Source organism: Mastacembelus armatus, chromosome 23 (genome assembly GCF_900324485.2).
Source record: "Mastacembelus armatus chromosome 23, fMasArm1.2, whole genome shotgun sequence".
In the NCBI taxonomy this organism is placed as follows: domain Eukaryota; kingdom Metazoa; phylum Chordata; class Actinopteri; order Synbranchiformes; family Mastacembelidae; genus Mastacembelus; species Mastacembelus armatus.
This window is the reverse complement of record NC_046655.1, coordinates 1,321,654-1,465,832: the sequence shown is the minus strand read 5'-3', so window position 1 is coordinate 1,465,832 and position 144,179 is coordinate 1,321,654. Positions and strand designations below refer to the sequence as shown.

The 144,179-nt window shown below is 41.3% G+C and overlaps 5 protein-coding genes and 2 pseudogenes across 10 annotated transcripts; 3 read left to right on the top strand and 4 right to left on the bottom strand.

Moving 5' to 3' along the window:
* Positions 1–3,487: 3,487 nt before the first annotated feature.
* Positions 3,488–6,705, bottom strand: LOC113142341 (uncharacterized; annotated as a pseudogene).
* Positions 6,706–6,940: 235 nt separating this feature from the next.
* Positions 6,941–15,031, top strand: LOC113142340 (uncharacterized; annotated as a pseudogene).
* A 73,624-nt stretch (positions 15,032–88,655) lies between these two features.
* On the bottom strand, positions 88,656–100,009 carry recql (RecQ helicase-like). Of its 6 annotated transcripts, XM_033325046.1 has the most exons (16): positions 99,845–100,009; positions 99,567–99,692; positions 98,812–98,903; positions 97,585–97,809; positions 97,322–97,501; positions 97,077–97,183; positions 96,689–96,887; positions 96,363–96,529; positions 95,956–96,037; positions 95,626–95,774; positions 95,407–95,524; positions 95,167–95,305; positions 94,981–95,072; positions 94,644–94,860; positions 93,544–93,673; positions 88,656–89,633 (listed from the first exon to the last, which is right to left on the bottom strand). In XM_033325046.1, the coding sequence occupies exons 3-16, from the start codon at positions 98,834–98,836 to the stop codon at positions 88,926–88,928; spliced, it is 2,538 nt and encodes an 845-aa protein (XP_033180937.1). In that variant the 5' UTR covers positions 98,837–98,903; positions 99,567–99,692; positions 99,845–100,009; the 3' UTR covers positions 88,656–88,925. The 6 variants fall into 6 exon arrangements, with proteins under 6 accessions (XP_033180937.1, XP_026182446.1, XP_026182447.1 ...); XM_026326661.1 differs by lacking the exon at positions 98,812–98,903; XM_026326664.1 differs by lacking the exons at positions 99,567–99,692; positions 99,845–100,009 and adding an exon at positions 90,353–90,518 and having other exon boundaries at positions 89,496–89,633; positions 98,812–99,556.
* A 43-nt stretch (positions 100,010–100,052) lies between these two features.
* On the top strand, positions 100,053–106,512 carry golt1ba (golgi transport 1Ba). Its single transcript, XM_026326666.1, has 5 exons — positions 100,053–100,199; positions 100,719–100,810; positions 101,953–102,131; positions 102,307–102,388; positions 104,485–106,512. Exons 1-5 carry the CDS (start codon positions 100,175–100,177, stop codon positions 104,521–104,523), a joined length of 417 nt encoding a protein of 138 aa, XP_026182451.1. The 5' UTR covers positions 100,053–100,174; the 3' UTR covers positions 104,524–106,512.
* Positions 106,513–108,275: 1,763 nt separating this feature from the next.
* On the top strand, positions 108,276–110,120 carry spx (spexin hormone). Its single transcript, XM_026327188.1, has 6 exons — positions 108,276–108,406; positions 108,818–108,901; positions 109,397–109,454; positions 109,681–109,743; positions 109,823–109,906; positions 110,056–110,120. The coding sequence occupies exons 1-6, from the start codon at positions 108,401–108,403 to the stop codon at positions 110,118–110,120; spliced, it is 360 nt and encodes a 119-aa protein (XP_026182973.1). The 5' UTR covers positions 108,276–108,400.
* Positions 110,121–110,659: 539 nt separating this feature from the next.
* Positions 110,660–130,546, bottom strand: gys2 (glycogen synthase 2). Its single transcript, XM_026326788.1, has 16 exons — positions 130,041–130,546; positions 128,621–128,802; positions 124,682–124,873; positions 124,358–124,543; positions 118,431–118,575; positions 118,161–118,278; positions 117,886–118,006; positions 117,649–117,755; positions 117,497–117,556; positions 117,266–117,344; positions 115,172–115,285; positions 114,865–114,991; positions 114,418–114,513; positions 114,144–114,307; positions 113,869–113,949; positions 110,660–111,205 (listed from the first exon to the last, which is right to left on the bottom strand). The coding sequence occupies exons 1-16, from the start codon at positions 130,162–130,164 to the stop codon at positions 110,987–110,989; spliced, it is 2,115 nt and encodes a 704-aa protein (XP_026182573.1). The 5' UTR covers positions 130,165–130,546; the 3' UTR covers positions 110,660–110,986.
* Positions 130,547–133,790: 3,244 nt separating this feature from the next.
* LOC113142094 (L-lactate dehydrogenase B chain) lies at positions 133,791–139,857 on the bottom strand. Its single transcript, XM_026326879.2, has 8 exons — positions 139,690–139,857; positions 137,932–138,068; positions 137,720–137,837; positions 137,466–137,639; positions 137,213–137,386; positions 137,016–137,133; positions 135,642–135,765; positions 133,791–134,647 (listed from the first exon to the last, which is right to left on the bottom strand). Exons 2-8 carry the CDS (start codon positions 138,058–138,060, stop codon positions 134,480–134,482), a joined length of 1,005 nt encoding a protein of 334 aa, XP_026182664.1. The 5' UTR covers positions 138,061–138,068; positions 139,690–139,857; the 3' UTR covers positions 133,791–134,479.
* Positions 139,858–144,179: the final 4,322 nt, after the last annotated feature.

The window sequence follows — 144,179 nt, the reverse complement described above, 5'->3', positions numbered from 1 at the left end:
AACAATGTGTTGAGAGAATTCCCTAATAAATGTGTATTTGTCTACTTAGATGACATACTTATTTTTTCATGGAAGCTGCAGGAGGACGAAGAACAGGTGCGGGCAGAGATGCTGAAAATAAGTCGTTCATCAAAGCTGAGAAGTGCAGGCTTCACCACCTGTCCATGCCATTCCTCAGCCTGATTGTTGAGAACACCAAAGTGTGCACCGACCCCATTGAAGTCAGTGCAGTGGCCGAGTGGCCACAACCCGCAACCCGGCATAAATTGCAACAATTTTTTGGGCTTTGCTAACTTTTATTGCCGCTCCATTCTGGGCTTCAGCGGCATAGCCTGGTTAACATCCCCCAAGGTTCCGCTCACCTGATCCCCAGAGGCAGTAGTGAGAACTCAAGGCTCACTTCACATTGGCCCCCCATCCTCCCACAACACCTGTTTGTGGTATGGACTGATCATAAAAATCTGGCCTATTTGTAGTCTGCTAAGAGTCTTAACATGCGGCAGGCGCGGTGGGCTTTAATTTTCAGGTTTCAGTTCACCGTAACTTACCGCCCAGGGTCACACAGTGTGAAACTTGATGCCCTCTCACCATTTTGCCTCTGTAGAACCGGATTCTGAGCCCACAGCCATCCTGCCTCCCAGCTGTGTGGTAGAACCTGTAACCTGGGATATAGAGGACAAGGTAAAATAGGCCCAGACACTTGAACCTGATTCCGGTACTGGTGCTACTAACAGACTCTATGTACCCAGCCCTGTTTGTCCCCAGGTACTCTAGTGGGCTCACGCATCCAGAATTCCATGCCATCCCAGAATAACCTGCACAAAAGACAGAGACTAATTAACCCTGTAGCAGTCCGGCTTTGACTCCCTCCACACATGATCCACCCGGTATTCCATGTGTCCCAACTCAAGCCAATATCAGCCAGTCCTCTGAATCCCCTAACTAACCCTCCTCCACCTCCCCGACTAACTGATGATGCCTCAGCTTATACAGTACGGCGCCTACTGGATATTCACCAACAGATGAGAGGTTATCAGTAAGATAAGATAAGATAATTCCTTATTGATCCCACAGTGGGGAAATTCAATTTTTACCACAGCTAAAGGACAACAGTAAGGTGCAAAGAATGAAAAATAAAAAGTGTGCAAAATGTGTGCAAGAAATTTAACTTTTTACAAATTTACAAAATATTTACAAATAAAAATGCTATACATAATATGTCTAAAATAAAATAAACTACACAAGATAAGTTAACATGAAATCCTCTATGTGCACAGTTGAGTTTGTTAGATTGATTGGTGCTCAATCAATCTAACAGCGGTGGGAACGAAAGCCCTGCAGTACCGCTCCTTCCTACACAGAGGGTGTAACAGTCTTCCACAGAAGGAGCTGCTCAGCGCCTCCACTGTCTGATGTGGATGAGAGGTATTGTCCATGATGGATGTCAGCTTGGCCGACATCCTCCTGTCACCCGCCTCCTCCACAGAGTCCAGTGGACAGCCCAGGACAGAACTGGCCCTCCTGACCAGCTTATTATGTATTTTTCTGTCCCGGTCTGTGCTGCCTGCTCCCCAGCAGACCACGGTGTAGTGGACAGCAGAGGCTACCACAGAGTCATAAAATGTCCTTAAGAGAGGCCTGCACACTCCAAAGGACCTCAGTCTCCTCAGAAGGTGGAGGTGACTTTGGCCCTTCTTGTACAGGGCATCGGTGTTATTAGTACAGTCCAGTTTATGGTTTAGGTGAACAACCAGGTACTTTAAACTGTCCACTATCTCAATGTCTGAGCCCTGGATGCTCACCAGTGTGTGATATGGTGTCCTCCTCCGGAAGTTGATCACCTCCTTCGTCTTACTGGTGTTTAAGCACAAGTGGTTGCGCTCACACCAGTCCACAAAGTCCATGACGACTGACCTGTACTCCAGCTCGTTCCCCCCAGACACACAGCCAACAATGGCCAAGTCATCGGAGAACTTCTGTAGATGACAACTGCTGCTTTCGTATGTGAAAAGGGACGGTGTGTGAAAAGGGACGGTGAGAGCACCGTCCCCTGAGAGGCCCCCGTGCTGGAAACCACCACCTCAGACACACAGTTGCTTGGTTTCACATACTGTGGCCTGTTGGTGAGGTAGTCAGTTGTCCGTGCAACCAGTCGTCCGTCCACTCCTGCCCACTCCTTCCAGCTTCTCTCTCAGAAGTGCTGGCCGAATGGTATTGAAGGCGCTGGAGAAGTTAAAAAACATGACCCAGCCTCCAGGTGAGTCAGCGCCCGGTGCATCATCCACGGTATCATGACGACATCATCCACTCCGCCTGTAGGCAAACTGCAGCGGGTCCATCTCAGTGCTGACAACAGAGTGAAGGTGGCTGAGGATGAGCCTCTCCATAGTCTTCATGAGGTGGGAAGTCAAGGCTACTGGTCTTTACAGTTACCTTGGGATGGAGGCAGACCAGTGACAAAGTCTAAAGCAATGCGGGACCATGGCCGAGAGGGTATTGGAAGAGGCCGGAGTAGCCCGGCCGTGGGTCAGTGGGAATCCTTTCCCTGAGCACAGACTGAACAGGCCACCACATAGTCCTTAATGTCCTGGTCCATAGATGGCCACCAGAATCGTCGCCGCACGAAATCCCTGGTGCAGGCGATCCCGGGGTGACATGCGAATTTGGTTGTATGGACCCACCGGAGCACCTGTGGACGAACAAAACTGGGGACATAGAGACGGTTAGCAAGTCCGGTTCTGGGATCGGACTCTGTGCGTTGGGCCTGTATTACCTGATCCTCAATATTCCAACTGAGTGCTTCTATTACACAATTGGGAGGGAGCATGGTCTTGGGCTTTGATTTAGGTTCTGACGGGGCAAACTGCCGGGAGAGAGCATCTGGCTTTATGTTATGAGTCCCTGGCCTGTAAGTCACTGTGAAATTGAACCGGGTGAAGAACAAGGCCCACTGGGGCTGTCTACCCATAAGGCGCTTAGCATATTGGATGTAGGCTAAGTCTTTATGGTCCGTCCACACTATAAAGTCCTGTTCCGCGCCTCAAGCCAGTGCCTCCACTCTTCTAAAGCTAATTTAATGACCAACAGCTCCTTGTTTCCCACGTTGTAATTCCATTCTGCTGGGGACAGACGACGAGAGAAAAAGTATAATGTAATTTATTATCGGTCTCAGATCGCTGGGAGAGGATGGCGCCAACACCCATGTCCAAGGCATCCACCTCAACAATAAACTGGCGCTGGGGATCTGGCTGGATTAAAATGGGTGCTGAGGTAAAGCGGACCTGCAGGTCCTTAAACGCCGCCTCCGCCTCTGGGGACCAAAGGAACCAAACCTTGGGAGAGGTGAGTCTGGTAAGAGGTTGGACCACCCTACTGAAATTTCGGATAAAACGTCTATAAAAGTTGGCAAACTCCAGGAATTGTTGGAGTCCCCGACGAGTGTAGGTCAGGGCCACTCGGCCACTGCACGTAACTTATCTGGATCAGCTCAAATGGTGTCGAATGCAGCATTAAGGTCTAGGAGGACAAGTATAGAAACAAGTCCATTATCTGACTGAAAATCTTCAAATAGTTCATTCCTGTGTAAGTGGTCTGATAGCTGCTTAGCAACAGCTTTTTCTAGGATTTTAGAAATAAATGGCAGGTTGGATATTGGTCTATAATTAGCCAAGACTCCTGGATCAAGACTAGGCTTTTTGAGTAAAGGTTTGATTACTGCAGTCTTAAAGGCCTGTGGTACGTAGCCTGATACTAGAGATAAATTTACCAAGTCCAATAAAGATGAGTTCATTAATGGCAGGGTGTCTTTAGGCAGTCTAGTCGGGATGGGGTCTAAGAGACACGTTGATGATTTCGATGAAGCAACTACTGATGTAAATTCAGAGAGATCTATGGGAGAGAAGCAGTCTAAACATAACTGATGTCCTACAGATGATTCAAGAGCTACTGTAGTAGAAGATTCATTTATTGCAGGTATAGGAAGCATCTGCTGAATTTTATCTCTAATAGTTGTGATTTTATTTGTAAAGAAACTCATAAATTCATCACTGCTGAGAGCTAAGGGAACACTGGGCTCAACGGAGCTGTGACTTTTTGTCAGCCTGGCTACAGTGCTGAAAAGAAACCTGGGATTGTTCTTATTTTCCTCTATTAGTGATGAATAGTATGCAGTTCTGGCTTTACGGAGAGCTTTTTTATATGTTAGTAGACTGTTTTTCCAGGCTAGAAAAATTTCCTCTAAGTTTGTGGAACGCCACTTCCTTTCCAGCCTTCGTGATGCCTGCTTTAAGGTACGAACATGTAAATTATACCATGGGGCTAGTCTTCTCTGATTCACTAACTTCTTTTTCAGAGGGGCCACAGAATCAAGCGTTTCACGCAGTGAGGTTACAGCGCCGTCAACAATATGATCGATTTGGTAGGGAGTGGGATTGAAGCAGCTGCCCTCCACTATGTTTATACTTGGCATAGATGTAAATAAAGATGGAATCATTTTCTTAAATTTATTAACAGCGTTGTCGGATAAACATCTGCTGTAGTGGAATTTTCTTCCAAACGCTGCATGATCCATCATTTTAAATTCAAAAGTTATTAAAGAATGATCTGACAAAACAGGATTTGGGGGAAAAATTATTAGATGTTCAATTTCGACACCATAGGTCAGAACAAGATCAAGGGTGTGATTGAAACAGTGGGTGGGTTTATTAACATTTTGAATGAAACCAATTGAATCTAATATAGAATTGAATGCAATGCTGAGGCTGTTATTTTCAGCATCTACATGAATGTTAAAATCTCCCACTATAATGAATTTATCTGATCTAAGGACTAAATCAGACAGGAAGTCAGGGAATTCAGTTAAAAACTCTCAATAAGGGACAGGTGGATGGTACACAATGACAAGTAGAACTGGTTTTTGTGTTTTCCAGTTTGGATGCGAGAGACTAAGAGTGAGGCTCTCAAATGAGTTATAACTGTTCTGAGGATGAAAGTTTAATAATAAGTTTGAGTGGAAGATTGCAGCTACTCCTCCACCTCGACCTGTGCTTCGAGGAACATGATAATTTTTATTATTTACTATCAATTTGGTGATCAGTTATCAAATCATTTACTAACAGAGATTTAGATGAAAGAGACCTGATATTTAATAGTCCACATTTGACAGTTCTGTTTTTCTGTTCAATAAGAGGAGTGGTCTTAATTTTTATTAAGTTTTTATGAATAACTCCTCTTCTGTTAACTTCTGATTTATTTGATTTATATGTTCGAGGGGCAGACACAGTCTCTATGTGGTTTGAGGGGGGCGGCGGCTCTGAGGAAACTGCAGAGAGGCGTTTTAGACTGAGTCTCTGCATCCCGGTCCACACCCTGGATTGTCAGGCTTTAGGTCGGCTAATAAACTCGGCCAAATTTCTAGAGATGAGAGTTGCTCCATTCAAAGTGGGATGGATGCCGTCTCTCACTACCAGACCGGGTTTTCCCCAGAAAGTGGCCCAATTGTCTATGAAGCCCACATCGTTTGCTGGACACCACCTAGACAGCCAGTGACGGAACGACGACATGCGGCTAAACATGTCATCGCTGGTCAGATTGAGGAGGGGTCCAGAGAAAACTATGGAGTCCGACATTAATTTAGCAAAGTTACACACCGACTCAACATTAATTTTAGTGGCCTCCGATTGGCGTAATCGGGTGTCATTGCTGCCGACGTGAATAACAACTTTCCCATATTTACGATTAGCCTTAGCCAGCAGCTTCAGATTTGACTCGATGTCGCCCGCTCTGGCCCCAGGAATACATTTGACTATGGTCGCTGGCGTCTCTATTTTCACGTTCCTGACTATGGAATCGCCAATTATCAGAGTCGGTTTCTCAGCGGGTGTGTCGCTGAGCGGGGAAAATCTATTAGAAACATGAACAGGCAGGTGATGAGCCGTGGGCTTCTGCTTAGGAGTACGTTTCCGTCGGACCGTCGCCCAGGCTAATTCTCCGGGCTGCTCCAGAGCTGCCCTTGGACTGCCTGTAGACGAACTATTCAACACACACAACACGACACGCTTGCAAGACAAAAGTGATTCGCTTACCTGGAGAGCAACACCAATAGGGGGCCCTGTCATCTCCCCATGGATCATGAGGATGAGGATGAGGATGTCGTCCAAGTACACAAACATAAATTGATTTAGGAAATCCTGCAGCACGTTGTTGATAAAGGCTTGGAAGATGACGGGGCATTGGTGAGCCTGAACGGCATCACCAGGTATTCAAAATGCCCCAGGGGCATGCCGTCTTCCACTCGTCCCCCTCCCTAATTCGAATGAGGTGGTAAGAGTTACGGAAGTCAAGCTTCGAAAATACTGTGGCACCCTGAAGCAATTCGAACGGCGATGCCAGCAGAGGGAGGGGGTACCTGCGTTTATTCCCCTGTAATCTATACAGGGACGCAGAGTCTTGTATTTTTTGGTGACAAAACAAAACCCCAAGCCGACGGGAGACAATGAAGGGCGGGTTATACCAGATGCCAAAACTGGTGAGTCATTGCAACTAATTGCTCCCGCATTTGGTTTAACCATTAGATCCTGGTTCATCTTCATCAGACTTCGAAGAGCCTGCTCGTGTTCCCCGAGAGGAGGCTCCCTGTTGGGACAGAGCTTCCTGAACTGAGAAGCGACCTACTAGTGATTCGGAACGTGAATACGCTGAGTCCATTTTGGCCAGTTGGTTCTGTCACGAATGAGAACTGGACTCAAGTGCAAATTCACCAAGAGTTTATTCAACAGAAAATCACTGGAGAACTAATGAGGGACTAAAGGAACTGCAGGTAAGAACAGGTACTCACTGGGAGGCGGACGTTCTGAGAGAGAGCAGGAAACGAGGTAAGTAAGTAGTCAAATAACAGCAAATAGCTCAGGAGACTATAATTCCACTACCGCGGGGTAAATAGATGAACTGGCGCTGTGGTGGTGAAGATCTGAGTTGCTTCATCAGCGCCTCCCGCTCTCCAGCAATGCACCTGCAGGTAATCAACTAGACAGCGACATTAGCGACCATTTATCAGTATTTTACAGTCTATGACAACAATTTCAAGTCCAATCATCATGACAAAAAAGTAAAATGTAAATCTACCTGCACATATCCAAAACGTGTTCACTCAAAGGGAAGAGGGTTATAATTTAATAGGAAAATTGAATTTTAAAATCATGAGGGTGTGGACCACAGGGAAAAGTTTTTGTGTTTCTGTCTGTGGAGTGAAATTGTGGAATTGTTAGAGTGTGCAGCTCAAGGAGTGTGATAATTTATTTTGCAATCCCTTAGTGACCCAAGAATGATTTGTATATTTTGTTTCCGGTTTATTTTCTTTAGGGGACAGTTTTTATCATGTAATATTTGGAATATTCCTATGAGTGATGTGTGCGAGCAGACAACCGTCCAGGGTATCTGGGTCATATGCATCATCTACATTTTTTATGATTATATATGTTATCCCAGTTTTGTGCCATTAAGTCGTTTTTAAAGGCTTTTATTGATTATTTTGTTCTCACTCTTTTATATTTGACTGTTTTGTCATAATGATTGGACTTGAAATTGTTGTCATAGACTGAAAATACTGACAAATGGTCATGTCTCTGGTTGAAAGTCCGCTTACTATGTAATGTCATTGGTATTGAAGTGGTGCCAGTCTACAAATATCTAGGTAGACAATAAGTTGCACTGGTCACTGAACACTGATGTTCTATTTAAAAAAATGCAGAAATGACTGTTCCTTCAAAGGCGGCTTAGGTCCTTAGACTTCTCTAGGACAATGCTGCATGTTTTATCAAACTATGGTAGCAAGTATGCTGTTTTATGCAACAGTCTGTTGTTTTTATTTATTTATTTATTTATTTGCATTTTAAAGTAAGAAAAAGTACATGTTGACATGTGTACATCAGAATTATTACCAGCAGTAATGCTTTACATCTGTGGTGCAGAGCAAAAACAATGAACAAAAGTTATTGCCAGCGAGCAGCAGAAAGAACATTAACTCCTCTGTCTGCTGTCTCCTACAGTTTTTATCTGATCTCACCATTTTTCATCTCAGATGTGGAATGGTTTCAAGAGGCAGTATTCAGCTGTGTAAAACGAGAGTACAAGAATAGCATATTGTAAAGTTCCACACCTACCAGGGCAGATCTTGTTGGCTGGGGAAAAATGTCTGAAAGCTGCACATGATGCAGATTGGTCTGAGCAGTATTATCATTATTAACTGACTGCAGGATTCTACAATTGACATAATTATTCACATAAATTTGCAATCCAGTTTGCACCCTGACCCACTACTGAAACCTTTAAAGGCACTTTAGCTGCATTCTCAGCTATCATTTTATGTATAACAGGCCCCTGTGCGTTTAAATAGAGGCTGTTGAATGGTTGCAGGGTGTGTTTGAAGGCTGTCAACCTCTCACCTTCTGTTTGGTGTGGTTTGCCCCTGCATGAGCAGAGTGGGATGATAAGATGTAATGAAATGTCTCCTACTTGACCTTGTAATTAGGCAGCACACCGCATCACCCTGTTGCTTCTTGGCCACTTGATGTCTTTGAAGGAGTGAGCATCAGAAAGAGGAAAGACTTGGCCATAGAAGTGAAGCATGATTTTTGGGGTGTACAATAGTGGCATGTACAACATACATCCTTTTAGACTAAAGCATTAAAGAACTAAGCTTGTGATCAGTTTTTTCTCCAAAATATCTCAGAGCCTACACCTAAAATGGGTGAGTCCAACTCTGCTGCAGCATTTTTTACTATTTTCAATATTGGATCAAGAAGTAAAAATATCAGCTTCATCCTACACTGCACAGCTAATCTCACTGATGGAAAGAGGATAAATAATATTGAACGTCAGAATACTGAACTTGAAACAGTACATTTGGCCTACTGGCAATTGGTTATGGGTGTTCTTTAAAACACGTGTGAAAAGCCGTCCTTATTAACCCTCAGGGGTTGTCGAATGTGCCGACGCATTTTGTGGCCTCTTCTCCTGATAATGCTGAAACGTACTTAAATTAATCCATCAGTCTGCTCTTATCTTCGTACAGATAAGAGCAATTTATGATTCGAATCTGTAAAGAGTCTAGTTTTATTTATGTATACACCCATTCTAGTTTACTTTATCTCATACATTGTTCACATTGTTTGCACTAAATTAAATTCATGAATCCTGCCTGGTATTAAAAGGCCTCCAACATTAAAAATAAATAAAGACTCCTCACATCTAGCTAACAATCTGCCGTTTTCCAGGAAAACAGATTAGATCATTACTTTCAAACACAAGGAGACTTAAATATATATTTATCAGTAATTTGTTCTTTATAACAAAGTTTGATATGATTTTGATATTGGCTATTTATTGCATTAGCATTTACTATTTACCCTCAAGGGTCAACGAACGCGCCGGTGCATTTTGTGCCATCTTCTCCTGATAATGACAAACTTAAATTACTGTTTTGATCATTTAGATAAGAGCAATATATCATTCATCTCTGTAAAGGGTCTAGTTTTATTTTCTATACACTCATAATAACAACAAAATGCTGTGCTTTTGTAAAATAAAGAAAGCAGACAGGGTGCACTCTGTCTTCTCTGTCTCTGTCATCTCTCTTCACAGACACGCAAATAAAACAACCAGAATCTCAGCGAATACTTGTCTCATAAAAATAAGAAATATATGGCTAGAAAGCTTGAAATGTCTTCTTTTAAATGAAATAATTCAAGTTGAAAACAAATCATTTCTTTTTATGTAATCCGTTTAAAAGTAAGGAGTGACATGGTTTCTCCTGTCTCACCTCATTATAACTAATGTGATCCCGCCTCACACTGAGCACACTGTTCATATGGAAATAATCTGAAGTGAGCCAGGTAATTATGTACACACCCCTGAGAAATGACATAAAATGTCAAGCTTCCTCATAGTATTTACTTTTTCTGGCACGCTACGCAAGAAGAAGCACTTCGTATGTTCCAGACAACGATAAAGAGTTTAATTTGGCCTCAGAGAAAAACGCGACTCAGATGATGAACATTTGCATCTGCATTGTATTGCAGTAATTCCCTCTCAGCCACAATCCTGACTGAAAGGCTCATTATGCAGCTCATTATGTGATTCTTTGTCTTCTCAGGTGAATCACATGATTATTCATGATCAGGCACACCTTCCTGCATATGTCTTTTCTAACCAAAAAGGGCCTTAGAAAAGTCTAATCAGTGGATGGTTTTCTGTGAATGAGTGGACAAGATGACTTTCACATCATTTTGAAGCAAACACCCAAGGCTACAAGATGCAGTTCTCAAAAGTCTTGTGCACCAGTGTGTTTTATGGTCTTATTTTAGTGACTTTTTCACTAACCATGCATAAACGCTGTTTTCTCAAAAACACAATAATGTATAAACATGCTGCTCACATATTATTGTAGCCTGGTTTGTGCTGATTACAGTGTTATCAGACTTTAGCCATTAATATATTTAAAAGCAACTGAAAAAAGCACAAATGTCAGGGCATATCAAAACACCCTTAGACCCCAGAGGGTTAACTGAGTTGAGTAGAGTTGCAGAAAGATCACTTTAATTTTGAGTTGTTTAGTTCCTTTATGAGTTTAACTTGCTCACTGGCAGTTTAAAAAAAAAACCCTGAGCTTGTGTATATCTCATTCTGCCCAGTCTAAGATCCACATTCCACAGACAGTCTACTCCCGACCTCAAAAATTTGGGAAGTCCCAAGAGGACATGATTGATGTGGTTTTGGTTGGGATCTAAATGGGAACAGTGCGGTAATGGAGCAGCCTCAATCAGCAATAGTGGCATAGTCGGCAGCTGTCTTTAAACCTGCGCAAACCTCTAGACCTCTCTAGACTTCTAAAGAGTGCCAGTAGAGCGTGATTGGGTCGGAAAGCATGGAAGTTAAATGGGAATGGGATGGAAATTAAGCGGCAACAGAGTGAACAAGAGCATGAACTAAGATTTAAAAACAGACACTAAACCTAAACTTGTGCTTGCAGTTGTATGAACTGATTCATCTCAAATGTAATGTGTGTACATCACATTACATTGTGTACATCACCTACGCTTAATATGAGGAATTAATTCCATACTGTAGCGACCTCACAAGGCCCCACCAAATGCCAGTCCAGTTTTCTTCAGCAGCTGTCTTCAACGAGTCCTGGAGCCTCCGGGCGTATTTCCAGGCCTGATGGAACTGCTGGAGTGTCTGTGGTTCTACCAATAAACATTTCAGCTGGGGTCCACAGCTCCTAGCCCAGCATGAGTAGAGCATGATGATCCAGTCTGATGTGGAGTCCGGCATTGCAGATTCTGACCTGTAGGCCAATAGGACAAGAGGAAGATGCATGTCCCAATCACACTGATGTTCTGCAGTGAGAATGGTGGGCTGTTTGGCCAGCATTCTGTTAAAACGCTCAACCAGTCCAACACTCTGAGAATGTAATGGCGTAGTCTCTGCCTTTTGCATCCCCATGCGCTTGTACATAGATCACAGCAGAGAACACAGCAGACTTTGACGGCTAGACTTTGAACGGTTCACTGGCTGCTGCATTCCGGTGCTGGTCGGGTACCTTTCTGTTTTGACCGGTGTTTGTTGCTATTTCCTGACTTAGCGCTCGTTGGCCTACCGGTTAGCTTAGCTAGGTAGTTAGCTTGCTAACATGGCCTCTCCCTCTCTCTCTCTCTCCTGCTCGGTGTGCCACATGTTTAGTTATTCCTCTACCTCCTTTAGCGATAATGATACCTGTATTAAGTGTAAGGTTCTGTTAGCCTTGGAGGCGAGGATCACTGATTTGGAAGCGCGGCTCCGCACCTTCGAACAAAAGCCAGCTAGCCTAGCCCCGTTAACTGGTGTGGAGCCACCGAGCTCAGGGTCTGTTAGCGGTCCAAGGGCAGCTCCGGAGCAGCCCGGAGAATTAGCCTGGGCGACGGTCCGACGGAAACGTACTCCTAAGCAGAAGCCCACGGCTCATCACCTGCTTGTTCACGTTTCTAATAGATTTTCCCCGCTCAGCGACACACCCGCTGAGAAACCGACTCTGATAATTGGCGATTCCATAGTCAGGAACGTGAAAATAGAGACACCAGCGACCATAGTCAAATGTTTCCTGGCGCCAGAGCGGGCGACATCGAGTCAAATCTGAAGCTGCTGGCTAAGGCTAATCGTAAATATGGGGAAATTATTATTCACGTCGGCAGCAATGACACCCGATTACGCCAATCGGAGGTCACTAAAATTAATGTTGAGTCGGTGTGTAACTTTGCTAAATTAATGTCGGACTCCGTAGTTTTCTCTGGACCCCTCCCGAATCTGACCAGCGATGACATGTTTAGCCGCATGTCGTCGTTCCGTCGCTGGCTGTCTAGGTGGTGTCCAGCAAACGATGTGGGCTTCATAGGCAATTGGGCCACTTTCTGGGGAAAACCCGGTCTGATAGCGAGAGACGGCATCCATCCCACTTTGAATGGTGCAGCTCTCATCTCTAGAAATTTGGCCGAGTTTCTTAGCCGACCTAAAGCCTGACAATCCAGGGTGGGGACCGGGATGCAGAGACTCTGTCTAAAACGCCTCTCTGCAGTTTCCTTAGAGCCGCCGCCCCCTCAAACCACATAGAGACTGTGTCTGCCCCTCGAACATATAAATCAAATAAATCAGAAGTTAACAGAAGAGGAGTTATTCATAAAAACTTAATAAAAATTAAGACCACTCCTCTTATTGAACAGAAAAACAGAACTGTCAAATGTGGATTATTAAATATTAGGTCCCTTTCTTCTAAATCTCTGTTAGTAAATGATTTGATAACTGATCACCAAATTGACCTACTTTATCTTACTGAAACCTGGTTACAGCAGGATGAATATGTCAGTCTGAATGAATCAACCCCCCTCAGTCATAAAAATGATCATGTTCCTCGAAGCACAGGTCGAGGTGGAGGAGTAGCTGCAATCTTCCACTCAAACTTATTATTAAACTTTCATCCTCAGAACAGTTATAACTCATTTGAGAGCCTCACTCTTAGTCTCTCACATCCAAACTGGAAAACACAAAAACCAGTTCTACTTGTCATTTTGTACCGTCCACCTGTTCCTTACTCAGAGTTTTTAACTGAATTCCCTGACTTTCTGTCTGATTTAGTGCTTAGATCAGATAAAGTCATTATAGTGGGAGATTTTAACATTCATGTAGATGTTGAAAATAACAGCCTCAGCATTGCATTTAATTCTATATTAGATTCAATTGGTTTCATTCAAAACGTTAATAAACCCACCCACTGTTTTAATCACACCCTTGATCTTGTTCTGACCTATGGCATCGAAATTGAACATCTAATAATTTTTCCCCCAAATCCTGTTTTGTCAGATCATTCTTTAATAACTTTTGAATTTAAAATGATGGATCATGCAGCGTCTGGAAGAAAATTCCACTACAGCAGATGTTTATCCGACAACGCTGTTAATAAATTTAAGAAAATGATTCCATCTTTATTTGCATCTATGCCAAGTATAAACATAGTAGAGGGCAGCTGCCTTAATCCTACTCCCTACCAAATTGATCATGTTGTTGGCAGCGCTGTAACCTCACTGCGTGAAACGCTTGATTCTGTAGCCCCTCTGAAAAAGAAGTTAGTGATTCAGAGAAGACTAGCCCCATGGTATAATTTACATGTTCGTACCTTAAAGCAGGCATCACGAAGGCTGGAAAGGAAGTGGCGTTCCACAAACTTAGAGGAAATTTTTCTAGCCTGGAAAAACAGTCTACTAACATATAAAAAAGCTCTCCGTAAAGCCAGAACTGCATACTATTCATCACTAATAGAGGAAAATAAGAACAATCCCAGGTTTCTTTTCAGCACTGTAGCCAGGCTGACAAAAAGTCACAGCTCCGTTGAGCCCAGTGTTCCCTTAGCTCTCAGCAGTGATGAATTTATGAGTTTCTTTACAAATAAAATCACAACTATTAGAGATAAAATTCAGCAGATGCTTCCTATACCTGCAATAAATGAATCTTTTACTACAGTAGCTCTTGAATCATCTGTAGGACCTCAGTTATGTTTAGATTGCTTCTCTCCTATAGATCTCTCTGAATTTACATCAGTAGTTGCTTCATCGAAATCATCAACGTGTCTCTTGGACCCCATCCCGACTAGACTGCTTAAAGGCACCCTGCCATTAATGAACTCATCTTTATTGGACTTGGTAAATTTATCTCTAGTATCAGGCTATGTACCACAGGCCTTTAAGACATAAAGGCCTGGATGACCAGTAACTTTTTACTTTTAAACTCGGAGAAAACAGAAGTCATTATATTTGGGCCTAAAAATCTCAGAAATAACTTTTCTAAAATTATAGCTACTCTAGATGGCATAGCCCTGGCCTCCAGCACTACTGTAAAAAACCTTGGAGTTATTTTTGACCAGGACATGTCCTTTAACTCACACATAAAACAAATTTCTAGAACTGCATTCTTTCACCTGCGCAACATTTCCAAAATTAGGAACATCCTGTCTCAAAATGATGCAGAAAAACTAGTCCATGCGTTTGTTTCCTCAAGGCTAGATTACTGTAACTCATTACTATCTGGATGTCCTAATATCTTAATAAAAAGCCTCCAATTAATCCAGAATGCCGCAGCCAGAGTCCTGACAGGAACTAGCAAGAGAGATCATATTTCTCCTATATTGGCTTCTCTTCATTGGCTCCCTGTAAAATATAGAATAGAATTTAAAATCCTTCTTCTCACATACAAATCCCTTCATAATCAAGCTCCTTCATACCTTAAAGACCTCATAGTACCATATTATCCCAATAGACCACTTCGCTCTCAGAGTGCAGGCCTACTTGTGGTTCCCAGAGTTCTCAAAAGCAGAATGGGAGGCAGAGCCTTTAGCTATCAAGCTCCTCTCCTGTGGAACCAGCTCTCAGCCTGGGTTCAGGAGGCAGACACTCTCTGTACTTTTAAGGCTAGACTTAAAACCTTCCTCTTTGACAAAGCATATAGTTAGGGCTGGCTTCAGGCAACCCTGAACCATCCCTTAGTTAGTTATGCTGCTATAGGCCTAGACTGCCCGAGGACCATCGGTGCACTGAGCTCCCCTACCCTAACCCCCTCCCCCACCTCCCACCCCTCTCTTCTCTCCTCCCACCTCATGTATATTCCACCATTGAATGTTACTAACCTTGTGCTCTCTCTCTCCCCTAGTTTGTGCTCTCTCCCTCCCTCTCTCTCTCTCTCTCTCTCTCTCTGTACCTTCTGCAGGTGTCCCTGGTCCTGGAGCTGTTTATCGCTGATGTGCAGTTACTGGCCCCACCAACTTGCAGTGTCTATTTGTTGTTTATTGTTGCTGTTCTTTTCTCTCTGCTCTATCCACTCACCCCAACCGGTCGAGGCAGATGGCCGCCCAAACTGAGCCCGGTTCTGCTGGAGGTTTTTTTTCTTCCGTTAAAGGGAGTTTTTTCCTCTCCACTGTCGCCAAGTGCTTGCTCATAAGGGAATTGTTGGGTTTTTAGTTTTAGTTTTTGTAAAGTGCCTTGAGATGATTTGTATTGTGATTTGGCGCTATACAAATAAAATTGAATTGAATTGAATTGAACTTAAAGTTTCTTTCCTAGTCGCTGTGGATGACCTCAGCTACCCTGAACCTGGAAAACATGCCCTCAACCAGGGTATCTGCAATAGTCTCTGCTTTTTGATCTGGGATGGCAAACGCCTCCAGCCATTTTGTGAAATAGTTCATGGCGGCAAGAACATAATGATTGCTTTTGTCTGTGTGGGGGAACGGGCTCATTATGTTAACTGCCACCCTCTCCATTGGAGCCCCCGCTACTGGAGCTCAGCTGATCTGGTGGACCTTAGTGTGTGGTGCAGAGATCACAGTGCCAGCAAAAGTCCTCTACGTCCCTCCTAAGTTGGCCCCAGTAAAACCCTTGCCGCAGTCTACGAAGGGTTTTTGAGACTCCAAAGTGTCCTACTCCAGTAGTTCCATGACAAGCCCTAAGAACTGACTCTTTCAGTGTTCTGGGGACCACTATCTGCTACCTCTCCTCCCCCGTAGCTGTGTCTTTCCAAGCTCTCTGGAGCACATCAGGAGCAGTCAGGATTCAGTTCTTCTTGAGCCCTCCATTCAGGTGGGTCGTCAACTTGTGCCACCCCACAGAGACGGGCTCGTCCCTGCCACACATGGAACTCTGCTTTTCCTCAGAATAGAGTTCATTATCTCTGGCCTCTCGTTTTTCACAGGAGCTGCAGCTGTCCGGGGCTGGGATGGGTGACTCCGTCAAGGCCTTTTTCAAAGTTTTGAAGGCCTGGTCGCACTCGGGTGTCCACACAAACTCACAGTCCTTCCGCTGCGGGCAAAACACAAACCGCCTGTAATAGGAAGCAAGTCCAATGAAGTTCTTCAGCTGTCTCAGATTAATGGTGTGCCTCCAGTATGCTGATGCCCTCTCCTCCAATCCTGTGCCTCAGAAACTCCAACTCCTTTCTCATAAAGCAGCACTTGTCAGGATGGAGCTTCAGACCTGCTGCTGCAATCCTGTCAGAGAGAGGCTGGCCTCAAGGCCACCTTGAAGGATGGACCAGGATGTGGACCAGGATGTCATCCAAGTAGACTAAACATTCCTGTTGGGGGATGGCTGTCAGCACTTTTTCCATCAGCCATTCAAAAGTGGCCGGTGTGTTGCACAGGCCGAAGCAGGGGACATGAAACTGCCACAATCCTCTGCCAGTGCAGAAAGTAGTCTTTGGTCTAGCATCAGGACTGAGCAGCACCTGCCAATACCCACTGCGCAGGTCTAATGAGGAGAACCAGGACAAGCCAGACACCAAGTCCAAGGTCTCGTCGATACCTGGCAGCAGGTACGAATCTTTCTTTGTCACACTGTTCAATGGTCTGTAATCCACACAGACTCTCATTTTGGGGCTGTTTTTCTTGTTGACCATCACAACCCCCAAAGCCCAGAGGTTATCAGACGGCTTAATAATGCCAGCTCTTAGCATTTTGTCAATTGCGCTCTCAGTAGCCAGGCACATTTTGATTGGGTGTCCATCCCCAGTGTCAATTTTGTGCTGCATCAGGTGTCCAGACCCAAGGTGGGCATGTTCAGAAATATACAGAACCCTTGAACACGTAGTATAACATTTCACAGAACGTTGAACAACATAATGACCTTTATACTAGAACATCACAGTAGGGTAGTTACAATACCTTCCATGTTAACTTAAACTGTTGTGAATGTTTCCACTGAAAGTAATTTATCTGATTACACCATTACCTATTGACTCAGATGTTTATAACTGATGAATGGCAGAGAGCTGCTGCTTTCATAAGAAAATATCTTAGGCGTCAGTACAGCAGGAATGCCCCATGAGTTGGTCGTTGGCAGTGTATCTACAGTGTAAGTAAGATGGTAACAGAGCATAATTGATCGGCTAAAAATGGGACCTAGAATTGAATTGAATGCCAACTGATTTGGGGTTTAAGCGTATATGTATCATAAGTTAAGCGTGTTGGTCATAGATGGAACATGATTAAAGCATGAGTAATGCATGGGTCAAGGGTTTATTAATGAAATTTCTCCCATCTGACCCTGAGCATAAACACTAAGTTGGGAGAGAGCGGGAAGAGCATGAAATAAGCTGTCATTCATACAGCACACAACAAAGCATACGTAATGTCTCAAGCTGACTGGTCTCACTAATAAGAATATTCCTGTTATACTTACCATATTAGAGATTATTGGAGTATTTCTTAGTGAAGATAACTGTGATACAACTGAAAAGACATAAGATTTAAAAACAGTATATATTATAAAAGTTAGTATGCATTTTATTTCTGTGATTGGCATTTACATTTATTGGACACTTCAAATGTCCTTAATGGGAAATGTAGAGTATGTTCAACTGACTCTAATAGTGGGTGTTTGTTTTTGTTTTTTTTATTTGACTTATAACACTGAGAACTTGTTCATTTTGACTGTGACAATGAAAAAAGAACAGAGAGATCATCTTAGGTTTTTAGTGAAGAGAGTGAAAGACTCCTGTACAGTGTGAGTGTGGGTCTTGCAGTGGGAGCAGCAGTGCCTGCCATCACACCAGGCCAACACTTGTTCATTTTCTCTACATCTTGCTCTGCTGATCATGAGCCATGACTTCTCGCAGATCTAATCTTCAGAGGGGTTGCTGGGGTCAGGCAACAGGAGGAGACTAGAATGAAGAGCTTTTCAAGTGGAGCATGTGTACAAAAGAATACTGTAAAAAATCAGTAGATTTCACCTTCCATCAATGTTTTAACCCACTTTCAGTGTTTTTTTCCCAGTGATTTACTCATTGATTTATTTAGTGTTCAGAGCATTGGGAGTAATTGAATCTTTTATTTAAAGTCAAACACATCTGCCAATTTCCTCACAGCTAATTCACATGAGTCAGGACTGCACAGTACTACTGGGAGTGAGAAGAGTGTTTTCACAGTACAATCTTGCCTTTTCTCTTATTGCAACATATTGTTAGCAACCATATATTAAAAATGTTTTGGTTTTGGTTTCACCACTGCCACTATAGAGTAATTGTGTTCAAACTACACATTTAAAGCATGTTTTTGCTACTTTTGGAAAAATAATGAACAAATCGGCACACATTTCCCATCAACTTAACCTTGTGCAAATATAATTAAGGGAAAGCAGAGATCTAAGTTCTGGAATCAGTTTGGACTGTGGGTAGAAGCCAGGCTATCTGGAGAAAGAGCTGGCAGACAGGTTAGGTTTCAGACAATAAATTTATTATTTTAAAAATATATTTATGTTAATTTCTGTGATAATTAACTTTATTTCCAAGATGCAAAATCACTGAATGCAAACAAACCATTTGTACAGTTTGTTGCAACCAGACTTCTTTTAGTTCATCTCATAGCAATACAGGATGAGAGGGGCAAAGAGCAATAAGTGCTTTATGGTGTGGAATTGTATTGAATCTCACTATATCCTCTAGTGGTGGAATAGAACATTGGTAGAGCGCCTTTAAATATTTACATATTTAGTAGGAGGCAGTGTGTTTTGGAGCTGAGAGGCACAGACAGAGTAGAGTACTCAAAGTGTTTTCTGGGTTTAGGGTTTGCTAAAGGTGCTAACAATTTGAACTCTGCATAACCTCTACTCACTGGGACAGCATTAAGTTTTACACACATAGTACAATACCACCATCATAACATACATATAGAATTCTTGTTTTTGAAGGGAAGGCTGTTTTTCAACTGGGTATCTCAAGTATTGATTTTGAGTGGCTATATATATTTTTCATTCCAACCGGTCGAGGCAGATGGCCAACCAAACTGAGCCCAGTACTGCTGGAGGTTTTTTCTTCCATTAAAGGGAGTTTTTCCTCTCCACTGTCACCAAGTGCTTGCTCATAAGGGATTTGTTGGGTTTTTTGTAAAGTGCCTTGAGATGATTGTAGTGTGATTTGGCGCTATACAAATAAAATTGAATTGAATTGAATTGAAAGTTCTATTGTCACTGTTCTAACGCCAATTGCAGTGGGCTAAAACATAGAACTGAGATCATATATAGCATTGATTTCTATAGGACAAGTTTAAAGTGGTTCCTTTATTGAGAAAATCATTCTCTAAATGCTCTAAGAGTATGCTGTCGTCAAATATAATTGTGAACCGCAGTAACTTAGATATAAACAATAATTTAGAGGTTGGTCTGTAATTTTCACTACAGAGAATTATGATCAAGGTGAGGTTTCTAAGTAAATGAGTGATTGTCATGACTCCCATTTGGGATTTCCTGCCAGGGACCTTAATTTTGTGTTAAGTTCCTGTTTTCCCTCTACTGGTCCCTGGCAGCTTTACGTTAATTAACTTGGATTGTTTTCACCTGTTCGTGCTCTGCCTTTTGTCTCGCTCCCTATAAAGACTTGCTTCTCTCCTTTGTTTGTGTGGGAGCATTACTTGAGGTTACTACTTGATACCTGATATTACCAGTTATTACCAGTTATTAGTGGATGCAAGAAATGCTATTATTTGTTATTTTTTTGATCCCTGGTGATCCCAGGAGGAATAAAATATTGTTCTCTATGTCCTGCATTTTGGTCCTACGCCTCTCCTTCTCCAGCACACCACTGAAACTTAACAGCGATAGCCAATTTAAGACAAGATGGGAAGAGTCCAGACATAAAATAGGTTAAAAATGTTAACTATACTTGGAGCAACGACAGACCATAGTTTCTTAAGCTGTTTTCCTAACCATTTTTAAAATTTTCTTTATATAAAAACAAAGTGCAAAGGTAAGACAAAATTTGTGATCATCGCTTCATAATGTGACATTTATTTCCACAATTCCTTGCCTGGTCTTTCAGTGAGTTAGAAAGACAGGACTTGTACTGTTGGAATATGTTTAGTGAGAGCTTTCAAACAATGCATAGCCTGTCACATTTGCATGCAATGTAATGAAATCTAAGTTATTAAATGTTATATTTAATTTAAAATATAAAGTTTTATGAAATTGTTGGGGGTGGTCTGACAGTCATTCTTTGGACTGAATTGAAATTTTCTCCCCTATCACTGTCTGACTTTACCTCCGTGGAATATTTAGCCTTCAAATGTAAACTCCCACTTTCCATGACAGTTCTTCTCATATAACTCCTCCTCCCATCTTACAACAGAATTCATGAATCTGCTCGATTGTCTTGGTCTCCAGCAACATGTGAAGACTCCCACACACACCAAGGGCCACACTTCAGACCTAGTCATCACTGACTTAGCCGTCATTAACACCCTAGAGGTTTAGGACTTGGGTGTGTCAGACCACAAGTTGATCTCTATAGCTTCTCTGCTGCCCACTGTTAGACCCAAGTGCAAAATGTCTTTCCGGAACTGGAAAAACATCAATACAACCACCATGACTGCAGACTTCCAATGCATCACCTGCCCAGTCTCTTCTGCAGTGGATGAACTGGTGAAGCAATACAATGCATCCCTGAGCAGTGTTTTTAACCTCCATGCCCCTGTTAGGAAACGTGAGGTCAGTTTTGAATGTTCTACCCCCTGGTTCACACAGGAGCTACGGCAGATGAAAATGGCTGGCCACTCTTCAATGCCTGCCGCCTTCTCTGTCTCCACCTACCTCCCACTCTTTGTTTGGAAGTTTGCCATCCCTACCATGTTTCTCTGAGATCCAGCAAAGCCTCCCTGGATGCACCCTGGATCCTATCCCAACTGCTCTGTTCAAATTAGTCATCCCCATTGTCAGTCCAATCACTCAGATTGTTAATCTTTCTTTACAAAATGGCCATATCCCACCTGCACTTAAAGCTGTTGTCATCTGTCCCATCCTCAAGAAACCCACCCTAGATTCAGAGGTCCTCACCAACTATAGGCCTATTTCCAACCTCCCCATTTTATCTGAGGTCACGGAGAAGATAGTTGCCTCTCAGCTCCTAAACCATTTCAAACACAACAGCGTATTTGAGATACTCCAGTCAGGCTTTCGTTCAGACCATCGCACTGAAACAGCTTTACTCAGGGTGATGAACGACCTTCTGATGGCCGCTGATGCAGGATCACCATCACTGTTCACTCTCCTCAACCTGACGATGGCCTTTGACACAGTGGACCATACCATTCTCCTGGACCGTCTCCACAACATCACTGGGCTGTTCGCGCACTGCTCTGCAGTGGTTCCAGTCCTACCTCTCTGACAGGACTGAACGTATTTTTCTGGGAGGCTGTAAGTCCAGGCTATTCCGTCTCATGCAGGGTTCCACAGGGGTTGGTTCTCGGCCCCATTCTCTTCATGACCTATTGCTGCCCCTCTGTCGTGTCATCAGCAGAAATGGCATATCCTTCCACTGTTACGCTGAGGACATGCAACCGTATACTGAAACTTCTCCAAACTGCTCCGCAGCCCTGTCATGCCACACCACATGCCTTGTGGGGATAAAGGCATGGATGGACACCAAATTCCTTCAATTAAACAGCAGTAAAACCAAGGCACGACTTGTTGGCACTCCCCACAAGATCCGCTCCCTTCCCATATCCCAACTCACTTTCAACAGCCAGGTCATCACTCTCCTCTTCAGTCACAAACCTGGGGGTGCGGTTTAACACAAAACACAAACTCCAGGCCACTTCGATTCTTCATTGGGATTGGAGGTTCCCAGCTGTGGAAACAGGATGGTGAGACACACTGCTCACTGAGCCAGCTGGGACAAGTAGCCACAGGTAAGAAGACAATCGGCGTCGAGGAATGGGCGAGGACAGGTAAGCCACTAGCAACGGCCACTGAGTTTCTGTGAGAACAGAGACACAGGTAAGTCACTGAATGTAGCTGAGGAGAAACTCTAACCAAGGGTACCACGTAGATAGCGTGTTGAACTGGCAAAGATGGTAAGGATGACTGGAGGTTTTATGGGCGTTGGTGGGTAATTGAGTGCAGGTGCGGCTCGTTGGGTGCTGCTGCTTTCTGGTGGCGTCCTTGAAAGTAATACACACAGGGAAGACTGCACAACACACACAGAGGGAACCGGGAAAAAGAACACAAGGTAGCCGGGAGGGCGGTCCTGCTGCCTCATGACACACCACGGCTCTGGAATTGTCTTCTTTAATTAACTTGGATTGTTTTCACCTGTTCGTGCTCTGCCTTTTGTCTCGCTCCCTATAAAGACTTGCTTCTCTCCTTTGTTTGTGTGGGAGCATTACTTGAGGTTACTACTTGATACCTGATATTACCAGTTATTACCAGTTATTAGTGGATGCAAGAAATGCTATTATTTGTTATTTTTTTGATCCCTGGTGATCCCAGGAGGAATAAAATATTGTTCTCTATGTCCTGCATTTTGGTCCTACGCCTCTCCTTCTCCAGCACACCACTGAAACTTAACAGCGATAGCCAATTTAAGACAAGATGGGAAGAGTCCAGACATAAAATAGGTTAAAAATGTTAACTATACTTGGAGCAACGACAGACCATAGTTTCTTAACCTGTTTTCCTAACCATTTTTAAAATTTTCTTTATATAAAAACAAAGTGCAAAGGTAAGACAAAATTTGTGATCATCGCTTCATAATGTGACATTTATTTCCACAATTCCTTGCCTGGTCTTTCAGTGAGTTAGAAAGACAGGACTTGTACTGTTGGAATATGTTTAGTGAGAGCTTTCAAACAATGCATAGCCTGTCACATTTGCATGCAATGTAATGAAATCTAAGTTATTAAATGTTATATTTAATTTAAAATATAAAGTTTTATGAAATTGTTGGGGGTGGTCTGACAGTCATTCTTTGGACTGAATTGAAATTTTCTCCCCTATCACTGTCTGACTTTACCTCCGTGGAATATTTAGCCTTCAAATGTAAACTCCCACTTTCCATGACAGTTCTTCTCATATAACTCCTCCTCCCATCTTACAACAGAATTCATGAATCTGCTCGATTGTCTTGGTCTCCAGCAACATGTGAAGACTCCCACACACACCAAGGGCCACACTTCAGACCTAGTCATCACTGACTTAGCCGTCATTAACACCCTAGAGGTTTAGGACTTGGGTGTGTCAGACCACAAGTTGATCTCTATAGCTTCTCTGCTGCCCACTGTTAGACCCAAGTGCAAAATGTCTTTCCGGAACTGGAAAAACATCAATACAACCACCATGACTGCAGACTTCCAATGCATCACCTGCCCAGTCTCTTCTGCAGTGGATGAACTGGTGAAGCAATACAATGCATCCCTGAGCAGTGTTTTTAACCTCCATGCCCCTGTTAGGAAACGTGAGGTCAGTTTTGAATGTTCTACCCCCTGGTTCACACAGGAGCTACGGCAGATGAAAATGGCTGGCCACTCTTCAATGCCTGCCGCCTTCTCTGTCTCCACCTACCTCCCACTCTTTGTTTGGAAGTTTGCCATCCCTACCATGTTTCTCTGAGATCCAGCAAAGCCTCCCTGGATGCACCCTGGATCCTATCCCAACTGCTCTGTTCAAATTAGTCATCCCCATTGTCAGTCCAATCACTCAGATTGTTAATCTTTCTTTACAAAATGGCCATATCCCACCTGCACTTAAAGCTGTTGTCATCTGTCCCATCCTCAAGAAACCCACCCTAGATTCAGAGGTCCTCACCAACTATAGGCCTATTTCCAACCTCCCCATTTTATCTGAGGTCACGGAGAAGATAGTTGCCTCTCAGCTCCTAAACCATTTCAAACACAACAGCGTATTTGAGATACTCCAGTCAGGCTTTCGTTCAGACCATCGCACTGAAACAGCTTTACTCAGGGTGATGAACGACCTTCTGATGGCCGCTGATGCAGGATCACCATCACTGTTCACTCTCCTCAACCTGACGATGGCCTTTGACACAGTGGACCATACCATTCTCCTGGACCGTCTCCACAACATCACTGGGCTGTTCGCGCACTGCTCTGCAGTGGTTCCAGTCCTACCTCTCTGACAGGACTGAACGTATTTTTCTGGGAGGCTGTAAGTCCAGGCTATTCCGTCTCATGCAGGGTTCCACAGGGGTTGGTTCTCGGCCCCATTCTCTTCATGACCTATTGCTGCCCCTCTGTCGTGTCATCAGCAGAAATGGCATATCCTTCCACTGTTACGCTGAGGACATGCAACCGTATACTGAAACTTCTCCAAACTGCTCCGCAGCCCTGTCATGCCACACCACATGCCTTGTGGGGATAAAGGCATGGATGGACACCAAATTCCTTCAATTAAACAGCAGTAAAACCAAGGCACGACTTGTTGGCACTCCCCACAAGATCCGCTCCCTTCCCATATCCCAACTCACTTTCAACAGCCAGGTCATCACTCTCCTCTTCAGTCACAAACCTGGGGGTGCGGTTTAACACAAAACACAAACTCCAGGCCACTTCGATTCTTCATTGGGATTGGAGGTTCCCAGCTGTGGAAACAGGATGGTGAGACACACTGCTCACTGAGCCAGCTGGGACAAGTAGCCACAGGTAAGAAGACAATCGGCGTCGAGGAATGGGCGAGGACAGGTAAGCCACTAGCAACGGCCACTGAGTTTCTGTGAGAACAGAGACACAGGTAAGTCACTGAATGTAGCTGAGGAGAAACTCTAACCAAGGGTACCACGTAGATAGCGTGTTGAACTGGCAAAGATGGTAAGGATGACTGGAGGTTTTATGGGCGTTGGTGGGTAATTGAGTGCAGGTGCGGCTCGTTGGGTGCTGCTGCTTTCTGGTGGCGTCCTTGAAAGTAATACACACAGGGAAGACTGCACAACACACACAGAGGGAACCGGGAAAAAGAACACAAGGTAGCCGGGAGGGCGGTCCTGCTGCCTCATGACACACCACGGCTCTGGAATTGTCTTCCCGTTCAGCTGAGGAAAAATCATAACCTCTTTTAAAAGCTGAACCTTTTCATCTAGAAAGGCCTTTAAATGCTAATTTTAATCTGTAGTTTTACTGGTTTTAAAAATATTGTATTGCTTTTACCTTGTGTCATAGTCTTTACCTTTTGAGATTCCTCTGAATGAAAAGTGCATTATAAATCTATTATTTTATTATTAGTTATTTGTCACTAACTACATTTACACAAGAAGACAGTGTAAATATAATATTGTATCCGAGGCATTAAGATCTGCCCTATTTAAGGTAATGTTATCAACATTAAAAAGACAGGGCCAGTCTGAAAAATACCAATAAACTATCAATAAAAAGAAGACCTAGGTAGCAACAGAATCCTCTCAGCTACAGGTGAAGCTGTTGTATTCTACTGTGCTTTAAATCATATCACCAAAATGAGGGGCACATAAAGGTCTAGACATCACGCAACATTTATACCAACATTAGATTGAATAGGGGAAACAGATGCAGTCCAATGTGCAGCACGGTTGTGGTGATTGTGGCAGGCAGAAGAGCATTGAGCTCACACAGCTTATCAGTGATGGTGGAAACTGTAGCAGCAGGGAAATATCTGGTGATGCCATTGAAGAATATCACATTTTTTCTTTGTGAGTCTTCAATGACCAAGGTGTTGGGGGAAACAAGGGGACAGCGGAAATTGGAAAACGTCTGCAAAGACATGGAGGGAGTGATTTCGGCATGTGAACTAAGGGAGGGAGCCATAGTATGACGAGATGCAATAAAATGAGCAGGACACTGTCACAAGAGTCTCAGCTTTGGCACATACTAAAGTTTGTGACTGCTTAACCGCAGCTTCTTTTAATAGTTTACAATGGGGAAGAGACCTCCTGCCCACGTGTTGAATCTTTAGATATTTCTTCACTCCTACCTGGCTTAGATCCAGATTCGGTGGACAGGGCATGGCCACATTTGCCACGAACTGTGAAATGGGGTTAGGCTGTAGTGTGTGGCAGGCAAAGCTGCTATAAAGTCCACTGAATGAATGGAAGTGATGTCAGCCAGAGGGGCAAAACAGCTAGAAATGAACAGGCTCAAAGAGGCGATAGTCACCTCTGGAACAGAATAATAGTTATGGCCAAGAAGAAGGATCCCACACAACGTCTTGGCAGCTGTTATGCTGATTGTAGCAATCAGGGGATTAGAGCAGTGAAGTTGTTGTGTAGTTCTTTGGATATCCTCTTTGAGGTCAGCAAGGTCCAGTTGTTTTAGGAAACTGCTGAGCCTTTTGCTCATATTTTTTATTTATGTCTAAACTAACAGGTTGGGTGCCACAAACAGGACAGGGAAGTCAGAATGTCTGTAATGTGTAAAATTTGGGGTGACTGTGCAACACAGATTGGCCATGCCACACTACCAGTCCTAACCAGGGATTTAGGCTTTGCATAAGTTGTTTTGACTGAAAGACTAAAAGCCCAGCTCAGACCTGTACAGTATTAAAAATAAATGTTATTTAATGTATTGCACTCATTTATGTATTAGCTTAAACTCTTTTCATCTATACTTTCATGAAAGGTCCCAATTACAACAGACAGAAGAATGCTAAACAAACTAAACAGGACCAGATACAGTTGGTGACACATCTGAAATTCATTGGTTTTTTTAATAAAAACATACAACCATACAAGTTTCACCCTTTTAGTAACAACATTTAGCCGAGACTGTTTCAAATTAAATGCCAATTCCAATGTCCATCCAAACCCAGAAGGTCAAATTGTTTAGGTAACTGTAGGACACACATACTCACAAGACATATCACAGTATATCTCATTCCCTTCCTTCCTTCACTTCCTGCTCACAATCAGTAATTCATGCTGCTACCATCCTTTCCTGCCTCTTGGCTTCCTTCCTCCCCATGTATGCGAAGGCTTGGACAAGGAATATGAGCAAGCATTAAATATGAAATGCAGCACCAGTTTCTTCATTACTCACTGTTGAGGAGGCTGGTAATTAAGAGGGATAGGAAAAATGATGAATGGTACAGGGCAGGGGGCATAAGAAAACAAGTTGATGTAGGGCAGAGAAAAGATTAGATATAAGGGAATGTCATTTCATGACCCCAGGTTGCATAGGCTGATATGAAGATTGTTCACTACGCATTCCAAAGCAGCAGTATGTGCAGTATGTGAGGCTGAATCAGAAAGTGATTCACTACTCTCTACTCTACTATTCTGGCTGTTCACTACAGAGTGAACAAGGAAAGAGAAGGAGAGGTTGAATACAGAGAGGAAACCCTGTGGATATGAATGAGAATACTTGAAAGAACACTTTCATGTCATTGTTGCAGATGTTTTGACAATTCCAAATGTTAACTGTCGAAGCATAAATGTGCTGGTACATCCAATACCGGCTGTTAAAAATGATTTGATTTTCTGCATTCAGCCAAGTTCAAACAAGAGTCATTCTCATAGTCACGACAGTCACATGGAGAAAATGTATTCTCCCTGCAGAACAGTGATCTACGTTTTTCATGATAATAACGCATTAAAGGATTAAACATAGTTTTAGACAGCTCTTATGCAATATTATATACTTAAAGTAGAATAAAGCTAAAGTTTCTGCAATCTGGCTTTGCTCCAGAGTTGCACTGTTTTCACCATGAAATGACCATTGCAGTCAATATCAGATACCTGTAAACGCTTGTGTATTTTGTTTAGATCATCAGCTCGAATGACACCAACTCACACACTGGTGAAATTTGTAAACGACTTTCTTCTCTAGACTGTGTAGATTTTTAGCTTTTTTTCAAGCTTTGTTGTGGATTGGTTTGTTTTGCTGCTTTGTTTAAGTCTCTCATCAGCCATGTTTCCAGCGGCATGTATATATAAGACCCCCTCATGAGCAATTCTGTCTGTTACCTGTTGCTTCCATTCATTCACTTCTGCTGTTGCAGCCCTGGCCACTTTTACCTAACCCTCAGTAACTTTTGCTTCCTGTTAGTTTAATCACATGATGTTCCCCCTCGAGCAGCAAATCTTTTGGCTGAGCAAACCTGGCAAACACAATCTCAGTCTTTCTTGTTGCTGCATTAAAACTCCCTGTTATTGGAGAAATGTACAGGTATGAGCATATTAGTATTATCAAAAGCAACAGCAGCAAATCAGTGTTTTCTTACCATTGTGTACACTGCAGTGTTTAATGCAACCACAGGGGGGCACAATCCAGTGTCTTCATGTGCCAGTCCCAAGTCCGGGTAAATGCAGAGGGTTGTGTCTGATGTAAAATTTAAACCTAATCAAACATGCGAATCACAAATATGACTTCCATACTGGATCGGTCGTGACCTGGGTTAACAACGACCGCCACTGGTGCTGTTGACCTACAGGGTGCCAGTGGAAATTGGACTACTTTTGGTCGAAGAAGGAGAGGAGGAAGGTGAGTTCATGGGCAAAGAGAGAAGAGGAAGGGCAGGAGTGTAGGGACTTTGAATGCAGGGACTTTGTCAGGGAAAACTAGAGAGTTGGCTGATATGATGGAGAGAAGCAAGGTGGATACCTTGTGTGTTCAGGAGACCAGGTGGAAAGGTAGCAAGGCTTATAGATTAGGAGCAGGGTTCAAGCTGTTTTATCATGGTGTTGATTCAATTCAATTCAATTCAATTCAATTTTATTTGTATAGCGCCAAATCACAATACAAATCATCTCAAGGCACTTTACAAAAACTAAAACTAAAAACCCAACAATTCCCTTATGAGCAAGCACTTGGCGACAGTGGAGAGGAAAAAACTCCCTTTAACGGAAGAAAAAAACCTCCAGCAGAACCGGGCTCAGTTTGGGCGGCCATCTGCCTCGACCGGTTGGGGTGAGTGGATAGAGCAGAGAGAAAAGAACAGCAACAATAAACAACAAATAGACACTGCAAGTTGGTGGGGCCAGTAACTGCACATCAGCGATAAACAGCTCCAGGACCAGGGACACCTGCAGAAGGTACAGAGAGAGAGAGAGAGAGAGAGAGAGGGAGGGAGAGAGCACAAACTAGGGGAGAGAGAGAGCACAAGGTTAGTAACATTCAATGGTGGAATATACATGAGGTCGGAGAGAAGGGGGGGGGGGGGGGGTAGGGTAGGGGAGCTCAGTGCACCAATGGTCCTCGGGCAGTCTAGGCCTATAGCAGCATAACTAACTAAGGGATGGTTCAGGGTTGCCTGAAGCCAGCCCTAACTATATGCTTTGTCAAAGAGGAAGGTTTTAAGTCTAGCCTTAAAAGTACAGAGAGTGTCTGCCTCCTGAACCCAGGCTGAGAGCTGGTTCCACAGGAGAGGAGCTTGATAGCTAAAGGCTCTGCCTCCCATTCTGCTTTTGAGAACTCTGGGAACCACAAGTAGGCCTGCACTCTGAGAGCGAAGTGGTCTATTGGGATAATATGGTACTATGAGGTCTTTAAGGTATGAAGGAGCTTGATTATGAAGGGATTTGTATGTGAGAAGAAGGATTTTAAATTCTATTCTATATTTTACAGGGAGCCAATGAAGAGAAGCCAATATAGGAGAAATATGATCTCTCTTGCTAGTTCCTGTCAGGACTCTGGCTGCGGCATTCTGGATTAATTGGAGGCTTTTTATTAAGATATTAGGACATCCAGATAGTAATGAGTTACAGTAATCTAGCCTTGAGGAAACAAACGCATGGACTAGTTTTTCTGCATCATTTTGAGACAGGATGTTCCTAATTTTGGAAATGTTGCGCAGGTGAAAGAATGCAGTTCTAGAAATTTGTTTTATGTGTGAGTTAAAGGACATGTCCTGGTCAAAAATAACTCCAAGGTTTTTTACAGTAGTGCTGGAGGCCAGGGCTATGCCATCTAGAGTAGCTATAATTTTAGAAAAGTTATTTCTGAGATTTTTAGGCCCAAATATAATGACTTCTGTTTTCTCCGAGTTTAAAAGTAAAAAGTTACTGGTCATCCAAGCCTTTATGTCAGTTAGACAGGCTTGAAGTCTGGTTAACTGGTTTGTGTTAACAGGTTTAATAGATAGATATAACTGAGTGTCATCCGCATAGCAGTGGTAATTAATAGAGTGCTTCCTAATGATATATCCTAAAGGAAGCATGTACAGGGTGAACAGAATCGGTCCTAGCACAGAACCTTGTGGAACTCCATAACTAACTTTTGTTCGTGTTGAAGGTTCATCATGGACATGAACAAACTGGAATCTGTCCGATAAATAGGATTGGAACCACTTTAACGCTGTTCCTCTGATACCAATCACATGCTCCAGTCTCTGTAATAAGATGTTGTGGTCAATGGTGTCGAATGCTGCACTAAGGTCTAGGAGGACAAGTATCGAAACAAGTCCATTATCTGAGGCTAAGAGAAGATCATTGGTAACTTTCAACAGTGCTGTTTCTGTACTATGATGTGCTCTAAATCCTAATTGGAAATCTTCAAATAGTTCATTCCTGTGTAAGTGGTCTGATAGCTGCTTAGCAACAGCTTTTTCTAGGATTTTAGAAATAAATGGCAGGTTGGATATTGGTCTATAATTAGCCAAGACACCTGGATCAAGACTAGGCTTTTTGAGTAAAGGTTTGATTACTGCAGTCTTAAAGGCCTGTGGTACGTAGCCTGATACTAGAGATAAATTTACCAAGTCCAATAAAGATGAGTTCATTAATGGCAGGGTGCCTTTAAGCAGTCTAGTCGGGATGGGGTCCAAGAGACACGTTGATGATTTCGATGAAGCAACTACTGATGTAAATTCAGAGAGATCTATAGGAGAGAAGCAGTCTAAACATAACTGAGGTCCTACAGATGATTCAAGAGCTACTGTAGTAAAAGATTCATTTATTGCAGGTATAGGAAGCATCTGCTGAATTTTATCTCTAATAGTTGTGATTTTATTTGTAAAGAAACTCATAAATTCATCACTGCTGAGAGCTAAGGGAACACTGGGCTCAACGGAGCTGTGACTTTTTGTCAGCCTGGCTACAGTGCTGAAAAGAAACCTGGGATTGTTCTTATTTTCCTCTATTAGTGATGAATAGTATGCAGTTCTGGCTTTACGGAGAGCTTTTTTATATGTTAGTAGACTGTTTTTCCAGGCTAGAAAAATTTCCTCTAAGTTTGTGGAACGCCACTTCCTTTCCAGCTTTCGTGATGCCTGCTTTAAGGTACGAACATGTAAATTATACCATGGGGCTAGTCTTCTCTGAATCACTAACTTCTTTTTCAGAGGGGCTACAGAATCAAGCGTTTCACGCAGTGAGGTTACAGCGCTGTCAACAACATGATCAATTTGGTAGGGAGTAGGATTAAGGCAGCTGCCCTCCACTATGTTTATACTTGGCATAGATGCAAATAAAGATGGAATCATTTTCTTAAATTTATTAACAGCGTTGTCAGATAAACATCTGCTGTAGTGGAATTTTCTTCCAGACGCTGCATGATCCATCATTTTAAATTCGAAAGTTATTAAAGAATGATCTGACAAAACAGGATTTGGGGGGAAAATTATTAGATGTTCAATTTCGATGCCATAGGTCAGAACAAGATCAAGGGTGTGATTAAAACAGTGGGTGGGTTTATTAACGTTTTGAATGAAACCAATTGAATCTAATATAGAATTAAATGCAATGCTGAGGCTGTTATTTTCAACATCTACATGAATGTTAAAATCTCCCACTATAATGACTTTATCTGATCTAAGCACTAAATCAGACAGGAAGTCAGGGAATTCAGTTAAAAACTCTGAGTAAGGAACAGGTGGACGGTACAAAATGACAAGTAGAACTGGTTTTTGTGTTTTCCAGTTTGGATGTGAGAGACTAAGAGTGAGGCTCTCAAATGAGTTATAACTGTTCTGAGGATGAAAGTTTAATAATAAGTTTGACTGGAAGATTGCAGCTACTCCTCCACCTCGACCTGTGCTTCGAGGAACATGATAATTTTTATGACTGAGGGGGGTTGATTCATTCAGACTGACATATTCATCCTGCTGTAACCAGGTTTCAGTAAGATAAAGTAGGTCAATTTGGTGATCAGTTATCAAATCATTTACTAACAGAGATTTAAAAGAAAGGGACCTAATATTTAATAATCCACATTTGACAGTTCTGTTTTTCTGTTCAATAAGAGGAGTGGTCTTAATTTTTATTAAGTTTTTATGAATAACTCCTCTTCTGTTAACTTCTGATTTGTTTGATTTATATGTTCGAGGGGCAGACACAGTCTCTATGTGGTTTGAAGGGGGCGGCGGCTCTAAGGAAACTGCAGAGAAGCGTTTTAGACTGAGTCTCTGCATCCCGGTCCCCACCCTGGATTGTCAGGCTTTAGGTCGGCTAAGAAACTCGGCCAAATTCCTAGAGATGAGAGCTGCACCATTCAAAGTGGGATGGATGCCATCTCTCGCTATCAGACCGGGTTTTCCCCAGAAAGTGGCCCAATTGTCTATGAAGCCCACATCGTTTGCTGGACACCACCTAGACAGCCAGCGACGGAACGACGACATGCGGCTAAACATGTCATCGCTGGTCAGATTGGGGAGGGGTCCAGAGAAAACTACGGAGTCCGACATTAATTTAGCAAAGTTACACACCGACTCAACATTAATTTTAGTGACCTCCGATTGGCGTAATCGGGTGTCATTGCTGCCGACGTGAATAATAATTTCCCCATATTTACGATTAGCCTTAGCCAGCAGCTTCAGATTTGACTCGATGTCGCCCGCTCTGGCCCCAGGAATACATTTGACTATGGTCGCTGGTGTCTCTATTTTCACGTTCCTGACTATGGAATCGCCAATTATCAGAGTTGGTTTCTCAGCGGGTGTGTCGCTGAGCGGGGAAAATCTATTAGAAACGTGAACAGGCAGGTGATGAGCCGTGGGCTTCTGCTTAGGAGTATGTTTCCTTCGGACCGTTACCCAGGCTAATTCTCCGGGCTGCTCCGGAGCTGCCCTTGGACCGCTAACAGACCCTGAGCTCGGTGGCTCCACACCAGCTAACGGGGCTAGGCTAGCTGGCTTTTGTTCGAAGGTGCGGAGCCGCGCTTCCAAATCAGTGATCCTCGCCTCCAAGGCTAACAGAACCTTACACTTAATACAGGTATCATTATCGCTAAAGGAGGCAGAGGAATAACTAAACATGTGGCACACCGAGCAAGAAAGAGAGAGAGAGGGAGAGGCCATGTTAGCAAGCTAACTAGCTAGCTAAGCTAACCGGTAGGCCAACGAGCGCTAAGTCAGGAAATAGCAACAAACACCGGTCAAAACAGAAAGGTACCCGACCAGCACCGGAATGCAGCAGCCAGTGAACCGTTCAAAGTCTAGCCGGTTCCCAGGTGTGCCAAACCACAGCTAGTCTGCCGCCAGTCTGCAGACGAACCACACAACACACACAACACGACACGCCTGCAAGACAAAAGTGATTCGCTTACCCGGATGTTCAGCTACTCACCTCAGAACTCCCGGATGGATTCTGTGTACCAAACACAGATGGAAACAGGAATGGACTAAGAATTATCCTGAAGGAGGATTTTGCTAGGAATGTTCTGGAGGTGAAGAAAGTGTCAGATAGGGTGATGAGTCTGAAGCTGGAAGTTGAAGGTGTGATGTTGAATGTTGTCAGTGGTTATGCCCCACAGGTAGGATGTGAGAAGGAGAAATTCTGGAGGGAGATGGATGAGGTGATTCAGGGTACCCCTAGTGGTGAGAGAGTGGTAATTGGGGCAGACTTCAACGGACATGTTGGTGAGGGAAACAGAGGTGACGAGGAAGTGATGGGTAAGTTTGGTATGCAGGACAGGAATGCAGAAGGACAGGTGGTGGTAGACTTATCAAAAAGGATGTAAATGGCTGTACTGAACACATTTTTCCAGAAAAGGGAGGAACATAGGGTGACATAAGATTGGAGGCAGGAGCACACAAGTTGATTACATCTTGTGCAGATGTTTCAACCTGAAAGAGATCAGTGACTGCAAAGTAGTGGCTGGGGAGAGTGTAGCCAGACAGCATAGGATGGTGGTGTGTGGGATGACTCTGGTGGTGAGGACAATGAAGAGGACAAGGGCAGAGCAGGAGGACCAAGTGGTGGAAGTTGAAAAAGGAAGAGTGTTGTGTGGTTTTCAGGGAGCAGCTGAAACTGGCTCTGGGAGGTCAGGAGGTTCTTCCAGATGACTGGAAAGCTACAGCTAAAGTGATCAGGGAGACAGTTAGGAGGGTACTTGGTGTTTCATCTGGAAAGAGGAAAGCAGGTAAGGAGACTTGGTGGTGGAATGAGGAAGTTTAGGAGTGTGTTAAGAGGAAAGGGTTAGCTAAGAAGAGGTTGGACACTGAGAGGACAGAAGAGAACAAACAGGAGTACAGGGAGATGCAGCGTAAAGTGAAGGTAGAGATGGCAAAGGACAAACAAAGGGCGTATGAGGATTTGTATGATAGGTTGGACACTAAGGAGGGAGAGGTGGATTTGTACAGGTTGGCGAGGGAGAGAGACAGAGATGGGAGGGATGTGCAGCAGGTTAGGGTGATTAAGTACAGGGATGGAAATGTGTTGACAGGTGCCACAAGTGTGATGGAAAGTTTGAAGGAATACTTTGAAGAGTTGATGAATGAGGAAAATGTTAGAGAGCACAGAATAGAAGAGGTGACTGTTTAGGAGCAGGAAGGAGCAAAGATCAGTAAGGATGAAGTGAGGAAGGTGTTGAAGAGGATGAAGAGTGGAAAGGCAGTTGGTCCTGACAACATACCTGTGGAGGTATGGAAGTGTTTAGGAGAGGTGGCAGTAGAGTTTTTGACTGGGCTACTTAACAAGATCTTGGAGAGTGAGAGGATGCCTGAGGAATGGAGAAGTGTACTGGTGCCCATTTTTAAGAACAAGGGAGACGTGCAGAGTTGTGTTGAAAGAGTTATGGGAAAGAGTAGTGGAGGCTAGGCTGAGGTCAGAAGTGAGCATTTGTGAGCAGCAGTATGGTTTGATGCCAAGAAAGAATACCACAGATGCAATATTTGCTTTGAGAATGCTGATGGAGAAGTACAGAGAAGGCCAGAAGGAGCTGCATTGTGTCTTTGTAGATTTGGAAAAAGCGTATAACAGGGTGCCGAGAGAGGAGCTGTGGTTTTGTATGAGGAAGTCTGGAGTGGCAGAGAAGTATGTTCGAGTGGTGCAGGATATGTATGAGAGCTGTAAGACAGTGGTGAGGTGTGCTGTAGGGGTGACAGAGGAGTTCAAGGTGGAGTTGGGACTGCACCAAGGATCGGCTTTGAGCCCCTTCTTGTTTGCTGTGGTGATGGACAGGCTGACAGATGAGGTTAGACAGGAATCTCCGTGGACCATGATGCTTGCAGATGACATTGTCATCTGTAGTGAGAGCAAAGAGCAGGTGCAGGAAAATCTAGAGAGGTGGAGGTTTGCTCTGGAAAGGAGAGGAATGAAGGTTAGCTGCAGTAAAACAGAGTACATGTGTGTAAATGAGAAGGACTCAAGTAGAACGGTGAGGTTACAGGGAGTAGAGGTGAGGAAGGTGGAGGATTTTAAGTACCTAGGGTCAACAGTCCAGAGCAACGGAGAGTGTGGAAAAGAAATGAAGAGACGTGTGCAAGCAGGTTGGAACGGGTGGAGGAAAGTGTCAGGTGTCATGTGTGACAAAAGAGTGACAGCAAGAATGAAAAGAAAGGTGTACAAGACAGTGGTGAGACCAGCGATGTTGTATGGAGACAGCGGCACTGAGAAAAAGACAGGAGGCAGAGTTGGAGGTAGCAGAGCTGAAGATGTTGAGGTTCTCTCTGGGAGTGATGAGGATGGATAGGATCAGGAATGAGTTCATCAGAGGGACAGCTCATGTTAGATGTTTTGGAGAAAAAGCCAGGGAAGCCAGATTGAGATGGTCTGGACATGTTCAGAGGAAGGACAGTGAATACATTGGTAAAAGGATGCTGAGGTTAGAGCTGCCAGGAAGGAGGCCTAGAGGAAGACCAAAGAGGAGGTTCTTGGATGTAGCACAGAGGACATGAGGATAGTTGATGTGGGTGAGGAGGATACAGAGGATAGTGTTAAATGGAGGTGGGTGATTTGCTGTGGTGGGTGATTTGCTGTGGCGACCCCTGAAGGGAGCAGCTGAAAGGAAAAGAAGAAGTGTGCACTGCAGTGTTCAAAACAGAAGCAGTCCCATGGCACCATAAATATGGCCATTATATACATATATATTAACTCTTTGTTTTACTCTATTTATTGTATCAAAGTTAGGGGATGCAAATTTTGCATTCATGTGTAAGTTGATTGGTGAGTTTCTGGTGTACATGCCAGAACTCAGTGTTAAAGACCCACTCTAAGAAAACCAAAGGACTGCCCCAGCTGCCAGAGTGTGCTAGAATGTATAATGTACATAATGTATGCATTCGTTCTTCAAATTATGTGCATCTAACAGTGTATTTAGCATTACAGGAATTATTGTTAGTCCAAGACGGTATTATATCTGATCTATCAAATTGCCAGATTTACCACACTCTGTGTGCAAGCCCACACAGATCTCCGAACCCTGGTCCAGCATCTCCGAGTAGCTCCCCATGGCAACCAAAGTATAACTTAACATAATGGGAATATTTTTATTTTCTCCAGCAGTGTTTTAATCATTTAGAGTACCTATTTTTTTAGTTTTGGTACAACCGCAAATCCAAAGTAGTTGTTTACCACGGTTGTAGCATCCACTCTTCTTTAAACAACAATGTAAATGTCTGGTCCCTTGGGGACTCCTGTGGGAGTCATATGGGCATATGCCCTTTGTCATAGGATCTCATCTCTGCTCTTGGTGGATGATGTGGTTCTGATGGTTTCATTGGGTCAGAGCCTGCAGCATGTATTGGGGAGGTTCGCAACTGAGTTTGAAGCAGCCAGGATGAGAATCAGCACTGAGGCCATGGTTCGCAGTCAGGGAAGTGTGGATTGTCCTCTCCAGGTTGGGGGAGAGCTCCTGCCTCAAGTGGGGGGAGTTTAAGTATCTCAGGGTTTGTTTCATGAGTGAGGGAAGAATGGAGCGTGAGATTGATAGATGGATTGGCCTGGTGTTTGCAGTTATGCGATCGCTGGTCTGTTGTGGTCTGTTGTGGTGAAGAGGGAACTAAGCCATAAGGCAAAGCTCTTGATTTACCAGTCGATCTATGTTCCTACCCTCACCTGATTCTTTCGTTCACAAGTTCAGAATCAGATCTCGGATACAAGCAATAGAAATGAGCTTCTTCTGCAGGGTGGCTGAACACTCCCTTAGAGATAGGGTGAGGAGCACAGTCATTCAAGAGGGGCTCAGCATAGAGCTGCTGCTCCTCCATATCAAGTTGAAGTGGTTCAGGTATCTGTCTTGGATGTTCCATGGGCACCTCCCTCTCTGGGCATGTGCCACCAGGAGGACACCACGGAGAAGACAAAGGACATGCTGGAGGGATTATATCTCTCAGCTGGTCTGGTAACACCTTGGCATCCCCCCAAAAAGCTACTGGAGGTGTCTGGGGAGAGGGAGGTCTGTCCATCTTTGCTTAGCCCGGCTGCAGATAAGCCAAAGAGGATGCATCAATGGATGGATGGATGGATGTAAACGTTTGGGAACTGAGGAAACCAGTTGCTGGAGGTCTTGTTCAAGGCCTTCCTTGAAAAAGACATTGTATGGATGGGAGCATATGATGCTCTAAAACCTGGATATATGTATATATGTATATACCTTTTGAACTGATTACAAACTGGAAGGCCCTCTCCTCTTTAGTCTGGAGGACTCGGTTGCCAATGTCAGATTTTGATACATCAGACCACAGAACAGTTTTCCACTTTTCCACATACCATATTATACGAGTTTTGGCCAAGAGAAGACAGCAGCATTTCTGGATCATGGCTTCTTCTTTGCATGATAGAGCTTTTACTTGCATTTTTGGATGACACAGGGAAGTGTTTTCTCCGACAGAGATTTTTGGAAGTATTCCTGAGGCCACGCAGTGATGTCCATAACAGAATCGTGTTGTTATTGCAGTGCCTTCTGAGGGCCCAATTATAACAGGGATTCAGTATTGCATTTTGGCCTTGCTCCTTGCACACAGATTTCCCCTTATTTTTGGAATCTTTTGATATTATCTACTGCAGTTGATGATATATTTAAAGTCTTTGCAATTTTACGTTTGACAATCAATTTCAAAATTTGATATGTTGTCTATGTTCTGTTGTGAATAAAATAAGGGTTTATGATATTTGCAAATCATTGCATTCTGTTTTTATGTTGATTTTACACAGTGTCCCAAGCTATTTGGAATTGGGTTTGTATATAAAGCTCTCTCGGCATTGCACATATGTATTATGTGGCAGCACAATCACCTAAAGGCTGACTTTGTGCAAGGGTCTAGATCTGATCTTGGACCATGAGTGCGTGCCTGCTGTTCTTACTGCCACAGTGTTTTTTCCATACTTACGAGAGTAAGAAGTAGATACTATCTGTAGCAGTGTCCATTATTTCAGATCTTTAATGCTAAAGACTTTAGCCATATCTGCTACATGCTCCAGGACCACTGCTTGCAGACCTGCTTTTACTGAGCTGTCTTCTGTTACTTAACAAACACTGACTGCATGCAGGACTGCATGACTGAGGAAGCCCTTAAAGCCTTTTTCATGTTTCAAGTTTCAAATTGCTCTCTGGCCACATTATTTTTAAAGCATTCTTCATTTTGCACTGTCATGAAATTGACAGAATATGTGGAAAAGTGGACTACAATTCCTTCACTGTCCACCCACCTGGATGTGAAGATCATTCATTGTTTTATTTTGGGCCAAATAAGTTAAACGACTGATCCAAAATCCTGTACTGTACTGTATATCATTACCAAAAATATAGACTGCATTGTACAGCAGGCTATGTTGACTATGTTGTTGTTCTTCCTAAGCAGAAGCCCACGGCTCATCACCTGCCTGTTCACGTTTCTAATAGATTTTCCCCGCTTAGCGACACACCCGCTGAGAAACCGACTCTGATAATTGGCGATTCCATAGTCAGGAACGTGAAAATAGAGACACCAGCGACCATAGTCAAATGTATTCCTGGGGCCAGAGCGGGCGACATCGAGTCAAATCTGAAGCTGCTGGCTAAGGCTAATCGGAAATATGGGAAAATTGTTATTCACGTCGGCAGCAATGACACCCGATTACGCCAATCGGAGGTCACTAAAATTAATGTTGAGTCGGTGTGTAACTTTGCTAAATTAATGTCGGACTCCGTAGTTTTCTCTGGACCCCTCCCCAATCTGACCAGCGATGACATGTTTAGCCGCATGTCGTCGTTCCGTCGCGGGCTGTCTAGGTGGTGTCCAGCAAACGATGTGGGCTTCATAGACAATTGGGCCACTTTCTGGGGAAAACCCGGTCTGATAGCGAGAGATGGCATCCATCCCACTTTGAATGGTGCAGCTCTCATCTCTAGGAATTTGGCCGAGTTTCTTAGCCGACCTAAAGCCTGACAATCCAGGGTGGGGACCGGGATGCAGAGACTCAGTCTAAAACGCTTCTCTGCAGTTTCCTTAGAGCCGCCGCCCCCCTCAAACCACATAGAGACTGTGTCTGCCCCTCGAACATATAAATCAAATAAATCAGAAGTTAACAGAAGAGGAGTTATTCATAAAAACTTAATAAAAATTAAGACCACTCCTCTTATTGAACAGAAAAACAGAACTGTCAAATGTGGATTATTAAATATTAGGTCCCTTTCTTCTAAATCTCTGTTAGTAAATGATTTGATAACTGATCACCAAATTGACCTACTTTATCTTACTGAAACCTGGTTACAGCAGGATGAATATGTCAGTCTGAATGAATCAACCCCCCTCAGTCATAAAAATGATCATGTTCCTCGAAGCACAGGTCGAGGTGGAGGAGTAGCTACAATCTTCCACTCAAACTTATTATTAAACTTTCATCCTCAGAACAGTTATAACTCATTTGAGAGCCTCACTCTTAGTCTCTCACATCCAAACTGGAAAACACAAAAACCAGTTCTACTTGTCATTTTGTACCATCCACCTGTTCCTTACTCAGAGTTTTTAACTGAATTCCCTGACTTCCTGTCTGATTTAGTGCTTAGATCAGATAAAGTCATTATAGTGGGAGATTTTAACATTCATGTAGATGTTGAAAATAACAGCCTCAGCATTGCATTTAATTCTATATTAGATTCAATTGGTTTCATTCAAAACGTTAATAAACCCACCCACTGTTTTAATCACACCCTTGATCTTGTTCTGACCTATGGCATCGAAATTGAACATCTAATAATTTTCCCCCCAAATCCTGTTTTGTCAGATCATTCTTTAATAACTTTCGAATTTAAAATGATGGATCATGCAGCGTCTGGAAGAAAATTCCACTACAGCAGATGTTTATCCGACAACGCTGTTAATAAATTTAAGAAAATGATTCCATCTTTATTTGCATCTATGCCAAGTATAAACATAATGGAGGGCAGCTGCCTTAATCCTACTCCCTACCAAATTGATCATGTTGTTGACAGCGCTGTAACCTCACTGCGTGAAACGCTTGATTCTGTAGCCCCTCTGAAAAAGAAGTTAGTGATTCAGAGAAGACTAGCCCCATGGTATAATTTACATGTTCGTACCTTAAAGCAGGCATCACGAAGGCTGGAAAGGAAGTGGCGTTCCACAAACTTAGAGGAAATTTTTCTAGCCTGGAAAAACAGTCTACTAACATATAAAAAAGCTCTCCGTAAAGCCAGAACTGCATACTATTCATCACTAATAGAGGAAAATAAGAACAATCCCAGGTTTCTTTTCAGCACTGTAGCCAGGCTGACAAGAAGTCACAGCTCCGTTGAGCCCAGTGTTCCCTTAGCTCTCAGCAGTGATGAATTTATGAGTTTCTTTACAAATAAAATCACAACTATTAGAGATAAAATTCAGCAGATGCTTCCTATACCTGCAATAAATGAATCTTTTACTACAGTAGCTCTTGAATCATCTGTAGGACCTCAGTTATGTTTAGACTGCTTCTCTCCTATAGATCTCTCTGAATTTACATCAGTAGTTGCTTCATCGAAATCATCAACGTGTCTCTTGGACCCCATCCCGACTAGACTGCTTAAAGGCACCCTGCCATTAATGAACTCATCTTTATTGGACTTGGTAAATTTATCTCTAGTATCAGGCTACGTACCACAGGCCTTTAAGACTGCAGTAATCAAACCTTTACTCAAAAAGCCTAGTCTTGATCCAGGTGTCTTGGCTAATTATAGACCAATATCCAACCTGCCATTTATTTCTAAAATCCTAGAAAAAGCTGTTGCTAAGCAGCTATCAGACCACTTACACAGGAATGAACTATTTGAAGATTTCCAATCAGGATTTAGAGCACATCATAGTACAGAAACAGCACTGTTGAAAGTTACCAATGATCTTCTCTTAGCCTCAGATAATGGACTTGTTTCGATACTTGTCCTCCTAGACCTTAGTGCAGCATTCGACACCATTGACCACAACATCTTATTACAGAGACTGGAGCATGTGATTGGTATCAGAGGAACAGCGTTAAAGTGGTTCCAATCCTATTTATCGGACAGATTCCAGTTTGTTCATGTCCATGATGAACCTTCCACACGAACAAAAGTTAGTTATGGAGTTCCACAAGGTTCTGTGCTAGGACCGATTCTGTTCACCCTGTACATGCTTCCTTTAGGATATATCATTAGGAAGCACTCTATTAATTACCACTGCTATGCGGATGACACTCAGTTATATCTATCTATTAAACCTGTTAACACAAACCAGTTAACCAGACTTCAAGCCTGTCTAACTGACATAAAGGCTTGGATGACCAGTAACTTTTTACTTTTAAACTCGGAGAAAACAGAAGTCATTATATTTGGGCCTAAAAATCTCAGAAATAACTTTTCTAAAATTATAGCTACTCTAGATGGCATAGCCCTGGCCTCCAGCACTACTGTAAAAAACCTTGGAGTTATTTTTGACCAGGACATGTCCTTTAACTCACACATAAAACAAATTTCTAGAACTGCATTCTTTCACCTGCGCAACATTTCCAAAATTAGGAACATCCTGTCTCAAAATGATGCAGAAAAACTAGTCCATGCGTTTGTTTCCTCAAGGCTAGATTACTGTAACTCATTACTATCTGGATGTCCTAATATCTTAATAAAAAGCCTCCAATTAATCCAGAATGCCGCAGCCAGAGTCCTGACAGGAACTAGCAAGAGAGATCATATTTCTCCTATATTGGCTTCTCTTCATTGGCTCCCTGTAAAATATAGAATAGAATTTAAAATCCTTCTTCTCACATACAAATCCCTTCATAATCAAGCTCCTTCATACCTTAAAGACCTCATAGTACCATATTATCCCAATAGACCACTTCGCTCTCAGAGTGCAGGCCTACTTGTGGTTCCCAGAGTTCTCAAAAGCAGAATGGGAGGCAGAGCCTTTAGCTATCAAGCTCCTCTCCTGTGGAACCAGCTCTCAGCCTGGGTTCAGGAGGCAGACACTCTCTGTACTTTTAAGGCTAGACTTAAAACCTTCCTCTTTGACAAAGCATATAGTTAGGGCTGGCTTCAGGCAACCCTGAACCATCCCTTAGTTAGTTATGCTGCTATAGGCCTAGACTGCCCGAGGACCATCGGTGCACTGAGCTCCCCTACCCTAACCCCCCCCCCCTTCTCTCCCACCTCATGTATATTCCACAATTGAATGTTACTAACCTTGTGCTCTCTCTCTCCCCTAGTTTGTGCTCTCTCCCTCCCTCTCTCTCTCTCTCTCTCTGTACCTTCTGCAGGTGTCCCTGGTCCTGGAGCTGTTTATCGCTGATGTGCAGTTACTGGCCCCACCAACTTGCAGTGTCTATTTGTTGTTTATTGTTGCTGTTCTTTTCTCTCTGCTCTATCCACTCACCCCAACCGATCGAGGCAGATGGCCGCCCAAACTGAGCCCGGTTCTGCTGGAGGTTTTTTTCTTCCGTTAAAGGGAGTTTTTTCCTCTCCACTGTCGCCAAGTGCTTGCTCATAAGGGAATTGTTGGGTTTTTAGTTTTAGTTTTTGTAAAGTGCCTTGAGATGATTTGTATTGTGATTTGGCGCTATACAAATAAAATTGAATTGAATTGAATTGAATAATGAATTCATAGTTTTACAATGCAATACTAGAATTCCTTAAGTTTAATTTTGTGTACTTGGAATTACTCTATGCATCAATGGCAAAAAGAAAAGATACATATTACATGACACAGGGAAGTGTACCAAACTGCAAGGCAGCAAATCCATGGGCTCAGAAGTGTCCATTTTGTTGTAATAAATTTTGCTTTATGTTAAATGGAACAAAAGACAATAGAGACCCCTATTTAATATATAAAGTATAAGTGATAATTGTCTTGTCTTGTGGCTGATAATGAGTGTATGTTTACAATGCTTACAGTACAGCAGTCTTGCAGGCATAAAAGCACAGAGAGGGGTCAATTCCAGACAATCACTCAACAGAGAAAGAGATGGAGAGCAACACAGTAAAGTGAGTAGGAAGAGGCTGAAAAATGGACATAACAAGTTAGCTCCTGTCTGAGTGAAGTGCCTTATGGATGGCTGAAGTAAGGCACAGTATTACTGCAGGGACTAGACAAGGGAGCCACACACAGAGACACTAATGGTAATTAGAGAAACAACGCTGCATGGGAATAACAGGCCTTAGTCAATTAAAACTGCGCTATATGCACGCAAATAGCTGTTTTTATGGCATGTACTTGGTTGATTGTGGTGTCAGCACTGCATATTTATGGGCTTGACTTGGCATTAACCTCTGATCTTTCAGCCTGGTTTTCTCTGCAGTAGTGAACTGGTCAAGCTCAATCTGAGGTTGCAGCATCAAATTCTCTTTCTATTTCTTTTGATAGTGCATAACAGAATGTTCCTGACATGGTGCTGGCACCAAGAGGTAAGCATGTTTAGAGCTTACAGCAAACAAATACTGCTGCTGAAGCAAGATTTCCCTCGAAGCTGACATTTCTCGATTATGCACACACATTGTGACCAATAGCAATACAAGCTGTTGCTCAGGATGCCAAAATGAAGACTAGATTTCTGAAGTATTATTGTTGAGACATCTTTACTGGCAAATTTCCTCATTGGTAAGGCTCTCTGATCAAACATTGTTTTATGTTGTGTGTATATGATGTATACATGTATAAATATAGTGAAATAATTGAAGCACAACAGGTAATAATGCATAACCTGCCTTTGTTTATAATATTCTTTGATTGTTTCAGTTCACCAAATTTAATCTGTAATTTGCTGAGCTTGAACCCAAAAGCACATTTTGGCAAGCAGTGATTCCAATACCTGCAATAGCGGGCCAAATACAACTTTTGAACCCCATTTTGGGAAACACATGTCCATCTCCTGCCTTATGTTTAGAAAGGTTTGGAGTCATGTCCACTGTTAAGGTCAACTTCTGCTTGACAAGACACATGCTGTCTTTTTTTTCTATTTTCTGCCAAGAGACAAAAATTACATCATGGAGGGGATGCTTTTGGGAGTGTTTACAAAGACCTCTTCACACAGGTAATATAGAGTGAAGTTTACTGGTATTCACTGATATGAATCTAGTTCACAACCAGCAAAATATCACTTTAATCTTATAAAGAATGACTGTGTAATTAATCTGGTGTTTTATTGCACCAGAATCTGTGTCTTTCTTTGATTCAGTGACCTTGGTCTCTGGAAGACGGGTCTTTTCTGTTCTGAAATTGAAATAAAATCATATATCATATCTTACTGTTAATGAAAGTTTTAACTTAAGTTTATCATAGAAGTACTTGAAATGAAATATATGATTATTGTATCACATTTATCTGAATGCTGAGCGGCCTGAGGTTCAGGTTGTACTGATGTTCTTTTGTATGTTTGTACCAAAATAGAGGGAAAGCAGTTCTTCCTCTCCATATAGCAGCAGATTTTAGGAAGAGTTTAACATCTTGAGTCCTCCAATTAGGAGGGGAGGTAAAGTAAAAGAGGGGGGTTGGGTCACTATGGAGAAACCAGCAGAGATAAAGCAAAGGCCCAAGGGGAGCGAATGAATAGAGGGAACTTTATGAAAGAAACGAAGGAGATTAAAGCCTACCGCACACTGAATGAGAGGAAGTGACAGGGTAAAAGAGATGAGAAAATCAAGAGGCTTCGTCAAATGAAGAAAGAGAGCCGCAATTCATAACGCTGCTCTCCATTGACACAGTGCGAAATACTTACTTGGCTGAAGACGATAAGAGTGCTGGGATAACAGGTTGCACAAACCCTAAACGTCCTCACAAAGGGAAGAAATCATCATCAAAAGCAGCAGAATAATAAGCGCCTGGCTCCGCTCCGAAAGGCACACTTACTTTCTCATATAGTAGAGCTCACTGGGAGGGTTGAAAAGGATGTGTCATTCCAGCTGCAGAGGTAGATTAGCGGATGTGTTTTCAGCATCATGCTGCAACTCATGCTATGGGCATGTATCTGTGAGACTCTTTCCTCATACTTTTAGTAAAGTACGCAAGCGCGTAAGCTGTCATACTGGAGTTATACTGTATCATTACTTGTTCAGCAAACTGGAATAGAGGCAGGGCAATATTTGTGTGATTTGAATTGTAAGTATGCCACAGCAAACAAAGCCGAGTATAAAACTAAAGTCAGCATGCTCAAGACAGGAGCAATTCAAGTTTGAATGATGTACAAAAAGATTGGTAATGATTGTTTTTAAGAGCTATAGTTCACAGTTTAGTTATTAGATTGGTGATTATTTCCTTGTTCTTTTTGTGTCACCAGATTCTGCTCCTTCCACCTGTTCTATAGCTACAGGCCATGTTTGTCCTAATCTGAACACGTCACCTAAGTGACAATTAGAATAGTTCAGAGTAAATATCATTTTAACTGTTTGTGATCCAGTCAGACCAGAGATTTATCTGTCGAGATAATATTTTAAGACCAGAGTTGTACTAGTACAACTGTGTACCTAGGTAGAGTGGTACTTTAAACTAAATGCTACTACCGTTATGACATACTCATTACAATGTCATTACAATGGCTGTAGAAGTCATATTTACCATGGTTACTATATGAAGAGAAGCAAATATAGGAGAAATATGATCTCTCCTGCTAGTTCCTGTCAGGACTCTGGCTGCAGCATTCTGGATTAACTGGAGGCTTTTTATGGAGATACTGGGACATCCAGATAGAATGAGTTACAGTAATCTAGCCTTGAGGTAACAAATACATACACAATAGTTTTTCTGCATCATTTTGAGACAGGATGTTCCTAATTTTGTCAATGTTGCACAAGTGAAAGAAAAAAGTTCTAGAGATTTGTTTTATTTGTGAATTAAAGGACATGTCCTTGTCAAAAATAACTAGCTATAAATAGCTATATTGTTAGAAAAGCTGTTTCTGAGGTTTTTAGGCCCAAATACAATAACCTTATTCTTACCATTTGGACATATCATTCATCACCGCAACATCTCTTTTCAGTTATGCAAGTGATTTGCAGTTTTATCTCTTTTCTGTGCAGGTGCTTATATGACATTATTTCATAATTTTTTACAAGACTGTAGAGAAAAGACACAGGTCCGGATCGCTGGCCCACAACCTGACAGCAAACACAACTATTTGCTCAACCCTAATAGGCTATTACATTGGCTGCTGCCTCTGGGTGTGATTTTTGATTGTCATCTGAATTAGAAGCAGTACCGTGAGAAACCATTCCATGTCCAGGAACCTGGATTACTGTAATGTCTTATCTCAGTTGGTTGGGGTCAACCAAGCCCAAGCTGTTATTACTATAATTTTAACATCACTATAGTAGCTATACTATAGTAGTTAAATGTCCCTAGATAGCCTCTAACCTCATTATATGCCAAAATGCTTAACACCAAGCCACTAAGTTCAAGATATTCTCAAATATTAAGCTTCCCTGTGGGCATATATACGAGATATATACGAGAATTTGTTAACTAAGCTGACGGAACCGGTGAATAGAGAGCAAATCGAGAGTATTGATTCGTGCTCATGTCCGATCACTCTCTCTCTCTCTTTTCTTCACATCCACTGCAACCCTCTCAGGCTGCAGCGGTGGTAGAATTCGTAGAGTTGTTCTACCACTGAAAACATTTTTAGAGACATTAGTTTAAGGTCAAAAAACTACATAGTGTTGCTTTAAATGTAGTGTAAGTTCCTTTCTTTTGCATCTCAACGAGTGGTTTGTCATGCTGCTGATAATATAATTTAGCTCTAATTATAGCAGATTTCAAACAAACATAAATCCTTATTTAAATATGCTTTTCATGTATTGTTTCAGTTTTCTGAGACTTGAACATGGAAGGAAATTCAATTCAATTCAATTCAATTTTATTTGTATAGCGCCAAATCACAATACAAATCATCTCAAGGCACTTTACAAAAACTAAAACTAAAAACCCAACAATTCCCTTATGAGCAAGCACTTGGCGACAGTGGAGAGGAAAAACTCCCTTTAACGGAAGAAAAAAACCTCCAGCAGAACCAGGCTCAGTTTGGGCGGCCATCTGCCTCGACCGGTTGGGGTGAGTGGATAGAGGAGAGAGAAAAGAACAGCAACAATAAACAACAAATAGACACTGCAGGTTGGTGGGACCAGTAACTGCACATCAGCGATATACAGCTCCAGGACCAGGGACACCTGCAGAAGGTACAGAGAGAACAGAGAGAGAGGGAGAGAGCACAAGGAAACAGTTTCTTGGATGAACAGTATAAATCTGGAATAGTATAAGGGAATGTTTTGTTTACATTGTCAGATGTTGTTTACCACTGGAAGAAACAAACACTTGAGTAAGCCATAAGTATTTATTTATCTATGATTTTTAACATATTTATTTTGCCTGTAGATTTTGTAGGCTGGGCTATATGTGTAGTGTTAATCACAAACAATCCTGTCTGCTAAAAGTGATGTGTGATTTCATTGTATGTGTGAATTATTTATTGATAAAAAGTTCTAGTACCTATATTATGCAACAAAACAAAAAGTACAGTATGGCTAAACTGTCTGATATGGCTCCAAATAACAACTTCAGTGAATCCAAAGTGACACTTACAATACAATTCAATTCAATTCAATTCAATTTATTTGTATAGCGCCAAATCACAATACAAATCATCTCAAGGCACTTTACAAAAACTAAAACTAAAAACCCAACAATTCCCTTATGAGCAAGCACTTGGCGACAGTGGAGAGGAAAAAACTCCCTTTAACGGAAGAAAAAAACCTCCAGCAGAACCGGGCTCAGTTTGGGCGGCCATCTGCCTCGACCGGTTGGGGTGAGTGGATAGAGCAGAGAGAAAAGAACAGCAACAATAAACAACAGATAGACACTGCAGGTTGGTGGGACCAGTAACTGCACATCAGTGATATACAGCTCCAGGACCAGGGACACCTGCAGAAGGTACAGAGAGAACAGAGAGAGAGGGAGAGAGCACAAGGAAACAGTTTCTTGGATGAACAGTATAAATCTGGAATAGTATAAGGGAATGTTTTGTTTACATTGTCAGATGTTGTTTACCACTGGAAGAAACAAACACTTGAGTAAGCCATAAGTATTTATTTATCTATGATTTTTAACATATTTATTTTGCCTGTAGATTTTGTAGGCTGGGCTATATGTGTAGTGTTAATCACAAACAATCCTGTCTGCTAAAAGTGATGTGTGATTTCATTGTATGTGTGAATTATTTATTGATAAAAAGTTCTAGTACCTATATTATGCAACAAAACAAAAAGTACAGTATGGCTAAACTGTCTGATATGGCTCCAAATAACAACTTCAGTGAATCCAAAGTGACACTTACAATACAATTCAATTCAATTCAATTCAATTTATTTGTATAGCGCCAAATCACAATACAAATCATCTCAAGGCACTTTACAAAAACTAAAACTAAAAACCCAACAATTCCCTTATGAGCAAGCACTTGGCGACAGTGGAGAGGAAAAAACTCCCTTTAACGGAAGAAAAAAACCTCCAGCAGAACCGGGCTCAGTTTGGGCGGCCATCTGCCTCGACCGGTTGGGGTGAGTGGATAGAGCAGAGAGAAAAGAACAGCAACAATAAACAACAAATAGACACTGCAAGTTGGTGGGGCCAGTAACTGCACATCAGCGATAAACAGCTCCAGGACCAGGGACACCTGCAGAAGGTACAGAGAGAGAGAGAGAGAGAGAGAGAGGGAGGGAGAGAGCACAAACTAGGGGAGAGAGAGAGCACAAGGTTAGTAACATTCAATGGTGGAATATACATGAGGTGGGAGAGAAGAGGGGGGGGGTTAGGGTAGGGGAGCTCAGTGCACCGATGGTCCTCGGGCAGTCTAGGCCTATAGCAGCATAACTAACTAAGGGATGGTTCAGGGTTGCCTGAAGCCAGCCCTAACTATATGCTTTGTCAAAGAGGAAGGTTTTAAGTCTAGCCTTAAAAGTACAGAGAGTGTCTGCCTCCTGAACCCAGGCTGAGAGCTGGTTCCACAGGAGAGGAGCTTGATAGCTAAAGGCTCTGCCTCCCATTCTGCTTTTGAGAACTCTGGGAGCCTTTTAGTTTTAGTTTTTGTAAAGTGCCTTGAGATGATTTGTATTGTGATTTGGCGCTATACAAATAAAATTGAATTGAATTGAATTGGGAACCACAAGTAGGCCTGCACTCTGAGAGCGAAGTGGTCTATTGGGATAATATGGTACTATGACGTCTTGAAGGTATGAAGGAGCTTGATTATGAAGGGATTTGTATGTGAGAAGAAGGATTTTAAATTCTATTCTATATTTTACAGGGAGCCAATGAAGAGAAGCCAATATAGGAGAAATATGATCCCTCTTGCTAGTTCCTGTCAGGACTCTGGCTGCGGCATTCTGGATTAATTGGAGGCTTTTTATTAAGATATTAGGACATCCAGATAGTAATGAGTTACAGTAATCTAGCCTTGAGGAAACAAATGCATGGACTAGTTTTTCTGCATCATTTTGAGACAGGATGTTCCTAATTTTGGAAATGTTGCGCAGGTGAAAGAATGCAGTTTTAGAAATTGTTTTATGTGTGAGTTAAAGGACATGTCCTGGTCAAAAATAACTCCAAGGTTTTTTACAGTAGTGCTGGAGGCCAGGGCTATGCCATCTAGAGTAGCTATAATTTTAGAAAAGTTATTTCTGAGATTTTTAGGCCCAAATATAATGACTTCTGTTTTCTCCGAGTTTAAAAGTAAAAAGTTACTGGTCATCCAGGCCTTTATGTCAGTTAGACAGGCTTGAAGTCTGGTTAACTGGTTTGTGTTAACAGGTTTAATAGATAGATATAACTGAGTGTCATCCGCATAGCAGTGGTAATTAATAGAGTGCTTCCTAATGATATATCCTAAAGGAAGCATGTACAGGGTGAACAGAATCGGTCCTAGCACAGAACCTTGTGGAACTCCATAACTAACTTTTGTTCATGTGGAAGGTTCATCATGGACATGAACAAACTGGAATCTGTCCGATAAATAGGATTGGAACCACTTTAACGCTGTTCCTCTGATACCAATCACATGCTCCAGTCTCTGTAATAAGATGTTGTGGTCAATGGTGTCGAATGCTGCACTAAGGTCTAGGAGGACAAGTATCGAAACAAGTCCATTATCTGAGGCTAAGAGAAGATCGTTGGTAACTTTCAACAGTGCTGTTTCTGTACTATGATGTGCTCTAAATCCTGATTGGAAATCTTCAAATAGTTCATTCCTGTGTAAGTGGTCTGATAGCTGCTTAGCAACAGCTTTTTCTAGGATTTTAGAAATAAATGGCAGGTTGGATATTGGTCTATAATTAGCCAAGACTCCTGGATCAAGACTAGGCTTTTTGAGTAAAGGTTTGATTACTGCAGTCTTAAAGGCCTGTGTGCCTTTAAGCAGTCTAGTCGGGATGGGGTCCAAGAGACACGTTGATGATTTCGATGAAGCAACTACTGATGTAAATTCAGAGAGATCTATAGGAGAGAAGCAGTCTAAACATAACTGAGGTCCTACAGATGATTCAAGAGCTACTGTAGTAAAAGATTCATTTATTGCAGGTATAGGAAGCATCTGCTGAATTTTATCTCTAATAGTTGTGATTTTATTTGTACACTTTAACAAACGTCAGTATTGTGATATGTGCATCAACAGTGACTGCCTGGGACTTCTCATTAAGTCTTGCTGCATGATCAAGGTTAATAAATCATCTGTACACACCACTATGAAAAGATAGTAGAGGGTACAGTGTATCAGTAGGTCACCAATGATAGGCCAATCCACAGTTTCAGTCGTATAAATAACATGGTACGGTGGCTACCCACAAAAATACCACACAAAATTCAATGTTTCAACTAACCTCATGCATCTTGTGCTAGGCTCCACAAATTTCATGTTCATCCACAAACCCCCCAGTTTCATAATTGCAACCAGTCCATTAGATGTGGCGCATGTTTCTTGAAATTGCAAATACTACAAGTTGCAGCCACGTGGATCCGTGTTGATAATTAGCTCAGTGGTCTGTGGGAACCTCTATCCAACCGCTTCCTGTTCATTAAATTTTGCCAAAATGCACCAATAATCAGACATATGCACCAATAATCATTAGAAGCACATAAGAACAAGTAAAATCCAACACACATACATGCTGACCTACAGAAAATGAAAAGGTTTTAACATAGACCTGTGATGCTGTTTTGTATTGCATTGTATGCATCAGCAAGTTCGGATGGAGAGAGATAAAAGAAGGAGAAGAAATACATTGTCATGACATTTAGCACAGATATGTATAGCGCCCACATTATGAGTCCGAATCCTTATGACTTTTGCCAACATGTGGGGAACACTGAGTCAGTTGTCCAGGGCCCTGGGTCAAGGTAGGCCCAAAATGGTCCAATAATTTTTAAATAATCTGCTGGAATAATTTGTCAAAAATGACTTTATATAGTAGATTTGAGTCACATAAAAGCTTATTATCTTTCTCTTATCTGTGTCTTTCTAATTCTTCTTGGTCAAAAACAATTTTACTTTGCCTCCTTATCATACAAAAAATGGTATGGTTCGTCACGTTACTGTATGATCAAAATTTGACATCTAGCCTGTGCCTTTGCACCTCAAGTAAAAGTAGTCCCAAAGTCCAGTGCTCAGCAAAGAATAGAAAAAGTAAAGGAGAAAATGGCAGCAGAGGTGTAAGGAACTATTCAAAAAAGATACTCAAGTGGAAAATGAAGCTTTAGGAGCTAGTTCAACCCCATTATTAACGAGAGCAAGTTAGGTATCCATTTGGCTAAGATTAGTTTAAACATTTGGCTAAGACAGTTATCATCATCATCATTGATGCAGGTTTATGCTTTATGTTAATGCATTATTTCGAACTGTCAGAAGTTGAGTTTCAACTTAAATATTGTAGGTGCAGGTTTTGGTAAGGATGAAGGTGTGTGGAATAGAGAAATAGAAAAAGGAAATTTATATCTCTACATGTAAAGAAGGACATGAGGATAGTTGGTGTGGGTGAGGAGGATACAGAGGATAGGGTTAAATGGAGGCGGATGATTCGATGTGGCGACCCCTGAGGGGAGCAGCTAAAAGGAAAAGAAGATATCTTTTTTTGATATTGTGATCTCTTCTGTCCATCATAATGGATTACATTTTCAAGTGTCTTGCTCAATGCTGCTCTTAAAATGTGACTGCAATAGAAGTATGTAGAAACCTACCTCAAAAAGTAATCAATCAAATCAGCAGTGTGGCAGTAATATTTGAGGTGCTGACAGAAATACAGTATGCTATATAGCCCAAAGCATAACTAATGTGGTTTATGTATTTGTTTTATTTCTTACCATAATTTCTATACAATAATAACTTTGGAAGCTTTGCACATTTACTTATCTTAAAGCAGGTAAACACAGAATACTGTGTTCTTCTTGAATTTCCCCACAGGGATCAATGAAATATCTATCTATCTCTGTAGATCATGTATATGAATGACAACTCAGGAGAAAAGTACACACATCTAGTACATCACATGGCCATAAAAAATGAAAAATGTTTCAGTAAGACTGATTTGTCTTTCCAACATACTTTTTAATGTATTAAACTTTAAATATGTTCTAGACACATGCATAATGTACACTCTGGAAACATATTCTCCATTTGGGGCCAGTATGGCAGTAGATCAACATAAACATGGCCAAACTATCCTGCGAGTGCCCAATCCTATCAGTTCTCCGAAGTTAAGCAGGGCCAGGCATGGGTTGTACTACGTTGGAAGACCAGGAGCTGTTAGACTCAGCCACTGAGGTTGTACAAGTCAGTGTGGGCCTAGTGTCAGTCCCAAGCCCAAGTAAATGAGAGGGTTGCGTCAGAAAGGGCATCTGGTGTAAAACTTTTGCCAAATCAATTATGTGGATCTTCTTTACATTGTGGAGACCTCTAACTGGAGCAACCAGAGGAAAAAAATGGAAATAGATCAATACAACAGTTTGTGCTTCAAAAAGTATGCACTTCTTCTGCCTACATTTTAGGTCAACCTACATGTACTGAGGATGTCATGGACTGTATAAACACTTCTTGAGGCTATCATACTCCAGGATGTAGTGATCCCATACACAAGAGAAATCATAGCATTGTATGGACAGAGTTCAATGCTAGGAACACTAGGGTCGGGCAAACAAAACAGGCATTGACCAGCTCAAAAGTTCTAACCACAGTTTCTGTACCACCAGGATAGTAGTAACAGGTAGGCAGCAAGCATAAGAAATGGTTCAGTGCAAGAGAATAGGGAATGCACACCAGGTGAATCACCTAATCTAAACCTCACTGGGTTGGACTGCACTTCACCTGAAAAGAGGCCAAATTTGGCAAAAAGGATGAACTGACTGATTAACTGATTCTATGGCCATAACTTAGCTTAACTAGTCTATTAGTCAGCTAGCTACAAGTACAGGTTTTCATTACAGTATATATTTAGGAAGGTTGATTGTACTTTATAGTTTCTTAATTTCATTTAAATTAAGAGAGTAACCTCCACTCATTTGCCTCCTACTCCTAAATTTTGAACTTCCTGTTTTGGACTTTTGTTTTGGTTTCTATTTCCTGTGTCAGCTGTTTCTAGTCTCAGGTAGCTGTATTTTTAATCATGTAGCTTTGTTTAATTATATCGCCCTGGACTCAGTTTTGCCCACTTTTCATCAGTTTGTTCACTGTACAACCCAGGACAATAAAACTCTGGATCTGCTGTATGCTAGTACAAAGGATGCATACACTGCCACTACCCTGCCCCTCCCTGGGAAGGTCTGATCACAACCTAATCAGACTCAACTAACACCTGAGTATGTCCCTGCAGTGAAGAGGCAGCCTGTCTCCACAAGGACCATGAGGTGGTGAAGTCAGGAGGCCAGCAAGGTTCTGCAGTGTTAAGTGTTGGGTCGTGTGCTGGAGAGAAGAAGGAGAGGTAGGAATCAAATGCAGGACAAGGCTTTTATTTCCCGGGACAATCTCCGGGCTCAGGATAAGCACAAATATAACCGGACGAAATGGTTAACTGGAGAATCTCGGAATGAAACGGAAACAAACACAACTCATCATTCACTAACATTGATTAACATTAATACCAACACCGTATTACAAGAGAACACCCGACAGGCCTCCCTTCTTTCCAATGTATCTCTTAACCAGTAACACTGGTCAGTCTCCCCCTACTTACAGGAACTGTTACTAGAGGGAGTTAGGCCATCTGAGTATGATGTCTTCTGGATGTCTTTAAGTTTTTCAAAACATTGCAGAGATGGGAGAGCTAGAGCCAAGACCATCTTATCCAGCTAAGCAGGTCTATCTTAGGATCCAAAAGAGAGCTGGAGATCTGACTAGGGAGAGTGGAATATTGACCATCTTAAATAGCATGGCACCACTCAAACCTACCTATGGCAGGAAATAAATACATCAATGGATGGATAGATTATATGATTATGAAGTATGACTTGCAGCAGAATTAAATCAATATTAGTTCTGCAGAACTAATGGCCTGTTTTTTCCTCTCAAGAATTTTAAAAATTAGTTTTTTGCATAATCGATACATTTGGAGTGGAGTGGAGGACTGACTGATTGCTCCTAGCGTATTTTTGTATATAACTAGACAGTCGTCTAAGTTAGCCTGTGACCATTAATAGAGGAGTAATCTGGTAATCTCCAGGACAAGGAGGCAACCCATCCTGAATGTTAAATGACATAACTGCAGCAAGATGATTCAGATTTAGCCCAGTGCAGTATGTGCACATGGAGCTGCTATTGCTGCTCAGCAGGCAAACAGGTCTGGCTCTGTTTTTTGCCACATGGTGAAGCAACAGGGAACAATTGGAAGGAAGACATTCATATCCAGCCTATGATCCACCACTTTCACCTGTGTGTGAGCTTTTCATGGTTTAATATGTGAATGCACCTGTAATGTAGGTTGGCAAAATTTTTCTGAGCACATACAAATGCTGGATTCTATCTGCACTTCCATCAATTAATGGTCTATTAGTGAAGGTTTCACATCAGTAAATATATATTTTGTGAGAATTTTTACGTTCCTTTGGAGATAACCCACTGAGGAAGTTCAGTTCATCTTTTACTCATGTCTCTGAATGCCTTCAAATATCTCTCCATCCTTGCACTCCCAAGTGTGAAACTCTTCTGAAGTACAATGTCCAGCATAATAGGAAATAGAATTTTAGCAGTCCATTTTACGGCTGTGGACCATTGAGGGTAAACTATTGAAGCATGGCTGAGGATTATTATGGAGAGAACTGATTTCTCTTAGAAAAGTGCTGCTCCCCCAACAAACCTACACTCACACACAGGCTCTGCAGCGCATGAGCAGTGGTCCTACATTTATTAGAAACTTATAAATTAAATTAGAAGTTACACTGACTTCTAAATTAAATTAAAAGTCAGATCTACTTCCGAATGAAATTAGAAGTTATATCAGAGAGAGCTTTAATGTAGCTTAAGGACATTTAAGGATAAAAAACATTATCTCTACCACCTAGCTCACCTTTCTCTGCAAAGGCTGTCTTGCCCATTTTTAATATATATGCATTCTTTTATAGAATGATAATTTTCAAACATGTAAGAACTTGATGATTTAAACAATAAACCTGAAATTTTCTTCTGCCACTAATGACACTTTTAACAGCACATTGGATCATTGAAGCTCATTGGATTTACAGTAGTGCCCCACAAAGGGGAACTCAAACACATGCTGATGTTGAGTTTATAGTCTGATAAAACCAAAGTCAGTGGAAGTTACAGTCACCACAAAAACGTTTGTTGACAATAGTTAAACCTTCATGCATGGATTTATTTAGTGATGGAGCGTATTGTAGCATCAACAGAATGGGACTTGTAACCCAAAAGTTTCATGAATTGTCGGTGGGAGGAGTGAATAGCCAGCGCTCTCTTCACCCTCAATACCACGACTGAGATAAGACCCTTGAGCAAGGCACCGAACCCCCAATTGCATTGGCTGCCAACTGGTCTAGATGTGTGTTCACGGTGTGTGTGTGTTTGCTGTGTGTGTGCACTTTAGATGCGTTAAAAGCAGAGCACAAATTCCGAGTCACCATACTTGGACACAAATTACTTCACAATCACATTCATTCAGCAGAACAGGCTACAAATATATCTCAGTTATAAACTACTTTTATTGGTGAACAGTACACAGGCTACTGTAGGCCATAACCAACACCAACAAAAACAACCAAAAATAGATTGTACATCCCATCTCTGCTTCAATAAAAGCCAGTGGGAGCCAGTTGTCAGTGGAATGCTTTTAGATGCTTTTACTGTGATAGAAGATTGACATACTTGTGCCCTCCAACAAGTTGCCAGTAAGATGTGCAATGAGTTGTGCTCCAGAATTGAACTCCAGATGTTTTTACTTAAAAAATGATAAAATGTCGAGCTGCTCACACTGCGTTTCAATCTGAGAAGGTTAATCTCTCTCTCTCTCCATTCCCCTGCGCCCTGTGTCTGTGCGTTTTGTTTGTTATATGTGTTCCACGTGGAGCAGTGGAAATCAGGAGGAGCAGGTCTCAATCAACGCCACCAGAGGGATCTTTTATATACCGGCATTGAACATCTGTTTGACGCCAGTTTGTTCTATAACACTCCGTGGTCGAAGACATATTAGCCTCCTTACATTCCAGTTCCTGATCTCCTCCATGGAGTTTTGCCTTTCGTCAGGAGGCATCAGTTGCTTGGCTCTCTGACATTCGTGGTAATCTTCCCTGTGTTCCTGTCCACCGACAACTGAGGATTTCTCCTCCGGTCCCCTGTCCAGTTGTGTTCTCCATGGGTTCTACAGTCTCCATGCCTCTGTGGTTTGTTTCAGTGTTTAAAGTCTCATCCTGCCCTCCTGCAATTCCCAGCTTAGAAATTAACTACACTGAACTCTGCAAACTGTCCAGGGGAACTGAAAGCCCAATTTATCAAGTTCAGGAAAACTGGCCTGGAAAATATACAGCAGCTCTCACCTCAAAATGTAGTACAGTAGTGTCTCTTTCTGATTTCCACCACTGCTTTCCCCGGTCAAAATTCTGGATTCCTTCACTCCTTTCCTGCTGGCTTTGTAGAGTCTGTATATTTCCAAGCAGATTAGAATATATACTCACCTGGTTTTCTCTCTCTGGCAGAGGACTGTAAGCAGTGATTTTCCAACTCACCCGATTATACTCCAGGACTGTCTAGAGCCAGACTCTGTGCCTGCTTCTTGGACCTACCTGGATTCCAGTACTAGACATTTAATATATCCTGACTTACACATGTGTGTCACTGTCAAAAAATAAAACCAAACTGCACTACATTCTGGCGTCCTGATCATTGTTGTTTAAACCAAGCCTGACAATATGACTTGCTAAGTGATGCTAATGTACTTGGCTTGAAAGCTTGAAATCAAAACTCACAAGTCAACAAAGTCTGAACCAAAGGTTTATTATGTACTTGCAACAGTTACAAACAAACCTCAGTAATACTCGGGAATACACTCACTATTGTTCTTTGTGTTCAACCTTATATCCATTACAGTCTTCTCCTGTTGTGGTCCTTCATTCTAAGTCCATTCCCCCTATTTTCTTTTTGCTCAACATTTCCTATCCCATAAATATTGGTGTCCCAATGAAGGTGTACCTCTTTGAAACTTTAGTGTCACAAACATCCCCTCATAAATAATGTTATCCCTTCCACTATCATACCATTTGTTACACTTTTTTGATGGCAGCACCTGCAGCAGTTCCTATCATTTGAATATTTCCAAACCATCTTACTTTCACCTTACTACAGCACACGTTTCCACTCTACACACATCCATGTATATGGTAAGGTTAAATGAATGTTAAGGTTAAATGGTACAGTTAGATGAATATTTAAAGTTAAATTAATATTTGAGGTTACACAAATTATTGGATAATATTCCACATTGGTTAATTAATTCTACTGTATGCTGTTACTGTGAGCTAACTGTGAAACTAAATGAGCTCAGAATGAGTTTGTTGAAATTACTTTTAGTTGAAAAAAATTACTATGAGACATTGTGTGTGCTTGGTGAAGGACTTGGACCAGGAGACATTCCTTGGGATTTTTTATTTTTTTATTTTTTTGTTATTCCTGTCGGGAGCATGACCTGAAGCTCATCTACAGTATATTATTGTCATGCTGGTTGTTGATATAACCTCATCTCATCATTCCTCCTCATTTCATCATCCTCCTCATCTCATCATTCCCCTCATCTCATCATTCCCCTTGTCTCATCATCCTCCAAATCTCATCATCCTCCTCATCTCATCATTCTCATCATCCTCCTCATCTCATAATTCTCATTTCTCCTCATCTTATCATTCTCATCTCATTCCTTATCTCATCATTCCTCATCTCATAATTCCCCTCATCTCATCATCCCATCACTGCCTATTAACCCTCAGGGGTCGACAGCCGCGCCGGCGCGTTTTGTGGCATATTCACCTGATAACACCAAAACAAACAAATTATTCTGTCAGTTTTGATCGTATAGATAAAAGCAATATATCATTTGAATCTGTAAATGATCTAGTTTTAGTTGTATACCCTCATAATAACAACAAAACGCTGTGCTTTTATAAAATAAAGAAAGCAGACAGGGTGCACCCGAAACACCCTCAGACCCCAGAGGGTTAACCGGTTCATCCTACTGACTACCAACTGTTTGTTTAATAAGGAAAGGTGTTTTGAGGCATAATATTGAGCACCATTTGTAACATTTTCAGCATAATTAAATTTTATTGCAAAAGTTGTGTATACATATACATATACAACTAAATTCATATTTTACATTAAAGTACAGTGAGCAGGTTTTATTAAGGTGTGAATTAAGTCTTAAAGGAGAGGTAACTGATATTTTGTTAAAATAGGTAAAAAGAAATTATAACTCATAAATCCCTTCTAAGCGGAGGCATCTCTATTGATTTGATTCAGAATAAGTCTTAAAAACAATTACAGGTAAAATGGTCAGCTATATTTGAGTATAACCCAGTATAACCTTTCAACACCCTTTTTTATTATCTTTCTTCATACAAAAGATAAGCTACATGGGTTGGGTGCTACACAAAAATAATCCGAAGATTGTTGTTGTTTATTGTTCATGCCTGCCATCTTGCTATTGTTCTACATGCTTTTTTAGATCACTGAAATGAATGCCTCTCCTCCCTAAAACGGATCTGAATTGTCTTTGCTCTAGAAGCTTACTAAGGTTGTAGTAAGGAGGTCGCTAGCTAGTTTATTTAATTTAGGATTTTCATCCAGAATTGAAATTCAAATCTGTGAAAAACACACCTGCCTTCTTCTTATGGTACATCCCAAGGGTTTGTAAATATTTATGCTACAGCCTTGCTTGTGGGACATTATACTTTTGCCATTCTCAACATCAGATCTGTGTAATCTGGATTTCACATCCTGGGTATATATAAAAACCAAGTCAGGGAATCAGACAATGGTGTCTAATAGGCAGGAATTCTGTTTTTGTTGTGTGCATAACTCAACATTTTTGCTATAAATATAGACTATATAAATATAGATATTTATTTTTATTTATATATAACAATGTGAGCATAACAGAATGCATTGTTTATGTAGTCTAGAATTCATGATTGAGAATCGGTCTGTTTTTATTTCACTTAAAGCTGATGCTAGTTAATATAAGTCAGGTTTTAATACCATGGTTCTCAAAAAAACAAGGAAACTTTGAGTGTCCCCAGGAGCACAGTGGCCTGAATAATTGGAAAAGTCCACAGAGAAGGCCACAGTCTGTCAGGATTGGGAAGAGGATCAGATAGAGGATCTTAGCCCCATCCTCTACACATTGTTCACACATGTATTGCCTCCCACAAAGACAGCACCATCCTGGAGTTTGCTGATGACACTGTAGTGATAGGATGGATCACTGGCAGGGATGAAGCAGCCTACAGGAGGGAGGTGGCTGGTCAAGTGACATGGTGTGAGGACATGAGGAAGGAGAGGAGAACTCATCAGCCACTTTTTAGCTGGGAGCTTGAAGTGGAGAGGGTGAGCAGCTTTAAATACCTGGGGGGTCCACATCAGTGAGGACTTTACCTGGACATTCAACACCACCCAGCTGGTTTAGAAAACACAGCAGCAGCTGTACTTTCTGAGAACTTCTACAGCTGTACTGTTGAGAGCAGATGTATATATTCCAAGCTGCCCAAATCCAGGTGTACAAAACTAACAGAGTTACCCAAGAAAACCATGATATCCCATACAAAAAAATTATTTTATTCAAATTTATCATATTTTAATTTTTGTTCAGGTTCAGCACGCTGCAAAACTTTCCATTATTTAGAGTGAGGCTATACTACACTCTAAGATCCACACCAACATCTGCAGTCTTTATCCATCACTAGGAAATAGACATGCTTACAGTAGTGGCTCTAGCTGCAATGGGAGGCTCAGCTTGTGGTTCTTGATCTTTATATTGATCGTCTGTCATCTGTTTCTCTATCTCCTCATTTTTAGCTGACTCCATTGCACTAAGTCTGTGAAACCATAGCGTGAAGAATCACCGTCCGTAGTCGTATGTCTCTTCACTTCTTTTCCACACTCTCCATTGCTCTGGACTGTTGACCCTAGGTACTTAAAATCCTTCACCTTCTTCACCTCTACTCCCTGTAACCTCACTGTTCTACTTGAGTCCCTCTCATTTACACACATGTACTCTGTTTTACTGCGGCTAACCTTCATTCCTCTCCTTTCCAGAGCAAACCTCCACCTCTCTAGATTTTCCTCCACCTGCTCTTTGCTCTCACTACAGATGACAATGTCATCTGCAAGCATCATGGTCCACGGAGATTACAGCTCTCATACATGTCCTGCACCACTCGAACATACTTCTCTGCCATGCCAGACTTCCTCATACAAAACCACAGCTCCTTTCTCAGCACCCTGTATTACGCTTTTTCCAAATCTACAAAGACACAATGCAGCTCCTTCTGGCATTCTCTGTACTTCTCCATCAGCATCTCAAAGCAAATATTGCATCTGTGGTTCTCTTTCTTGGCATCAAACCATACTGCTACTCACAAATGCTCACTTCTGACCTCAGCCTAGCCTCAATTCAATTCAATTCAATTCAATTTATTTGTATAGCGCCAAATCACAATACAAATCATCTCAAGGCACTTCACAAAAACTAAAACTAAAAACCCAACAATTCCCTTATGAGCAAGCACTTGGCGACAGTGGAGAGGAAAAACTCCCTTTAACGGAAGAAAAAACCTCCAGCAGAACCAGGCTCAGTTTGGGCGGCCATCTGCCTCGACCGGTTGGGGTGAGTGGATAGAGCAGAGAGAAAAGAACAGCAACAATAAACAACAGATAGACACTGCAGGTTGGTGGGACCAGTAACTGCACATCAGCGATATACAGCTCCAGGACCAGGGACACCTGCAGAAGGTACAGAGAAAACAGAGAGAGAGGGAGCACAAGGTTAGCAACATTCAATGGTGGAATATACATGAGGTGGGAGGAGAGAAGGGGGGGGGGGGGGTTAGGGTAGGGGAGCTCAGTGCACCGATGGTCCTCGGGCAGTCCAGGGTTATGCCATCTAGAGTAGCTATAATTTGAGAAAAGTTATTACTGAGATTTTTTGGCCCAAATATAATGACTTCTGTTTTCTCCGAGTTTAAAAGTAAAAAGTTACTGGTCATCCAGGCCTTTATGTCAGTTAGACAGGCTTGAAGTCTGGTTAACTGGTTTGTGTTAACAGGTTTAATAGATAGATATAACTGAGTGTCATCTGCATAGCAGTGGTAATTAATAGAGTGCTTCCTAATGACATATCCTAAAGGAAGCATTCGTGATGCCTGCTTTAAGGTACGAATATGTAAATTGTACCATGGGGCTAGTCTTCTCTGATTCACTAACTTCTTTTTCAGAGGGGCTACAGAATCAAGCGTTTCACGCAGTGAAGTTACAGCTCTGTCAACAACATGATCAATTTGGTAGGGAGTGGGATTGAAGCAGCTGCCACTATGTTTACACTTGGCATAGATGTAAATAAAGATGGAATCATTTTCTTAAATTTATTAACAGCGTTGTCGGATAAACATCTGCTGTAGTGGAATTTTCTTCCAAACGCTGCATGATCCATCATTTTAAATTCAAAAGTTATTAAAGAATGATCTGACAAAACAGGATTTGGGGGAAAAACTATTAGATGTTCAATTTCGATGCCATAGGTCAAAACAAGATCAAGGGTGTGATTGAAACAGTGGGTGGGTTTATTAACATTTTGAATGAAACCAATTGAATCTAATATAGAATTAAATGCAATGCTGAGGCCGTTATTTTCAACATCTACATGAATGTTAAAATCTCCCACTATAATAACTTTATCTGATCTAAGCACTAAATCAGACAGAAAGTCTGGAAATTCAGTTAAAAACTCTGAGTAAGGGACAGGTGGACGGTACACAGTGACAAGTCGAACTGGTTTTTGTGTTTTCCAGTTTGGATGTGAGAGACTAAGAGTGAGGCTTTCAAATGAGTTAAAATTATTCTGAGGATGAAAGTTTAATAATAAGTTTGAGTGGAAGATTGTAGCTACTCCTCCACCTCGACCTGTGCTTCGAGGAACATGATAATTTTTATGACTGAGGGGGGTTGATTCATTCAGACTGACATATTCATCCTGCTGTAACCAGGTTTCAGTAAGATAAAGTAGGTCAATTTGGTGATCAGTTATCAAATCATTTACTAACAAAGATTTAGATGAAAGGGACCTAATATTTAATAGTCCACATTTGACAGTTCTGTTTTTCTGTTCAATAAGAGGAGTGGTCTTAATTTTTATTAAGTTTTTATGAATAACTCCTCTTCTGTTAACTTCTGATTTATTTGATTTATATGTTTGAGGGGCAGACACAGTCTCTATGTGGTTTGAGGGGGGCGGCGGCTCTAAGCAAACTGCAGAGAGGCGTTTTAGACTGAGTCTCTGCATCCCGGTCCCCACCCTGGATTGTCAGGCTTTAGGTCGGCTAATAAACTCGGCCAAATTTCTAGAGATGAGAGCTGCACCATTCAAAGTGGGATGGATGCCGTCTCTCGCTACCAGACCGGGTTTTCCCCAGAAAGTGGCCCAATTGTCAATGAAGCCCACATCGTTTGCTGGACACCACCTAGACAGCCAGCGACGGAATGACGACATGCGGCTAAACATGTCTTTGCTGGTCAAATTGGGGAGGGGTCCAGAGAAAACTACGGAGTCCGACATTAATTTAGCAAAGTTACACACCGACTCAACATTAATTTTAGTGACCTCCGATTGGCGTAATCGGGTGTCATTGCTGCCGACGTGAATAATAATTTTCCCATATTTACAATTAGCCTTAGCCAGCAGCTTCAGATTAATCACCCTAACCTGCTGCACATCCTTCCCATCTCTGTCTCTCTGCCTCGCCAACCTGTACCTGTCCACCTCTCCCTCCTTAGTGTCCAACCTATCATACAAATCCTCATACGCCCTTTGGTTGTCCTTTGCCACCTCTACCTTCACTTTACGCTGCATCTCCCTGTACGCCTGTCTGTTCTCTTCTGTCCTCTCGGTGTCCCACTTCTTCTTAGCTAACCTTTTCCTCTTAACACACTCCTGAACTTCCTCATAACACCGCAGTCTCAACACATTTCCATCCCTGTCCTTGATCACCCTAACCTGCTGCACATCCTTCCTATCTCTGTCTCTCTGCCTTGCCAACCTGTACAAATCCACCTCTCCCTCCTTAGTGTCCAACCTATCATACAAATCCTCATATGCCCTTTGTTTGTCCTTTGCCACCTTCACTTTACACTGCATCTCCCTGTACTCCTGTCTGTTCTCTTCTGTCCTCACAGTGTCCCACTTCTTAGCTAACCTTTTCCTCTTAACACACTCCTGAACTTCCTCACTCCACCACCAAGTCTCCTTATCTGCTTTCCTCTTTCCAGATGAAACACCAAGTACCCTCCTACCTGTCTCCCTGATCACTTTAGTTGTAGATTTCCAGTCATTTGGAAGAACCTCCTGCCCTCCCAGAGCCTGTTTCAGCTCCTCCCAGAAAGCCACATAACACTCAATTTCAACTTCCACCACTTGGTCCTCTGCTCTGCCCTTGTCCTCTTCATCGTCCTCACCACCAGAGTCATCCTACACACCACCATCCTATGCTGTCTGTCTACATTCTCCCCAACCACTACTTTGCAGTCACTGATCTCTTTCAGGTTGAAACGTTTGCACAAGATGTAATCAACTTGTATGCTCCTGCCTCCACTCTTATATGTCACCCATCACTTCCTCGTCACCTCTGTTTCCCTCACCAAAATGTCCATTGAAATCTGCCCCAATCACCACTCTCTCAGGGGCAGTAGGGGCAGTCGAGGCCTAATGGATAGGGAGTCGGACTTCTAACCTGAAAATTGCAAGTTCGAGTCTCAGGTCTGGCAGGAAATTGTCGGTGGGAATGTAGCGACAGCCAGCACCCTGTCCACCTTCAATACCACGACTGAGGTGAGGCCCCCGGGTGTGTGTGCACTTGGGAATGGGTTAAAATGCAGAGCACAAATTCCAAGTATGGGTCACCATACTTGGCCAGTTAAGTCACTTTCACCACTAGGGGTACCTTGAATCACCTGATCCATATCCCTCCAGAATTTCTCCTCTTCTAACTCACATCCTACCTGTGGGGCATAACCACTGACAACATCACACCTTCAACGTCCAGATTCAGACTCATCACCCTATCTGACAAAATCCTCCTTCAGGAAAACTCCTACTCCATTCCTCTTTCCATCCACACCATGATAAAACAGCTTGAACCCTGCTTCTAATCTATAGGCCTTGCTACCTTTCCACCTGGTCTCCTGAACAGATATCCACCATTCTTATTTCCATCATATCAGCCAACGCTCTAGTTTTCCCTGACAAAGTCCCTGCTTTCAAAGTCCCTACACTCCTGCCCTTCCTCTTCTCTCTTTGCCTACGAACTCGCCTTCCTCCTCTCCTTCTTTGACCAGCAGTAGTCCAATTTCCACTGGCACCCTGTAGGTCAACAGCACCAGTGGCGGTCGTTGTTAACCCGGGCCACGACCGATCTAGTATGGAAGTCATATTTGTGATTCGCATGGTTGATTTGGCTTAAATTTTTCATCGGATGCCCTGATAGTGACAGAAATGGAGCTGGAAGAAAACCCGGCCTCCCTCCCAACAACAACACAGTCTCCTCACTGCTAAATCCTGCCAAGAAAAATGCCTGCCCACCTCACCAGTGGAAGAACTTTATGGCACTGAATAGCAGAAATAATGACCACACAACATGTGGGTCTCAATCATCACGTCTGACCCAGAGTGATAAGAAAGAAATTATGCACCTCATTCAGAGGACCTGCAGTCCACAGAGGCCTCACCAAACAGGTGGGTAAGAAATTTATCCTTCCTACAAGCACTGACTCAGACAGTCAGACTGAACAACCTTTTCAACAACTACTGTGCAACCTGACTGTACACGGTCCTACACAGAGACTCTTCATGCCTTTGACACTTGAAAACACACTGCAGCACAATGATCACTTACACACTGGTGCAGATGTCACAGTGATGTCATTGCTGCTATTTGATGAACTACGCCTCTCTGCCACAGTGCTACAGGTAAACGCTTAAAGCTACATGCTTGTTCACTTGAAGACCAGCCATATGCTCCTTTTGGGACCGCTTTTACGTCCAAGACCCTACTCCATTTGGCCATTGGTCCTATGAAAGTTGTACATCCAGTGTACATCTCTGATCTTGATACTGTCCCTCTCCTCTTCGGACAGGACCTCATTAGCTGCTTTGAGATGCTCATTGACTTAAAACGAACAAAGCTATTGGCACAAGTGCACACACCTCTGCCCATACAGCCTCGCCATGTCGACAAACCCCAGTGCTATGGTTTGAACATTGTGACTCCCAGTGAGCTCACTGCCCCAAATTATTAAGATGCTTTATGATATTCATAATTCATAAACTAGACATAATAAGCCTTCATGTTAAATACATGTATATATTTAAACAACGATTCTGTTCATTATTTTTATGGACAAAATTTCTAGGCACAGCCAGGGGCCGGAGGTAGCCCATTTCTGCTTTTTACAGATGATGTGAATCTGTTGGCTTCTTCAAGCCAGGACCAGCTTGCACTGGGGCGGTTTGCAGACGATTGTGAAGCGGCTGAGATGAGAATCAGCACCTCCAAGTTCAAAGCTATGGTTAGCATATAGTTAGGGCTGGCTTCAGGCAACAGGCAACAGGAACTAGCAAGAGAGATCATATTTCTCCTATATTGGCTTCTCTTCATTGGCTCCCTGTAAAATATAGAATAGAATTTAAAATCCTTCTTCTCACATACAAATCCCTTCATAATCAAGCTCCTTCATACCTTTAAGACGTCATAGTACCATATTATCCCAATAGACCACTTCGCTCTCAGAGTGCAGGTCTACTTGTGGTTCCCAGAGTTTCCAGAAGCAGACTGGGAGGCAGAGCCTTTCGCTATCAAGCTCCTCTCCTGTGGAACCAGCTCCCAGTCTGGGTTCAGGAGGCAGACACTCTCTGTACTTTTAAGGCTAGACTTAAAACCTTCCTTTTTTGACAAAGCATATAGTTAGGGCTGGCCTCAGGCAACCCTGAACCATCCCTTAGTTATGCTGCTATAGGCCTAGACTGCCCGAGGACCATCGGTGCACTGAGCTCCCCTACCCCAACCCCCCCCCCTTTCCCTTCCCCTCCCCTCTCTTCCTCTCCTCCCACCTCATGTATATTCCACCATTGAATGTTACTAACCTTGTGCTCTCTCTCTCCCCTAGTTTGTGCTCTCTCCCTCTCTCTCTGTTCTCTCTGTACCTTCTGCAGGTGTCCCTGGTCCTGGAGCTGTATATCGCTGATGTGCAGTTACTGGTCCCACCAACCTGCAGTGTTTATCTGTTGTTTATTGTTGCTGTTCTTTTCTCTCTGCTCTATCCACTCACCCCAACCGGTCGAAGCAAATGGCCGCCCAAACTGAGCCCGGTTCGGCTGGAGGTTTTTTCTTCCGTTAAAGGGAGTTTTTCCTCTCCACTGTCGCCAAGTGCTTGCTCATAAGGGAATTGTTGGGTTTTTAGTTTACAAATAAAATTGAATTGAATTGAATTGAATTAACAGATTATAATTATTTATCTGCCGCTAACCATGTTTGTTTGCACATCCATAAACAGGGTAATAGGTTTTGTGACACCTGGTGGCATAAAGGAAAACTGCATGTTGGTAGTGGAAGATTAAAACCACTGTATTCCTGATGCAACACCACTCCCAGGGCATCGCAAACATACGTGGAAAAGTGTGACATTTTCAATTGCTACAAAAAATTAAGAGTAGTGAGAGTGAACCAGGCAGAAATCTTGCAGAAACTAGTCTCTTCCTGCTGTCTGTCATTTGTATTTGTTTTCTACAGGCACTTTCATAGGGACAGGAGAAAAAAGATTGGGCTTCCTGTTGCTACAGGTTATTATGTGATGATGAGACAAGCAGAGAAAAGCTCTGACAAAAATCCCAGTCCAGTTTTTATTTTAAAGTAAGAAAAATGCATCCTTGCTTGCTAAATGACCATGTTGGCAGTATATGGCCTCACAGCTGGTCATTGATCTAGAATGTGCACCTGTAATGATACAGCAAAGTGTTGTAGTTCCTGAATTTTTCACTCTTTCTTGATATATCTTTGACAACTACTGTCCCATTGTACTTAAACACTTATGGATCTAACAGTGTAGAGAAGAATCTACACAAGAGATGATCTTGTCTTACAATAACAGACCATATTTGGAGTATACCACCCTAGTCCAGCTGAGCTGAAGAGGTTTCTCTGTGGATGCCAAGCTGGTGCTAAACTAATGGCAAGGAGAAGGGGATACCAACCTTCCCTACCATCCATAATCATGGGGAATGTCAACTGTCTACAGAACAAAAGTGATGAGCTGGAGACACTGGTTAAGACCCAGAGAGCATGTCATGAGTGTAGCCTGATGTGTTTTACTGAGACCTTGTTGAAGTCATTGAAGACTCCTGTGTGGATGTGCCTAATTTCACCCTGATACATGCAGACAGAGAGGATGAGGCAAGTGGCAAGTGAAAAGGTGTAGGACTGACTTTATTTGTGAACAAGAGATGGTGTAAACCTGGTCATATTACTGCCAAGGAAAGGATATGTTCTCAGGACATTGAGCTTTTGGCAGCTGGTCTCAGACCTTACTGTATGTTCCCAGGGAGATCAGTCATATCATCGCTATACTTGATTACATTCAGCCAAGAGCTAATGCTAATATGGAACTAATGTTCCATATGAAGTCATACATGAGACTGTTGCCAGTGTACAAACTCTGAGGCCTTCATTATAAATATCAGGAGATTTTAACTATGTGACTCTCATTTCACACCTGGCTAGATTTTCTGTCCTCCCAGAGAAGGATTTGCTGTATTCAAATGACAAGGAGGCCTATACCTCTACAGCCTTACCACCACTCTGTGGGTCAGATCACAACCTGCAGATTTGTTACAAACCCTGTGCACTAAAGCAACCTGCAACCACCATCACAGTCAGGAATAATAGGGCAGAGATAAACTTTATTCATCCTCAAAGGCAGGGGTGGGTGATAGCTCTAAAAAAACTGCAGAGAGGCGATTTAGAGTCTCTGCGTCCCCACTCTGGATTGTCAAATGGTGTTTACACTCAAATGGTGCCCTCTTCTTCCTTGGTGTTTAATAACAGATGCCGTCTTTAGGTTGCCACAAGTGGTAACTCGGTTTTATCTGTTGCACTTTTATTAAACAGTACACAGGTTACTGTAGCTGAATGCCTCTCACACATACATTGTACATTATTTTATCGTATTTTAATAATCACTAATCATGTCAGGAAAGGCTACACATTCTCTTAGGGCCATTTTATTAAAGTGGAGTAATGCCCTCATCTTTTCCCAAGCCAAGATAGCAAAATCCATCTGCTTTTAACATGAAGTATACTCTATAATCATAAAAAGTGATACACATCAAACTAATGTTTCATTGACTTTTAAGTGAATACATAAAAAAATTAAATTATGAAATGTGTAAATAACCAAACAAACCTCAACTCCAAAGTTTGTGATGTTACTAATGTTACTAATTTACTAACGTTATGTTAACTATGTTAACTCTCATATGCAGAAGGGAGTTATAACAATTAGAATGAGAGGGTTCACCAGCTACCACAAAAAAAAAAGCCTTACATTCAGAACAATACAGATATATAAGAAAAGCTTTTAGACATCATCAGTCTTCAATTAAGAAAAAAAAAACGGTTTGCACTCTCGGACTAGCAGGTGAGTAACAGTATGGTGTAGTTATCGTTTGCCCTATATATATAACTACTGTACCACTGCGTGGTAGATAGAGTTTTCACAATCGATAGATGAATAATCTATCTACTCCATCTAATCAATTCACATTCCGTGACTGAAATCTATAAACTGCGACTAAACAAGGTCTAACCCAAGTCTAAACTGTGATAAAACCATGTTAAAAATCAATCTATCCAAACAAAGACTGAAGGTAGCAATAGTAAACCAGTACTGAACTAGGTCTGATCCATCCATCCATTTTCTTCCGCTTATCCAGGGCTGCAGGTTGTGGGGGCAGTAGCCTAAGCAAGGACGCCCAGACTTCCTTCTCCCTGGTCACTTCCTCTCCCTGGTCACTTCCTCCAGCTATTCTAGGGTTCAAAGGTGCTTACCAGCACCTAATGTACTGGAGTGTGTATCTTTAGGGTGTGTAAGTGGGACACAAAACACACAAACATGAAACTTAATGAACATGGTCAATTGTCTTTGTTTTGAGACAACTTCTCTGAAAAAGTAACGAGAGAAATGTAGTGGAGTAAAAGTAATAATCTCCAGATAATACAACTCAAAGTACAATTTCTCAAAAACTGTACTGCAGTACAATACTCAAGTAAATTTACTTCATTACTGTCCACCTCTGGCTGGGGTCTTTCAATTCAATTTCAATTCAATTCAATTTTATTTGTATAGCGCCAAATCACAATACAAATCATCTCAAGGCACTTTACAAAAACTAAAACTAAAAACCCAACAATTCCCTTATGAGCAAGCACTTGGCGACAGTGGAGAGGAAAAACTCCCTTTAACAGAAGAAAAAACCTCCAGCAGAACCGGGCTCAGTTTGGGCGGCCATCTGCCTCGACCGGTTGGGGTGAGTGGATAGAGCAGAGAGAAAAGAACAGCAACAATAAACAACAGATAGACACTGCAGGTTGGTGGGACCAGTAACTGCACATCAGCGATATACAGCTCCAGGACCAGGGACACCTGCACAAGGTACAGAGAGAACAGAGAGAGAGGGAGAGAGCACAAACTAGGGGAGAGAGAGAGCACAAGGTTAGTAACATTCAATGGTGGAATATACATGTGAGGTGGGAGGAGAGGAAGAGAGGGGAGGGGAAGGGAAAGGGGGGGGGTTGGGGTAGGGGAGCTCAGTGCACCGATGGTCCTCGGGCAGTCTAGGCCTATAGCAGCATAACTAACTAAGGGATGGTTCAGGGTTGCCTGAGGCCAGCCCTAACTATATGCTTTATCAAAAAGGAAGGTTTTAAGTCTAGCCTTAAAAGTACAGAGAGTGTCTGCCTCCTGAACCCAGACTGGGAGCTGGTTCCACAGGAGAGGAGCTTGATAGCGAAAGGCTCTGCCTCCCAGTCTGCTTCTGGAAACTCTGGGAACCACAAGTAGACCTGCACTCTGAGAGCGAAGTGGTCTATTGGGATAATATGGTACTATGACGTCTTGAAGGTATGAAGGAGCTTGATTATGAAGGGATTTGTATGTGAGAAGAAGGATTTTAAATTCTATTCTATATTTTACAGGGAGCCAATGAAGAGAAGCCAATATAGGAGAAATATGATCTCTCTTGCTAGTTCCTGTCAGGACTCTGGCTGCGGCATTCTGGATTAATTGGAGGCTTTTTATGGAGATATTGGGACATCCAGATAGTAATGAGTTACAGTAATCTAGCCTTGAGGTAACAAATGCATGGACTAGTTTTTCTGCATCATTTTGAGACAGGAAGCTCCTGTCGCAGGTGAAAGAATGCAGTTCTAGAGATTTGTTTTATGTGTGAGTTAAAGGACATGTCCTGGTCAAAAATAACTCCATGGTTTTTAACAGTAGTGCTGGAGGCCAGGGCTATGCCATGTAGAGTAGCTATAATTTGAGAAAAGTTATTTCTGAGATTTTTTGGCCCAAATATAATGACTTCTGTTTTCTCCGAGTTTAAAAGTAAAAAGTTACTGGTCATCCAGGCCTTTATGTCAGTTAGACAGGCTTGAAGTCTGGTTAACTGGTTTGTGTTAACAGGTTTAATAGATAGATACAACTGAGTGTCATCTGCATAGCAGTGGTAATGTCATTAGGATGGCTATGTCATTAGGAGTGCTTCCTAATGACATAGCCTAGAGGCAGCATGTACAGGGTGAACAGAATCGGTCCTAGCACGGAGCCTTGTGGAACTCCATAACTAACTTTTGTTCGTGTGGAAGGTTCATCATGGATATGAACAAACTGGAATCTGTCCGATAAATAGGATTGGAACCATTTTAACACTGTTCCTCTGATACCAGTCACATGCTCCAGTCTCTGTAATAAGATGTTGTGGTCAGTGGTGTCGAATGCAGCACTAAGGTCTAGGAGGACAAGTATAGAAACAAGTCCATTATCTGAGGCTAAGAGAAGATCGTTGGTAACTTTCAACAGTGCTGTTTCTGTACTATGATGTGCTCTAAATCCTGATTGAAAATCTTCAAATAGTTCATTCCTGTGTAAGTGGTCTGATAGCTGCTTAGCAACAGCTTTTTCTAGGATTTTAGAAAAAAATGGCAGGTTGGATATTGGTTTATAATTAGCCAAGACTCCTGGATCAAGACTAGGCTTTTTGAGTAAAGGTTTGATTACTGCAGTCTTAAAAGCCTGTGGTACGTAGCCTGATACTAGAGATAAATTTACCAAGTCTAATAAACATGAGTTCATTAATGGCAGGGTGCCTTTAAGCAGTCTAGTCGGGATGGGGTCTAAGAGACACTTTGATGATTTCGATGAAGCAACTACTGATGTAAATTCAGAGAGATCTATGGGAGAGAAGCAGTCTAAACATAACTGAGGTCTTACAGATGATTCAAGAGCTACTGTAGTAGAAGATTCATTTATTGCAGGTATAGGAAGCATCTGCTGAATTGTATCTCTAATAGTTGTGATTTTATTTGTAAAGAAACTCATAAATTCATCACAGAGCTGTGATTTTTTGTCAGCCTGGCTACAGTGCTGAAAAGAAACCTGGGATTGTTCTTATTTTCCTTTATTAGTGATGAATAGTATGCAGTTCTGGCTTTACGGAGAGCTTTTTTATATGTTAGTAGACTGTTTTTCCAGGCTAGAAAAATTTCCTCTAAATTTGTGGAACACCACTTCCTTTCCAGCCTTCGCGATGCCTGCTTTAAGGTATGAATATGTAAATTATACCATGGGGCTAGTCTTCTCTGATTCACTAACTTCTTTTTCAGAGGGTCCGCAGAATCAAGCGTTTCACGCAGTGAGGTTACAGCGCTGTGAACAATATGGTTAATTTGGTAGGGAGTGGGATTGAAGCAGCTGCCCTCCACTATGTTTATACTTGGCATAGATGTAAATAAAGATGGAATCATTTTCTTAAATTTATTAACAGCGTTGTCGGATAAGCATCTGCTGTAGTGGAATTTTCTTCCAAACGCTGCATGATCCATCATTTTAAATTCAAAAGTTATTAAAGAATGATCTGACAAAACAGGATTTGGGGGAAAAACTATTAGATGTTCAATTTCGACACCATAGGTCAGAACAAGATCACGGGTGTGATTGAAACAGTGGGTGGGTTTATTAACATTTTGAATGAAACCAATTGAATCTAATATAGAATTGAATGCAATGCTGAGGCTGTTATTTTCAGCATCTACATGAATGTTAAAATCTCCCACTATAATGACTTTATCTGATCTAAGCACTAAATCAGACAGGAAGTCAGGGAATTCAGTTAAAAACTCTGAGTAAGGGACAGGTGGACGGTACACAATGATAAGTCGAACTGGTTTTTGTGTTTTCCAGTTTGGATGCGAGAGACTAAGAGTGAGGCTCTCAAATGAGTTATAACTGTTCTGCGGATGAAAGTTTAATAATAAGTTTGAGTGGAAGATTGCAGCTACTCCTCCACCTCGACCTGTGCTTCGAGGAATATGATAATTTTTATGACTGAGGGGGGTTGATTCATTCAGACTGACATATTCATCCTGCTGTAACCAGGTTTCAGTAAGATAAAGTAGGTCAATTTGGTGATCAGTTATCAAATCATTTACTAACAGAGATTTAGATGAAAGATATTTAATAATCCACATTTGACAGTTCTGTTTTTCAAACAGGCCTTTATGTCTTTATGCCTTTATGTTTTAATCCAGTCTCTTTTGTTTATGTAAATAATCTCTACATTTTACAAAAACAAAAGATAAAACACTTCAAGTACAACAGAACTTTTACTGAATGAGAGGAACCCCAAAGCTGACAGGAGTCAGCAATGTAGTCAGACTAGAGTCAGATGAAGTGCAGCACTGCCACTGAAAAGTACAAACCAGAGCATGATGGGAGTGTTCAGTCAACATACAGTCTGTTTTTCTCTTCTTGGTGCCAAAGTTAACTTTGAAAACAAACACATTGTCTGGCAGGTCTCCTGTGTTTCCTCTGTGCTGGTGTCTCACAGCCTTTGACTTCTTTTTTCCAGTTCTCTTTCACACACTGATGCAGATCAAGATGCTGAGAAAGGTACTGATCCAGGCAATCAGCAGTGGGTAGGACAGGGATAGTTGGAAAAGTGGCCAGTGGCCCTCCAGGACCGGAGTTGAATAACCCTAGTAAGCAGTATGGATAATGGATGCTCACCCTTGTTCTGTCAAAGTATCTGTATAATTGCAGGCATCATTTGCATTACCTTATGTGTTGTGGTGTTATGTGTGTTGGTCTGAGCAAAAAAGAACAGCAGATTTTGTGGCTGCACATTCTTCACTGATTTCCTTCAAGTTTATCTGAAAAGTTTATAGAGAACTTCTTAAACAGCCATAATCCCTGAGGCTATTTGCTTCTCTGCTCGATGCATAGCAAGTAGCTTTCTGCACAAGAATTGATGTGTTTAAATATAATAGGGTAATGGGTTTTTTTTTTTTGGAAATAAGATGTTAGATTGAACAGTCTCTTGAGTCTGCAGATTAAAACACATCCACTAGCAGAGCCACACAACATCACTCTACTCCCTGCTTGGCAACCAAAGAGCTTCTTAATATAAACTCACCCGTGACGGCCAAGGTCAATGAAATTCCTAACATGCTCTGAAGAAACCATTTCTCTGGTTTTTGGAGCTGTTCCCATGGATGGACAAAGACTTTAAGAAGAAGCAATACTATCTTTTATACCCCTCAGGAACAGAGGGATCCAGGAAAGCGCTGAGAGTGGTGGAATGAATGTCAGAACTGAGAATATTAGCTGACAGTCAGTCTCCCGCTGCTGTGAGCAAGAGAGCAGGCCATGCAAGGAACAGAGGCTAAAACATAGGAAGGATTAAACCTGTTTATGCAATATGCTGAGGCACTGAGCAGCTGATACATTTAGATTCATCCTGACTCATAGAACTGTCAGTATGATTATATATAATTGCAGTCCTTACAAATATCCCTATGTACCTGCCTCATTCCTCTAAAACCTTTTGACATATTTCACATAGTGTTCTATTGTTTTTTTAAAGTTCTCAAATATTCCAGATTGATAGTTACCTCAGTGTATTAAAGTAGTAATTCTTTTTATTTAGTTGAGTGGTTCTTCCCTTAAATTGGCTTACTTCTCCTTACTACTTCTCAGGAAGCAGTTTGCAAAGGTGTCATCAAGGCAAACAGTGGCTAATCTGAGGAATCTAAGTTGTTAAACATTTTGCTTTGTTTTTTTACTTATGTTATTATGTCTATATTATGTCTAGGGAAACCAGGGAGCATAGCTCATTGCAACCAAATGACTGAACAAAACAAAATAGACTATTATTTGTCTTTTAAGAGCTGCAACAATATAAAAGTAAGTTGAACAAAAACTTGGGGGAGGGCAGGACTGGTGGTTGTATCAAAAAGGAATGAAAAGGAAAGCAATAAAACATGTTGGGGGCTGTCTAGCAGAAAAGGAAAACAAAAAAGAGCTACCTCGGGACTTAATGCCTGTTGTAGCTCCTTCAGTGCCCAAGAACCTGTTGTAGTGTTTTCAGCCAGGAAGCAGCATTTACTCCTTTAATCCTGGGATGCCCCCTGGTGGCAGAGACGTCCCTCTACCACCCCCTGCAGCTGGCTTCGAGATCAGATGTGAGAGCTCATACAACACTTCTCTTTTCATCTGATGCAAAGCCAGAAGCTGCCGCCTCAGCCAGCTGTCTTAGTGCCTTTTGTTGTTTCAATCCTGTGGTTCCCATGTACCTCAGGAATACAACCTGAAAAAACCTTGTCATCCATTCTGAAGTGGGCAGATGGTGGTCCTCTGGCAAGTCTCCTTGGACTAAGCAGCCATATCTCAAATTTTAGTTTTATTATGCTTTAAGTCTGTGATAGTCTGTTATATATCAAAACTAACAGCAGTTATACCCAAAATATATATACTCTAAAATGAGAGCACTATACATGTTCCAAAAGAAGAAGAAGAAATAAAACAAAAAGAATAAAAGAAAGTCATCAGGTTCTGCCAGGTGTTCCTGGGCTATCAACACATCAGATCTGGATGCAGAGGAAAAGCAACCTCTCACATTTTACCTGTTGACATCTATGTCTGACAGGGTGGCTGGTAGAGGTAATGGCAGTAGTTTATAAGCCCTAGGTCCCCATGTTGACTATTGTGAAGTGCTGTTAGCATGAAATGCAGCCATGAGGACAGTGAAGTAGGTCCCATTGTAATTAGTCACTGCCAGACTTTGCTTTGTACGTGACAGTGTTCCAGATTTTTTTAAAGTCCTGTCCGATATCCCCCCTATTCTGAGGATAGAAGGGCAACAAACACCAGCTTTTCTATATTTGCACACCCTAATAATTAACACTGACATTGACTACAGCCCAATTTGTAAGTAGCTGACATACATTCCTTTAAAATCATTTTCCAAAAAGTGCAAGGTCACAGCCTGCCTTTCTGCTACATAGGTGCCCTGGGTGTTTTTTATTTTTAGTTCTACACTTCAGTTATTCATGGTGCATCTCCTTACTGATTCTCATTTCTTGCACAGTGTACTGTATTATTCATCCCTTTTAAGAGGTCACACTAATAGTTTTATTTTTGATGTTTTCTTGCCCTTCAGCAACAGCAACAAACAGGGAGTTCTTCTTGCTATTATATGTATGTATATGTATATGCCACCCAATTGAATTGAAAATTGCTTGCCTTTCGCTTTCTAATGCATTCATGTTTGAAATATATACAGTGGGTACGGAAAGTATTCAGACCCCCTTTAAATTTTTCACTCTTTGTGTCATTGCAGCCATTTGCCAAAATCAAAAAAGTTCATTTTATTTCTCATTAATGTACACTCAGCACCCCATCTTGACAGAAAAAAAACAGAAATGTAGAAATTTTTGCAAATTTATTAAAAAAGAAAAACTGAAATATCACATGGTCATAAGTATTCAGACCCTGTGCTCAGTATTGAGTAGAAGCACCCTTTTGAGCTAGTACAGCCATGAGTCTTCTTGGGAATGATGCAACAAGTTTTTCACACCTGGATTTGCGGATCCTCTGCCATTCTTCCTTGCAGATCCTCTCCAGTTCTGTCAGGTTGGATGGTGAACGTTGGTGGACAGCCATTTTCAGGTCTCTCCAGAGATGCTCAATTGGGTTTAGGTCAGGGCTCTGGCTGGGCCAGTCAAGTACGGTCACAGGGTTGTTCCGAAGCCACTCCTTTGTTATTTTAGCTGTGTGCTTAGGGTCATTGTCCTGTTGAAAGGTGAACCTTCGGCCCAGCCTGAGGTCCTGAGCACTCTGGAAGAGGTTTTCTTCCAGGATATCTCTGTACTTGGCCACATTCATCTTTCCTTCAATTGCAACCAGTCGTCCTGTCCCTGCAGCTGAAAAACACCCCCACAACATGATGCTTCCCACCACCATGTTTCACTGTAGGGATTGTATTGGGCAGGTGATGAACAGTGGCTTGTTTTCTCCACACATACCCCTTAGAATTAACGCCAAAAAGTTCAATCTTGGTCTCATCAGATCAGAGAATCTTATTTCTCATAGTCTGGGAGTTCTTCATGTGTTTTTTGGCAAACTCCATGCGGGCTTTCATGTGTCTTGCACTGAGGAGAGGCTTCCGTCGGGCCACTCTGCCATAAAGCCCCGACTGGTGGAGGGCTGTAGTGATAGTTGACTTTGTGGAACTTTCTCCCATCTCCCTACTGCATCTCTGGAGCTCAGCCACAGTGATCTTTGGGTTCTTCTTTACCTCTCTCACCAAGGCTCTTCTCCCACGATTGCTCAGTTTGGCTGGACGACCAGGTCTAGGAAGAGTTCTGGTCGTCCCAAACCTTTTCCATTTGAGGATTATGGAAGCCACCGTGCTCTTAGGAACCTTGAGTGCTGTAGAAATTCTTTTGTAACCTTGGCCAGATCTGTGCCTTGCCACAATTCTGTCTCTGAGCTCCTTGGACAGTTCCTTCGACCTCATGATTCTCATTTGCTCTGACATGTACTGTGAGCTGTAAGGTCTTATATAGACAGGTGTGTGCCTTTCCTAATCAAGTCCAATCAGTTTAATTAAACACAGCTGGACTCCAGTGAAGGAGCAGAACCATCTCAAGGAGGATCAGAAGAAATGGACAGCATGTGAGTTAAATATGAGTGTCACTGCAAAGGGTCTGAATACTTATGACTATGTGATATTTCAGTTTTTCTTTTTTAATAAATTTGCAAAAATTTCTACATTTCTGGTTTTTTCTGTCAAGATGGGGTGCTGAGTGCACATTAATGAAAAATAAAATGAACTGTTTTTGATTTTGGCAAATGGCTGCAATGACACAAAGAGTGAAAAATTTAAAGGGGTCTGAATACTTTCCGTACCCACTGTATACATATAAACATTATCCTTTGGTACAATGCAATTTGATGTCACTGCTCCTGATCAGTTTGGGATTGATCAAGTTGAAGCTACTGTAACAGTAAAACACAAGCCTCTGCATGATGAAATGAAATCATGAGTCAGCCAACTTGGCTGACAGCTGAATCATTTGAATAGCACGAGGGTAATACTTGTACAAGCCCTGGGGGAGATTAGATTGTGAGTGTGTTTTAAGTCTCTCTCTCTCTGTCCATATTCTTTCTCTCTTATTCCTTCCTCTTCTGAAATGACTGTGTCACTGCAGCGAACGCCCTCCTCCTCTGTCCACCTGCAGAACACACACAGTTCTCTGTATTCAAAGTACATCTTTGAGATCAAAAATAAACATAATGTAACCATCTGAATATGTTCTCAGCCTCTTCACAGTCGATAATAATCCTCTCTGAATGCAACAAACATACTATTTATACACAGACATGGTTGAGTTAATCTTCTAACTTATACTGCTTCTAGAAAATAATAATATCCTGAGGCGAAACCTGTATGCTTTTTGTGTCGATACAATCAATGAATCACAGTGAGAAGTATCCTGTGTTGCATAGCTGATTCAGGAAAGGCCTTTCAGGCAGATGTGATCCACAGTAGGCAATGGTAAGCACATTTGGCTCCCTGCACAAAACAATCATGTAAAGAATGTTCATATTTGACAGAATGCAGCCTAAAAATGGGTAGTGTATTTTGCATATTCTTAGCTGTAGTTTACCATAAAATTCAATTCAATTCAATGTGATTTGTATAGCACCAAATCACAATACAAATCATCTCAAGGCACTTTACAAAAACTAAAACTAAAAACCCAACAATTCCCTTATGAGCAAGCACTTGGCGACAGTGGAGAGGAAAAACTCCCTTTAACAGAAGAAAAAACCTCCAGCAGAACCGGGCTCAGTTTGGGCGGCCATCTGCCTCGACCGGTTGGGGTGAGTGGATAGAGCAGAGAGAAAAGAACAGCAACAATAAACAACAAATAGACACTGCAGGTTGGTGGGACCAGTAACTGCGCATCAGCAATATACAGCTCCAGGACCAGGGACACCTGCAGAAGGTACAGAGAGAGAGGACAGAGAGAGAGGGAGAGCACAAACTAGGGGAGAGAGAGAGCACAAGGTTAGTAACATTCAATGGTGGAATATGCATGTGAGGTGGGAGGAGAGGAAGAGAGGGGAGGGGAAGGGAAGGGAAGGGAAGGGAAGGGAAGGGAAGGGAAGGGAAGGGAAGGTGGGGGGGTGATGGTCCTCGGACAGTTTAGGCCTATAGCAGCATAACTAAGGATTGTTCAGGGTTACCTGAAGCCAGCCCTAACTAAATGCTTTGTCAAAGAGGAAGGTTTTAAGTCTAGCCTTAAAAGTACAGAGAGTGTCTGCCTCCTGAACCCAGACTGGGAGCTGGTTCCACAGGAGAGGAGCTTGATAGCTAAGGGCTCTGCCTCCCATTCTGCTTTTGGAAACTCTGGGAACCACAAATAGACCTGCACTCTGAGAGCGAAGTGGTCTATTGGGATAATATGGTAATATGGTACTATGAGGACTTTAAGGTATGAAGGAGCTTGATCATGAAGGGATTTGTATGTGAAGAGAAGGATTTTAAATTCTATTCTGTATTTTACATGGAGCCAATGAAGAGAAGCCAATATAGGAGAAATATGATCTCTCTTGATAGTTCCTGTCAGGACTCTGGCATTCTGGATTAACTGGAGATTTATGGAGATACTGGGATATCCAGATAATGACTTACAATAATCTAGCCTTGAGGTAACAAATGTATGGACTAGTTTTTCTGCATCATTTTGAGACAGGATGTTCCTAATTTTGGAAATGTTGCGCAGGTGAAATAATGCAGTTCTAGAGATTTGTTTTATGTGTGAGTTAAAGGACATGTCCTGGTCAAAAGTAACTCCAAGGTTTTTCACAGTAGTGTTGGAGGCCAGGGCTATGCCATCTAGAGTAGCTATAATTTTAGAAAAGTTATTTCTGTGGTTTTTAGGCCCAAATACAATAACTTCTGTTTTCTCTGAATTTAAAAGTAGAAAATTACTGGTCATCCAGGCCTTTATGTCAGTTAGACACGCTTGAAGTCTGGTTAACTGGTTTGTGTTAACAGGTTTAATGTCTGCTTTGTTAAAGTTAAAAAACAAATGGTTACAGGTAAGTTTTCCCAGTCAGAATCAACATGACTTAATAGATGTAATAGATGAGAATGTCCTCACCAGAGAAAACACCGTCACTGTTTGTTTGTTGAAACTCTTTTAGCCCCTACGCAGCTTAGTCCTTCCACACTTTTGCTTTTGTAGACTTTACGACAGTTGAAACGCACAGACCAATTGCATGCGAGTTGAGCCATCCCACGTGATACCACTCAGCCAATCAAGTCTGTGCATTCCAGATGGTAAACATTACGACTCTACAGTGTACAGTGTGCTCTCTCCCTCTCTCTCTGTTCTCTCTGTACCTTCTGCAGGTGTCCCTGGTCCTGGAGCTGTATATTGCTGATGTGCAGTTACTGGTCCCACCAACCTGCAATGTCTATTTGTTGTTTATTGTTGCTGTTCTTTTCTCTCTGCTCTATCCACTCACCCCAACCGGTCGAGGCAGATGGCCGCCCAAACTGAGCCCGGTTCTGCTGGAGGTTTTTTCTTCCGTTAAAGGGAGTTTTTCCTCTCCACTGTCGCAAAGTGCTTGCTCATAAGGGAATTGTTGGGTTTTTAGTTTTAGTTTTTGTAAAGTGCCTTGAGAGGATTTGTATTGTGATTTGGCGCTATACAAAGTGCGGGAGGTCGAGCGGTACCGACTAGAGATAGTCAGGCTCACCTCCACGCACAGCCTGGGCTCTGGAACCCAGCTCCTTGAAAGGGGCTGGACTCTCTTCTACTCTGGAGTTGCTCGCGGTGAGAGGCGGCGAGCTGGTGTGGGCTTGCTCATAGCTCCCCAGCTTAGCTGCCATGTGTTGGAGTTTTCCCCCCAGAGTGAAAGGGTTGTTTCCCTGCGCCTTCGGGTCAGGGATAGGTCTCTCACTGTTGTTTTTTACCAGTCAATCTACGTTCCTACTCTCACCTATGGTCATGAGCTTTGGGTCATGACCAAAAGGACAAGATCGCGGATACAAGCGGCTGAAATGAGCTTCCTCTGCAGGGTGGCCGGGCGCTCCCTTAGCGATAGGGTGAGGAGCTCGGAGTAGAGCCGCTGATCCTCCACATCAAGAGGAGTCAGTTGAGGTGGCTCGGGCATCTGTTTCGGATGCCTCCTGGGCGCCTCCCTGAGGAGGTGTTCCAGGCATGTCCCACCGGAAGGAGGACCCAGGACACGCTGGAGGGACTATGTCTCCAGGCTGGCCTGGGAACACCTCGGTGTCCCCCCGGAAGAGCTGGAGGAAGTGTCCAGGGAGAAGGAAGTCTGGGTATCCCTGATTCGGCTACTGCCCCCGCGACCCGGTCCCGGATAAGTGGAAGAAGATGAATGGATGGATGGACATTCATGGAAACATGGACAAATTGTGTTAGGTAGGGAAAGAGATGATATAGTGTATACTAATGCTGCAACTGCTGGGATACCACTGGCAGTTATACACCTCCTCTGCATTTTTGAAGATACATTGATTTTTAATTGCATTTAATAACTCTGCATAATACCCTTGCTTGCTTGACATGTAAACTAGCATTTAAATATATAAATAAACATGAAATACTCTACTGTCTCACTGTCTTGTAAATATCAGTGTCACTTTTAAAGTTGCTATTTAAAATTATATTAGTAACATTTGCATCTAATTTTATCAGGTTTCTTCCTATCTGGGTTCTGTTACCGTAAGGCAGTATGCAAAACAGGTTAGTGCTGTGACTCTCACTCATGCTATGTGAAACTGCATTGGGGACAAATAGGCTTCTGTGGTAGATGCATGGAGTCAATAAGAGTCATTAAGCTGAAAGGCCATAAACAGTACAAGGCAAGTTCAATGAGCATAATAAAGGACTAGCATTTTATGTGTTTAACCTTTGACTGTAGTTTGTTCACTGCTACAGATATTTTTTTAAAATGCTTGTTATGTTCATGGAGATTATGTTTAGTCAACTTTGGCACACCAAACAATACTTACAGTGCAGAATACTGTCTCTCAGCTCAGTGGTGTAAATGAGGAGAAACCCTGGAAATATCTCACCAGCATGAACTTCTCTACCTTTCATTTTGATGACATAATATAAAAACAGAGAGAAAAGGGTGTTAAAGTGTCCAAAAGAATATTTTTGTTACACTAACTAAAAGCCAGTCTGCAGTGCTTTCTATCATTATCATAAAATGCACAAATACAACATTCTCAGTAAAACATTTTGGCATCTGTATAGTAACTGACAGCATGTTGTTTTTGTAAAGCGAATGACTGCCCACTTCATTGTCTCTGCTAATCTGTTTAACTAGACATGGCTAATTAGCAGGTCCTGTCGTATTTAGCGACAGCTTTCCCCCAGCTGGCTGTCGCTCCCCTGAGCAGGTCTGATAAAGGTCTGTCCCATCTTGCTCATCTTGAAAATCAGCCAACACTTCTCCCCATGTGCTGGACATTACTGGCTGGCCTGCCTTCTTGTTATGTAAACCACACTTTTCTGTATTTCTTTGCTTCCTTCCTGCTAACTAACTGTAGTGTTTGAGACCTTCTGCCCAGGCTGACACATACACACACTGGCACAATACTCACAAGCTTTCATGGTTTTATTAAACTTTTACAGTCTTTCCAAGTCTTGTCTCCTTTTTTCCTCTGCTGCCCTCTCTTTCTTTCTCTAGCTGTCTGCCAATCTTTTTATTTCTGGCTGTCATCATGCCATCTGCACTGGAGTCAGGACAGAGCAGTTGCCTGTCACACCTAAATAGGCAGAATTTAATTGCTTAATTAATCCCAGCTGCACAATCACATTCACACACTTTCACTCAGAAATGCACACACGCTGTTTTCACTTAACAAGTTCTGTGTACACAACCTGAACAGTTACATTCTAGCCAGTGAACATGATGGAGCAGCTGAAAAGCTGGATATTTTCTCTTATTTTGTGTCATAACCAAACCAGAACTGAAGAAGGTACAAATGTTTACAAACATGTACACCATATCAAAATCTATTAATGCAACTTTAAGGGGCAGAACATGCTCCTTCATAGGTTCCTTTTTTATTTGTTACATGGCTTGTTGTTCATAGAACCTTATTCTTGCTCTGATGATTTTAAGTGTGCTTGCAACGGCTGGATTTTGTAATGAACATGAAAGGTCTAGAAAACAACCCGAGAAGTATATCACCCAGTACCCAGAGGTACTTCTGTCCCCAGTGGCCACAGGGAAGAACCACAACAACTTTAGACATGGCATTCACTAACTTATTTATGACCCACTTACAACATATATCTGAGATCAGCCAGGCTTGCGTAACACAGTTACAGATCTACAGAGAGGGTGAAACAGGGTACAAGGGTTCACAGAAAGGACTGCACTGTCTCTCAATTTTCTCATCTCCATTCTTTGAATGTAATATATAACAGGCAGAACATGTTCGTATGATATTAAGAAAAAAGGAGGAAACACTGCAGCAATGAATCCTGGGTAGGCATCATAGCCTGTCCAACCTGTAACCTCACTTGATAATCAGCCTGAATAACTGCAGACCAGTGTTAATTTCAACGACAAGTTTTCACTGACGAAAATGAGACATTAACTAAATAAAAATTAAGTGATGACGACGAAAACTAAATAAAAATATATTGACATTTTCGTTGACGAAAATGTGAGTGAGGGATGTTTTTAGAAAAGATCCAACAGAATTAATCTTCTTAGATGCACATTTGAAAAGTAACTGATCCACCTAGTGACGCGGGATGCGCGAGTACACGACATCATCATAGCCTACACTGGGTTTGTGTCTGACTTAAACTATAATGAAATGGAAACAGCTGGAGAAAACAAAGAGAAGATATATGGGTCTGTTTCATCTTTGATGCAATGTCATTACTGCTAAATACAGTTTTTCTTTTAAATATTTTGGAGTTGCTCTTTTGCTTTAAAGAATGAAGAATATCATATGCAAGTTATAAACAGTGCATATCTAATTTTTGGTCTTTTATGGAAAGGCCATATTCCATATATCCATCCATCCATCTTCTATACCCGCTTTTCCTGTTCAGGGTCACGGGGATCCGCTGGAGCCTATCCCAGCTCTCTCTCGGGTGGAAGGCAGGGGTACACCCTAGACAGGTCACCAGTCTGTCGCAGGGCCACATATAGACACACAAAGACAGACAACCTCACACACTCACACTCACACTCAGTCCTACGGGCAATTTTTAGAGTCACCAATCAACCTGACATGCATGTTTTTTGGACTGTGGGAGGAAACCGGAGTACCCGGAGTAAACCCACACAAGCACAGGGAGAACATGCAAACTCCACACAGAAAGGCCGGGATGCGAACCCACGACCTTCTTGCTGTGAGGCAACAGTGCTAACCACTCAGCCACCATGCTGCCATATTCCATATATATTTAATGAAACTTGTTTTTCATTTAATTTTAATTTAGAATATTTTGTATATTACAATACTTTTACTAAATTACATTTAAATTAAACCCAATAGATTTTAGTCGATTTAGTCGAAAAATCGTATGCTATTTAGTTGACTAAAACTAGACTAAAACTAAAACAAAGCAGATGACTAAAATATGACTAAAACTAAAATTGCATTTTAGTCAAAAGACTATGACTAAAACTAAATTAAAATCTGCTGTCAAAATTAACACTGCTGCAGACACAGACAACAAGGTTAAATTTGGATAAGCCTCACAAAAAAGGGATGTAAAGATGGACTATATACAAACCATCTTCTCAGGTAACCAATTTATCTATAGCACCACAGTAGCTATGGCTCACAGTGGTGATCTTACCTGCTCATAAATGTATTGACATTAAGACTGTTCTAAATCCTACAATATGTTATTCACAAGTGGATTTGTTATCTTAGCATATGGATTCATCTCAGAAACAAAAACAAAACAACAAACCAAAAAAATGAGGACACAACAAGATACTGATTCTGCTTGAGGTGTGAGATCATGAAACATAACAGAGACCTAAAGTGATGCAAACAGAACCACAGGTGTAGACTGAGGTATGAAACAAGGCACAAACCAGAAACCTTTTGCTTTTTGGAGAGGGTGTGTTGGTGTTTCAACAAAAAACTGTTTACATGTTGAGTTTTGACATGGTTGTAACACTGTAGTGCACAATTGTGAAATATCTACCTGATTAAATATAAATTCAATCTGCCAGTAAAAGATCATTACAGAGGGTCATTCTGTGAGCAGTACTGAAAAATCCTACTGTTACCTGATCAAGCTGTAGCAGCTGATTTGTAGATAAAACACAAATGTCAAGTTTCAGACCAGGGCTCAAATACATGACACCCAAGAAACTAAATAAACATTGAAGCAGTGCATCTTTATTATAAAGACAGAAACAGCAGGCAGGGAAATGTGGGAATTATAGGCGGTAAACAGGCAAATGTTGGCGATTCAAATAAACAGTTTAAAGGTAACAAGGGAGGAGTGAAACCAGAGCACACAGGTCTGTAAACGGCTTAACTAGAAACTGTTACAGCGTTTGGACAGCTTTGGCAAATGGGCTCCAACAGGCTCTCTGACAGGAAGCAAAGAATGTGGACTGCTATAAATTAGTGTAATTAGTGAATGGGGAAGGGGTGATCAAGAGGTGGGGAAGCATTAGGTGACTGTGTTGGCATGAAAGATTGAGGTTACTGCAGGGCATGTGGATGTGTCATAGTCTGAAATGACAAAAGTTAGTGATCCTGTGGTTAGTGATCCTCAGTAACATGTATGTCTGTATGTCCATCCATCCATCCATCCATCTTCTATACCCGCTTTTCCTGGCTCAGGGTCACGGGGATCTGCTGGAGCCTATCCCAGCTCTCTCTCGGGTGGAAGGCTGTCTGTATGTCATATATGTTATTTGTCTATGGGGATGGGATGACTATGAAGTTGCTGCTAAGTGCTATTCTTTCACTAATTCAATAAAATATTACAGCTTTTGAAAGTGTGGGCAGAGAATGACCAGAGGCACAGTACTCAAGGAAGGTAGACTTGATGTCCATGACTGTGATTAACGCGATTACATTTTTTAAACGATCGACAGCACTAATATTTATATAAATAAGATCATGGCCATAAAAATACAGATTAAGCAGATCTATGGTATGTGAGTGTGCGCTTATGGGTGTGTTTGCAGTGGCCATCTTCTGAGGGCGCGGACGACTTTAGCCCCAGTCAATTAGAAGAGCTTGAGCTTGAGAGGGTTTCAAGGAGTCACTACTCAAACATCCATAAGTGGGAGCGGCTGACCTTCACTCTGTATGAGCACCATATCCGGGGACACCGTGCACACCAAGGCACGGATGAGGATTTTTCAGGAGATGGCTTTCTCCAGGGGAAAATACAGTAATCTTTCATATCCAACTAATAAGTGACAACAGATATGACATCTGCAGAGTATGCGTTATTTATCATGGCTCATTAGCTGCTTTCAAGTGTCATTGTGTGCGCACATGTTTAATTACTGTACGTGCGTTTGTTGCCAGATGCGCGATTCTCAGATTAGCTGGAACGCACCTCCTCAGCTGGAAATAATGCTCCCTGCGGATGGATCTTCTGAAAAAAATGAACTGCGCCAACCCCGTTTACCAATGCTAACATACAGCCACATTGACACTAATTTATCTTTATCTTACTCAAAAATGATCCTTCTTGATAGTAAAATCAACCCAGTCAACTCCAGCTCAGCTGTGGATTCAAGGGTTAAGGTTTACAGACTACAGGTGCATGTATCCTACCCTGTACCGTTGTTGGGAAAACTGCCATCCACCCGCTTTTGCGATTAAACGTAGTCTAAATGGCATCTTTTTGGAATGCCTTACTTTGTCTATAATATGAAAACTTCATTTTGATGGCAGCAAACACAAATGTTTGGACTTTGGCCTGTTCTCTTATGAAGTCTCATGAGGGAACAGGTAGTCTGCAGCTACACAGCTCAGACAGGCGATGGTGCTGCAGACTAGCTGTGGGGAAACAGTTTTGGTTCCACTAGTTTATACTTGCCTTTAATGTAGAAGTCTGGTGTGGTTCTTTATTTTTCTTGTCAACATAAATATATCTTAAGAACAATTACTGTGTATCTGTCCAACACCTGTTATACTTTTCACTACTGATTCTGATGTTCATTGATACTGAAGCAGAGGTACATGCTGGGTAAAAAGGGTTTTATTTTGGAAGATTACACAAACTGTAGCTTCATAAATTTGCTTTATATACAGTATATTCTTTTAAACTCTTTATATGTGGCAACACCACAACCAAGGTATTTAACATAGAAGAATCAGTCAATGAAGGGACAACAAAAAACACTGTGTAGTTCTTTTATACAATTTCCCTTAAAGGAGCTTTCAGATTATTTTGTTTGTCCACTTTCCGCAGTGTTCCAAGGTCAAATCTGTGGACAAATGGTGTGAGTGGATGTCAGTTACTATTCAGTATTAGTCAGATAAAGGAAACATTTTTAGGTCATACACATACTGGCTCTGAACTGTTACACGACATTTGTGATCCCAACTTCACAGTAACTTTTCCTCACAGTCCTCTTAAACGCTCAGTCGATCACAGGCAGACTCAGATTTAGACTATGATGTTATCATGTACCAATTTTCGCCTCCCACTGACTCGTGTCCACAAGCTGCGGGCCATCCGGCCAATGGTCACCCTGCGGGGCAGCCAGAGGCTCCTCAGAGGCTCCCTGATGCATGCCAGCACTCCTGGCTCTGTTGGCTGCTCCAGGTGCTCATGGGACATGTAGTTTATTCTCCTCAGCTGTTTGCTGTAGTAGTTCCTCAAGTCACAGAGCTCCTTAACTGCAGTGTCAGAAATTATGGAGGCCTGAGACGGAGAGCTGGAGACAGTGAGGGCAGGGGCGGGACCACCTGGGGTTGTAGGGGAAATATCCAGTGCAGCTACATTAGCACAGGCTTTTCGCCTCACTCTCTGAGTGGTGGCGGATTTTCTTTTAGAACAGTATTTAATTTGATGTGATGGTGCTTTCCCATCATCACTAACACCTGTGTTGTCTATTATGTTAACTTCAACCTCAACCTCAATGCACCCTCGCTGATGCTCCTCTTCCTCTCGGTGCCCGTCTGTCAGGTGTTTTTTTGCTTTCTCTCTCCATTTGCCTGTCTGGCTGACTGGTTTGAGTCCTTGTTTCCTGGACTGGTTCCTCTGTTCTTTAAATACTTTCTGTCTGGGTTGTGGGAGACAGCCATTCTTCATGACAATGGGATCAAAGGTTATATCAATATCCTGCTCATTGGCTTTAACATCTGATGTGTCCTGTAACCACAGAAGCCAATCTTAGTGAACAACAGTAGAAACATGAAACTTTAAAACATCATCCTGGAATAACCCAGAGTCAAAATATAGCAACCATTTTGTTCTTTTCTTAGTGGCCTTTTAAAGCAACATATAGCTAAAGAGAAATAAAGTATCGGCTTATACTACCTGTCCATGTAATCAGAGAGGATCAATTAATGAAATGTTAGTAAAAGTTAGTGCCAGCATGCACCACAAACTGAGCAACAGGCTTGGGCGATTCTTAATCTGTTATAATGACCACAATAGACTGATTGTGTCTTAAAAAACACTACCCAAATCATAATTGTAAAAAACGGGATGAAGCATTTTGCCTTTGAAACTATAAATCAAAATTTGTGGATAAACTTCAAGCTGTTTGCTGACTTTGTAAAATGCAGTGGCTCAGATAATGTAATCTATGCTGGTGAATCAGTGAACATTTGTAAACTTAGGACTCCAAAGCTATTTTAAAAACAGATGTATTACCACCCAAGCCTGCGTCTTAGAAATAATTACATGATATCATGCTTACTGTTTTACAACTGATAAATCTCTTTAAATAAATACTGCTTCTCGGTGTTTATCAGTCTTCCAACCTCCAGACAGACTGATCCAATTGTGAAGCATGAAGTGCAAGTTTTTATAGAGCCATGCCAACAGAAGCAGTAGTGAACAGAATAAAGAATGATTGACTATACTTTGCCAGCTTGTCTTCAGCTTGGGGTGGGGGGACTAGGGGAGGTCTGTCTTGATTTTCTTGGACACAGGGGCGTCTCCAGCACATTGAACTGATCTCTTAGGCTGTTTGGCTTTGCCCTGGCCACTGGCAGCTCTTACCTGCAGGTCATTAATAACAGTCTTTACCTGAGAGAGTTCAGACAGACATGGAGTGGATGACGAAACACTAGAGGGAGGACATGGGACACTCAAGAATGGACAGGAACCTATGGTATCCTGCTTTTCATCACCATAATAGCTCAGGACTGTGGTCCAACAATTCCCTCTGTGCTTATATCACATCATCTGTCAGGTTTCAAGCTTCCTAACTTTACGGTCTGCAATCAATGTCTAGAGGAACTTAGGGGTGCTAGTTAAATATTACATAAAGGTGCAGAATTTATTGCCAAAATGGAATAAAACTCAATGTAATGATTCACTCTGTCAACCACAGTGGCAAAACAGAAAAACAATATTGCGTATCTTCATACAGTATATGTAAGTTCAGCAATGGAATCTACATGCACTGTAATGATTTAGTGTATGATTAATTAAATTAAATTTAGAATATTAATCATTATCGGGTGCTGTGTGACATCAGATCATCTGTGAATGTCAGATCATGAAAACAGAAACAAATCTATAGTCAGTATGTGGAGAAAAGGTTTTTTTTTTTTTTAAGAGATGTTACAAACTTGTGGGGACTCTTAAAACACAATTAGAAAATGTGTGTCAACACTTAAATGTGACATGGAGGAAAGACACATACAGTGGGTACGGAAAGTATTCAGACCCCTTTAAATTTTTCACTCTTTGTGTCATTGCAGCCATTTGCCAAAATCAAAAAAGTTCATTTTATTTCTCATTAATGTACACTCAGCACCCCATCTTGACAGAAAAAAACAGAAATGTAGAAATTTTTGCAAATTTATTAAAAAAGAAAAACTGAAATATCACATGGTCATAAGTATTCAGACCCTGTGCTCAGTATTGAGTAGAAGCACCCTTTTGAGCTAGTACAGCCATGAGTCTTCTTGGGAATGATGCAACAAGTTTTTCACACCTGGATTTGGGGATCCTCTGCCATTCTTCCTTGCAGATCCTCTCCAGTTCTGTCAGGTTGGATGGTGAACGTTGGTGGACAGCCATTTTCAGGTCTCTCCAGAGATGCTCAATTGGGTTTAGGTCAGGGCTCTGGCTGGGCCAGTCAAGAACCGTCACAGAGTTGTTCCAAAGCCACCCCTTTGTTATTTTAGCTGTGTGCTTAGGGTCATTGTCCTGTTGAAAGGTGAACCTTCGGCCCAGTCTGAGGTCCTGAGCACTCTGGAAGAGGTTTTCTTCCAGGATATCTCTGTACTTGGCCGCATTCATCTTTCCTTCAATTGCAAGCAGTCGTCCTGTCTCTGCAGCTGAAAAACACCCCCACAACATGATGCTTCCCACCACCATGTTTCACTGTAGGGATTGTATTGGGCAGGTGATGAGCAGTGGCTGGTTTTCTCCACACATACCGCTTAGAATTAATGCCAAAAAGTTCAATCTTGGTCTCATCAGATCAGAGAATCTTATTTCTCAGTCTGGGAGTCCTTCATGTGTTTTTTGGCAAACTCTATGCAGGCTTTCATGTGTCTTGCACTGAGGAGAGGCTTCCGTCGGGCCACTCTGCCATAGAGCCCCGACTGGTGGGCTGCAGTGATAGTTGACTTTGTGGAACTTTCTCCCATCTCCCTACAGCATCTCTGGAGCTCAGCCACAGTGATCTTTGGGTTCTTCTTTACCTCTCTCACCAAGGCTCTTCTCCCACGATTGCTCAGTTTGGCTGGACGGCCAGGTCTAGGAAGAGTTCTGGTCGTCCCAAACTTTTTCCATTTGAGAATTATGGAGGCCACTGTGCTCTTAGGAACCTTGAGTGCTTCAGAAATTCTTTTGTAACCTTGGCCAGATCTCTGCCTTGCCACAATTCTGTCTCTGAGCTCCTTGGGCAGTTCCTTCGACCTCATGATTCTCATTTGCTCTGACATGTACTGTGAGCTGTAAGGTCTTATATAGACAGGTGTGTGCCTTTCCTAATCAAGTCCAATCAGTTTAATTAAACACAGCTGGACTCCAATGAAGGAGCAGAACAATCTCAAGGAGGATCAGAAGAAATGGACAGCATGTGAGTTAAATATGAGTGTCACTGCAAAGGGTCTGAATACTTATGACTATGTGATATTTCAGTTTTTCTTTTTTAATAAATTAGCAAAAATTTCTACATTTCTGTTTTTTTCTGTCAAGATGGGGTGCTGAGTGTACATTAATGAGAAATAAAATGAACTTTTTTGATTTTGGCAAATGGCTGCAATGACACAAAGAGTGAAAAATTTAAAGGGCTCTGAATACCGTAACCACTGTAAGCCACACACTGGAAGACAACACTGGTAAGAGAGACTTCACAAAGAGTGCAGAGGGAACTGGAAGTCACATTAATACACAAATACACAGCATAGAGAAAGGTAAGAAGTTTAGTGGAGCACTACAGAGAAGAGCCCAACAGCTACAGAAATGGTCATATTTGTGCCTGCATGTCAGCTGGAAAAGAAGAGCAGTATAAAATAACCGCTAGTGGCATTAGTAGAATATCTTACTTGGTTTCATGTTGGGGTTTAATGTTACCTCCAAAAAAAAACAGTGTTTGTTTTAAAATTCCAGTATCAGTTGGTCTCCACGTAAGATTTTACATGACTGTTGAGGTATTTCTGTAAAGCTACCTTTGTTTTTTTTCACCTGGTAAAAGACGGCTCCACTGAAAACAGGACAATGTGTAGATTTCTCCAAATCAGTATAAATTCATCTGATATAGTGGCTTAAAATGATGCTAAGAACTATCATCTATTTTTATATAATAAATATTGACAAAATTTTGCTGCGGAAGTTACTGGTATAGAAATATTCTTCAGTTAGAGTGATTTCGAAAAAGCTGAAAATGGCACTGAATTGCAGAGTGCGCAATAATAAGAATTTTGGAAAAACCTAATATCCTATCTTCCATTTTATTTTGACTAAAGGAAAATTTGAGTTTTGAAAAACAACTCTTTAGTATGAGTACATACTAATGCAAAAATATACTACACACAGGGGAGCATCTATTTAACGATTTTGTGATGTATCCCTGTGACCAGCATGTACTCACCACGGCAGATCTACCATCTGTTATCCTCATCTTCATGCTGAGTGTGTGAGACTGGATCTTAAGCAAAGGAGCTTTGCGGCCCAGCTTCATGTAGAAGTAGGTGGTGTATGGCGTGAAACTGAAATCCTCTCTGGGGTCAACACAGAAAATAAATACAGCAACAGTCAGGCTTAGCTAAAAAGCCCGGAGCCTTTTATGTAACCCCCTTCAACATCTCAAAAATAGGTTCAAATTTCACAGTGAGAAGCATGCAAGTTTTGTAACAATCTGAGGAGGAAAGAGGACAGAAATATAAAAGAAAATATGAATATGAATATAGGTAAGTTTAAGGGAGATACAGACAGCATTGAGAGCAGACTGTGTATCTTATCTGTGACACACACAGAGGAGAGGGGCACCCTGTGTGTGAGAGAAAACACACCACATAACTAACTCTTTTGGATAGACAGTTTTGATAATATCCATCCATCCACCCATCCATCCATCCATCCATTTTCTATACCTGTTTATTCCTTATCATATAAATAAATGCAAAGAGACCAAGAGCAATCTGTGAATTTCTATTTTTCCTAGTGTGGAAAGCTAGATCAACATTTGTTATACATGTAAATATACAGCTAATATTTTAAACCTGATTTAACATATGGCACTTAGCAAGTGACCATGGTACAAAGTGGGATATGACAGAAAATGCAAGCCTTATGTTCTTAGCCCTCACCTCATTCATTACATCAGTCCTCATTTCATCTCAGACTACCCAACTTACTATTATTAATGGTAATACTCTTCTTTGTCTGTGTAAAGCACTGTAAATTGCCTGTGTTTAAAACGTGCTATATAAATTAAGCTGCTCTGCTTTTGCTATGAGCCTTCACATAACAGTTGCATATGCTTCCCAATGATGCAGTTGATAGAGCTGCACTTTAGCTGCTTAAATGTATGTTAGTTTACAGTTCTGAATCAGGGTCAGAGTTGTTAGGGTGAAGAGATCCAAATGACATGGTATATGTGAAGTTGTTGGCATTTACACAGGACAAACTGATTTAAACATCATTTTAAACAAATATTAATGTAAAACATTGCAAAAAATATGAGGTCACCTGAGGTATCCCTGAAGCAGCATTCGAACAATCACAGCTTCAACCTGCTGTCGAGACAGTGTGGTTGGCTTAATTGTCTTTCTGTGCTTGGCAGGGCCTTTCCCCATCCAGGCCTCCACCAGCTTCAGTGGAGTCAGCTTTTCATCCATGGATGCTGCCAGCTCCATAATCTGCACCACCTGCTTGGCATGTTCGGTAATATCCACAGTGCTATAGTCTGGAGGAGAGGAGGTTAAATGATCAATGACCTGGATGACTTCTCAACAAGACCTAAAACAGAACGTTGAAGTCACACATGCAAGAGTTATTCATCACATATAGTACAACACACACACACCTTTTACACGGCAGCAAGTATCACACATCTGGTTGCATCCTTCATCGTCCCATACCTCATCAAAATGTACAGCCATAAGAGAGCGCCGACACCTTCACACATCAAACATGAGGTTTACATACACGTCATGCGAGTCATGCTTTAAAAGCCATTATCTTCCCCATCCCCATTTTGTGTGGGTGTTACCTGTCAAGATTCTGGCAGTAGTCGACCATCTGCAGCAGCTTCTGTTGACCAACATTCTCCATCACCACCATGGTGCTGATCCTGAAGATATCAGAGAAGCCAAAGAACACAATGCAGTCCGCCGAGGCGTCATCTCGACCTGGAAACACAGACAGAAGGATTTTAATTAGGTATAATTGACAAATTACTACAGCAGTATTCTCCAGTATGTTATCTTGATCAAAATGAAACTGTGTCTACCTGCACGTCCACTCTCTTGGTAGTAGTTCTCAATGGACTTGCTAATGGTGTGATGGATGACAAACCTGACGTCCGGCTTGTCAATGCCCATGCCAAATGCCACTGTGGCTACCACCACCTAGAGGAAAACCATATAGTGATTTAAAAAAATGGTTTGCTAACTTGGTTTCTAGAAACTGGCCACAAAAAAATACCAGTACGTGTGCCGCATCTAAATACCTTGATTTTGTTGGCAGTCCACTCGCGGTGAACCCGAGACTTGCTGTCAGGATCCATGTTAGCATGGTAAGGATAGGCCAGGATGTCTCTCTTCTGAAGTTCAGATGACACCAACTCTGCATCCTTCTGAGAGAACACATATACAATTCCTGTGGTATACAAACCACACACACAAACTATTATGGTCAGTACACCACATTTATTCTTGGTTTGAGTCTCTGCATGTGTATTGTGCAAAATAAATAAAAAGAAATTATTGGCCTTATTGTTGAAGAAATGTATTAGATTGCTTTTAATGTTGCAATTCAACAATATTGTTTGCAGCAGTACCTGACTGGTCCTGGTACCTGCTCTTGATCAGAGATGCAATGTCACATATTGATGCCTCATTGTCAGGATCTTTAATACGTACCTGAGGAAAAAAAATTTGACTGTTAATGTCCATGTTACACTTTCTAGATGAGACTTGGGTGTCAAGTTTATTGACACACAAGTGTGATAAAGTATCCATCATTATATGTTATATTTGTAGTAAGGATTTTTCCACAGGGCCCAGTTGCAGACAGAGAGACTTTGTTGCTTGCCAAAAAGGAAAAAACGTGAACAGGAGACAAAGAACAAGGAAGATGGAGACAGGGCACAGAGACAACAAACTGGGAACAGGGAGACGGGATACTGAGACACGAGAACTTAAGAATAGATGACGAGGGTGACTAGGTGGCTGAGTTTTGCTGCACCTCATAATAGAGGTTGGTTCGGTTGAAGGAGGCACTGAGTGTGATTGGCTGTTGCACACAGAGGATCTTCTCGCAATCCTTGAGGACGCTGCTGGTTGCTGTGGCTGTGAGGCCAAGCAGTGGGACTTTGGGGAATTGCCTCTTCAGGATCCCCAGCAGCTTATAATCTACACAGTAACACACACACACACGCACGCGCGCGCACACACACACACACACACATTTATCATCTTCAATTTAGTATTTAATCTAAAAGGGATTAGTTAGGTTGTCTTGGAAGAACTACACTAACACATTGCTCCATGCTGGTAAAGAGGACCGCTCACCTGGTCTGAAGTCATGTCCCCACTGGCTGCAGCAGTGCACCTCATCCACAGCAATACGACTAAGCAGCTTTGCTTTGTAGGCTTTCTCCAAACAAGACATGAGTAGCTTGCTCTTGGCAATTTTCTCTGGAGTCACGTATAGCAACTTAAAAGGAGATTTCGGATCTGTTATTCCAGCCATGACAGCCTTAGCGTTGTTCTGAAAAAATAAAAATACGTTTTAGTTTTTCACGCATCAAAGTAGATATCACAGTATCAATGGTGTCTTGATTTGGAATATCAACACTGTTTGGAATATCAATACCAGTGTGTTAACACTTTTACTGACTTGACATATAAGCAGAGATCAACAAAGTGAAAGGTGAGCTGAAGTGAGGTTTGTTGCTACCTTGCTAATAGACGCATTCAGCATAGCAGCTGGCACATTAATTAACTGCAGGTACATGATTTGGTCCTCCATCAGGGACACCAGAGGAGTGATAACCAGTGTAAAACCTGACACAAACAAACACACAAATGCAGTTCTATATGTGATTACTGTAGGAAAGAGGACTAAACAGTTAAATACTGACAGAACATCTGTGAGTATCTATGCATGAGCAGTGTAAGGACAGAGGTTGGGTCTTAGTGTACCTTTAGAGCAGACTGCAGGCAGCTGGTAGCAGAGGCTTTTTCCTCTTCCTGTAGGCATTACCAAAAAGAGATCTTTGCCTGACAGGGTCATATTGATGGCCCTCAGCTGCAGTGGTCTGAACTTCGATAACTTGAATAACTCCTTTAGGTTCCACACCACTTCTTTAGACCATGGGAAATCTACCAAAAATGAAGAGGTCAACACTGATCAACACATAAACCTATTGTATCACTTTATTTGTGTAGCCATGTGTGTACAGCACCTGTGCCATCATAATGCTGCATCTCCTGCTTGCTCATTACATGTCCACATGACTCTGTGGAGGATGCGGAGGATGATGGCTGCGCACTGTCACAGGCCTCACCCAGCCTCTCCAACAGCACATTCTTACGAGAGGTCAGCTCAGCTTGTTTCTGTAGGAGCTCTGTGATCTGCAGCTGCACCAGCTCCAGCTCAGCCTCTACTGAATCCAGCTCTGCCTGCATTTCTGAAAAGGAATGTACACACCAGGCATACTGTCAGCAGGAGAAACTAAGCCTTTTATCTACTACTACTATATGGTGACAGAAACACCATTCATTGGATGTTATGTTATGTTATTGAGACATGTCACTCTTAACCAAAATGGTGGACCGACTATCTGACACTGCCATCCTCAGAGCTTTGCCACTACTGATTACATACAAATACAGTGCTAAAATAAATAAGTGTGTCCTTTATCAGAACATTGAAAAATGATCAATGCTTTGTGTGCACCGATGAAGGAGACTGACGTGCATGGGCACAATAAAAATAACTGAAGGAACCATATGTCTTTCCTGAACATAAGTGAGTCTTGTAACTGTAATGTTTGTGATCCTGGATAAGATGGTTACATCCTTGGTCATAAAGATCATTCTATAGTTGATAACCAATTGTATCATTATGCATTTCCATTTATACAGCACATTTAGTTTCTTTCTCCAGTGAAAATATATTGAATGATTTACATACATTTTTAGTACTACTTTCACTTTTTACAGTATGTGGTTTGCATAGTGGAACATTTACTTTGATAAAATTATTTCATGTGAAACTTCTTCAGAAGTCAGTCTTATTAAATTTATGGACAAAAAGATTTTAGCAGAGTCCATGTGCAGCAACTTTTCCCTCATGACCTGTCAGGTCTCACACATTCACAACTGAGACTCACACCTTTACCACTAATGATGTCTTCCTCTGTATACTTCCCCTGGTGTCACTTTGGGCCTGTGGCACTACTGTCTGCAGTTTGTCGCCATAAAAGTAACATTCTCTTAAATACAAAACTCCAGGATTACCACAGAAGATCAGTGGCTGCTTATATCTTAGCACTGTTTAAGATTTAGCTAATTTCTCATGCCAGTAAATGAAAAATAGGTGATGAATAAATGAATAATAAATGATGAAAGCAGTTCAGTGACTACTATCTCAACAGGATGTTATTTGGCTTCTTGACTGAAAGATTTACCATTAGTTTCACTGCTACCATCCATGTTCCTCAGACCAGTTTGCTCAGAAAGGAGGCAACATGCAGATTGCCAAAAATGTTGATTTAATTCCCTTTAAGCCAAAAATATTGTAGTACTGTTACCTCTTAGTCTTTAATTTTCATTTCAGAAATGCTGTTCATCCGATTATACTTCTGAGCTTGGACCTCTCTCATGCATTTGGCTATTTTATTCTTGGTGCTCATATCATTTTGTTGTTGTTTGCCTTTACGTGCAATTACATAACCTCTGCTTTCATTATTAAATTAAGTTTGTACTGTAATTTGTAATATTGTAATAAATTCCCTGTCACTATCAGTTTATGCACAGTGACGCCGTCTACCAGAACAAATACCAAGTTATATTTTCGGGATACCTAAATTCACCCAATATCTTACGCATTACAAAGTGACTTTAAATGTCACTTTTTGTTCCACTAGTCAGTGGAACATTGATGAGAAATTACACTGATATCCGTCCTTCAGAGAGTGGCACCTGCTTCCTCGCACAGAGAGCAGCATATCACTGTTAGCTGTTAGCTTGTAGCTCAATGAATATCTTTAATCCATCCGAGACGCTTTGGGCATCGTATTTAGCTAAGCAACCCCTCACTAAGCCCTGTTACTAACAAACAACCTATACCGTGCGCTCCCGAAGCAATGTACCTCGCTCTCTTAGCCAAAATGTGTACATATTTGGGACAAAACTTAGGAACAAAAAAACAACTACCGCTAACCTCTAAGCACCGACTCGTGGCTCAGTCCTCTTCACGGTTGCTATAAACAGACCAGCGGAAATGGCAAAATTTCTCCTGGGTTTTGTTTGTTAGGCTGCCTGTCAATCTATTGATATCATTGGATCCCTGGATCAAAGCAAAGTCCCGATCAGTATGCCTGACATAGTATTCCTCAGGACAAATCTCTTTAATTCAACGCTAAGTGCATTGCATCAAGAAAGTGGCAACACAGTGGAACAGTACTATTGTGTTTTAGTAAATACTCCTATAATACGCACCCCAATGGATACTCCAGTAGATCACTTATACTTTATTATGCACCATATAAGCTCACTTACACACGACGAGGATATTACTCACAATAATATAGAAATAGCAACAATAACATATATAGCAGCAATAACATAGCACGAAGATGTTGAAGTTGCCTTAAATGCAGCACAGATCTGTTCCGGAAGATGATATCGCGAGAAGGTGTGTTTCCGGAAGACGTGGCTGTTGCTGTAGTGGCAGCTGTCACCCAGTTTTTTTTTCCAAAGGAGGATTTGATTAGCTACTATAATATTTTTTGTTTCGGCTTTCTTTTCCACCGTTTATTCTGTGTCAAGATGATTTCGCTAACGGATTCCCAAAGTAAGAGCTTTGGTACTGACTGACTACACTGAGTGTATGTTTTTGCTGTCAACCCGGCTTCATTTGAAATGGCACAGCTGGCTAACTACCGTTAGCAACAAATAGCATTCAGTTTTAATGAAAGTTAGCTTTAGTTTTGCTGTCATAGAAAACCACATACACAGCTCACAGCTAACTCCTGTTATATCCGCAGGCAGCTGCTGCCAGCCTGTGAGTTGACAGCAACTTGCATGTATGTTGTAATTCCGTATCTCAGAAGATTTGGCTTTGAATGGACAGTGACAGTTACTTTATTTAACTAACTACGTCTGTTTTTCTGGTTCTGCTAAGGACTATCAGTGTGAAGTAGACTGTTAGTGTCCCGAACCCATTCAGTTAAGACATTATGACATGCAAAATAAAGCTTCATTGTAACTGTGACGTGTATTTATCAAACATTTGTCTCGATGAACAAAGATTGTGGCCTTGGCCTGAAGACTGGGTCAAAAGTAAAACATGACATCTCGCTGTGTGTTGCAGAGATTGGAATGGGATTAACAGGCTTTGGTGTCTTTTTCCTCTTCTTTGGAATGATCCTGTTTTTTGACAAAGCACTCCTGGCTATTGGAAATGTAAGTGTATCCACTTCATTGAACTGTTATCAATTGTCTTTTCTCCATGTTACCTGGTACTGGCACTCATAATCTCACAAATTACAAATTCAGATATGAGGGAATTTTTCAGGTATTTCTCTTACATGTCGTACAGAGTAGTGTAGTATTTTATATGTTATATAAATATCAAGAGATGCATGTCGTGGTAAAAAGCAACTAGGAAGCAAATCTCCTAGTTGGACGTTATAGGATGGCAAGTTTAATAGGCAAAGCAGCAGAGTCACAAGCAAAGCATTCGTTCTGCAGAAAGGGCCAAAACCTATTGACCCAGGACAAAGGAAATGACAGCCTTTTATATCAATTCAACAGTTTCAATTTACACATCAGTCAGTCACATGTAAATCACACCTGCATGACATACACATAAGTGAATACACAGTTCAGTTAAATTCAGATTTATTTATATAGCGCATCTCAAGGCACTTTACAAAAAAGAGAAAACCCAACAAATCCCTTATGAGCAGCACTTGGTGACAGTGGAGAGGAAAAACTCCCTTTAACAGGAGAAGGAACCTCCAGCAGAACCAATCTCAGTTTGGGCGGCCATCTGCCTCGACCGGTTGGAGTGAGTGGATAGAGGAGAGAGAAAAGAACAGCAACAATAAACAACAAATTGACACTGCAGGTTGGTGGGGCCAGTAACTGCACATCAGCAATATACAGCTCCAGGACCAGGGACACCTGCAGAAGTATCCTTTCGTCTGCTTCTTACACAAAGCAGTGTCAAAAGTCTTTGTTGAATTCACACAGGGAGTTAGCAGACATAATGTCTGTCAAGATGAAAATTTCCCTCATAATGCACATTCAAGGAGAAACATAAAATGCTGATAGTAAGTCCATATAAAAATCATTTTGTCTGATTTGCCATCTTATAAACTCCTCCTTGGTTTTCACTTTAGATTATTCTGGTAATGACTATACAAGTGGTAACATTAAACAGAATTCTCTTCCCAGTCTGCCTGGATGCTGTATACAATGTGTATTAGAAAAAAGGTAAAACGCTGTAAATAGATAAAATTTCATATCTCTCTTCCTGCAGTTAAACAGGACCAGTACTGGATCACTCCCCAGTATTGTACCACTTTTCCTTTTTGCTGCAGATCCTGTTTGTTGCTGGATTGGCCTTTGTCATTGGGCTCGAGAGGACCTTCCGCTTCTTCTTCCAGAAGCACAAGATAAAGGCCACCGGTTTTTTCCTGGGAGGTGTGTTTGTAGTGCTGATTGGTTGGCCCATCATCGGAGTCCTGCTGGAGATCTACGGCTTTTTTCTGTTGTTCAGGTGAGAGGCAGCAAGATCCAGCTAAAAGATATGAAAACATCTAGGTTCACTCTCTCCATGTTAACCAACTTAATCTGTTGTATGCTACTGTATTGTCTATGTACAGGATTCACTTGTCCCTGTTCACATGTTCCACTCTTCTCATCCCTTGCTCTTTGTCTTTCAACACATCCAGGGGGTTCTTTCCTGTTGTAGTAGGCTTTATCAGAAGAATACCTGTCCTTGGGTCCATCCTAAACCTCCCCTTCATCAGTGCAGTGAGTATTACGCAGTGTTGCAGCAAGCCTGCAGCTCTCAGTTTACATGCAGCATGGCTCTTTTTCTTGTTCATTAATCACCATATTCAAAGACCACAACAGGTCAGTTCAGCTGTTCCAAGCAAATTACAGCTCAGGTCCTACACATCACAGTGTGTAATACAGTTAGTAGGCTGCTTTTAACATAGTTATTGATCAGTTGAAATGCATTTTTGGAAATGGCCAGGATAATCTCTGCTTTAACTTCAGCCTTAAAGAAATCTAGTGTCCAGTGTGAACCATCATTGTTAAATCCAAAGCTTAGCAAATGCATACTTAGTTTTGTGGCTAATGAACATGCTTCTGCCATGCTGTGTGGCAAGCTTTGTTTTGAGGTAAACGTCTCTTTTTTTTTTTTTTTTTTTTTGTTTTTGTTATTGTGTTGTTTTTTTTTAAATTAAAGCCTTCGTAAGGCTGTGAGGACAATCAGCAGTCGTGGTCAGTCACTGCCGATTTTCCCTTGCATGCTAACATATTTCACACACTTTAGAATCAGAAGCCAAATGTCTCATAATTGAAGCAATAACATATATTGTTTAGGAAGCTGCTAATTCTTGTTTTTATCATAATTTTTTATTTATTTGACTTTAAAGGCACCACCCCAGACAATAGGGTTTTTTCTGTTGTTTTGAGGAATTTGTGCACTAAAAGTACCAAAAAATTATTCACAGAAGTTGGTCTTCAGGGACCTATGCTGCCATGGTTTAGGTCCTCTTTAACAAATAGGACTTTCTCTATTATGATTGGTGACCTCTTCTCCTCTCCAGCTCCCCTGACCTCTGGTGGGCCAGAGGGTTCTATTTTGGGCCCTGTTCTATTTTCTCTACATGTTGCCATTAGGGTCAATTATTGCAAAATACAGTGTTACCTTTCATCTGTATGCAGATGGTTTACAAATCTATCTGCCAAGTGCTTCTTCTGATGCACTCATATCCATCCACAGATGTTTGGATGACAATGAACGAGAGCAAAATAATGTATTCTGATAAACTCTCACCAACCCTGAAGAGCTTTGTGTTCTGCTGGCCAATATCTGCTAGAGGTCCCACAGTCAAGGTGCAAACGGTGGGTTGATCGTTCCTTTGCAGTGGTGGGTGCCAAACTCTGGAATACTCATTAAGTTACGTACCATCATTGACCAACCTCTGTTTAAAGCTAACCTTAAGACTTACTTAATCATTTGTTTTTAATGTTTAAAGCACTTTGGTCAACTTATGTTGTTGTAAGGTGCTATATAAATAAAGGTTGATTGATTGATTCACACTTCCTTACAAAATATGTGGTGCTGGAAGCTTGATGATATAGTGACTTACTAGCAGGGGTTGTTGATGGTTTTCCATAGCCGGCAAACTAACCATTAACCTTCTAGTTGTTAGTGGTCAGCTGGCAGCACACCTTGTAACAGCTTAGGTTGATAGCAGTTGTGTTACCTCAACTGTACCCATCATTCCCAGCAGCAAACACTTAAAATTCTCCAGTTCTTGAGCTTTGGGACTGTCAGCACTGTAAATTACAAATTAATTAAAGCCCACTGATTTTACAAAGATGTACTTGACAAGTGAGCAATGCAAATTCATTCATTGCTGCTTTTCCATTCAAATAAATAAGCTTTGATCTGAAATTTCTATTATAGATGGTAGTGTTACTAGGCTCTACATTTTGTAGTTACAATATTTCATTTTATATATGAGGTTTGCCAAAGTGGGAAAGTTTCATGACTGATTCAAAAGCTACTGAAAAATTCTCCCGATTTTTTTTTTTTTTTTTTTTTTTTTTTTTTTTTTTCTTTTCTTTTCTTTTCTTTACTATTACAATAGAAGCAATTATTTTTGTCCTGTTTGCCTGTGGTGTGTGTCTTTAACTCATGTATGCTTTCCATTAGAAATGCTGATAGAAACCAAACAGTGCAGTCTAACCTTCTGTGGTTTAATTCACAAAATCACACTTTGCATTTCATAGAAATCATCCAAATATGTGTATTAGATCATGTTTTATACATGAGAAGGGCTGAAAACCTTCCAGATGACACTTAACACGGTTTCTTTCTTTTCTTACAGTATGTGGACAAAGTTGGCGAGAGCAACACCATGGTATAACAGTGACTTTTTGTACCCACAGAAGGCTGTTTTGAGTACAGCAGGTTTTATAAAGCAACACAATCTTCCATTGGGCAGATTTAAAACAGCTAAGGTTATATGTTCAGATTCTTCCCTTCTCCAACAGGCAAAGACAGCACTTCAGTGGTCTGCACAACTGATCAAAGGTTCATCAGTGCATTGCACCACCAGTCTGTTACTAGAGGATGGAGTTACTAAGGTCACTACAATAAATATTTCAAATGCTATTGATTCCTTCACTGTTGAGTGCATCTGGCATGAACATGGAGGATGGAAGACTCCCTCAAAGTCTCACTAACTCTATGTGACTGTATTACTCTGGAACAGACAGAACTAGCCACCTCCACAAAGGATGATAAGTGGACTAATAGCTTACTATGTTTCTTCTGTGCCTGTGCTTTAACTTTATTTGGACAAAAGCTTTTTAAGTCCTGGATTTTGCCGCTTTACAGTCACTCTATGACACTTTATTTCTTTATATCTTGCAGCTATTTGGGTACCAAGTGTGGCTTCTGTAATATTTCCCTTTGTTACAGGTTATTTCTGTTTACAGTTGGCTAATGAATACTTCAGTATAAATTATTTTTGAAGAATCAGTGCTTTACTTCATGTATTGTGAGTGCTGTCAGATCATACTAGTATTTGTTAATAGTTTTACTTCATTACCTATTAAAAGTCTGTTCACACCAGAAAGCAACAACACCTAATTCAGAATGACCAATGGATGATGAAGTTCATCAAGCTTGATAATTTAGTGACTGCAGTAGCCACTGAGCTATTTGCTAAACAGTTAAAAAAAAAACACACCAATCTAACCAGCAAGCTAGCCTGGCCAGCCATACTAACTCTTTTCCTATTCTATACAAAGAATTAGTCTGGAATCTCTTCAGTTAAGATGGATTTCCAGGGGGTGGGCCAATGGATACCAATTAACCAATCAGAGAAACACGCAATATGACGCAAGCAAAGCGACAATGAGACGAGTGAAGTAAGGTAGCGTCTCTATGTATTTTCACCGTATTTGAAATTTTTGGTACTGATATGTATTGAGAAAACATTTTACTTTGTACTAACGGTGAGACATTTTACTGGCAAAATGTCAAATACCTAGCTTTGTTTTGAATGCTCTTACTTTTTGGTGCATTCAATCAGCTAAAGAGCACAAAAACACAAGATCTGCATTCTTGGTGAATAAAATCACTTTAAACTGAACAATGATAGAACATTATCAGCACTAAGGTTTCATGGTAAGGGATTAACAGCATGATTGTTTGCAAGCTGCTTTCTGTAGCAGACCCAAATGAACTGAAACCAATGGCTGTCTGGAAGGTAGAAAACAAATCAAAAATTTCATGGTGTCCTTTGAAAAATAGTCTGTGATATAACATGTACACCATTTGATTTTTAATGATTATTTTGACTTTGGTCCTGTAAAGCCAAAACTTTGAAAGTAAGACCAAAGTAATAAACCTGGCCTATAATGGGCTAAAACATGTAAAACACTGGTATGGTCCTTTCAATCTAAAAAACATAAATAAATCTTGATTTCAGTGATTTTAGAGCAACTCATTTCCAGCCTGAGAACTACTCAACACAACATGAATCATACGCAGCTTTACATAGCTTATTTTTGAACCTAGAGACCTTTAAAACTAAATGAGCATTATTTTCATTTGTTCTGTTAGTGAACCCTTCTGCTAGTGTCCTTTCTTCATTCATTCATGTATACAGTGTCCTTAAAGACAGTTGATCTTTTACACACATTCACACAAATTTTAAATGTTCAGATTCTCATGTTTGTATTTGTTTGAGAGAAGATTCTTCATCATTGCAGACTTTTAGCCACCACAATATATCAAGAAAGCATCGAGAAAAATGATGTTATCTGTGAAATCACTGTTTTGCTGTTTGGCACCTTTGTAAATATACTATAGAAATTTGCTATTAATAGTCGATGTTTCTGGTCAATTATTCTTGTCACTTATTCTTTCAACATCTAGCATCCATACACCCTATAAGTAAACACCATAAAATCCCAAAATAAAGTTTGTGTAGTTGAGGTACATGAGTGGTGGTGTTACTGACCACATTGATAATGGCAACTAATTACAGGACAAATTTGAAGAAATGAGTGGAAGCAAAGAATCTGGTCTCACAAAATATGTTTCAACCTGAATTAGCACCTTATCTGGGAGATTTTGGCACAACCCTAACAAGTGATGTATCATGATTGAACGAAACCTTACTAAGGGTAGTTTATCCTCTGGTGACTGGGGTCATCACAATGTATAGGACAGGCTTCAAAGAGAGACAAAGTTCCTAAAACTCCAGAAGCTGCTGTAAGCACTCAAAGTAGATGATTTTAATAGTTCAGTCTGGAAAGCCACTGTGCATTTGCCTATTGCCCTGTTTGAGACAGTGTAAGGATATTTACAGTTTGCAAGCATCCTCATCACTGGCCCACAACAGGTTGTATGATTGCTGAGGTGGTCACATGACAGTTAAAACTCTTGTGCAATAAAAATATAAGCTACTATATCGATTAAATTTGGGTTTAATTACCTTAAGTAACAAACTTAAGCTGACATGAAGCCTCCAGACATGAAGTCAGTATTTTTATATGACGTGAATGTAGCATTATAGGATAGGTCCGAAATTTTTCAAGTCTCCAAAAACAAGATGCCCTTTATGAATGTTGGAACAGGTTTTACTCACTGTTAATATCCCTCCTGTTCACACCAAAGATCCCAATATAATGTGCATTCAGAGTTAAAGATGAAAAGTGTAGTGAAGAAAGTCCTTGTTCTGTGATAAGCATATTTCTGTATTTATCTGAAGCTAATATGAGGTTTCAGCAGGCTGACCTAGTCAAATCAAGTGAATGTCTTTTTTTTCTCCTTTTATTTGTCCTTCACAACGCAGCAGAGAAACAGAAGGAAAACTACACTTTGTGTTTGCACAGGACAAGCGCTGTTTAGGGTATCATATTTATAGCATCAAAAGAGTGAGTCTATCCTTTATGCTTGGATCGAACTATGTGACTAGTCTATCTTGAGGAAAGGGTGTTGTTTCGTGAATGACTACACCGAAGAGAGAAGGTGGAGACAGTCTTTCTTTAAAGGTTTTTATAGTTTTGCAGTTTTGCAGCATTCTCAACTACAGCTTTAAAGAAATTTAAACCCTGCCCCTTCACACCTCCACACACCTGGCCAATCACTGAATAAAGTGGGCGGGATTCAGTTAATTAGTAAATGATGATAATAATTAATTTGACTCATGGCAGCAGTATTTCTGAAAAGGTCATGATGCTCACTTAGACTGGCTAAATTCAGAGACCCCGGTCTCACTTCCTCTGCAGACTTTCCATTGCATTCATTACTGAAGTGTTTCTGTTGATTCATAAACTTCAGCTCCTATTTGTCTGCGCTGCTTCAGTGAGCAAGGTGCAAACATTTCAATATCCCCACACAATATCACTGCTCTTACGGGCAGTGAAATCACCAGAGCCGGTCCACATTTTACAGTAATGGCCTGCGGCTCCAGCGTCAGTAATAATGAAAACTGAAAGTGCTTATGGCAGCTGTTTTAATTCAGAGATTATTACACTATACTGCAGCCATCAATGAAAAGAGCAGAATTGATCGGTGACTCCGTTCATTCAGTCTTCCTGCCCTCCACCCCCACTTCATCAAATTGGCTTGACCTATAGATGCTGGCACCATAAAGCAGCGCGGTGCAGAGGGTTCCCCCTCCCCGGAGAATATAAATACAGAGGGAAGAAAGCCCAGCATCCACCCTGAACTCAAATTCTCTCATCCTCTCCGCTGGACCTCAGGCTCACAGGACCACTGACACAATGAAAGTAAGTATGAGACATTTCGTTTTACGTAAATGACAAATACGGAGGTCCTTAGTTTGCGGTAGTGTCCAGCTTATTTTGCATCCTAAAAAAGATAAAGATATTTTTTCTCACGGGATGTGTTAAAGAACATAAGATTTAAATAAAAACAATTAGACCTGCGTTTTAAACTGTAGAGTTTTGACTAAAAACATTTTTAGAATTAGAAAAAAATAGATAGATAGATAGATAGATAGATAGATAGTTTTAATTAAGAAATTATTAGCACTATACAACAAAACACTTAACAGTATATATAAGGAAGACCTAGAGAGCCTAAACCTAAACGTAATTTGTTCTCAACACCCACATTTTAAATGCAGAAGAGTACCGGTGTGTCTCAGACAGTCAATTGAAGCGTTTGTTCCCACACAGGATTTGAGGAGCATCACAGTAACTCACGCATTGGCCCTTTTACTCCTTGCCACGTTTATCTCACAGTCGTGGTGCGCGCCGAAGGTAAAGCAGTTTTTTATTTCTAAATATGGTGAAAGTGATGTTTTTGCCTAATAGCCACCACCGAAAAAGTGTTCATATCTGAGAATTTATGATGACTGGATCACCTTTATCCGGCCTTTCTGTGTGGAGTTTGCATGTTCTCCCTGCGCTTGTGTGGGTTTTTTCCAGATACTCTGGTTTCCTCCCACAGTCCAAAAACATGTATGTCAGGTTGATTGGTGACTCTAAATTGCCCATAGGAGTGAGTGTGAGTGTGTGAGGTTGTTTGTCTCTATGTGGCCCTGTGATGGACTGGTGACCTATCCAGGGTGGACCCCTGCCTTTCACCCAAAGAGAGCTGGGATAGGCTCCAGCAGGTCCCTGTGACCCTGGTTAGGAATAAGCGGATATAGATAATGGATTCATTATCTGTATCCCTTCATTAATAAGGGTTTGAAAGCCAAAGAATCCAAAACTTATGCAGTGGAATGTTCTTTCTTTGTTTCTTAATTAAAGAACGCCTTCCAGCGAAGAAACTGGACCCCGCAGGCTATGCTCTACCTCAAGGGCACTCGTATGTATTACTGCCCATATTAATAAATTCAGACACAATATGTCAAATTACAATGAAAATCTAAGCCCAAATGCATTCTGCCCAGTTTTTTATTCAGTAAAGGCAGGTTTTAAAACAGAAAACTTTTCAATGTTCTCTTACTACAAACTGATATTGTAGCCCTACAAAGATAAATGCTATGCCAGATATCACATCTCAAAAAGTGACTGCTGGTTTTTCTTTGCAGAGGGACGCAGGTTCATCTCAGAGGACCGAAAAGAAGGGGATGTCTATGACACGCTACACCTAGGTGTTTATATTTGTTATTTATGAGTTGACTAATGCTTCCCAAAACTGAGTATAGCTAATGTGTGTTTGTCCCCTGTAAGAGACCCGCAGTCAGAACGCAGAGAAGCTGAGTGTAGACCAGGCAGCCAACGTCCTGCTGAACTTCCTGCAGCAGGCCAGGGAAGGTGAGAGCACAATCTGACACAGCAGCTGGAGCACATCTGCAGATCATAATATAGGGTGGAGGACTGGCATCTACTATCTACGATCCAGTCTCGTATTAACAGTCAGGTTTAAGTCTGTAATTTAATTGAATTTTCTCTCTATCATCTAGCTGACGAAAACCCAGATGAGGTGTATTTCCAGGAGCTCCCGGTGTGGAAGAGAGAATACTTCTGATAGTCTTTCATATATGTGTAACTGACAGAAAACATCACAATCTTTGTTTCTGAGTGTAAGTTCTGTAAGACAGTGGAGCTGTTTTGTAAATATGAATTATCTATGTCTGAAATGTGAAAATGTGATGTTTTAATAAAAAGTTTGAATTGAGAGTGCTATTGGTTTGAAATTTTAAATTTACGTTTCACAAAGATAGTATTGATGATGCCCGATTACATTAACCAATGTTTTATGAACACAATTGTAAATGTCCTTCTAAATTAAGGACATAACCAATAAGAGTCAATCAATTTGAGTCTTTCAGTGTTATTTATATTTATACTTTTTATGTCAAATTATTACATGCATACACAGTATTTTCAGGACTTTTCTCTTAGTAAGATTATTACACTGACAACAGACCTCACTGCCTAACATCAATCAGTATTAGACCTCATTAGTGTTCATGAGACTCACTTCTTACAGTATATTTGGCTGTACTGATTAACATGGTTTTGGACTCATGCATATGTTCATCCATGGCCATGTCTCCAAAAGAAAACTACAGGCATTTTCACAAATATTTTATTCTCAACAAATCCCATACTATTATATCTGTTCAACACAAGATTACATGAAAATAACAAACATAGCCATCCTGGGGCTACTTTAGTATTTTCTTGTCAGGTACTATTAATGCTAATCATTTCCAAATTGCCTTTTTGTAATTGTTTCAAAACCACAAACTTTCAAAAGCCTTCTTTTCAGGTGCTGTAGTTTCTAGGGCTTCAGTGTGGCCTGTCAGCAGCAGAAGTGGGAGTACAGTCTGATTGTGACATATTCATGCACACCTCGGGGAAATAAGCTGTAGCCAGTGACGGTTAATCTCAGTTGCCAGATTCTCCTGGTTGCTTCTTCTTTCCTTCTGGCACAGCGCCCAGCACAAAGGGAGGCTTGATATTCAGCCGGTCCCTCTCGGCTTCCTCGTCCTCATCATAGGGCTCATCATCCTCATCCTCCACGTCACTGTGATGGGGAGTGGAGTGGAGGGAGGCTGAGGGAGAAGGGGGCACTGAGTAGGGCCGGGGGTAACGAAATCCCTCTGTCTGTGATGATAAAGCAGTCCCGGATATTGTAAATTATTCTGATTTTTTTTTTTTTTAGCATTGCTGTAAATGCAGCAATTGGCTGCTTCTCTTTGCAACATCACAGATCCCAAACTTGCCCTCTTCTTAGAAAAAATTCTGTTTTTCCTTTCTTCCTTTGTTTTGATGAAGCTACAGTGGGTACGGAAAGTATTCAGACCCCTTTAAATTTTTCACTCTTTGTGTCATTGCAGCCATTTGCCAAAATCAAAAAAGTTCATTTTATTTCTCATTAATGTACACTCAGCACCCCATCTTGACAGAAAAAAACAGAAATGTAGACATTTTTGCAAATTTATTAAAAAAGAAAAACTGAAATATCACATGGTCATAAGTATTCAGACCCTGTGCTCAGTATTGAGTAGAAGCACCCTTTTGAACTAGTACAGCCATGAGTCTTCTTGGGAATGATGCAACAGGTTTATCACACCTGGATTTGGGGATCCTCTGCCATTCTTCCTTGCAGATCCTCTCCAGTTCTGTCAGGTTGGATGGTGAACGTTGGTGGACAGCCATTTTCAGGTCTCTCCAGAGATGCTCAATTGGGTTTAGGTCAGGGCTCTGGCTGGGCCAGTCAAGAACCGTCACAGAGTTGTTCCGAAGCCACTCCTTTGTTATTTTAGCTGTGTGCTTAGGGTCATTGTCCTGTTGAAAGGTGAACCTTCGGCCCAGTCTGAGGTCCTGAGCACTCTGGAAGAGGTTTTCTTCCAGGATATCTCTGCACTTGGCCGCATTCATCTTTCCTTCAATTGCAACCAGTCGTCCTGTCCCTGCAGCTGAAAAACACCCCCACAACATGATGCTCCCACCACCATGTTTCACTGTAGGGATTGTATTGGGCAGGTGATGAGCAGTGCCTGGTTTTCTCCACACATACCGCTTAGAATTAACGCCAAAAAGTTCAATCTTGGTCTCATCAGACCAGAGAATCTTATTTCTCATAGTCTGGGAGTCCTTCATGTGTTTTTTGGCAAACTCTATGCAGGCTTTCATGTGTCTTGCACTGAGGAGAGGCTTCCGTCGGGCCCCTCTGCCATAAAGCCCCGACTGGTGGAGGGCTGCAGTGATAGTTGACTTTGTGGAACTTTCTTCCATCTCCCTACTGCATCTCTGGAGCTCAGCCACAGTGGTCTTTGGGTTCTTCTTTACCTCTCTCACCAAGGCTCTTCTCCCACGATTGCTCAGTTTGGCTGGACGGCCAGGTCTAGGAAGAGTTCTGGTCATCCCAAACTTTTTCCATTTGAGGATTATGGAGGCCACTGTGCTCTTAGGAACCTTGAGTGCTGCAGAAATTCTTTTGTAACCTTGGCCAGATCTGAGCCTTGCCACAATTCTGTCTCTGAGCTCCTTGGGCAGTTCCTTCGACCTCATGATTCTCATTTGCTCTGACATGCACTGTGAGCTGTAAGGTCTTATATAGACAGGTGTGTGCCTTTCCTAATCAAGTCCAATCAGTTTAATTAAACACAGCTGGACTCCAATGAAGGAGCAGAACCATCTCAAGGAGGATCAGAAGAAATGGACAGCATGTGAGTTAAATATGAGTGTCACTGCAAAGGGTCTGAATACTTATGACCATGTGATATTTCAGTTTTTCTTTTTTAATAAATTTGTAAAAATTTCTACATTTCTGTTTTTTCTGTCAAGATGGGGTGCTGAGTGTACATTAATGAGAAATAAAATGAACTGTTTTTGATTTTGGCAAATGGCTGCAATGACACAAAGAGTGAAAAATTTAAAGGGGTCTGAATACTTTCCGTACCCACTGTATATCTTTCCTCACTCCCTTTCATCCCTTACTTCCTGTCTTGTATGAATATATTTAATAAAGAACTGAATCCCATCGTAAGTCCACAAAACCAAGCTTATATCAAATATGAAAAACACATCTCAGACACATAGTAGCAAACAGAGCCCTAGAATCAGAGGAAGAAGAACAAAAGTAAGAGGGACAAAGGAGCACAGCAGTGTTCAGCCTCAGCACATTACAGTGATGTCTTGCCAATCATCCAAATGTTATGCTGTCAATTAAAACCTGACAAATATGGATAAAATCCAAGTGTGCATTGTGTGTGTCAGTCAGTACATGACAGGTTCTCATGTAAAGGCTTGTGGTGTTAGATGGAGAATGTGCTACAACAGTAATACCTTTCCAACATAAAATGATTAAGCCCAGAAGGTGTTAGAGCATATAACTGTTCTGTGAAGCAGTGAACTGAAGGTTTGCATAAAAAAGGCCAAAATCATGGATAGCTACATAACAAGACTATGCAACAACAAACCTGACAGTGGGTGAGTACTGGTTGCTGGTATAAATATAGACTGAATGATTACACAGATAGATGGCAGGTGAATGTGGACAGAGGGAAAACTGGAACAAAGACTGGGTTAAATCAGAAAGGGAGCCAGGTGAGCATGCTCAGGGCAGGTAATGAGCAAGGAATACCTTGAACAGAGATCAGACAGCAAAGTGGTAGTTCACCAAAATAAAAGTCTTATTATTTAAGCAGCTGCACAGAAAACTAGCAAATCCAGATGAAATTCCAAAATGTAAAAAATGCTACCTATACTGTCCCTAATTTAGACCAACAAAGTTTCATAAAATCATGTGCAGTATTCCTCACCCTCAGAGGGGCCATGGGGTCCATCTTGAACTTGTCTGGGAAAGCTCTGCTGAGTGCAAGATGGCGGGCATGTATGTAGAACTGTCAACCACAAATCAGCAGAGATACACAGTATCAGTTAAAGCTTTTTAAAGGCAATTTAGGTTTATAGTACAAACTACAGCATAATAGAAAAACTGGTTGTTCCCCTGTGTCCATCACTCTAATACAAAGCATGTTAGAATCTTCTTCCTCCTATCAAACAGCAGTTTTTTGCTCCTGCAGCAGAGACAGACCCGGCCCAGGTATCTCCAGTCCAGCAGGTCAGACAGCCTCTCGGTTCGGTTGCGTTGGATGATGCGCTGACGACGACTCTGCTGGCAGAAACTAAACATGAACTGGGTCAGCTGGTTACAGGACTCCTCAGGGGCACGGAATCGCCGGTCCACAATGTAGATGCCTAGGTGAGAGATGGATGAGTAGGAGAGGGGAGTGTGTGTTATAACTAAGTGGCTGTAAAAGGTTGTGATTCTAGGCTAGGCTGTGTTTGTGTGTGTGTGTACTGTGTACCATAGGCAGCAGGATCTGAGATGTGCTCCTCCATGAAGCAGCCAAAACCAGACAGGTTGGTGGTCACGCTGGGAATGCCCATTACAGTACATTCACCTGAAAGACAGAATGCAGATCAGGAAACACAAAGGATGTTTTACAGCTGCAACTGATTTCATTTCAACTCTTTTGATCAATGAAGTGCCATTTTTTAAGAAGAAATGCCAAAGATAGATGGATTCAGGTAAGAATTCCGCATACAGAATGCAGTAATATTGGGCATAAGGGTAGTTAAACATGCACAGAATGTCTTATTGCTATTGCAGTAGTTATTATGCAGAATACTGAAGTCTGGTTCAGCTCTTATAAGCTTCAGTATTGCAAAGATTGCCCTGGCTCTGTATTTCAGGAACATGAAGTTTTTGTGAGAGTAGATGCACAATGTGCAGCGTGACAGTAGAAGGCTACCAGGTGTGTATCCCCATGGCTCATAGTAGGAGGGGAACACTCCAAGGTTACAACCACGGACAAAGTCCTCGTAGTCCATTGGCAGTAGGGGACTGGTAGAAGACAGGAACTCAGGGTGGAAGATGATCTAAAATGAGGAGGACAGAGACTGAGAATAAAATAACCAGGTAGTGGAAAGACAAATAATCATAAGTAACTAGTGGGAATCCGCCACTAATGTTTTAGTTATGATACTTCCAGTGGTTAATTATGATACAAGCAAAGGAGGAAGTTAGGTGAAAGAAAAAATACAAGATGTGCTGTCTACCTTGACGCGATCATTCCTGGAGTTGAAGAGGCCGATGCGTCTCACATTTGACAGGATTGGATCTGTTGAGTCTTCCAGCATATTGTGAGTGGTCACTGGAGGGAGGCTGTGTCTCTGCAGAACAGTGCAAAGTATGTGTTTACAAGAGTATAACATACAAGTTGGAAGAGGGATACAGTAGGTCAAAATGTTCCAATTACTGTTAAAATTATATTCATGATTAGATTTTTTTTATCACCAAAATGTCAGTTTAGAGGGTTCAAGGTCCTGAATAATGTCATCCTGGTTTGACTTTTTAGGATATCTGTTATGAACATTTTGCTCATTGATTTTTACTTTGATTTTCACTTTGAAGCTTGTGTTTACGTGCCCATACTGCCAATCAATTCTCCCTGGGGGATAATAATGTTAATCAGTCAATATAGCCATTACATCAAGATTAAAGACTGAATGATATATTAGTGTGTGACTCCACAAAGGAAAAGATTCATGTGTTTTAAGCAGAGAGCACCAAACGCTTTAGCTTCTCCCAATTCTATAAATGTGTGTCTCTGTTGAGGAGACACACATACATGAATTTCCATTCATGTAAATGAATTGCCTGCATTCCTGTACTAAAGGTCATGTAAATATAAACACACATGCCTAATGCAGTGGAATGAGGAGAAATAACATAATGAGTGTTTGAGTCAGTGGTGTGCTGCTGGCAACCTTTCAGGGTGTGATTCAGAGAAGTATTGATCAGCACAGGCATTATCTAAACCCTGGGTTAATTATATTTGATTACTGACTCACACTAATACAAAACAAAACCAGCAATTCTTTTACAAATTTTACAAGATTTCCTTTCATTCCCTTTAAAAGAAATATAAGTTCAGGAATCCACCAGAGACGGATGCATAAAATACAAATAATATGGTAAAGCAATTGTTATTTAAACATCCCACCATGACAGTAATAGTGTCCAGTTACTCAACTAATTCTGATTCTAACTGCTATGTCAGGGTATCTTTTAGTCACCTGAAATATCAGAAACAGACAGCATTTAATTTAACTATTATTAACTATTAAATGATTAATTTTCCTTTCATTTTACTACTTACAAGAAATATCCAATTAAATTATTAGGAAATTACTGAGATCTAAGTTAAATGTTTTTTTAAGGTAACTGATTTCTTGGTTCCAAATGAATTTGTTCCCTAGATATTCCCATTATCTATATTATCCATTCCTTAACCAGGGTCACGGAGATCTGTTGGAGCCTATCCCAGCTCTCTTTTGGGGGAAAGACAGGGGTACACCCTGGACAGGTCACCAGTCCATCACAGGGCCACATAGACACATAGAGACAAACAACCTCACACATTCACACTCACCATACGGTCACTGCACAGATCCAACCCGCTGAAGCAGTTACACACCACTAGTTTCAGCCACTCCAAGTTAAGGTCATGAATATAAACATGACCAAATCTACTGAATAGACCAAGTCTAAACATAGACCCAGGCTCATTTTCTATGGAAGCAGGTTCAGAAATAATACAGATTTTCAGCAGAATGACTTTGTCTGTCAAAACCAGGTGGGCGGTCCAGTTACGGGCGATACAGCAAACATCATAGCTAACCACTGTATCCTGGATATTTATGCCAAACAGCTCTAAAGTGTTGAGACAAACACAAGCTCCGCATCAAATTCAACATGGACACAGGTGCTTAATTGCTCATAAAAACTTAGAATTTCATTGTCAATGCTAATAATATGATGAGCAACTTCAAATTTCAAAAACGTCATCCAGCCAGCTCAAAACAGAATCTCCTGATAAACTTTCCCTTTCTATTTCATATACTAAACTAAGCAGGGCACCACAAACACTGGTTCTGTCTGTCATCACTCATTACTCACTCGTTACATAGCTGTAGGGCAAGAGGAACAGGTAACATTAATACTGAATGAGCAGCATTTAACAAAAAAATTTACACCATAGTAATATCAAATGGGCCAGACTTTGGCATCAAGCAGGACTCCAGAAATCTTGGTAAAATCATAAAATCACTCTTAAAAGATGAATAAGGAGCAGAAACAGGCTCCAGTACCTGAGTAGCGTAGATGGCTCTTTTCATTATGGTAAAATCATCTCGGTCCAGAATAGAGTTCATATCGGGGATCTGCCCTCTGAGTACAGAGCAAACAATAAAACAACCAGTGGAAACCCTATATGAGCTTTATTTATGGAAGAAGTCCAGTGTTGATGTACACAGAAATTTGACATCAATGTGATCTCAGCAACGCTGCAGTTTAGATCATCCATACACTTATATACTTACTTTAACAGAGCGCCATAGAGTTTTTTTCCAAACTTCTCCTTCACAGTGTGAGCTGTATCCCTGCAAAAGACAGATGGAATCATGCCTTACAAATGCTGTTTTCCTGCTTAATCACTGCACCTGGATCTAGGCTGGCATGTACAGTGTCATACCAGAGCTGTTTGCGTACTGCCTGCCCCTTCAGTGACTCTACATTGAAGTTGTTGGTTTTGGCTGGCATGATGAAGAAAACAACCACTGTCATATCATTTCTGTGGACCTGCGAGGAAAAACAGAGAGGGTAGCGTGGAAAAAAATAGGGGGCAATTACAAAGACTAGTAATTTGTACAATAATGTGTGTCTAAGTATGCATACAGCATACTGAATGAGTGAAATCTAAAGTCCTCACCCGCAGCAGGTAGTTCAGTCTGGACAGTGATTCAAGGAAAATATCAGCTCCCTTGTTGGAGAACTCATAGCGTCCAGCGATGAAGAAAAAAAGGGTTTTATCCAGGTTGAAGTCCAGGTGACTGTCAGGAGGATAGGAATAGATAGAGATATTAAATTCTATATCTATTCTGTAGAAGAAACTAAATTTGAACATTTGAGGAGGTACCTTACTTATTCAAAAGCACCAGGTTGCCTCTAAATGATATAGAGCTCTGAATAAAAGAGCTCACTCACCCATAAAAATGTCCTCTGACGAACTCCTGGATGCGGACCTTGTTGGTAGAATGCAGGTTCTGAAACTCATGCATGGCTGAGAACTTTTTCACGTTTAGCCCATTCGGGGTCACCACATCTGTACCATAAAGACAGCAACAGGTGGGCTGAAGGTAAGGGCACTCAGCAAAACTCTGGTTTCTTTTTTACCAAATGTTAGACAGGTAGATAGACCAGCAGAGTGACCAACTAAAACACAAACTCTTTACATATGAGGAAAGACTTTCAAACCTGGCTTCCTGTGCAGCATGTGGTTAGCCTCCACTGCAGTGATCTGTGAGACTGTGGTGAAGACATGAGAACAGTGAACTGCTGCTCTCTCTAAACAGTAGCGATGATAGATCTGTCTTTCACCTGCCTCTTTGTCAATGTCGAACTACAACACACATGCCCAAACACAAACACATGCACACACACAAACAAAAAAGGGGCCATTAACTTTGCACATTTTCTCTCTGTCCTCTCACTCTGTATGTTTCTGCAGGTATTTCTGCACTCAGAGTAGTGTATTTCTGATGTGTATTTACTGCTAACTGTGGTGAAAAGAATGCATGAAAAGGATTTCAGAAATTTCTGGGCCAGCGAGACATTAAACTGTCTCAAGGACCAGCTTCCAGTTGGACCTAAGACTCCTTGATGAGCTGGGTGGGTGTAGGGGCTCCGGAGATAGGCTAATATGGGCAGGAGGGTAGCAAAGCAGTGTCTGAAGAAGCTCACTATTATGCAAACAGAGAACAAGATCAGGAGGACAATCTGGGGGCGAACTGAAAGCAGAGGAGGCCAAAGCCGAAGCCACAAGAAGCGTTGGCATAGGAGAACTCCTCTGGAAGGCAGGAGGCATCTGCGAGATGAGTTCCCAAGTACGGCTGTTGGGGTCACTGTTGAACAGATGGTGAGCCAGTTTCTCCACAGACATAGTTAAGGCTCTGAATGGGTTTTACTAGATTACTTTTTTAAATAAATATTGTGCGATAGGCAGGGAAAATACACAGGAGAAACACAAACAGTATCTTGTAAAAATGAAAAGGTTCACTATTACAGGGTAAAAAGCCCAACAAAGTATGTGTATCCAGGAGAAAAGTCTGATAATAATTCCAGGGCAGGAAACAAAATGAAGAAACAAACAGTAAAATCCAGGAATTATGTCAACATAATACACAACAAAACAAACCTGCAACTGAAGACAGAATTACCGGGGCTCAAATACACTACACAGGGAATGCTAACAAGCTACAGCTGCAGCTATTTCAGACATGAATGACAAAAGTAAAACAGATACACTGGGGAACAGGAAAAAGTCACAGAACAGGGGTGTTGAAAGACAAAAAGATGAGTAATAATTTAGTTTCTCAAACTAATTTATATAGTATACAATTTCATTTTGATTTCATTTACTTCTCATTACTATCAGGATGTCCCAGTATCTCCATAAAAAGTCTCCAGTTAATCCAGAATGCTGCAGCCAGAGTCCTGACAGGAACTAGCAAGAGAGATCACATTTCTCCTATATTGGCTTCTCTTCATTGGCTCCCTGTAAAATATAGAATTTAAAATCCTTCAACAAATACAAATCCCTTCATGATCAAGCTCCTTCATACCTTAAAGACCTCATAGTACCATATTATCCCAATAGACCACTTTGCTCTCAGAGTGCAGGTCTACTTGTGGTTCCCAGAGTTTCCAAAAGCAGAATGGGAGGCAGAGCCTTTAGCTATCAAGCTCCTCTCCTGTGGAACCAGCTCCCAGTCTGGGTTCAGGAGGAAGACGCCCTTTCAACTTTTGAGGTTAGACTCGTAAATATGGGGAAATTGTTATTCACGTCGGCAGCAATGACACCCGATTACGCCAATCGGAGGTCACTAAAATTAATGTTGAGTCGGTGTGTAACTTTGCTAAATTAATGTCGGACTCCGTAGTTTTCTCTGGACCCCTCCCCAATCTGACCAGCGATGACATGTTTAGCCGCATGTCGTCGTTCCGTCGCTGGCTGTCTAGGTGGTGTCCAGCAAACGATGTGGGCTTCATAGACAATTGGGCCACTTTCTGGGGAAAATCCGGTCTGATAGCGAGAGACGGCATCCATCCCACTTTGAATGGTGCAGCTCTCATCTCTAGAAATTTGGCCGAGTTTCTTAGCCGACCTAAAGCCTGACAATCCAGAGTAGGGACCGGGATGCAGAGACTCAGTCTAAAACGCTTCTCTGCAGTTTGCTTAGAGCCGCCGCCCCCCTCAAACCACATAGAGACTGTGTCTGCCCCTCGAACATATAAATCAAATAAATCAGAAGTTAACAGAAGAGGAGTTATTCATAAAAACTTAATAAAAATTAAGACCACTCCTCTTATTGAACAGAAAAACAGAACTGTCAAATGTGGATTATTAAATATTAGGTCCCTTTCTTCTAAATCTCTGTTAGTAAATGATTTGATAACTGATCACCAAATTGACCTACTTTATCTTACTGAAACCTGGTTACAGCAGGATGAATATGTCAGTCTGAATGAATCAACCCCCCTCAGTCATAAAAATTATCATGTTCCTCGAAGCACAGGTCGAGGTGGAGGAGTAGCTGCAATCTTCCACTCAAACTTATTATTAAACTTTCATCCTCAGAACAATTTTAACTCATTTGAGAGCCTCACTCTTAGTCTCTCACATACAAACTGGAAAACACAAAAACCAGTTCTACTTGTCATTGTGTACCGTCCACCTGTTCCTTACTCAGAGTTTTTAACTGAATTCCCAGACTTTCTGTCTGATTTAGTGCTTAGATCAGATAAAGTTATTATAGTGGGAGATTTTAACATTCATGTAGATGTTGAAAATAACAGCCTCAGCATTGCATTTAATTCTATATTAGATTCAATTGGTTTCATTCAAAATGTTAATAAACCCACCCACTGTTTCAATCACACCCTTGATCTTGTTCTGACCTATGGCATCGAAATTGAACATCTAATAGTTTTTCCCCCAAATCCTGTTTTGTCAGATCATTCTTTAATAACTTTTGAATTTAAAATGATGGATCATGCAGCATTTGGAAGAAAATTCCACTACAGCAGATGTTTATCCGACAACGCTGTTAATAAATTTAAGAAAATGATTCCATCTTTATTTACATCTATGCCAAGTATAAACATAGTGGAGGGCAGCTGCTTCAATCCCACTCCCTACCAAATTGATCATGTTGTTGACAGCGCTGTAACCTCACTGCGTGAAATGCTTGATTCTGTAGCCCCTCTGAAAAAGAAGTTAGTGAATCAGAGAAGACTAGCCCCATGGTATAATTTACATATTCGTACCTTAAAGCAGGCATCACGAAGGCTGGAAAGGAAGTGGTGTTCCACAAATTTAGAGGAAATTTTTCTAGCCTGGAAAAACAGTCTACTAACATATAAAAAAGCTCTCCGTAAAGCCAGAACTGCATACTATTCATCACTAATAGAGGAAAATAAGAACAATCCCAGGTTTCTTTTCAGCACTGTAGCCAGGCTGACAAAAAGTCACAGCTCTGTTGAGCCCAGTGTTCCCTTAGCTCTCAGCAGTGATGAATTTATGAGTTTCTTTACAAATAAAATCACAACTATTAGAGATACAATTCAGCAGATGCTTCCTATACCTGAAATAAATGAATCTTCTAATACAGTAGCTCTTGAATCATCTGTAGGACCTCAGTTATGTTTAGACTGCTTCTCTCCCATAGATCTCTCTCAATTTACATCAGTAGTTGCTTCACCGAAATCATCAACGTGTCTCTTAGACCCCATCCTGACTAGAATGCTTAAAGGCACCCTGCCATTAATGAACTCATCTTTATTGGACTTGGTAAATTTATCTCTAGTATCAGGCTACGTACCACAGGCCTTTAAGACTGCAGTAATCAAACCTTTACTCAAAAAGCCTAGTCTTGATCCAGGAGTCTTGGCTAATTATAGACCAATATCCAACCTGCCATTTATTTCCAAAATCCTAGAAAAAGCTGTTGCTAAGCAGCTATCAGACCACTTACACAGGAATGAACTATTTGAAGATTTTCAATCAGGATTTAGAGCACATCATAGTACAGAAACAGCACTGTTGAAAGTTACCAACGATCTTCTCTTAGCCTCAGATAATGGACTTGTTTCAATACTTGTCCTCCTAGACCTTAGTGCAGCATCCAACACCACTGACCACAACATCTTATTACAGAGACTGGAGCATGTGATTGGTATCAGAGGAACAGCGTTAAAGTGGTTCCAATCCTATTTATCGGACAGATTCCAGTTTGTTCATGTCCATGATGAACCTTCCACACGAACAAAAGTTAGTTATGGAGTTCCACAAGGCTCCGTGCTAGGACCGATTCTGTTCACTCTGTACATGCTTCCTTTAGGATATGTCATTAGGAAGCACTCTATTAATTACCACTGCTATGCAGATGACACTCAGTTATATCTATCTATTAAACCTGTTAACACAAACCAGTTAACCAGACTTCAAGCCTGTCTAACTGACATAAAGGCCTGGATGACCAGTAACGTTTTACTTTTAAACTCGGAGAAAACAGAAGTCATTATATTTGGGCCAAAAAATCTCAGAAATAACTTTTCTCAAATAATAGCTACTCTAGATGGCATAACCCTGGCCTCTAGCACTACTGTAAAAAACCTTGGAGTTATTTTTGACCAGGGCATGTCCTTTAACTCACACATAAAACAAATCTCTAGAACTGCATTCTTTCACCTGTGCAACATTTCCAAAATTAGGAACATCCTGTCTCAAAATGATGCAGAAAAACTAGTCCATACATTTGTTACCTCAAGGCTAGATTATTGTAACTCATTATTATCTGGATGTCCCAGTATCTCCATAAATCTCCAGTTAATCCAGAATGCCAGAGTCCTGACAGGAACTAGCAGGAGAGATCATATTTCTCCTATATTGGCTTCTCTTCATTGGCTCCCTGTAAAATACAGAATAGAATTTAAAATCCTTCTCTTCTCATACAAATCCCTTCATGATCAACCTCCTTCATACATTAAAGTCCTCATAGTACCATATTACCATATTATCCCAATAGACCACTTCGCTCTCAAAGTGCAGGTCTATTTGTGGTTCCCAGAGTTTCCAAAAGCAGAATGGGAGGCAGAGCCCTTAGCTATCAAGCTCCTCTCCTGTGGAACCAGCTCCCAGTCTGGGTTCAGGAGGCAGACACTCTCTGTACTTTTAAGGCTAGACTTAAAACCTTCCTCTTTGACAAAGCATTTAGTTAGGGCTGGCTTCAGGTAACCCTGAACAATCCTTAGTTATGCTGCTATAGGCCTAAACTGTCCGAGGACCATCCCCCCCCCCACCACCTTCCCTTCCCTTCCCTTCCCTTCCCTCCCCTCTCTTCCTCTCCTCCCACCTCACATGTATATTCCACCATTGAATGTTACTAACCTTGTGCTCTCTCTCTCCCCTAGTTTGTGCTCTCCCTCTCTCGCTCTGTCCTCTCTCTCTGTACCTTCTACAGGTGTCCCTGGTCCTGGAGCTGTATATTGCTGATGCGCAGTTACTGGTCCCACCAACCTGCAGTGTCTATCTGTTGTTTATTGTTGCTGTTCTTTTCTCTCTGCTCTATCCACTCACCCCAACCGGTCGAAGCAGAAGGCCGCCCAAACTGAGCCCCGTTCTGCTGGAGGTTTTTTCTTCCGTTAAAGGGAGTTTTTCCTCTCCACTGTCGCCAAGTGCTTGCTCATTAGGGAATTGTTGGGTTTTTAGTTTTAGTTTTTGTAAAGTGCCTTGAGATGATTTGTATTGTGATTTGGCGCTATACAAATAAAATTGAATTTAATTGAATTGAACTTAAAACCTTCCTTTTTGACAAAGCTTATAGTTAGGGCTGGCTCAGGTGACCCTGAACCATCTTTATAAGGGATTTGTCAGGTTCTATTTCAGGTGTCTTGAGATGATTTTTATTATGATTTAGCACTATACAAATCAAATTTTATTGAATAATATATGGAGCATTTAAGCACTTCATCAGAAATTATATAGCTCTGAGGAGCGTCTTCAGATTAGAAAATAATACAATACCTGCTTCATTTCATGCATAAATAATGTGTGTATTTCTTGCAGTCTAGTTTCAGTGTATTTTCTGGTATTTACATGAACAACCATTCTGACCACTCACCTTGTCCAGATTATTGTAAAAGTCAACATTCCCAGCACAGAGATATCGCCCGAGCAGGGTTGCATGTGTAGTGAATACAGTTGCCATTGGAATTTTGCGTGATCGAGCAAGAATAAGCCCGGGTCCAGCCTGCCACTCATGGAAATGACCAATGATGTTGGGCTTGTCCCCGAGATGGTCTGTTAACTGGAACACAACATATGAAATGTGTCAGTGCTGGAAATATCAGTGTTTACCTATAGTACACAAAAAACTGATACCACTACCATTGATATTGCTAGAAAAGGATATTTAGAAACATAATCAGGCTGAACACCAGCTGACCTCTTTGAAAAACCAGGCAATCAAGGAGCCCAGGATGAGTGAGTCATTGGCTTCTCTGTCATGGTAGGGCAGGCCAATGTTGCATGTATCCCACAGGTCCCCCTTCCAGCGGTCCAAGTTCCAGGCGGCAGATCCGATGTCAAACAGGATCACATAGGGGCTGCCCTCAATCAGCCAACGCCCGAAATGAACCTGCAATCATCAACAACAACACAGGAAACTGTGTCAATACCCATTTATTCCTATCTAGGGTCACAGAGATCTGCTGACGCCTATCCTAGTTCTCTTCAGGAGAAAAGCAGGGACAATGACCCTGGACATGTCAGCTTTTAATATAAACTACATAAATAGTTTTTCATTTATCAGTTAACTTCACACAAACTGCAGTAAAGGGAACCAAACCTAAATCTTATCAGAATTTTTAGCTCTCCCCTTTGCCCTTAAACCAGCAGCAGTTCTTTCTGGTTTAACCTGCACACACTTTCTGTCATGTTTTTGATGAAGTAATTCTTTTTTGGGCTTAAGTTATCAGACAAAGAGTTTAATGAAATATAACACAAACAGGTAAAAGTTAAAATGATGGATAGACAGAGAACCCAGGAGTGGAACCAGGAAACACAGGGAACAGGAGGAGAGGAGTCAGGTTTGGCCTAATCGTGTTGACACCACACACGGGGATTCTTTAGACAGATAATTAGTCACGAAAAAGTTGTAATCGGGCCACGACAATGGAGGGATAAAATCGGACTTAAAATCGTCTGGTGTGTGCCCAGCCTTAATTGCACTTGTTTCACAGAATCTAAATAAACGGCTGACTTATTGAAAGTTAAAACAATGTAAATCGATTAGATGGTTTTGTAAATCCGCTGTAAAAAGATCTTTAATCATTATTTTTGAGTAGATCAAGCTAACGTCAGTGCTGTACACCAGCTAGTTAACAGCTTTTTTAAACGGAGACCTTGGTTGTTAAACAGTCTGTGATTAGAAAATTTAATGGAATTTCAAAAATGCTGTGCAGTGGGCTCTTTAAATATTTACGCGGTTGTGACGGCACGTCATGTGTAGTACGTCCGAATTCCATTCATACTACCCATATTAATACTATACAGAACGACCTACGATGCGATTTTGTACGCAACCGTACACATACATAGAGGTGGAGAAAAACTAAGGCGGCACAGGAAACTAATCAAAGCAAATTAACATAAAACTACCTGAAATTAAAAACAGGCAAAACTGGAAATAGAAGCCAAAATAAAAGTCCATAACAGGAAGTCCAAAATCAAGATCCTGACTGTTTCGCTTGGTACTTCGCAGTACCTTGAAGACGCTGCTTCAGTTCTATAGATTCAGGCTGTCTCAGTGTCTTCTGGACTTCTTTCTTGTTCCTTCTGAAAATAGTTCTTCATGAATTCTAGTGGGTTCTTTATGGGCTTTTTTACGCTGCAAAATAGGCTGCACAATGAACCTGGGATCAATCAGACACCTCATGGTGCTATGTGATAAAAATCTAAAACATCTAAAGTACCTAAATATTCAGCACAGTACTGTATATATGACAAAATAACATTTGGAATATGAAACTTTTTAAACCCAAGAAGCAGAAATGCATTCTGCATCATTTAACACATGCCTATGTAACTGATCTAATCTTTAAAACAGATCTTCGCTAGATCTGCAGTAAATCAAGATTGTGGTTGTGTAATGTTGGTTGTCATTTCCATCCATCCATCTGTTTTCTGCTGCCTAGCCAGGGCCGGGTCGCAGGGGCAGTGGTGTAAGCAGAGATGCCCAGACTTCCCTCTCCCTAGACACTTCCTCCAGCTCTTCCGGGGGGGATACCGAGGCGTTCCCAGGCCAGCCAAGAGACATACATAGTCCCTCCAGCAGGTCTTCCCTGAAGCCTCCTCCTGGTGGGGCATGCCCGGAACACCTCCACGGGGGGGCATCCAGGGGACATCCGGAACAGATGCCCAAGCCACCTTAGCTGGTTCCTCTCAAGGAGGAGCAGCGGCTAAGGGAGCGCCCAGCCACCCTGCAGAGGAAACTCATTTTGGCCAGTTGTATCCAAGATCTTGTCCTTTTGGTCAATACCCAGAGCTCATGACCATAGGTGAGGGTTGGAACATAGATTTACTGGTAAATCAAGAGCTTTGCATCCGGCAAAACAAACCAGACTCCTGCTCCATTTATACTGAGACTGGACAGCCCTTAGCAAAGGGCACGGTCGAATGCTTTCTCCAAGTCCACAAAGCACATGTAGACTGGTTGGGGAAACTCCCATGAACCCTCTAGCACCCTGGAGAGGGTATAGAGCTGGTCCAGTGTTCCAAAACCAGGGTGAAAACCGCATTGTTCCTCCTGAATCTGAGGTTCTACTATCGGCTAAATTCTCCTCTCCAGTACTCTGGCATAGACTTTCCCGGGAAGGCTGAGCAGTGTGATCCTCCTGTAGTTGGAACACACACTCCAGTCCCCCTTCTTGAAATGAGGGACCACCACCCCGGTCTGCCAGTCCAGAGGTACTGTCCCCAATTACCTCACGATGTTGCAGAGTCATGTCAGCCAAGACAGCTCAACAACATCCACAGACTTGACCTCATCCACCACTGGTGCCTTGCCACAGAGGGGCTTAGTTGTTTTTTTTTAATTTGATAATTTGATTGTCATTTATCAAATAAAAAAAAACATCAGCTATTATCACATATTCAGTAACTTGCATACCACCTTTATTTTATGGGAATAAACTGGGTCATTAATTTAGCTGGGGAGAAAATGGGTAAAAAATTTTCAATAGCTCTATGTACTGGAGTTAAACCCAACCTTTTTATTGCACTGATATTGGAGGTTCCAGGTTTAGCAAACAACCAGCATGCATCTTATAGAAGTGTATCTTACATTTAATATATAGATACCAGACACAGGAGCCTTTGTAGAGGTGATGGCCAATGTGTTGTGTTGGATTGTCAATGAAGCAACTACAATGAGAAGGACTACAACTGGACAAAAAAACAACTATAAATCAAAACAAGTAAAAGAATAAACCAAATCAGGTAAAACTCAATGCAAATCAACTTTAGAGACACAAAACAAGTAAAAGTCAAAGCAAAACAAAGAAAACTGGATGCAAATCAACTGAAAAGAGACAGAAAGTAAATCAAAGTAGATCTAAAACGAACACAAAAATGAATGTATGACCAGAAAAAATGACACAAAATGACTTGTGAGAAGCACTGTTGCCTCACAGCAAGAAGGTCCTGGGTTGTCAACCCGGCCTTGCTGTGGAGTTTGCATGTTCACCCAGTGCTTGTGTGGGTTTACTCTGGGTACTCCAGTTTCCTCCCACAGTCCAAAAACATGCATGTTAGGTTGATCAGTGACTCTAAATTGTGTGTGGTTGTTTGTCTCTGTGTGTCTATATGTGACCCTGTGATGGTCTGGTGACTTGTCCAGGGTGTACCCCTACCTTCCACCCGAAAGAGAGCTGGGATAGGCTCCAGCAGATCCCTGTGACCCTGGTAGGGAATAAGCGGGTATAGATAATGGATGGATAGCTGACTTGTGAGAGGTAGGGACCTTTTACATGGGCCCATAACATAATAATCTCTTCCCCACAAAAATGTCACCTTCCTGGATCACCAAGTTGTCTGGTGTATGAGCACCACCTAGTGACCAGTGATCAATCAGCTAGGCTGCATCTCCTTACTGTGGTAAACATTCAGCATGTTAAGACTGCCTGCTCTAAGATTCACAGTCTCTATAGAAATGTATTTAAATGTGTGTGATGACTCCCAGGTATATATTAAAATTTACACAAAACAACATAGGTACTGCTGATACTACAGGTACTACAGGTAATGCTAATTTTATGTATATAATGTAACTAAACTTCAAATGTATATGAAACATCAAGTATATTCCCACTCTCTCTTCTCCCACCTGGCAGCCGTTGTGGATGAGAGAATCCATGGCCTTCCTGATAGCAGGGTTAGGTGGCTCGCAGCCTTCCACCTGGGTCTTGAAGTTGTGTTCAAAGTATGGCCCCATCATGTAATAGTTCTCCCCCCATTCATCTGTTGTGATCCTGGCCTTGGTCTGAATCACTGTGTAGATACCTCCAACTGCAGGTTTCCACACCATGAAAGGAAAAAACAGTGTTTCTTAACTTCCTTTCACATCAACACACACACACACACATACATATATATATGTATATAATCACAAGACTAAAACATGTGGAAATGCTTTCCCAGTTCCTTGCTTGACAGCAAAAACACAAATATTGATATGAAAGACCAGCAACTATTGCTGAGCCCATGATGACGTCTAAACTACATCAGAGGACAGTGGTTATATAAGAGATGAAGGCAGAGACAACAGTAGAGATCCAACAACCTCTGAACTGTTTGACAACATGACCACATACTGGATTAGAAGCATAAAAACGCTAGGGTTGTATTCAGATCTCAGATATTACAATCTTCATTTTAACTAATTAATATGATATCTTTGGCCACCTTAGAAGTTGCATGTATAATTAAATGTACAGATTTTAAAAATCTTATAAAACACTCCCATACACCACAGGATATGATGTAATCAGGTCAGAGGTTTCATTTCAAAATAAAAGTTGCTGAAGTCATTTCCATTTCAGATTTCTACCTGGACAGAAGGTTGTAGTAACAGATTGCAGAAACATTGATATAAAATACACAGGCATGATCTCAGTGTCCTCATTGGTGGCAATGACCTCTGGTCTCTGAATAAAGAGTCACAGTTCTGCCGGCTTAACTACACGAATCACACTGTTAGCAGCACAGAGCTTAATCATCATATTCATTCACCACCAAATTAATTTTCTCATGTTTGAGTCTTTAATTATATTCTTGACACATAATACCCAGAGGGGAACTGACTAGCCAAATCTGTACCCAATCTATGTTTGTCAGTTATCTGCAGTTTAATGTTTAACTCTTTAGAGGGACTACAATCTCACTAGATTTCAATATTTGCTCTTGAAAGGGCAAAGAGTGACAATTTTACAGAAAATATTAGCAACACAGTTTTTAAAGCACTAAGCTTTGAGCATTAGTGGCCTTATTTCTATTTAATTGGTCAGGTGGAACAACTTTATGTTATATATTAATCCTCTCGGTTCATTGTGGCTGATTTTGGTCTGAAGCATCGGCTGAATTTAAACACATGAAATGAAATGTAAAAGTGAAATGTAGTTCTGCAATGCTTTGGACTGCCGTCTTACAGCTATGCATCAAATGAGTATGCATTTGATGTCAATTGGAAATTAAACAATTAGTACCTTTGTAAAGATGCAAAGCTATAGATTTCTGGTAAGACTAACCTTTGTTGGTGACCTCCCAGGCCACTTCAAAGAGCAGCAGGTCCTCCACAGGCAGCTCATCCTCCTCCCAGGCTGGTAGCACCCCGCTCAGAGACGTCATGGACAAGGAACGAGACAGCGGCATTTTGAAACGTCTGGAGGTCTAACAGACAGCAGATCTGTGGCAGTCTGAAGAGACTGAAGAGCTCAGCACTGGCAGAATGGGACCAGATAAGAGGAACTCAGGGAGGCAAAGAGCTCCCACCCCACCTGCTGTTTGTTATATCTGCATATTTGCCTTTCCACAGTTGTGAGGACACTCACTGATAATTGTACCATCACAACTACATGCCTACCCCCAACCATTAATCTAAACCAAATTTTAAGCTTAAACCTAAGACCATATCAGAACCCTGAAACAGCCATAAAAGGGACCAGGTTTTGTGGTGCCATGTGTGATGAATGGAGTGTGATCATGAAATGATGACTGAAAGTAGATTTAATATATGATCACAAATATACTTATACCCCCCCCCCCCATCTGTTATTTTTTTACAGTTTTCATTACAGTTCAACAAATACCTGCAAGCCTTTATGAAGCATATAACATGCAATGAGGACAATACAAAAAAAGAAACTTAAGTATAAAGATGCTTTTGTGAAAAATTCTCTAAATCCTTCTCTTCAGAAATGAATCATCTAATCTTATTTTATCTTATCTTACCTTATATTTAATCTTATTTTATCTAATTTAATATTATCTTATCCTATACATTCAGTTTCTTTAGTTTTGGGTGCATGCAGCTGTAAAAGCTTGCCATTTGATAAGCCATGCATTAAACCAGTAGTTCCCAAAATTTGATGCTTTTGACTTCTTACAGAAAGAATACAGGAAATACAGGTTGTGGCTCACCATCTGACTAGAACCAGAGTTGTAACTTTACAATGTTTCTGCAGTAATATATTATCTGGTACTGGGTGAATGATTGGAGCACAGCATCACACTGAGCTATCAACATTTCCAGGAAAAGCTGATGAATGATGCATTTCAGCACCTGTAGCCGTGGACAGCTCTGGGATGCAGACAAGGCCGTGATTGGCTGTGAGAAGGGTGAGCAAGAGGTCACCTGGTGGAAACATAAAACGTGTTGGATAGAGGGAAGGCGTTAGTACCTGCACAGTGGATGAACATTAACACTTTGAGCAGTGCTGTTTACACATACAGAGAGGATCTTAAGCCTGTGTGAAAAGATGAGACTGGTGGCTTTGGTCGTGGTGTGTGGGCTGATTGTTGGCCAGGATGGAGGGAGTGGTGTGGTAACTGCTCTTCCAGCATCTGACTCAAAGAAGACACAAGCAACAGGTGGGTGACCTGAACCCTAGAAAGATTTTATTTTACTATGGCATAAAATCTACTGTGCTCGTGTTTTATACAACCATACCACTGAATATTTATCCTTCAGTACATTTTAGAAGATAAAATTGTACACTAAAATAATGTTTCAGATTTCATTTAAAATGGTGTCATGATTAAAATCAGACGTATTATTACACAACAGTATACAGCCAAAATGTTAACGCCGTCATAATTAAACCTATATACATATATTATAGCTTATTAGTAGTATTATCATCACAGCATAAATACACTTCTTTTCCTCTTCGGTATACCAGTGTATCATTGAGAACTATGTAGGAAAAGTGTAAAATGTACAGCTTATATAACAATAAAGTAATTAAATGAATTTTTTTTTATTTCTTTGTTTGCTTTAATTTAGGTTGTTTCACTTGTAAAATATAATAATTAATGCTGATAGTTATTAATAGTAATAGTACTTATGGTAGTAGTAATAATTATATGATTTGTCATTTTTAATTTTCACATACTCCAAAAATGTGTCAATACAAATGGACCCAAAACAAAGCCTCCTGTTGGACATCATGGAATTGTGAAAATATATGCACGTGTGTGAGCATGTGTTTGTTTTTCCCATAATATGGAGACCAATATCGGTGTATAAATCGTGTATAAACCTGTTTATACACTCACATTATGAGGACTCAGCTTCTTCATGGGGACAAAATCCTGGTCCCCACAATGTACATCATTGAATTTTAAAGAGACATCATCTTGGTTTAAGGTGAGGGTTAGGGTTGGGGTTAGGCAAGGAGAATGTTTTACAGAAAAATATTACATTTTTGTTGGTTTTCAAAGTATCCTAGTGTTGTCCAGTAGCTGCACCGACAGCTGTGAGCTGATATTTCTGCTGTCTCCCCAGGACCAATGTCTGCGTTAAGGAGAAGAAGAGCAGGAGACATCCTCCCAGAGGACCCCAGTCTTTGTTTCTCCCTGAGAGAGAATGAAGACCTGTGCAATGACCGCAGGAATAAATTCAACTTCAACCCATTTGGCCTTCGCTTTGGGAAACGCTACAGTGGCTACAGTTACAGAAGAGCCATTGAAAGAGCCTGGACAAATAAGTTTTCACCTCTTTCTCCCTTTCCACAAGAACTAGAGGTTCCTGCCTGAAGAAGTCTTTCACTGTGGACATTAGTGAAACATACGACAGCTATTGTTTAATTTAATAAAACTTTTGCACATACTTTTACTGTGAAATTACTTTTAAATCCAAAATGGATACATTTTAAGAGGAAGAAACAAGTCTGAAAATAAAATAAAGGAAAAAACAATGCCTTACATGAGATTTTTATGTGCCATTTTTTCTCTTATTCATATATATTTGTATAAATACGAATATTATTTTCAATATTTTTCTTTTCAAAGACGATAGGTAAAGCTAAACTATGTGCCTTAATCCAACCACAAAGTGGCACTGTAGTCCCTTTAAATAATCCTACAGACGAGGCTATATTCATTACTGCCTACTATACTTACTGCTCAATAACCATTATTGAGCAGTAAGTATATTGTATTCCCTTTTCAATTTTTCTTATGTACTTGTTAACAATGCACAACTCTATGTGTTGAAAGATAATACATGACCATGTTCACAGTGTGGAACAAAACAAATCTGATTTTGTAATTGATACAGACAAGATAGTGGACTGGAAGCCGTCGATATTAACCAGCGGTTATCAACCTCAGCAGATTTAGGGCTAAAGTTACCAGAAGGGAGATGATTAAAAAAAACACAGGAATTCAGATGTGTATGTGAAATATAAACGTTAAGAACAGCCTCAGAGAATTATACAGGAAGTAATATTGTCTTCCCCTGACAATTTAAACAGGATGCCTACTTTTACAAACAAATTCCCATATAGCTGTGCTAAGTGTACTTCATGAGGAGCAAACATTCACTGAAAATACTTGACACACATAGCTTATTAATATATAAAGCATGTCATTAAGATTTAATAATGCATGTATTAACACAGGATATATACTGTATCATGTTGCATCTGACCACATGTTCAATCAACAGGTAGTGCTGCCTTTATTTTTCATGATCAAGCTCCTTCATACCTTAAAAGACCTCATAGTACCATATCATCCCAACAGAGCACTTCGTTCTCAAGAGTGCAGGTCTACTTGTGGTTCCCAGAGTTTCCAAAAATAGAATGGGAGGCAGAGCCTTTAGCTATCAAGCTCCTCTCCTGTGGAACCAGCTCCCAGTCTGGGTTCAGGAGGCAGACACTCTGTACTTTTAAGGCTAGACTTAAAACCTTCCCTTTTGACAAAGCTTATAGTTAGGGTTGGTTCAGGTAACCCTGATACAAAAAAAAAAACAAAACACACACACACACACAACATCCTTCATAAGCTTCAGTTTATTAAGGTGCCTGTTACCTGTTTCCAACACAGTTCCTACCAAGGTCAGTCAGTCATAAAACAAAACAAGTCAAGGTGGTCATTTCTACTCCCTCTGCTCCCTACTCCATTTCAGAGGAAGGAAGAAAAAAACAAATCAGGATTTAACCTGACCTCAGTGTACAGTTGGACGTACTGTATACTCCCACTTCTGGACAGGAGGAAAATTGTTCTTAGGGTAGGGTCTTTCAGTGATTCCCTAAGGAGAACTAAATGAACGACTGTAAAGCAAGTGGTGGAGAGGACTGTAACATTTTTGGCTTGATCCTGCTCACAGGGGAAAAAAGAATCCATATAAGAGTACAGTAACACAGATCACTAAGAGTAACACATCAACTTCAACCTACTAACAGTTTGGAGCAATACACTCATTTTTTTTAAAGAAGCATACCAGTGTTTTTTTAAACTTAGAGGTGACAAAATGTACTGATTAAGAAAATAGTCAAATCAAGCCAAGGCATGCAAGACTAAAATCTTAACAGGCAACCAATTTATAAAAACACTGATATTATCCTTTAAAATAAGAGTTATCCAGTGTAAGAGAAGGAGACATAAATGGTGCTGGTGTGGGTGTGGGTGTGTTGACAAGCCACTCTGCATCACAAATGTGTATTACAGCGTGCCAGTTTGCTCAAAGTTCTTTGAGGTCCTTCTGGATGCCCCACAGGGTGTCGGCACTCTTCCTCAGCTGGGCCACCTCGGCGTCAGTCAGGGTTATGTTGACCACGCTGCCCACACCAGTGCCATTTAGCACACAGGGCAGTGACAGGAAGACCTCCTCGTTGATACCATACATGTTCTGAGGAAATACACACAGAGTTAGCTGAGAAAGTTCTAGGAAACACAGCATATAGGCATTCAAATTCAGCTGCATCTGGGATGACAGTGCCAGGTTAATATTAATTACTTATTTTCTAACGAAAACAGCTTAATGAGGTCCTGGGTACATATCGCGGCAGGGGCCTTTCTGTGTGGAGTTTGCATGTTCTCCCTGTGCTTGTGTGGGTTTTCTCCAGGTACTCTGGTTTCCTCCCACAGTCCAAAAACATGTATGTCAGGTTGATTGGTGACTCTAAATTGCCCATTAGAGTGAGTGTATGAGGTTGTCTCTATGTGGCCCTGTGATGGACTAGTAATCTGTCCAGGGTGTTCCCCTGCCTTGGGACCTGCTGGAGCCTATCCCTAACCCACTGTATGTTCCATATTGTAACTAAAGATTTAGCGAAAAAAAAAAAAAAAAAAAACTAAGAAGGAAATTTTTTTTAAAATCTAAAAGGAAAAGAAAGAAATTAATGTCATGATCCTCCAGTCTATTGGGGCCAGCCTAAGGCACAACTGAGAAATAAATCATGCTGTCTAATCAGCATCTTGATATGCCACACCTGTGAGGTGGATGGATTATCTCAGCAAAGGAGAAGTGCTCACTAACACAGATTTAGACAGATTTGTGAACAATATTAGTTAACAATAGGCCTTTTGTGTACATCGAAAAAGTTTTAGATCTTTGAGTTCAAGGCATGAAAAATGGGGGCAAAAAAAGCATTGCGTTTATAATTTTGGTCAGTGTATGTGTTTATGTTCCGTTTCCTGTGGATGTGAGGACAAGCTTTGGTTCGGTACAGTTGCTGTGATGACATTTCAATACTGTGAGATTTGCTGATCTTCACACTGCAGCTAAACACTCTGAGTGCTAAGACTTGGTTTAAGGGTCAAGGTTTGGGTTAGCGGGTTATAAATGATGTTGGTGAGCAGCCTGGTATGAACAGAAAGCCAAGCATGTGCGTGTGTCTGACCTTGACCATGGTGGAGACGGGGTGGACTCGGCTCAGGTTCTTAACGATGCTTTCAGTCAGGTCAGCAACACTCAAGCCAATGGCCCAGTTAGTGTAACCCTTCAGCTTGATCACCTCATAGGCACTGAGACACAACACAATATTCTGTTAACATAATATATACCATTGTGGTAGTAATCATTGCTCATCTGATATGGACTATGGCTACTGGTGTAGATCTTTGTATATGTCAACTACCTCATATCAATATGAGCAACACACACACTGAGATTACTGCCACAGAATTACTTCAAACTAAGAAAATACATTTTTGGAGAGGCCTAGAGCACAAGCCAACCGAGATATTCTGGCTGCTGACCAGACAGACACCAAAGAGTATAGCTGAGACAGTTCTGTAAAGAATTGTCTTCCTAAAAGTTTGATCCACAGCTACAGGAAACACTTGTTTGAGGTTAATGGGGTCAAATGTGTTTCAGATTGTTATTAAAGCATTCACTTACTTTTCCCAAAGTCTGGGAATGGTGAATGGCACAATAAAAGACATGAAACATAATTGTGTTTTCAGCCTAAGCACAATGTGTTTGAGTATACCTTTAACTAAGATCAGAGGTTATTATTAATTTAACCAGAACATTTAAAAGAAATACATTGTCTTGCCACTAAACCTTACATTAACACATAAACGCTTTATACTTGCCCAAAGTGAACCAGACATACAAGAGACTAAACTTCTCAAAAGAAACATACAGTATACACTATAAAGCAGAAGTCAATGCTGGTTCTAAACAAAACATCTGACAGCCAGTGTTAATCTAGTGTAAACTTAAGATTTGGATTTTGAAATATAGAAACAAATACTGTATCTTGTCCTATCAATCATTGATTGCATAGTTGGGAATGACTTTAGCATGGGTTATAGGATGAATCATTTCCTGTCCAGGCATACTTATCAGTCACTGTCACTTGACCTAGATCCTGCCTTAAAGGAGTCAGGAAAGCAGTATAAAAAGCAGGGTGGCTTGACTTGTATTGTGAGTGTGCCTGGGTAAAGGCTGGCTTTCAATTTCAAGTTGGGTGCACCTCTGAGATCTGACTGGCTGTGAAAATACTCCTTGTTTTCTTTGTAGTGTGGTTTCTTAAAAATAAAATACAGAAGAACTCTTTTCCTGTTTTGATGAAGCTGGCTTCATCACTGTCAGTTTATATTTTATTTTATTCATTCATTTTATTAACTCTTCCTTCTTTGAAATGAGTGGCACAGAAATAGTTCTACCCAGGATTTGAAATAGACATCTCACATTTCAAGAGATATCCCAACCAGATTGATATCTGGTCATACTTTGTATTGTCTTGGCAGCTATCCCTCCGTCGTACCTGTCCACCACAGCCTTGTGAGTGGCCTTCCACTGTTCCTTATCAGCATCAGTGCCAATCTCAGGATTCAGCTTTTGGAGGTTAACCCCTGCCACATTAGCACCACTCCACACAGGCACTGGAATAAAAGTGAGAAACAAAATCTTCACTTTTTCTGTGCAGCTTCACCAGATAAACAGACTTCTGGGTGTACCCACCGCTGGTGTCTCCGTGCTCACCCAGCACCCAGCCATGGAAGGAGCTGGCATGGATGCCAAGGCGTTCGGCCATAAGGTAGCGGAAGCGGGCTGAATCCAGGTTGGTGCCACTGCCAATTACACGGTGCTTGGGAAGACCACTCAGCTTCCAGGTGACGTAGGTCAGCACATCAACTGTGGAGGGTGTGTTACATTCAGTGATTATTGGTATGTCGCATACATACACACAAAGTGATTATGTTAGTGCACTAACCAGGATTGGAGACCACAACAATTGTGCAGTTGGGGCTGTACTTGACAATCTGTGGGATGATGGACTTGAACACATTGACATTTCTCTGCACGAGGTTCAGACGGCTCTCGCCCTCCTGCTGACGGACACCAGCTGTCACCACCACCAGGCGAGAGTTAGCCGTCACTGCATAGTCTGAAGAAGAAGAAAATACATACTTTTATCATTAATCAGTATTTTCATTTTGTGTTGCTTAATTAACCTCTTGCCCTGACCTTTGTCAGCAACTATTTTGGAGGTCTTAAGGAAGAGGCTGCCGTGCTGCAGGTCCATCATTTCTCCTTTCAGACGATCCTCCATCACATCAACCAGAGCCAGTTCATCAGACAGATCCTGACCAAAATAGAAGGGAGACAGTGAGCACAAGATGATCATTTTATCCATTGTAAATATGGTTGACATATACTGTACAAGGTATGTGCGTTACCCGCAGCAGGATGCTGATGGCACATGCCATCCCCACCTGGCCCACTCCAACCACAGTCACTTTGTTTCTGGGAGGCTCAGCGGAGCTGCTGGCCTGAGGGCTTATAAGCTTCTGCAGTACTGATGACATGGTCACAGCTGCAGAGACACCCAGAGAGGACACTTCCTGGTGAGCAGGTCTCACAGAACAAGCTCAGACATGACAAGAATGTTAAACCTATGCTTTAATCTCCAAGACTAATCAATTATTATCCTGCCTCAAAGCGTTGTTCATCAATTAATGTCAAAAAACTGTCTCTCAGGGGGTTTTCAGTCTACATACGGTTCAGTCAGAAAGTACTCAGATCCCCTTCACTTTTTTCAATTTTGTTACATTGCATCCTGATACAATTGAGTACCACATAATGACATGAGATGTTCAAAGTTTCCACTAATAATAAACAAGAATAAACTTATTAAAGGCCCAGTACACCTGCAACTACTTATTGCAGTCATGGTCAGTAAATCTGTAAACCAGTTTTCTAATTATTGACCAACCCTTTGTGACTTTGTGAGAAGGACTTGTAAGGACTTCCCTTCCCATAGAACACCATTACAAAATTCATAAACATGATTACTAAAAAATTAACCATGACGCATATCATAATTAAAAGTCCTTTTCCTAACCATGCTCAATATTTTAGAATTGGAAGCATGTTCCTAGCTCCAGACATTTAACACTAGACTTGAGCAATTACACTAATTAAATAGGACACCAGGGACTCCAACTGAGGTCCCTGAAGGTCCTACTTTGGGGACCACTGACTTTAGGTGTCACTGTGCATAAAGAACAACGCCCCGTCAGTACATGTTGCCCGGCGCTATTTAGCCTGTTGCCCCAGGCTTCCAGCTAGTGAAGCTCCGATATCAAGGTCAAACGGACAGTCAAGTGGAGGTGGCATGTGTCCATTAATTAAGGGACTCATTTTAGTCGGGAGACAAGAGTTAAGCGACACCATACCGCATTTTAATCTCCTACACTAACGTTAATTATTACACAACATTAGTTCTCTCTTTTACCGTGGAAAATGTAACGTTACGTAAGAGACAGGGCCTAAGCCCTTCCGACGCCCTCCACTGTGGTGATGATGCTGAGACAAACTGAGCACAGAATGTGATATTAAAGTTCCTCTTTTTTTTTTACAAAACGTTACCGCTGATCACGCTGACGCTGAACACACGACGACTAGGGAAGTTCGCTCTGAGTTCAACTGTGATGCTTCCTGTCTGTAGGAATGCAGCGAAAGTTGACCACACACACACAGACACCCCCCTCAAGTCGAGACAAATGACCTAAATTTGGTCGGAAACAAAGATAGGTCGATGTTAATGTGGTGGAATGTAAAAACTTAGCAGTATTACCCACATCACAGACCTAGTTTAAATGGGTTCACTGAAATTACTGTGACAGGTGTACTTTGCACAGCCGGTATTAACCGAAATAATCCGAATTTCGTACGTAATAAAAACAAAAAAAGGGCTGTCCATTACCCAAGGACTAGCAGATACAGGTCTAAACTATCTCTACCAATGCGAAACATTGATATAACCGAGCCTTAACTTTCCTTCTAACCAGAAAAAGGCATTCAGTTTAATTTAACATAACGTCACAAAGAGAATGGGTTTCTTCATAGCGCATCGCAGCTCTGAGCATCCATTGGTGCTGAGGTGCTCGGCACGCATCACCGTTCAGCGGCCACAAAACAAGCATAACACTTACATTTTCACTGATGTTAAAGGCTGTTATTTGAAGTGTGGTCCGGGTCGTCCAGTAGCTGTCTATCACAGTAGACGGAGAGAAGGTTGAAGTGGAGTGAAGGGGCTGCCTTAAAGAGAAAGAAGAAGAGGAGGAGGGGTTCCAGTGTCACCAGACCGCCATCATGTGAGGAGAGTACCTCCAGGTGCGCAGCTGCGGACGTATTACTGAAGGGGTGTCCGAGCCCGATGACCACTCTGAGATGGCGCCTTAAGATTTTTCTCTGTGATATGGCGGTGTACAAATGTTACATTGTTTTGAATATCAACTTTTTGACTTTCTGTCAAAGAGTTGTAACTGGAGACAAAAAATGTCAGATTCAGCAACATTTACACAGTGAACCATACATCCAAAATCACAATACATGTCCATCCATCCATTTTCTGCCATTTTATCCGGGGCCAGGCTATGTGCACCCACTTTTTTCTCCCCAGACATTATGACGGGACGGTGATTATGACTAAGACCTTTACCAATACAGACAGGGTGAAAAGCTGTTGCTTAGGACGAATCTAACTGGTCACTTATGGGGGGGGGGGGTTACCTGCTAATGCTGCTGTTGCTGCTCCTTCATATTAAAAACATCATTGTGAAGCAACCAGAGAAACATGTTCAGAAAGTTCCTCCACACTACATTCCACTATCAATCCAATATTAACACCTCCATAAGGTTTCTAGTTTGACTCACACAACTTCTAATATTAATTGCCATTGCTTTCCTAAATGAGGTTAAAAAAGGCTTTTTCCAAACACATACATACATACACACACAAATTCGTATTTATATTTTTATTAGGACACTCATAGACATAATGCATTCCCCAGACCCTTACCCTAAACCTAACCATCACATCTGGATGCCTAACATCAACCCTTACCGTAAAACCATGCTTTAACATATGAGAAACACAAGTAGCCTCAGAGACTGCCTCAGGTGTGTGCATATTTATGTATATACAGTATGTACACATACCTGAGGCAGTCACTGAGGCAGTTTCCCTCTCTGTAAACCCACCAGCACTGTTTACACATTATCTGGGTGGAGCTGAACACAGATGGACTTTCACCAGTTGATTAAACATTCAAAATGCTTCAAGAAGAGTGTATAGGGGAGTATAGTTTTAACTGAAAAATTCACTTTGCCCAGTTTGCAGGAACATGTGCTTTGGCCTGTTAATATGCAGTAACCTACATTAGATTATATGATTTGATCAGAATTAATTTACTACTTTTGATACTTTGCAAAATCATCTGTACGGTGATATCAGTTCTTTGAGTGGCTAAACACGGGATGCATACAAGTTCCTTGTATACAGTGCACATATTCTAAATGCTTTATGTAAACTCATGCACTAGTGAACATTGTATGTCATTACTAATGTAAAAATTCAGAGGAAGTTTATCAAATTATAATTGGTCATATTAGCTGAGATACTACAAAAAACTCAGCTTTGCACCTAACCAGCCAGACCAGGGTTGTCTCAAGTGATTTATGGGTTATTAGCTAAACAGTTACTGGCTCCCAAAGAAAAAGGGGAAGTCTGTGACAAAGAGAAAATTTTGACTCTGCTGTGTGTCTTCTGTCTACCCTCCTGTCTTAAGGAGGTTAGAGAATTTCTTTAACAATTTAGTATATTCACCTTCATTTATTAACTAAAGTTACACTTTTGAAGCAAACCATTGGATTGATTCCATTTTTTATATGTGAACGTCCCGTACTGCACTATGTCCTGCACCCCCTGCTGTATTTTTCATACATGATGATCTTGGCAAGAAACAGGCTGGTGTCCAATAGGACGAATGCAGTTGTGCCTTTCTCCTTATCTAATAGGAGGAGAGGGTAACAGACACCTCTCTTACTGCAGCACAGCCCCACTGTCAGCCTCTTTATCAGTCTGCCCCACCTCCCACTCAATCTTTAACATCCTTGTAGGTTTTAGCTATGTCTCATGATACTCTAAAGCTAACAGCTTAGATATTTGACTAATTGATGAGTAAACTGTGCTTTATCCCAGGGGCTTGTGGGTTGAATTTGAAACTCATGTTATTCCTAAATTAGTTAATTATTTTCCTTTTCTTTATTTATTCAGACCATTTCTAGTTTTTGCTATGGTCATTCCACCAGCAGAAGACTCTTATCTTTTTCTAAGGTGACATTCAAACAGGTCACAGGTCCAGTTTTAATCTGTTGTATACCATGTAGATGCTACATGCTCATATTGTCATCCTATGATCCTCCTGCTCCTCCACCATCCAGGACCAAAATTGACCTGAGACAGAGCAAACTGAGCATAACATAAAGCACATCCCACTCCTATCTTCAGTGTGGTGACCATATGGTCACCACACACACACACACACACACACTCTCTCACAGAGGCTATCAAACATATTTAGTAATGTGTATGGCTGGAATATTTTGTCCACTTACAGGAGTTAGTGGTACAATGGTACATTTGTAAAATAACATTTTTCCAAAACAGGAAAACAGCTTCACCAATGGAAAAAATCGTGACAAAATTAGCTTGATTTGTTTATTTTTGGGCTGGGAAACATGAAGTAAGAAAGATAGCCTACCACCAAATTACTTACTGCTTTATACTAAACTAGGCTAACCATGTCCTAATTCCAGCACTGTAATGATTGCTGAAACAATCACTGTAATGATTGTTTCTGTATTTGTTGTCTTAGATCTTAGTGCTGCATTTGACACTATTGACCACCACATCTTATTACAGAGAATGGAGCATGTGATTGGGAAATATTCAGTTATCAATATCATGTCAGACATGATATTGATAACTGAATATTTCACAATATTTTAATTTTTATTGTTCAGCTTGTAGGAATGAAAATAGAAAGGATTAATGGATTTCTTGTATTTATTTTGGTTTGTCATGTAAACAGGTAAGACAGATTCAGACCACTTCTAGTGACTGCCCTGTGCATTATTTCAGCAAGGTCAGTGTAAATGCATAGTGTGAACAGCTGGGTGTAACAAAGCAAAACCAGGCCAAGATTATACAATGAGAGGGCAGCTACTGCATGTTTGTTTAGTTACTGACCGCAACAAGCCACAGTCAGTTATTACTGTAAATATGGAAGCAAAGGGAACTGTTCATGCCAGTGATTCCACTTACTTCACACAGCACAAGGTCAGTGTGATGACCCAAAAAGGCAACAATAAAGCCACTGACCAATGGGAACACATGCTGCCACCAGTCAGAAAGCAGTGGGTGCACATAAGCACATATTGTATTTTTGACAGTCAGGGATAAAGTTTGGAAGGCAGAAGGACTTACTGGGCGAGACTGCTAGATAACCAAAGTAAGCTTATGTAACTGGAGCCATGGGTGTGATGTTAGGCCAAGTGAGTGACTGTAGGAGGAATATAAAATGTCATTTCAAGGTCATAATCAGTTATGATTAGCTCCTGTGTTACATTCACCACTTGATTTCCTTCTTTTGGTTTCCACTCTGTTAAGAAATGTGGACATAGCAACTGCCAGCCACACATTTTTGAGGGGACATTTATTTTGAAAGAATTTTGAGAAACTGGTCAGTCATAAGGGGTACTTTATTATATTGTAGCTATTAAGTTAGAGAAAACTGTAAACACACATTTGTCTGAAGATTTACTGTGACTCATCTGAAACAGAAGGTAGTGAACTCTGAAAATTTTCAGTCAGGATTTAGAGGACATCATAGTACAGAAACAGCACTAGCAAAAGTCACCAACAATCTTCTCTTAGCCTCAGATAATGGACTTGTTTCTGTATTTGTTCTCTTAGATCTTAGTGCTGCATTTGACACTATTGACCACCACATCTTATTACAGAGAATGGAGCATGTGATTGGGATTAAAGAAACAGTGTTAAAGTGGTTTCAAACTTATTTATAAGACAGATTCCAGTTTGTTCATGTTCATGATGAACTTTTCATGCACACAAATGCAGTCCAGTAACTACATAAAAAGCCTCTAGCTAATCCAGAAAGCTGTAGCCAAGGTTCTGAAAGAGAGATAATATTTATCTAGTTTCCAAAAGTAGAATGGGAGGCACAGCCTTTAGCTATCAAGCCTGTTATGCTTTGAATAACAGTTTCATTCTCATTATGAAACAAGAGACACTCTGACCTTAACTTTGGCCCTGACAAAATAATCCACTGGAATGTTTTAGCATGTGCATGGTTGTCAATGCAGTGCCTTGCTAGGTGATGTCACACTGCATTGCAGAAACAATTCATCTGCATCCACATTATTTTCCATACAACGCTCAACCCACCACTCCCATCCCATAAGCTTACTTTGGTTCTGTCTTCACCTTCATTTCCCTCAACCAGGTTACCTGGACTCATAGTGATCTATTTGTGTTGTTAAAGTGTTGGAATTTATCAACGAGTCTATCTGCATTTGTGCCTCTTCTCTCTGCTGATTCTTACAGTGTTAAAACAAT

What these genes read in the sequence shown, in the direction of transcription:
- spx (XM_026327188.1), top strand. An exon ending in CTATGACACGCTACACCTAG is followed by an intron (nt 109,744 to 109,822) that starts GTGTTTATATTT and finishes GTCCCCTGTAAG; the next exon opens with AGACCCGCAGTCAGAACGCA. An exon ending in CCTGCAGCAGGCCAGGGAAG is followed by an intron (nt 109,907 to 110,055) that starts GTGAGAGCACAA and finishes TCTATCATCTAG; the next exon opens with CTGACGAAAACCCAGATGAG.
- LOC113142094 (XM_026326879.2), bottom strand. Translation starts at nt 138,060, where the DNA reads ATGTCATCAGTACTGCAGAAGCTTATAAGCCCTCAGGCCAGCAGCTCC. An exon ending in CCATCAGCATCCTGCTGCGG is followed by an intron (nt 137,838 to 137,931) that starts GTAACGCACATA and finishes TATTTTGGTCAG; the next exon opens with GATCTGTCTGATGAACTGGC. An exon ending in TGTTGTGGTCTCCAATCCTG is followed by an intron (nt 137,387 to 137,465) that starts GTTAGTGCACTA and finishes CACCCTCCACAG; the next exon opens with TTGATGTGCTGACCTACGTC.
- golt1ba (XM_026326666.1), top strand. Translation starts at nt 100,175, where the DNA reads ATGATTTCGCTAACGGATTCCCAAA. An exon ending in TTCGCTAACGGATTCCCAAA is followed by an intron (nt 100,200 to 100,718) that starts GTAAGAGCTTTG and finishes TGTGTGTTGCAG; the next exon opens with AGATTGGAATGGGATTAACA. An exon ending in ACCTCCCCTTCATCAGTGCA is followed by an intron (nt 102,389 to 104,484) that starts GTGAGTATTACG and finishes CTTTTCTTACAG; the next exon opens with TATGTGGACAAAGTTGGCGA.
- recql (XM_033325046.1), bottom strand. Translation starts at nt 98,836, where the DNA reads ATGGATGGTAGCAGTGAAACTAATG. An exon ending in CAGGTACCAGGACCAGTCAG is followed by an intron (nt 95,775 to 95,955) that starts GTACTGCTGCAA and finishes TGTATACCACAG; the next exon opens with GAATTGTATATGTGTTCTCT. An exon ending in CAGATGGTAGATCTGCCGTG is followed by an intron (nt 89,634 to 93,543) that starts GTGAGTACATGC and finishes CTGTGGTTACAG; the next exon opens with GACACATCAGATGTTAAAGC.
- gys2 (XM_026326788.1), bottom strand. Translation starts at nt 130,164, where the DNA reads ATGCCGCTGTCTCGTTCCTTGTCCATGACGTCTCTGAGCGGGGTGCTA. An exon ending in ACTGGAGATACCTGGGCCGG is followed by an intron (nt 113,950 to 114,143) that starts GTCTGTCTCTGC and finishes TGTGGTTGACAG; the next exon opens with TTCTACATACATGCCCGCCA. An exon ending in ACCCCATGGCCCCTCTGAGG is followed by an intron (nt 111,206 to 113,868) that starts GTGAGGAATACT and finishes TTATCATCACAG; the next exon opens with ACAGAGGGATTTCGTTACCC.